The sequence below is a fragment of the Fundulus heteroclitus genome, chromosome 3 (genome assembly GCF_011125445.2).
Source record: "Fundulus heteroclitus isolate FHET01 chromosome 3, MU-UCD_Fhet_4.1, whole genome shotgun sequence".
Lineage (NCBI taxonomy): Eukaryota > Metazoa > Chordata > Actinopteri > Cyprinodontiformes > Fundulidae > Fundulus > Fundulus heteroclitus.
Window position 1 is genome coordinate 10,439,634 of NC_046363.1, and position 144,179 is coordinate 10,583,812.

Below are 144,179 nucleotides of genomic sequence, written 5' to 3' on the forward strand. Positions count from 1 at the left end.
GTAATCTGTTTTAGTGCTTAACTTTTTCAGTGAAATTAGTAATACAAGTAAGCTTTTTGATGATATTCTAATCTAGTTAGGAGCAACCAGTAACCTAGCTAATTAAATAATATGAAGTTAAAATAAAAGTGGTACCTAAAACTGAGACTAACAACCTGTTAAATTTAACTTAGGAATAGCATATGTGGTCTTATCGCTCCTAAGTAGTGGCTATAACTGGATAGACCTTCATATTGTTGTGCTTAATGTGTATTTCAACAGATTTTGAAAGACTGGTGGTTTGTTCAGATTTGTAAATTAATCTTAATAGAATGATACGGAGTATTTTTTAAAGATGTTGCAAGTTAGGAAAAAATCCGGTCTTATTCTTGCAATCTGATAAGTGTAAAGAAACATAGTTTATGTTTGAATTCTTGGGATAGTTTTGTACCTACTGGGCCCACGGTTGTTTACTTTAGCTTCAAAGCTTGTGAAGCTCTCACTGACGCAGTTCAAGGACAGTTTTCAGATGGAAGATTCATAAAGTAGACCAGGGCTTGGGGAAGTTTTAGATTACCATTGCTGCCCAGGGATGCCCCCTCCATCCAGCCGAGGCTGCGGGAGAAAGAGGAATGATGGCCAAGCTATCACCTCTGATGAACAGGGTGTCTCATCATCCCTGTGTAATATTTATGGGAAGCTGCCTGTCAGTTACAAGCAACCAGAGGTGGAAAGGTGGAAAGAGTACCAAAATAATGTGCTTAAGTAAAAGTACAGTTACTTTGAAATTTTACTTTACACTGGTAAATGTATTTATATTAAACTGTTGCTCAAGTAGAAGTAAAAAGTAGCTCATTAAATTTTTACTTTAGGTGAGGATTTAGTTATTTTTATGAGCAGAAGATGTCCTTTTTTCACAAATGAGATATTGGTCTCAGACTGTTTTTAATTAAAGAGGCCATCTCAGCATACCTCTCTGTCACACCAAACCCTCTGAATTCTGCACAACTATGAAGCTTCTCTGTGATTTTCCTCTTCTTCAAATCCTGGCAGTTCTGATCTTCACCCCACCCCTTGTCCAATATATCCACTATCCCATATCTGATAGTTTTAAATAGCTGGCTCCAAACTAAGCACCCGATCCTCTATTTTCTGCTTTAGCCAATACAAGTTATAATTACAAGCACCAGATAAACTGATATTATTTACATTAATTGTTAAAATATTATTTAGCATGTTTACATGGCCATAGTCATGAACATAAACCAGATACTGCCCACCTATTGACTCCTACGTGCAGTCATTAGATGCTATTAATGATACTATTTTTAGGTTTAGATTATGTCCAGTGTGGCAGACCCTGCCAGAATGACATGCCAGTAGTTGATATACAGAGTTTTGTTTGTCAATTTAGGCAAATTTATCAAAACAGCATACCAATGTTTGTGTAGGAGTGTGATGTTTTGATATGTGCTTGTTTCTTAGAAAATACAGTTTATAAAGTGGCATGCTGTTTTGACAGATTTAGACTTATGCCAATTAACGACTGCGTTAACAAAACAATAAATACAGAAAACTTTAGTATACATTTCTTGTGATCATACAAGGGATGCAATTAAGTAATGCGTAATTAATACGCAATATAATTCACACGTACCCTTATATTTGGAGGTATGCTGACATGATGGCTGGAATTTAACATATGCACAATTATGCAGGTTTAATTGCAGTGTGCATGCATTAACAGAGGGTATACCAATTTGATAGGCATGGTGAACCATCAGAACACTGGTAATCATGTTAAAAAGTAAACGCAAATAAACATTAGCATGCCATGAAAGAACAGCAAGCAGGCTTAAATCGGAGGCAACCACACTTTCGTTCAGTTTTTTCCGAAAACGTTTCGACGCCTATCCAGGAGTCTTTGTCCATTCTGGTGGCTCGCACTTGAGAAACCTGTAGTTGGACTGCTGCTGTTTTCAAGGTCATGGAGGCCCATCCTCCAGGGCTCATTCTGAGTCAGATGTAAATCAATGACCCACCCGTCACTGTCCTGGGTCGTCAGCAGCTATTGCTTGGTGTGAGTGGAGTACTTGGTCACCTGAATCATGATGAGACTGCTGATGTAATCTCTCTAGAATGTGTTGGAGGACCGAGCTGTAAACACTGGGGAGTTGGAAAAGCAATCCTTTCCCTCTGTTTAGTGATGGCAGTGAAAGTCCGGTTGCCTCCGATTTAATGCTGTTGTGATGACCCGGATAACTGAGAATTTGCACAGAAAAATTCAGACATGCTTTCCTTCATTTTAAAAGAACTTGTTAAGTATATGTGGACTATAAACATTATCTTTACAGTGACTGAAAATGACTATTACGGTCACTGCTTTGCTTGTGGAATGTGCAATTTAGCTTAATCAATGTTTTTTAGGTGTGGGGGGTTCCCAGCAGGCATTTTGACACATGATGTGATGAAAAGAACAGATCTCCCTTAATAATATCAATAACAATTCACTGAGCCATTATGAACTGTTACAGCACCAGAAAGTGGAACATCTAATTGTTAATTAGCTATCATTAACACAAATTATCTACAGATGACTTTTCCTACTGTAATATTCCAATGGCTTCTGTGGAAAAGGCTTGCACCACAATGGTTTTTTTTTATATTTTATTTTAACTCACAAATAAAGGTTGCCTATTCTAGAAACATTAAAGAAATCATCTCAACAGTTTCATTATAATAAAACTGATAATGAAGGCAGTGAATGGGTCACAAATACCCTCCTACTGAACTCTATTCCTTTGTTGTTTTGTCACTATTGTGTATAAAAAGGAACCAGGAAAGGCAGAAACACGAACAAGGCACAAATCTGATGATACTGCATCATCAGTGCAATAATTTTGCAGTCAACTGAGGCTCAATAAACCGTATGGATGCCGTTTTAGATAGAGGCTCTAAAACCAACACTGTCAAGCTTGACAGAACTGGTTAGTGCGATGATGATAACATTATACTGATGTTTTGCGGCACAGAGGACAATGATTAATTTTGTTTTCTTTGGTTAAACAGAAATAATCAAGGGCAGCACAGAGACACGCAGGACAAACAACTATGTACTCACATATTCATACCTAAGGGCAGTTTAGAGAGGCCAATTAACCTAATAGTTGTGTTTTTGGACTGTAGGAGGAAAAACACGCAGATGCATTAAGGGAACATGCAAACTGCATGCAGAGAGAGCAAATCTAGGACATTTTAAGGCAACAGTGCTAACAGCTGCAGCATTCTGCATTCACTTGCAAAAGTGTGCATACCCTTTCACATTTTTCACATTTTGTCAAGTTCTAACCACAAACTTCTAATTAGATTATAATTGCAAAATGGAAGAAAAATAATACAAGTTTTCAATTTTACTTTTTTTTTTTTTTTTTTTACAAATTAAACTCTGGTGTGGTGTGCCTATATATTTAACCTCCAGGGTCAACATTTTGTAGGAACACCAGCAGCGACAATGGTTTTCTGGCACGTCTCAGATAGCTTTGCATATCAGTTTACCTGTTCTGGGTGAAGAAAAGCATCCCCAAAATCTGTTGCTCCTACCACGTTTTACTGTGGGGTCGATGTGTTCATGGTGATGTGCAATATTTGTTTTCTACCACACATAGCATCTTGCATGTAGGCCAAAAAAGTTACATTTCTGTCTTACCTGACCAGCAGCTCCTTCTTGTGGCTTTATTTCAACAATGGTGTTCTAATTGCAACTCAAAACTTTGAAAATTGTGCATCCCACCCCCCCTTTACAACTATGTGCTACTTTTTGATTAACAATTACGTGAAATACTCCCAAAAAATAGATAACAGTTACCAATGGTAATGTGGAGAAAAATAGGACATTTTTTACATTAAATGGGTGTTTTTGCTTTTGTAATGTGGAAAAACGAATTTACTACAGGCATAATTCATAATTATGTAGTTCTAGTTTCATGTATATTAGCCATGCTTGTCGACTGTGGAAGATCTTGGAAGAGTTGTGCTATTATGCAGTAAAAAACTGAAAAGTTTAGATACCCTAAACCTGTGATGCACTGTGGAACAAGAACAACAGGGAAATACAGGAGGGGGGGGGGGGGGGGGGGGTTGATGGCTGCATGTTTAGGGTCCTTCTGGAACGTGAACCTGCATTCAGTCTCATGTTTAATTGCTAGTGACATCTTTTTTTCCCAGATTGTCATATATTCAACCCCACCCTATTAACTTTGTCCAGCTCTGCTGTCCCTCCTGAAGAAAAACATCTCCAAAGCATGAGGCTTCCACCACTGTGGAATGGGGTGTTTCAGGGTAATGTAAAGTGTTTGTTTTCTGTCACAGTGAGGGGTTTTGAAAGCCAGAAAGTTGAGTTTTGGTCTGAGCTGACTAGAATTCCTCGTACGATCTGTTTCATGTGTCCCCTACATAGCTTATAGAAAACAGCAAACTGAATTTAGGGCTTTCTTTCTGTAGTACCTTTATTATTGCTTCACTTCCCAAAAGAAAAAAAAAAAAAAAAAAACAAGCCAGAATTGGGAAGTGCTTGACTAATATTTGTGTTATCAACAGATTCTGCCTCCTGAGTTGTGACTCTCAGCAGCTTCTCCAGGAGCTGTAAACTACTAAGGCTAAGCAAGGCGAACACTACTCAGTAAAACAGCCAAGAGGCCCATTTTTATTCTGAAGGGCCTTCAGTGATCCATGGCATGGGTGGGAGAACCTTAAAACAATTCAACAATTACAGGCATGGCCTTCATAAATCTAGCTTTTACAGGGTTGCTGCAAGAAGAAAGCCATTATTGAAAGACAACCATAAAATTCCTATTCACACTTTGTCATGAACCACAGAGGACCCAGTAAACAGGGGGATGAAGCTGCTCTTTTTGGGCTACATGCGTGTCTGTGGCGGGGCCTTTATCGTATCGTTTTATTGTTATCATGAAACATTTCTTATGATAAGAATTTGGATTTAACTTGACAACGACAAAATCCAACTATTGGTGTCTGAAAACCCCCCAAAGTGTCAGTATTGTTATTTTTGCTACTTTCTCAACTGTTAGTTTATTGTGAGCAACAATAAATATCATCCATCCATCCATCCATCCATCTTCCGTCACGCTTATCCCTATTGGGGTTGTGAGGGGTGCTGGTGCCTATCTCCAGCATTTAATGGGCGGGAGGCGGGGTTCACCCTCAACAGGTCACCAGTCTGTCGCAGGGCCAATAAATATCAATAAATAAAAAAATATAATTCAATATAATTCAATGCAAATTTAAAGTCCATATTGCCCACCCATACATGCAAGATCTCATGTACCTAAAACGAGGCTTCTAATCTCCCTGAACAGAAGATCCCATTTTTACTTATGCTGTTGGAAGCATAATGCTGTAGGAATGCTTTTCTTCAACAAAGACTACATCTTCCCTACATTGGTAAGCAATGTAGGGATGATGGGCAAACTTAAATAAACTAAAACCCTGGAAGAAAACAAAGGTGGAAGTTCACTTTTAAGCAGGACAACAACCTTACTGAACATCCACAGCTACAATGGAATGGATTAGATCAAAGAATAACCATTTGCTACTATACGACCCACTTAAAGCCCAGATCCAGATCCAATTGAGAATTTCATTTTTTTTTTTTTTTTTTTTTTTTTAACCCCCAACGTTTGTTTTATTTAAGTTTGGACATTTTATCTATGCCCTCTTCCAGACATAAAAAAAAAAAAAAACTACTGTAGTTTTCAAAAGTATCTCACTGAAAATTATACAGGTGGATTTATAACAGAGGAATGGTTGCCACACAGTTTAAATAATGCCGGAGTCATTTTTAAAGTTTAAAGTAAAAAAAAAAAAAAAAAAATTAACAAAATCAATCAGTTTTTAATTGAGAATTTCAAGCGATGCTTGACATTTCTGTCCACAGACGTTTATTATCCAGTCTGTTATGATATTTTAATAAGAAGAAGGGGCAAAAAAGTAATTTTCCAAAAGATAGTTTGACATGATATTTACCCAGCAGGACTGAATGCAAATAAATGAATAAATAAATTAAGAAAGAAAGCTGTGTAATAGCTACATTGATGTATTTTATAAAATTCCTATAAAATATATGTTGCAAGTTGTAACGATTAAATCTGAAGAAGTTCTTTCTATTGGAACAAACTGGATAGAATGAAGTGAATTGGGTGTGTCGGTTCGCATCCATCTCTAGAGCTTTCAGAGGCAGTTTCCCTATGAAGTAGTGCAGTTTAAATAAAAGGAACTTAATCACAATTCTGACTCCAAGCAATGCAGAACCTAACATTATAATTTAAAATACTTTAAATAATAACTGTAAGGCAGTGTTTCGTGTGAGGAATGCAGTCTCTGTTCTTTTTTTTCCCCCCTCAATACCTGCCCTCACGTAGCTGATGGTGCCCATGGGCAAGGTCTTGCTGAGTGAAGGTATTACGCAACTTCTAACACATTTTTTGTATAGAATAACGTAGAGCGCCGCATGTACAAATTGCGCAAGTGATTCTTCTATCCGGATTTCCATGCAATAAATATTGCTACACAGAAAATTCGTTGTAAAATGATTAGCACACAACCCTGACTGTAGTCACAACGATCATGCACAGACGTGCGCCAACGTGCTTCTGGAGCCTCCGATTGTTGGCGGACTTAACGCTGCATTCCGCCCCACCCCTCGACGACATCATCACCACCGCTTCACCTCAATCAGGAAGCACGGATACGCTGTTTTTCTTTCAGGTTTTTCATAACTAACGGAGACTCTGGTAAAAGCTTTAACCGAAAACAAACCAGAGGAGGGTACAAAAAAAAAAAAAAAAAGGGGGGCGCTTTTATGAACGATGCTGTAGGGGGGAAAAATGATTCCACTGTGAACCACTGCTGTGAGAAGACTTACAGTTTTGGTTACATCCAGTGCAGGACTCAGCTGTGGATGTATTTGACACAGACCAAACGGAGAAGGGTATGTTGCACAAATTGACAACACTATACACTGTTGTGAGAGAGCAGTTGTTGTAGGAAACACACGCCAACACGCCATGGGTATGTTACCGCTGCGTGTTTGTTGATTTACATCTTTACGACCGGAGGTTACGCGGTGTAACCATAGTAAACCTGTTATCCACGTCGACTTGTTTACATATTGTAAAGGACGTTTAGAAACCTACGGCGTGACGTGATTTTTTGTTCTTATTTTCTTTTCATTTTTTTTTTTTCAAATTCTAAGTTGTCGTAAAGTGTCTTAAAGGATACATCACACCAAACTGCCTCTGCGCTGGTCTGTCATGTGCCTTTATAGTGTCGTCCCCGACGCACGCACTAACCCTCCCAGTGTCAACTCCGCCGCTCCAAATCCCCTTAAGATATCTCACAATTAAGCGATTATTTACGCTCGGGCGTTGAGCTCCAACGCATTTAGCACAACCGAGGCGGTACGTTGATTAAATGTATCATTTCTTTATTTCGGCTTGTATAAAGTCGTCAAAGCACGATTCAATGGCGGGATTTTTCTTTTTTTTTGTTGTTAAAACAGTCCCGACTCATAGCTACCGGAAATGTGTGTCGCGTTGGAATCAGAGGACGTCCAATCAAATAGAGCAATGCTAGTAAAATGACAGATAATGCAGTTTGTTACAGGATTATTTGTATGCCGATTTTTATTTTTTTTTTATCATTATGAGTTGTGTCATGCAGCATGAGGTATGAAGTCATGCAGTGAATTTTCACTCCTTTAAATTTGAAAGATTTAAAATAGAGGCTGGTGCTTGTGTTTCAGTTTGCTGTTTCTGCTTTAACCAATTGCTGTACCCATTTTTTGTTGTTGTTGTTGTTGTTATGTATTACTTGCTGTTCCAACACAGTGTGTGAATAACAGGATAACTTTTATTCTCCAAAGATATTTATAAGGCATTGTGCTGATTATGTGAAAGTGTCCCTATAATAAGCAGGGTATGATCTTTGTTTTGAAGTAGAGATGTGCCATCAGATTCCCTTGAGGTCTGACCTTTCCATTCCAATTTTAAAAGAATCTAACCTTCACACATAAAAGTATGTGTTTAGCATTTGCGCCAGTCGATTTTGTTAAACTCAGACAATATGTATTGGAGTGCATGTTCTTGTTTGATGCTTGAGACCGCAAATGGTAGGATTTCAAAGTGTTGGTATATGTAATGAAAAGAAGAAAAAAAAACATTTTCACTGGATTTGACCTGCTGATTGCCAGATTGGAGGCGATAGAGGAAAAGCTGTCCTTTTCCAATCTATGCCGAGTTTCGTGGTGCGTAAGTGTGCTTTAACCTTTATACTCTTCATAAATATTGTTTTCTTAAAGTCAGGATGCATAAGACTCATAAATATTTAAAGTCCTTAAATGTGTTCAAAGAATTATAGCTATAACACACAACCATGCGTACCTCTGGAATCGGTGAACAATGATTCAATTATAGAAATATTAATATTATTAAAGAAAATCCAGTTTGTAACAGGGTTATTTGTAGGCTGTATTTCAAATTACAGTCTTAAAGGATATTTATCTTGCAGCATGAGACATGTAATCATATGGTTGGGCTTTAAGCCTTTACATTTGTAAGATTAAAGAAGGAGGTTGGTGTTTGTGTTTCAGCAGGTTATATGAAAATAATATATCAATTTCTAGTTTTCTTTGAGGTCTGCACCATTAGTTCCACTCTGGACCAAGTAAAACAGGTTATTTTTTTCTGTACGGGATATTACATATGCAAAGATACTGTTGGGTGATGGATTTATAGACAGAAACTGATAAGAATTCATAGTTTTGATGAATTTAATGAATAGAAAAGCAATAGTTCCACTCTTTCAGTATTAGATCAGCCATCGCCAATCAGTGCTGACAAAGGGAAAATTGTCCCACTCCAGTCTGGTCAACTGGTGAATCATTCAGTTTTTTGTGCTTTTCATGAAAATTGTTGGGTGTTGTTGTTGAGTACGGTGAAGATTTGCTTCAGCCAGTGGACACACTGAGCTGCTGTCATACATGAAGTTTGTAATGCATCAGGGAAATGAAATCACTTTGAATCTTAAACAGAGGGCTCCTGTGCAGCACCCGTTACAAAACGAGGACATTCACCAGTAAAAAACTGTTTCTCCTTTCTGTTTACTTTCAGCTTCAGTCTTGAAATGACACTTGCAGTGGAAGAAGCAGCTGAAGCTCTTGCAGCGAAGCGTAAAAATCAAGCGTTTTTAAGTTTTGATATGGAAAGCAACACCGGAGGCCGTAGCGGTTTGCTGTTTGCCTGTGGTTCCTGCTTTCCATACGCTTTAAATAATCCTCTCACACATGATTGTCCGCTTATAGCTGAGCCGCACAGATTTATTAAGACCTGCTGCTGTAAACATTGTTTTTCTTTCTTGGGAGTTAATGCCAGATATCCCCCAGAACTGATTGATACCTAATGCGGATTTAATTCTCCCCTTTACAGATCCCCCTTCAGGTGGTGAAACACTGAGGGGTCATTCATGGTATCCTTTCTACATGATCGTGTCATGTGTGTGAAACGCTGAACATGCTGTGGTTTCACTTTCTCTGCAGATAGACGTCTTTTACTCATTTTTGTGGCACCGCCGGCTCGTACTGATCGAAAGCATTCAGCGTTTGCTGCGACTTACCTTCGCGTCGTTTGACAAGAAAGCTATATTTTGCCTCCAGCTACTTGAGCGGGGAAGGCCACAGGAATGCATTCCATTAAATTTCATAGGATTTGCCTCAGCCAGCGGGAAAGAGGGCCGAGAGGTGTTCTTACACAATCGCGCGTCTCGCTTGGCATTCCTCTGTGCTTATGAACGCCACGGAGACAGCGGCGTGGTTGTGTGAAACTTTTGCCTCCTGTCAGGTTTCTGTGCCGAGAGATGTTTGCTTTCCTCCTGCTTGCTAAGTGCACCACATCCACATGGTACATCTGCTGTTTAAAGGTGATAAACTGAGGTTAGCTCACTTCCGTGCTCTTAGGCTCACACACACTTCCTCTTCTTTCTCACTTCCCGTCCTGTCTGTGCCTGTTCTTGTTCTTGGCAGACAGGTTGAGTTGCATTACCTGCTGCAAGAACTCCTCCGGTGCATCATCACTGGGGTTTTTAGATTTGGCCAAGGTGTGGTGCTCTGATGGCTTCTCTTGTCATTACTTGTTGCGTCATGTCCTGAAGTATTGGAGGGTTAGGGTTAGAGAGTGGCATACCTACAATTGTGTTGCTGACAGATAGGATTGTTACACATTGTTACAGATAAACCAGAGTTTTATCAATACAATATTCAATGTCATTTTAAAGCATTTAAGTGATGAACTCCCACATCGTAGTTATTAATGTCAGATGAAGGAAAAGAAAATGTGGTTTCATCTTTAAAAATCTATCCCAAATGTCTCACAGGCATTTTTTAACAAACAGCTGTAGATAAATATGAGAAACGACTGAAAAACAACCTACTTAAATGCATAAAAGTATAATTATAACGCAACATAGACCATCTTGATAAAAACGATATAGTCTAATCTTATATTTCTTTTAAACAAATATCAATATATTTTTTTAAAGTTTGAGTGACACCAAAAAAGCCAAGCAGCATCTCGCTGCAGTGTATTGGGGACAAAAAAAAAAACAGAGTGCCTCACTGCAAAATCAAAATAACTTTAAATGCAGGTTCCTCCACAAACCTGCATAGGTAAATCAGAACTGTCCATCCTACAGTGCAGTTAGAGGAGAGTTTTATTCTGTTCTGTGGATTTGTTTGCAAATTTTGGTTAACTTGTGCAAAAGAACAAAAGAAAAATAAGTAGAGTGTAACTTGCCACTTTCAACTTTATACTTTATTTTGATTACATTATGCTTATTGATATATAAAAAAAAAAATCCTTGTAAAAATAACGCTTTATACACACTTTTTGTTTGTGACTATTTTCACCGCAGAGGTGGCTAGAACCTGAAAGGGCTGAGCTTTTGACACGTTGATGTTAGAACTTCTTTTTTTAGTCCTGAGAAAATGAAGACCAGATTGATATGAACTGACTCTCCCCAAGCAGCAGCATTCCTGAATCTTGCTTTAAAAGAAAAGAAAAGAAAATAGTAAAAAGCAAGACACCAAAAAACCTGCACTGTTGACTGGTAATTTAAAGCACTTAAACAGCTGGGGGATAAAGATGTTTTTTGTAGATGGATAAATAGTCTTACTTATTGGTGGATATCAGGGTGCTGCTTTTCTGTGTTGTGTGTTCTTCTGTTTTTGAAGCTGATTGAACCCACTACGGTCACCACATTGTAAAATGACCCTTGACTCAAACAAATTCTATATGTTTGAAATGTCCAGTGAGATTAACACAGTGCTATGTTTATACATTTTTAAAAGTTGTGTAAAAGTTGTGTGAGCCAGCCATTAGCTGGTTGTACTGTAGTGCTGCTGTACGGGTAAAAACCCCAGTCTGCTAAAGTCCCACATTATTTATTCTCAGATTCTCAGCTTGTATCATGTCTTTTCAGGTACGCCGGTGAGCTTATGAACAGAAAAGTGTCCAGGTGAATCTCCATAAAAATGCAACTGGTGAATCTGAGCCATGTTGACGTCTGAATAAAAATGTCTGTGAAAGTAACTGATTATGATCGTACGTTAGTAAAACATCAGCGATGTCCTGTTAATTTCTCAGATGTCTGCCCTGTCTGTGAAGTATCTGTGTTTGTTTGCATTTCAAGTGGATCCTGTAACCTGGTCATTCAGGACCAGCGGCCTCATTTATATAACCTGTGTACACCCAAAACCGGGGCTGGAACTTGCTTACGTTACTTTCCATGCAAAAGTTGGGATCTGGAAAAAAAATAAAACTATGGGAAAATGTGCAGTCCCTCACACGGGTGACATTTGGACAAGGGCTGTCATAAACAGTTATTTTAGTAATCGATTTTTCTATTGATTATTCTGATGATTAATCGAGTAATGACATATTTACGTAAGCTTATTTTAGGTAGAGATAAAGGAAAAATGCAAATTAGCAAATTATGTAATTTTTTTTTAACAACAAGGATACATCTGCAGCTAAAAAGTTCTAGGATCAAAATGTTAAAAGCTCAGCCCTTTCTGGTTGACTTAAAATCAATACAGTGCAGCTATCTCTGTTGTGAAAATGGTCATAATTAAAAAAGGTAAACAGCTAATTTAAATTCAGGCATAATAAAAACTGCCTTTTTTCAAACTATTGTTACCGATATTTAATAGAATAGAAACATTTTTTACTGTCCCATAGTGGGGAAATTCTGGGGTAAAAGTGGCAAAAACAAGGGGGCCGAGACACCAGACTTACCAACAAGATTAACTCATATGAAATAAGCTAAATTTAAAGTTTAGCTGTGCAGCAGAAGGGGAAAAAACAATAATTAATAATAGATAATAAGGCAAATTCTCATTGAAGAAAAAATTGAAGAACAATCTGTTGTTTATTTACAGAACGATGTAATATTTTAGTCAAACCTGTTCTGTTGCACAAATTAACAAAAAACTACAAAGACATCCACAGAACAGAACCAAACTCTAAATTGGCAGCTCTGATATGTATCTGCAGGTATGTAGTGGAACCTGCTCTTAAAGTTAATTATACTCTGCAGTCAAGGAACTCTGCTTTGCTGTCCCCAACATCTTTAAACTGCAGCCAGATTCTTTATTTTTTTCTGTCCCTCATAGTTAATTTTACAGGACAACCTAACAAACTCCCCCTCTACTGACAGCTGCACTCACAGGACTCTTCTCTGTTTTCACAAATAGACCAGTTCACTGCTATTGTTTGGCTGCAGGTTTTTCGCGCATGCGCGCCGGACTGGTAGACAAAAGGCGAACACAATGGCGGACGCAAACACAGGAAACTGACGAGTTCTCCACGTATTTTTCTTCTTTAGATAACGTATCACAAGATCGTTTTAAGAGTAAGTTTATGGTTGATGGTATCAGATTGCCAGATCCACACAGCAAAAGCCTGAAGGGATGGAGCGAGTCTGTAAAATGCTGGCCAAGTGTTCCCTACCGCGACATATACAGCTGCCTTATAAACACGGCAGGCCAGTACGGACAAGAGAGCACAAAAGCCCCTGAAACCACTGGACGGCTACAATTATTTTATATCGGGACATAGGCACCAGCAACCCCCGCAACGCCATGAGGGATTAAGCGGGTCAGAAAATGGATGAATGGATGGATGTTCAGACATGTTTATGTAGCAGCACAAAGCGGCGTTGGACACAGACCGCGTCTCAGCAGAGAGGAAGACCCGCCTGGTAGGTTAAAAAAAAACATTGTTCACTACGGATTATTTAGGTGTTTTTGTCTTGTTAAAATGGGTGGGGGTGTCGGCGACATTGCAGCGTAAACACAGAAGTACTAGCGCCCGTGAACGGGGGCGTAATGGTGCCGCTGTCTGGAGCAGCATCGACACCGCTTCTCCGGGCCGTGTAGCGATCGCCACCTCCCCTCCGCCGCTATTTAAGTAGAACAATGACCAGTACAGAATTAAGTTGTATTTACCGGAGATGAAGTGTAGACTGCACATTCTGTCGTGGTATGATGGCTCCCCCAGTCCATTGGGAGTGTCTGCCTGCGCTCTTTTCATTGAAAATATCCATTTCTTTCTTCGTCCTTCCTCCTTCAGTAAACAACAGAAACGTACTTCCAACGATTTGGAATGCCTCTGTGTGCAACCGGGAGCACAACAAGCTGTAGGCATTGTTTAGATTTAAAAAATAAACTAACTAAAAGTACGCTCTAAATCACCCGTTTTGTCATGGTAGTAGACGAGAACAGTTCTGTTTTTGCCTACCCGCCGGACCCGGATGTAGCGCTGACGTCACGCGTGAACTACCCTATTGGTATAGCCCTCAAGCGATTGGCCGTTTGCCCGTCATGTTGACCAATCAAAACAAGCACAGGCGAGAGAGGAAAGGGGAGGACTGAGCAGCGAGTTGAAGCGCTAATTTTCGGCAGCTAGAAGCTAAGCCGATACCAGGCAGCCTGCAGTGTAATTTTATTTTCTGTTGAATTTAAAGTGTTCCCACATTTTTAAAACCTGAGACCTCTTTCTCTGCTCTGCTTTCTGTCTCCATAGTGGATAACCACACTTGCCATCCATGTATCAGCAGGCTAGGCTATAGATTAGCGTTAGCCTCCTGGCCATAATACAGTACGCTGAACAGATAAACGATGTAAAAGCTTCAATTCATAATTTTGAATTTTATGAATCGAGGTCCTTGAATCAGTCAATGAATCTTGACAGCTCTAGTTTGGACTTTTTTGTGGACTGATTTGCCGTTTTAGATACAAATATCTAAAACAATACAAAGTCGCCTATTTGGGATTACTTTGGCTACAAACCACATGAAAGAGGTAAACTGCAGGATGTAACTAAAGTGCTTTGTTGCTTCTACAGTCATGTAGTGCCAGCAAAAGACTCAAACGCCACGGAATTGCATGAGCATTCATGTGTTCAGTGTATAATTGGAATCGGGGCCCTATAATCGCCCGGTTCTGGCTGACAGTTTGGATGTAAACAAGGAAACATAACTCGTCGAAGCCCGATTGCCTGGCATTGTTTATGATGGCTGAAATTCGCCAAAAAAAATCTCTTAAAAAAGGAACATTGAAGAGCTATCGTCACTGGTTGATAAATTCGTTCAATTGCCCAACTTTACAGTCAAGTATATTTTGTACACCCGGTGGTCTACATATCAAAGTGATTTGAATTCATACATAGTAGTATTAGCCATTATCAAGTGGTTCTATTATATCCATCCATCCATCCAAGGCTATACCTTCTGTATTTGCTTATCCTTTATTTAAAAAAATCAAACCAGATCTTCAGGCAGTTCAGTAGTGGCCTTTTTTTTTTCTATTGATTAAAGCAAACCAAAAATGTACCAAACCCTGACTTTAAAACCAAAGTATGTAACAAACTGTGATATATTTATCACAGTTTGTTACATACAGAATCTCTGTCTGTTTCAAATCTCTCTCTCTCTCTCATACGTCTGTTTTTATTGATCCAAATGGTGAAATGTTGGCATCAACTCATTCTACATTTATGACATGCCAAGCTAGCAAATAAAGAGGTGTAATTAAAAGATGTTGTTCAGTGATGGGCTTCAGCAAAGGTGGAAAAGCTTGAACTATAATTGTGGTGTGGGAGGCAGAAACATGACTGTTTACTGTGGGAGGTAACAGCTCTCTCTGGCATGGACTAAGGGGAACAAACAAAAAAACCTATAGGAGTATTATTATGTTCTTTATTTTTCCTTTAGATCAAAATCAAGAGGCCATTGTTTGAATTTTTAGATTGCAAGCCTAGAATGATGCGTCTGTAAATCTCCACTGAAGAGAATCAAGTTTAGGCCCCTGGCTATACTAGTAAGCTTTGATAGGTGAGCCGGTGAGTAACAAATCAAAACAAACATCAGTCTGAAATAACAAAGCAATATATCTATACACAGCATTGGACATTTGAGAATTTTATTTCCTCCTTATATTCTTTTTGAAGCCATCATGCTGTTTCAAAAATATCCCAGAGCAAAATGTGTGCAGAGTAACAGGCATATATCCGTGCGTACTGCCACATTCCTCCTGGAGACATCCAAGTTTGAGCAAGAATAAGCCAGAAAGTGTCACAGTCTGCTAAATCACTCAAAGTCAATGTCACTTATTTGGATAAGACCATGAAACTGTGACGCCAACCTCATCATCTCCTGGTTACAGAGCAAGACACTTTAATGTTTCAGGCAGACAGCTTCAGCCCACAGGCAAACATTGTTTCTCTGTGTGGAGGAGCTGCTATAGTTCAGCCAGACAGCCACGGCTGAGTGTACAAATTTGACAAAACGGAAACTCATCCCCCAGCCTATACCCACGTGCAACTGTCTACACTTACTCACCGGGTAGAACTTGAACCAGACTGCTATTGTTACCCAATGAGGAGTGGTGACGGTCATGATGATTAAGTGATGCTGCCATGATACGTGTAGGTATGGTAGTTCATTTGACATTTTATCACTTGATAACTGGTTTGCCTTGCATGGCATTCGTCTGAGTGCTAACCCTATTGTTCCAAAAACAGACACACTTCACTTCCATATTCTTCATGGAGAAACAGCGTTATCTTAAAAATGCGATGGGGCAGTTCTCCTTTTGTTTCCACACTATGACTGTCTATGTTTTAGTATTGTTTCCAAATTGACTTAATTGTGAGGACAGGAAAATTGTAGGAGTCTTTTGTCACCTAGCTGACCAGCAGTCCACAGCAAGGCATGGGGTGCTATGGAAAGCTCTACTCCATACCATTGTTAAAAACTCCACCCATTTTTTTTTGCAGATGTGAAACCTTTGCATTTCAAAACTGACCCATGCCCACACCCAGGGCCGGATTATCCATAAGGGCCAGTGGGCCCCTTATGGATAATGACACATGCTTTAAAAATATATTTTTTATAAATTGTTATATTATTTACTTAAAATTGTTGAAAGACCATGCATTATTTGTTTTGTGAACACTGATGTCACAATAATAATAAATGATAAATAAATCAAGATTTTTTTGATTTCAAGATTTTAAAATTAGATATTTGAATATTGCTCACTGCTCATATGCCTACATGTAGTTGTGTAAGTTAGTAAATAGTAAATTACATTACAGAAATCCCCTTGATTATGTCTGATGTTTTTGACCGGAGGACAGCATGGGTAAAGGGGGAGGGGGGGCTTTGAGGTATAGTGCCCAGGGGCACCACATTGTCTTAATGCGGGCCTGCCTACACCTGGGGCTGGAAGATGTGGCGAAAAGCAAAATCTTATTATATATTTAAAAAATTTGGTCGATAAAATTTAATTCCGATATCAATATAAACAAAATAAAATCCTCAGAAAAACTCCCAAAATGCTCATAAACATCTGAAAAGTATTTTTCCAACTTTCGGCCTAAATGCACGAGTAACGTTTGCTGTTCCCGTTGCTAGTTGGCACGACTCTCCGACACATCTTGCAGCACACTGAAACCTAAAGTTTATCAGATCTTGGAGAGAAGAACCACTTCTGCTATCCAAAAATGTATAGTATGAACTTAGCTCATACTATACGTACGTAAATTCACTGTATGCTTTATAATCCTGTGCGCTTATGGTACGAAAAATACGTCTAAATATCTGAAAACATTGTATGCTAATCCATACCATCTTAGTGTATGTGGTGGGACAAGTGAGTCAAAATTCAAGACACATATCAATTGTAATATAACTATTTATGTAGATGTTATTATTATTATTTTATTATCATTATTATTGTTGTAAAAGGACAATAAAAAGGCTATAAAATGGGTATAGCAATAAAAAATAATGCTTTTAAAGCAGAACTAATTAAAATGCACTTTGTAATAAAACTAAACAGAGGTAACACCATTCCAGACAACAGCCAAGTATGATGTTCATCAAGTATTTCCGTGATTGTGACTGTAAACAGTAACAGCATATCAATGAGGAAGTAGAGTGCAAAACTATGGCACCCAGTTCTAAACACCCCTCAACCCCATTCACTATAGGAGGCCATTAATGACTTCTTCCTTATAGGGCTGGACGATATAGAAAAAAAGCTTATTGATTAAAAAACAAAATGCATATTGATCGATATCGATAATTGTTGAAATATTTAAACCCATATTTTATGTGCAGCTCTGCATGGACATTTTATGATATTGCTAAATGATTTAATTTTAATAAAGAATACAAACACAGAATCTCAATTAAATCTTTATTTAACCAACTTTTTTAACCATAACAGAACTTTTTTAAAGAAAAATAACTTAAGAGACCTGAGTTATGTTATTAAATACTGACAAAGAATAAACTAAAGTGACCAGTAAAATGACCAAAAGTAAATATACCAACAAAATAAGTAAAATAGCCTGTATAGATGGGAATAGTACACTAGTTACTTCTCAGGTTTCATAATTGAGAGGCTGACGCAGGGCTGAGGTTGTGGCGTGGGAAGACACAGATTGCAGCTCATTTTTCACTGATTCCCTGCACTAGTTGCACAATTTAGGGAGCGCTGTTAGAGAAAAACTTGCGTCCCAAAACTTTATATCACAGATCAAGAGTGGTGAGTAATTGTTTGAATCCAGGTTTTTCCAACTGCAGACAACAGCAGCATATCTATCACTATAAAGCATGTTACTGCATGTGTGATGGCCTAATGCTGCTTTGTCATTTTATCACAAAGAAGGGAGCCCAGTTTAGCTGCTGTACCTGCTTTTCTTTGGAAGAACTTCCAGAAAATTCCTACGAAGACGTGAGTCGCACGGGGCTGCACAGCTCGAGCTGCTGCTGGTGTGAGCGGTTTACGTGATGAAACAAGTTGGTTGCGTTACCAGACTTTGTTTTTACCGGTTCCTTGCAAATTTTATAAATCACTGGTTTATTTCTGTCAGACTGGCGAACTAGTAAAACCCCGTGTTGGGACCGTTTCCTCCGCCGCTCCTTGCTGCGACATATTCACGTGCTCTGTGTTGTGGTTTGAGAGGGCGGCGCTTTGTGACGGCGTGCCTGGGTCCGCGATTACGATTGGTCGAGAGGAAGTAGTGACTGTAGCATCAACTAATATGATAGGCTGAAAGGAAGGAAGGAAAACTGTTTCTATCGAACTTTTATCGACCCTATTTTTTCCTATCGCGCCACACGTCTATCGATCGATATATATTGTTATTGAATTATTGTCCAGCCCTACTTCCTAACTAAGTTTGTTGGGAAGGAATTCAAATCTGTGTTATAAACCATATTCATGATTTTAAAATGATTTGAAAATATAAATGCAAGGCCAAAAGGTGTATGTAATTCATATATATGACAAGCAAATGTCCAATTCTGATGGGTTGTGTAGGAAAATGAAAGAAAATGTTTACGCATGACGTGAAATAAAGAGATTTAAACCTAACACTTTGAAGCATTTAAACCAGCCATAAAAAGGGTCAACAAACAGAACTGAAAAACAAATAATGGAAAGAAGAAGACTGAGCTGAGCTAGGTCTAACTTCCTGGTTTATGTTTACTTGGTATTGCCTCCCTCTGTATGTGACCTTTGGCCTCATTGCTCCCTTAGACCAAAACCTACTTTTACTTGCAGATTTGCATGGTGCAAATATATGTTTATTTCTCATCTCCTCGCTCCTTCCCATTCCCTCTCCTCCACACACACACACACACATACACACATACAACCATCCTTAGTTTTCATTGCATAACTGATTTTCACAGAAGCTCTTAACATGGTGCTGTAACTGCAGGCAGTTGGAGGGTTAAAATAAGCTGTTGTTTGAAGGGCACAGGAGCAAACTTGGAGCAAAACAAAGGAGCCACACAATGGCAGACTTGGTCACGTGTTGCAGGCAGATAACTGGGTTTGTCTGCGTGTTTTGCAGTGATATGCTGGGTAGGGGCTTTATCAAATCGAGTATGTTTGTAGTTATAAAAACTAGATGTGAGATTCTGGAAGAAGTGTGTAAATTCTGCTACACAGCAGAGATTTACTGTGCGTGTTGACAGAGATATGCAAGAGATACAAAGAGTAGACTTGAAACTGGGGGCTCGAAAAGCAACCGTGGCAGGGATGGAACCACCAATGTTCTATATGAATACTGTTTGTTTTAAATGACTGACGATGCTTTTATTTTAGACAGTAATATTCACATTTTAATGTCTTGTTTGGAAAATACCTATGAGCAGCGTATTTGTTTTCAAAGAGTTTGTTGTTCTTAACTTATTCTCAGAGATGAGGGTACATGTAAGTAAGTCAAATTTTATTTCTATTGCACCTTTCACAGACATTGATATCACAAAGTGCTTCACAGGAGCAAAAAATATTCAAAAACACAATACATGCTTAAGCAAATGCTTGTCTAAATAAAAATGTCTTTAGATGTTTCTTAAGAGAGACTGGATTCTGTACAGCGAAGAGACAGCGGGAGGGCGTTCTAAAGTCTCTGGGCTACCACCTGAGAAGGATGGTTGCCGCGATTTTTAAAATGGGTCCGAGGTACCACCAACAACATTTGAGTTGATGTCCTTAAAGTTCTAGGCTGACAAAGAGGCTTCAAATATTTAGGAACCTGACCGTGGATTGCTCTGAAAGTTAAAACAAATTATTTTTAAATGTATTCTAACGTGCACAAGTAACCAGTGCAGAGAGGTCAGAATAAAGAGCTAAATAGTAATATCTACCCCTCTATTTGTTTTGGTCAGCAGCCTTGCTGCAGCATAACAATATGTAAAGTAGATGAATCCCTGTTAAAAATGGTTGAGGTTTGTACATCAGCATGAAATTGCAAAATATGTTTTTTTTTTTTAATAAAAACAATCACGCTGTGACTTTTTCTGTTGCCAATGTCTTTGCATTAAAAGCCGGATTCCCAGTAAATTTTAACAGCTGTGGTAGCTGCCCTATCATAGCCACTGGTGAAAAACAAAGTATATGATAATAAAACTCCAGAATAGCGGTTGTGTTTGCAACCGTAGGGTCTACTTTCAAATCTACAGGAAGAAATATTATATGTTTTTTTTTTTTTTTGGCACACTAAATAGGGTTTAAAGTCCCATAATAATAATATAACAGTTAATGTTCTTTTAAGATGATGTATATAAATTAGGTAGCTATTGTTGGGTTTGGATTCTTATACGGCTGCCACACTATTGCGTATCCACCTTTCATTTCAGTGGCGTTGAAGAGCACAGTGTCATGGGAAAATAATCAGCATCAGCTCACTTCTGATTTGATGCTGTCACATACCCAAAATGAACAGACTTCAACATATTTTTTGGACATGCCAAACGACATTCTGTAGCATCGTCACCGCAGCTCTCACAAAAGATTTATTACACACTGCTACAGAACTGATATGACTGAACTTAAAAATTACAGCAATGACCCAGTAATTACAATCCCTAATCTCATGCCGGCCTTTGCTGTCTGCGCTTAAGAGGTTTGCCTCACCCCAGCATGCAGGATGCTTGAAACAGAACTGAATCTGACAGCTCAGCATACTGTCTGATTATTCATGATAATTATCTGACCACTTAGTGCAGAAGAGGCCACTCTTCACCTGTCCCCCTATTTAGAGTGGGAGAACAGCAAAAGTCACACTTATATTTCAAAGACTTAACAGGACGTTATATTCCAAAAAAAAAAATGAAATCCCTTATATATGGGCCTCTTTAAGACAAACTTTTCAACAAGCCAGCATACATACTAAGATAGAAAACACTGTGACAACTCAATAAAACAAATACTTGCTTTAGATGTTTTCCAAAATGTATGTCAGTAAAAGCCACTTTAGCTTTTCATAAACTCACCATCTTATGTGCAGTTTTTGCACACAATTAACTGGCAGATAAATTTTTATTAAGGCCCTTAATCAAAACATCTAAAAACACTTTACAACATTTATCTGCATAAATGGCCGTCACTTGAAAAAAAAAAAAAAAAAAAAAAATCGGGCATCATAAACCATTCCTCAACCTTCAAGGCAATGGCTCATGGGAGTGCTAAATTGCTACTTTACGGACTTCATGTAGCTGCTCCATCCTGCAGCAATCAAGCTATCTTGTATGCAAACAAGAAAAGCAAGTGCACAATCAGCTTCAGTCAATACAATGTTCTTTGCTGTTCCTTGTCTAAATTACTGTTAAGTGGTGATGTTCTTTAGCCTTCTCATGCTGATGCCTCAAACTTATTTTTTACATTTCTGCTTTGCAAGCTATGGCAGTCCTAAACTTATTTTTGCTCAAATATTAGAAAATAATTTTTTCATACAAGTAAATAAAGACTAGTTTGATCAAGCTTGTGATCATGGTCATCCTAAATAGTATTCTATAACTACTCCAGTGCCTATGATTGTGTGCTAACTGACAATTATAGGATAATACTCACAGTTATTGTCCTATTCACTTACCTTAGTGTAGAACTACTGAGCTCAAGCTATGTGAAATGATTTACCCACCCTTTAAAATACTCCCTGAAGATTTTGAATACATTAGGCGTCTTTACGGGAGGAATTAGGCAATAGAATGCTGATGCAATCACATGCTGCATTGAAAGGAGAAGTACAGTGAACCACATTGTTTACTTGACTCCTCGCATCCACCTTTTTCATTAGTCTTTGCACTATAAAAAGAACCTTTATTTGAGGAAGTCTTACAGAGGTCTTATAGAGCTAATTGGCATACAATTGGTTTTGCTTCACAAATACAGTCAAGTTTAGACAATGGCTTGTGGGCCATTGCAACATATTAAACTTTTTTTATTATGGTTTTGTAGTCATCCTATTGTAAGAAATTATGTTAATACCGTAATCATTTTTTATTATTTGTATAATTCTATCAATAATTATCAAAATTGTAATTCAATCCACTCAAGATCAAAGAAGTGCACGTATCAAAAACAGTACACATACATGCATTTCATGTAACCCTAACCCTCACCCTAAGACCATTGCACAGGTTGGTTCCTTTCACAGAAAAAAAAATTTGTAAAATACGTTTTACAAAATGGAACTTTAAAGTCTCTATAGGTACAGTAGTTGACTTGTTGATCTGGAGGTTTACCAAGTTTACCAAATGTACCACGTAGCTCAGGTGCAAATCTAGTTAAACATTTCAAAACAATGTATATATCTGAAATTAACAAAATTGACAAAATTTAAGATTTTATGGTTCCAGAGTCATCTGAATGGAAATTACAATGTAGACAATCATTCAAAATCAGTTTACCCAAAGGAAGCATTTAAAAGGAGAATACAAGTGGGCTAAGGAGTGATCCCTGAGGTACACCACAGAACAGATGAACTAATGGAAATGTGTAATTGTTAAAAAAGACAACAATGGCTCAAAGATATGAATTTTATTAATTCAGTGCCCAGTTCCAAATACTGAGCTTTGGCAATAAATCATTCATCAAAAGACGGTTTGACCTTATGTTAAAGCTTTGGGAAGACAATAGATTAATAACTTCTATGTAAAGTTACTTTTAACTGTGCTCATTGAAGAATTAGAAGATACCTTTTTGTGATTTTTACTATAGCGATTTCTTCAACATGTGGGATAAAAAAGCTAATTTCTTTATTTATTCTTGTATAATTGTGGTATTTGTAAACCAATCCAGTGTTTGGTTGCTGGCATTGGGAAAATGTTTTTGTGCAAGAAGGTAATATCCCCTTTTGCCTTCAAAGATTTTAGTCCGTAAGATGGAAATCAGAGCTTCAGGTATTGCCTCCAAAAAAGGAAGATTGTCTTTTTTATGAGTTAATAAGACGATAGCTGAACCAAATTTACGGCTGGTAGCTCTGAGAAGATTGTCATTGTCTTCTATCTGTTCTATGATCTGTCTGACAGACAACCCCACTGTCAGTCACATATGTAGTTTTCCTCAAAAATGGATTGGACATTTCCTCAGAAAAGAAAATCTGTCTGTGATGATTTGTCATCTTCGTGGGATAGATAATACCTGTAATATTCTAAAAGAACAGAACATAAGGTTGGAGTCATTCCCTTATGAGTCGTGAAGAGAAGCCATATGGTGGATTTTTTATTTTTTTTTTCAAAATGTCAGCATGCAGGTTTTTTTTTTTTTTTTTAAACTAATGAGTCCCATTTGTTTTCTGCATCACATCCATATAAAAACATTATGGGCTTATAAGGATGATGATTTGAAATAGCCTCGGGTAATGGACAGCTCAGAGAGATATAATTGCTCATATGTACTGCAGTCTCTGCTTTGAGAGGTAATGGATTCTTCCAGGTGCTGGCCTGTATATGTAGCCACCATATAATAAAAGCTTTTTCCATCTTGATTATTTATTATAAGCAGGGATAAGTGTGTCTACATGCAGCTGGCAAGCAACAGGAGCTTATATACCTTTAACCAGAAAAGGGTAATTAAAATTGACATTTTGTGGCACCATTTTATTCTATTCTGTTGCATTCTGTCTCTTTTTAAATTAAAGGCAATGTTTGCACAAATTTAAAGGCCATATAAGATTTTATGTTTCATGTAAGGTGTCCAATTGTAGCTCTATGTAACGCCCCGCCTCTCTCCTCTCTGTGTGTCTGCCTCTCCTTTTCTCACACTCTATTATGCAACAGCCATTTCTTGCAAGTCTTTGCAGGATCTCAGCTTCGATTGTGTAACAAGAAGGAAACAGCCTGTGAGGACTCACATTTAGCCACCCAGAGTCCCCTGATGTACTGCCACACTGAGCAAAAATTAGACTCCCCAGCTTTATGCTAAACTGAACTTGCAGCCACTGGAAATCATGATTGGCAACGTGTGTTAAATAAGCTGGACTTTTTAGACTAATTTCCGTCTACGCATGTTTGCTTTTAAGTGATTCCTTTCAACAAGAACAGCTTATATAATTCAATTACCTAGATTTTATAAAATTGCTGCATGTTTTTCTAGAGAAGCATGAAAACTCAAGAGGGGCTCTATTACAATAGGCCTTCATGAAGATAAATATGTCGAAGGACAGAAATAACATTTAAATGATGTTTAACTGACATTTAAAGGATCGATATTTATTCGAAATCCAAAAATGTAAATGTAAAAATTTATAACTTTATAACCAGCAAATATCTACTTGTTACTGATAAACTAAAACAAATCAGACATACAAAAATGTACATTAAAAAATAACAGGCAAAGCAAACAGCAATAGTTAGAACCTAGACATTAATTTTTAGTAAAAGAGGCAATACTAGCAATCATTTCAAAAACTGATTTAATATCTAAGAATTCCCAGGAGCCTACAGTTTTATTTCGTAAGTCTTGACTAAAATGGTTTTATGGCTTAGTTCTGAATCTTAACTTGTAACTTTGCGCTATACTCCTTTCAACTTCCCTGAAACCTTTAGCAAACAGAATTCTTAAACCAACCTTTCTTAGTTGTGTTTAATTCTTCGCTTGTCCAGACTAGAACATTTTATAGTCTTGATTTAATGCATCAGGATGGTTTACTTCTGGTTTCTGGACAGCTGGGAATTGGGTAAGCAACCAGAACCCAGATATCAAGGAAAATGTGCGGATCAACTCACATGCACAGAAAGGAGGAAATGAAGGTTAGGCTATCTTGGCTTACCTGACTCCGCCAGATGGATTTGCTCCGCATATCCATCTGGAAACCTTCCGTTGAAGTAATTTTGGGAAGGGGCGAAAATACTGGTTAGCTGATTGGCCTATGTTGGTGATAGACGGGCCAAATAAACCAATCAGATCAACGAAGCATATGACGTACTCGTCAACATGCTTCGTCGTTGCTCTGTCACGAGCGACGACCAAAACACAACCACAAGCCAAGCTACTCTTGCTGCTGCAGGTAAAGGCTTGTTAGCTCAGCAAAGAAATACTCTGTAATTCCGATAAAACTTGCTCAATAGCCACGCTAACGCTAGTTTCATTGGCTGAAGCCGCCATGTTCTTTAGACTGAACTGTCGCGCTTCTCGTTGCGTCACACCTCAACCCGCCTCAAAGCCAACGCTGATTGGACGTTCGTTTGGTGAACGGCTCCAAATTTTCTTTAACGGAGAGTAGCCAGACTGATCTGCAAGTGAAACCTTGAAAGCTCGCGAGATCAGGATGGTCTCACGAGGCTATATCTTGGCATCTTTAAACATGTTTCCTCTTGGGATCAGAAGGACTGTTCTGAGATCAACAAATATACAAAAATACAGTAATACATCACTTTAGTCACAATACCTACAGTAAATCAGTACACACATGGACCGTATAATATTTTAATTAAATCAAAACAAGCATTAAAACTAACCAGTATTTAAATGTGTGGTTAATTATGCATTATCTTTAAGGGGGCTATCAATTCAAATTATATTTTTCAGAGGTTTTGGGGGTATACTATGATTTGTTGTGCACCGATGAGGCCATGTGAATGTCAAAAAAGAATACTAAAAGACCTGCTCAAGGACGGTCAGCTTTGTTGCATTGCTTAAATAACGGTCAGATCATAAAACAGGTTATCTTTCTACATAATTCATATTCTCCAATCAGAAAGCCAAGAAAACAGCCTCCCCATTCCCTTCTCCCTAGCGGATGCATTGGCCGTGACCCGTGCTAGCCTGTCTGACTTGAGTGGAGGAAGGCAGAGCAGCGAGCAGACGGCAGCCCCAGATCAGCCTCCCTGTGTCGTTAAGATTAGGAGGCAGTCACCACAGAAGCCACAGAGCACAAATATCCCTTATTAAACCTCAAACTAATTTCACAGCACTTACTAAAAAGGCAAGCTGATATGTCCGAGGGTGGTCTAAATCGCATGAAGGTTCCACTCACGCATGAAGGACGAGAGAATCTCAGAAGAGTGTCTTAAGTTCATTTATGGGGACTTTACTAAAGAGTCTCCTGTCGCCCGCTGGTAGGGCGAGCTCTCTGCCGCAGTCACCACGGTGAAGAGCTGACATTTGACTGGTTTTCCAAATGTGGCTGTAGCCAATCAGAGTGAAGTCAACTTGCTACCACAATCAACCCTTTTACTGAAGAGGGACATTTGTCCTGGCAAAACAACAAGCTGATGTTATTTTTTTTAATGAAATTCTTTGGAGAATTTACATATGTAGCAATATCAGCTACTCGAAATGGTTTATATAAAGTGATGCCATGTCACCTTTAAGCTTTCTTACTTTTAAATTAAAAAAAATTCTGATTACTACCTTAATAAAACTCTTACCTCTGTTGTACAAGGAGTATTGTTCACATGTCGTGCTTTCAGGCATTTAGATAAAAGGTCTAACAATAACAGCCTAGCAAGGTGTAGTGTCTGATAACACGTTAAGTCTTGAAGCTCAGGTTAAGCTTGGAAAGCATTTTTTGGCGAAATGAGAGTGACCTAAAATAACAAGGTGTGAATGTCTGAATGTACCTTAAGGCATCTGAAGCTGCCAAACAGGGAAATATGTGCCTGTACAAAATAAGATTGTGCTTAAAAATGGTTTAACCTATAGGTTAGTGATTTGAATTGAAAAAGCTTTCTGGATGGATGCTTGCTTTGACTGAATCTACAGTCCTGCAGGACCATTTGAAGTAATCTGCAGAAAGACATTGGTCAAGGCTAAAGTTCATATCCAACATGTGTGTTCTTTCTTACAGGAATCATCATTAGACTTGGCTTTTCCTTTTTGTCCACAGTGTCACAGTGATAACCATATGTCAATAATGTGGAAGAGATGGTTGCTTAGTTTGTATGTGTGCACATGTGTTTTTTGTGACAAGATGAAATTTACTCTTGAAAAGATTTAAACCTGTTCACCGTGAACAAAAAGCTGAAATATAAATTTAAAGATAAGCAGGAAACAAACATACCAGAGACAGATTTGCTAACCCAAAAACAGAAAAGTTTTTGTTGAAAGGACAGCATCATTAGTATTTGTCAAAAACAGATAAATAGACATTTGTAAAATTACAGGTTTCAAAATAATGTAGCGACAATGGCAAAGGACCAATTTCCCATTAGTTTTAGTTTGATCATGAGGTGTACAGCAAAGATTTGTTACCTGATCTAAGAAAAATCTGATATAAGATGGAACCACGATCTAATAAAATCAGGAAAGTCACAACTTCAGCTCTCATTTGCAAGTAAGTCATTAAAGAGAATTTTGATAAATTGACATCTCTTTAAACTGAGAAAGACAAGAAAACATGTCATTCAAGCTTGAAGTATTCTTGTGGTCATAAATCAGGAAATAGCTACAAGAACATGACTTTTTGCCTAAATTTGGCTCATATCAACAATCGGAGCAATAACATTTCCAACTGTAACTAAAACGAAAATTGATGAGGACCAATGTTTATTTTGTCACCAAGTTCAGGTGAGGACAAAAGCAAACTGTGACAATATCAAAACCCAGACTGCATGCTAATCAGTAGTTTAGGAGGCATGTTAGGAAAACCATTCTCTATCTCACTATGGTAAATGGTTTGTATACATCTATACACTTTATCAAGTCCGACAACCCCAAAGCGCTTTACACTACAGTCAGTCGTTCACCCATTCACACCCTGACGGTGGTGAGCTATGTTAGTAGCCACAGCTGCCTTGTGGCAGGCTGACAGAGGTTAGGCTGCCATATATCAGTGTCACCGGGCCCTCTGACCACTGCCAGCAGGTAATGCAGTTGAAGTGTCTTGCCCAAGGACACAACAGTAAGATTGGTGAACCAGGACCTGCCAATTGCAGGACAAACTCCCCACCCCTGCACCACTATCACAAACATACTGAAGCGTTAACTAGAACCACGCCCTTTGGTCAGGTGTGGCTGCTTTTTCAGCAACAAATACCCCAGGATGGATGCCATGAAACGGAGGCTAAATATAGCAAATATGGTAACGCATCTGCAATGCTGTGAGCCTGCTTAGCCTTTAAGAGTCTTTTGGACATTTGCAATATAAACCCTTTGAAAAATCATACGATTTGACTACTCAGGAAACAGAAAATAAGTAGTCTTTGGGTCAATTCTTTACCATTATGTAAAAACTAGAGCAGGCCCTGTAAATATTCCAACAAAAAGTTCAGTTGAACCCTACCAGCAGCTGCAAGCTTGTAGCCATATCTTAACCAATGTCCTCTTACTGGTTATATCAGCTCTTGGGATTTATGATTTACATGAAATGATTGTGTTGATCATCCCTTTTGGGATTTTCAGAAGATGTGTGATCAAATGTCCTCATGAATCTGTCAAAGCATTAGTATGCAGTCATGACATTGATCACTTTGATGTTAATTCTTTTTTATGTCTTCAGTAGGACAGGCCTGTGAAAGGGACTGAGAGTTATTATTCAAATGTCCCTTTTGTGAACTGGAACATCAAGTGAAGTCTATCTCTAAAATTGCTACACAATCAATGTCAGAACATCACAGTGTTTTACATATCAGTTCATATTGATGGATCAAGTGTGCATCAATTCTGTGAAACATTGTTTCTGTAGAAAATACCCCTGTAAACAAATTGTTTCCTTATTTTATAATCAATACGATATTGAAACAGAAATGCACTAACCAGGATTGCATGGCAAATATTTTTATTTTATTTAACTAAATCAAGGTTTTCATATTTTTTTTTAATCTAAGGTGACACTTTTGGCAGTTTCTATGAGTATGAAACATTTTTGTAGTGTAGGCCGAAATGAGCTAATTCATACAGTAATTCTTCTTTGACCATAGATATGATGGAGACATTTCAGATGACTTAAGTCCTTTTCACACACCCCACATTCCCGGGTGGAACGAGAATTGGCACCTTTTTCACATGCAAATTAGTCCCAGTAAATTACCAGGTCAGCTCTTTTCACACTTAACCTGGGAACGGTGGATTGGGTGTACCTAATATCAACTGCATTTGATCAAGCCAACTTCTAAAGAAGAATTTCAGCTGCAAATCTCATCTGCCAAACAGCTGATTAGCCTCAACAAACAATGGTTTTGGGACCGGTGGTTCTTACAGTGGTTGATAGCTTTATGAAAACTACAGAATACAACTTCAGCATATTCTCAATCAGAGAAGCGACTTGCAGAAAAGCTAAATGAAGATTACGAACGGTTTACGTAATCACGCAAATGCATGTCTTACCCAGGAATGTAACAGCTTTATTCACTCCAGAGCAGTCTCAGTGAATTGCTGGGTATGTTACTACGTCTTGAAATTTAAGATGTAGGTAAGGTTGGGTAAGGTTGTATGTGTGAAAGGAGCTTTAGACTCATCACGTTTATATATCTGCTTATAAACACCCTCTGGAAGGATGGAGATTCCCTTATACAGAGGATATTATAGCAACTGGCTGTGAGAACCGCTGCCAGTCAGAAGTCAATGCATGTTAAGCTACACCTGATTGAAGTTGTTAATCCATCGGCACACAGAGACTGGACCCCCACTGATAGTCCTCTGTTGTGTGCTATTGTAGATCGGCGAATACTCTTTAAGCATGGAGGTATGTAGGGGTCTGTCTTTACATGGATCAGACTGAAGGTTTTTTGCTCTGTCCAGAACTCTGCATTCTGCTGTGCAACAGCTAAAAGGTACCACATGAAGTGACACCACAGCTAAACACCTGGATAGTCTGGGCATTAGGATTTCATGATAGTTTCTCAAACAACTATATTGTGGTTGGGAAAGAAAAAAATCCCACATTAACAAATGTAGTGTGGTCTAGTCACAAACATATGTATGTCTATAAACAGGACATACATATTTTTGCAGGTTTTATCTTTTTGTACCCAAAATAGTCAGTAGCCATCTGCAAAAAAATGCTTTGGACCAACCTTACATCAATTTGCAATCGCGTCTACGTCAAAATTACTCAGCTGAAATGAACACATAGCTAGTAAAAAGGAGAAGACAAACTAAAGTTCATTCAAACAGCCTCACACACCAACTCAGACTGCGCCACTTCACAGTCTAGCTTCATTTCATACCCACCCGTTGCCATTTGCAACCGTCCTGAAAATAACACAGCCCTGTTACAAAGTCCCCTTCTGTCAGTGTTATGGCTGGCAAATTGCACTCGCTTTATGTAAACAAGTACATGCTAAAGTAACTGACTTAACCAAAGCTTTTGCTAATATCCACTCTCCAGAAGGTAATGCTAATCTAAAAGAAAAAATGGGATTTTTTTGTGCCTTTGCAACCCTTAGTATAGATGGCTATTTCAAAAATGGAGATATTGACCACATTTATCAACCTATGAATATGCCTACTTTTCATGTACTGTGATTTCTTGCACGATTCGAGTTCTTCTAAAACATGATAAAAACTAAATTAAGCCCTCAATCACAATTCATTGTAATAAAACCAAACCACATTGTTGGTAATCATCTAAGAAATATTAATATAACTTGGTTAGGAGGGGCTTCGACTGCAGAAAAAATGCACAATATTCACTATGTTATGGGGCCCCTAAAGGGACATTGAAGGGAAATTAAAAAAATACTTTCTGATGCGTAAGAGAATGTGACTAGTGACTACCAGAACATTTTCTTTATTTATTTCCCTTCAATGTCCCTTTAGAGGGCTCCGTACTATTTGCCACAAAAACAAAAACAAAACAAAACAGAAAAACATGAGGCCCCTTGTGCTCACTCACAGGCTATTTTATTAAGTACAATCTTAAGGTGTAATCTCTTGCTAGCATAAATAGCGGCTTAACCAATCACATTGCAGCAACTCCATGCGTTTAATCATTTAGACTTTGTACAGAAGACTTGCTGAAGTTTTAACTAAGCACTTGAATGGGGAGGTTAAGGGTGTGAACTTAAACTACCGGGCCAGTGGACACAGTGCTGAAATCCTACCTGTTGCTGAGCAACCTGCCAGCGTGCTGTGGAACCCCTTTGTCTTGCAGGACGCATTCTCCAATGCCTTTCCAAAATTAGAAATAAAATGTGCTGAAATCTGCATTGAATGAGCTGCTTTTGGCCCTCATTATTATTTAACAGCTTTAATAATGGCACAAATATGCAATATATACAGAGTTTCTGCACTCAGTATTTCCATAATAGTTGTCCTCAAATTTGTAAGTTATAGTGCACTTGCAAAAAGTACAATGTGAAAGAAAGCTGCACCAAACGAAAATAAGTAAAGTCCGCTTTTGGTCCAGACCAAACAAGTAGGACAAAGGACTTTCCGGGTTTGAATACACCCTGAGCGATTTTGCTGGTACCAGAGAGGCTGGTCCGGGTGTTCCTGCAGCAGCTGATCTACTCGGATTTACAAAACCAACTCAGATTTACAAAACCGACTCGGATTTACAGAGCATGAACCAAAAAAGCCAACAGCTGAAATAACTGTTCTTTACAATTGTAGTATGCAGAAAACCATCTCTAAAACCTGAACGTAACTGTGCTACTGAAACAAAAGACCACTCCAGTGATCTATAAACAGCAAGCTAAGGCAGTAATTCATACATACTCACCAGAATTAGCCAACAACAGATGAAAAAAACAGTTTCTAAGTCCAGTGAGTCTCATTTTCAGATGCAACCTTGATATGTTAGGGTGAGAATATAGTATAAGAAACATTAAAGCAAGGCTCCATTGTGCATTTGTGAACATGTTAGGCTCCTGGTGGTGGTGTTATAGTGTGGGGGAAATTCTCTTGCCAAACTTTGTTCTACTTCATACAAATGAGGGATTGTTTAAAAACCCCAGGCTGCATGAGTATTGTTGATGACCATATCTGCTCCATGTCCTCACAAAGACTAAGAAAGTAAAGCACATCAGCCCAGTTCTAAAGTCCTACACTGGCTCCCTGTATCTCAGAGAATAGACTTGAACCCAGAACCAGAACCAAACATGGAGAAGCAGCATTTAGTTCCTATCCTCCACTTATCTGGAACAAACTTTCAGAAAACTGTAAAAGTCAACATTTAAAAACTCATTTGTTTAGGACTGTCTTCGACTGTTCTAGTAAAACTACTAAATGAGACATCATTAGTTTAGGTTTGTAGTCCAAGTGTTTTTAAAATCAATATTTGCTCTTAGTTTCCATTTTCCCATGTTTTATTTTGTTTCATTTTTCTACGTTTTATTCCAACTTGCTTTTATTCTGTTGTTATTTTTCCTATGTTTTAATCATGTAAAGCACTTTATGTTGTCCTTGTACTGAAATGTGCTATAGAAGTAAATTTGCCTTGGCTTGCCTTACCATTTACTATGGGCACATTGTACCCATCTTCTGATGGCGACTTCCAGCAGGTTAATGCACCAAGTCACAAACCAAACAAAATCTTTGAGGAATATTTTTGCTTCTCTGCAACTGACCGACACAAGTGGATGAAAAGGAAAGTGTCTCTGCAGCTGAGGAGCACGACCTTGCTGTCGCAGTGCAGTGCTGCAGACAGCTTGCCTTCACAGGAGCTGGATTGGCACTCTTGTGGTGATGGTTAAAAATGTAACTGTTACTGATGGGAATTAATTGTTCAAGATGGATAAAGAAATAAGAAAGAAGTTGATGAAGGAATAATAATTTTTTTTTTAGTAAATTCCCAACTCATGGACAATGTTTACAAAATAGAATACTCACTGAAACCTATGTGAGATTTAAAAACTGTCAGAAAAAAGCAAAAAAAAAAAAAAACATTTTACTTTATTTTTACATTAGACTCTATTTTTGTTCTTGACCTTCGAAAATGTCATTGGACTGAGGAAATGTGAAGAGAGGGATTTGTGACGAATAAAAAAGAAAGTCCAACTAGTTGGCGTTAGGGCTGAAACTGAAGCTGTCATATTAGTTATGAAGCTGTCATGTTAGTGTTATCTCCATTAATTCCTGCTCTTACGGATGCTTCTTGTTGTAATAGGTATAAGTAATGCTTTATACAGCGCCATAGTTGCAGGTTCCTACTTTAGATCAACTTCACCAACGTACCCCTGATTCATATTTAAGGTCAATGGAAAATTGATACATTGTGTTGATTTTTACTCTGGCTATAAGCAGTGACCGGGAAACGCTGTTACCAGAGCTCTAACAAGTAACAAGAGCTGTGACGGAGCTCATAATTGAGATTACTTGCATGTCAAATCAACTTCCGCCAGCAAAATTTATTGAAATTCAATTTGTGAATGTGAAAATTTGATTGCACATAACGAGCACAGCACTGAAGATGCTGACGAACGTGGAGGAGAAGGGCTGAATTGACCAAGTTATTTGTAAAATTTTTCCTATTCTGCCATGCTTTCCTCTCATTTATCTGTTTCATCTTCCCCTTTCAGAATCTCTCTGAAATGAGTTAGGCAATTGTCATTTCCATTATTTCTCTAGTAGGGATAACCACCTCCTCAGGATTGCCCATTTCTTGCAAAATCTTAGACTTAGACAATTTTATCTGTCATTTTGAATGCACAGAGTGCGTACAGAACGAAATTTCGTTGCATACAGCTTGTAGATTGCAGTAAAAATTAAATGACAGTATAAGGTGCAGCAGTGATTCAAAAGTAACAATTTAAATGTAGACAATGCAGGAGAAGTCAGTGTACAGGTGAGTATTTTTAAAGATACATTTTTAAAAACCATTTGTATGTATCTCAGCATGCTGCTGTGTTCTGTGGCTGCTTTGTTTCAGGATTCACCCTGGTGTTCCTCTCGCCCACTAGTGGTGAGATGTCTGAAGCTGATTCGTAAGCTGAATTTTAGTTTGTGAGTCAAAGCGTAAAATCGACTGAGTCGTACTTAAAGCTCACTAGTTGGGACATTTGTAAGTCAAGTTGGTAGCAGAAGAAGAGTGAAGAGAAGCATCACTTTTCATACATCTAAACAAGCTTAACAAAATTAACTTATTTGCACACTAACAAAATCCAATTAGTGCCGGTTTAAAAAAAAAAAAAATACCATTGCCGGATTACCATATTCCCACCCCAACCAAAGTACATAACCTATGTGATGATAGTCTCTGTTTATGGGAAACTCAGCATCAGTTACATTACTTTAACTCAGTTTCAGCTGAGACATACTAATCACCGCTATACCTCTCTATAGCTGGAGGTTCCTAGCTATATCCCTTAACAAATGTTGACTTTGACCTTTCTATGACTGTATGGTGTAAGAGATTGTACTTCATTATCAAGGGTAATTACTGCCCGATGGAAAGTTAAAATGGCACTAAGACGAAACGCATTGTCAAAGACTGCTTACTTTTGCTGCTCACACTTACTCCTTGCCTCATAAATCTCAATTAGTATAGCAGTATGGAAAGGGGTACCTGGAGGAATTGTGCAACAGAATTATGTCTTTCATCTAAAATTCACACTTTGGTATGAAAAATGAGATTTTGACCAGCTCTTATCATTGCTATAATGCTTTGGATCGTTTTTATTAGCCATGACCCTTCATAAGCAAAAGAGGGTATTTGAACAAACCTTCTTTACTTATCCACCACTCTTAGGCACACTGCACATGACAATGTTCCATTGAAAACAGGATTGCTATTCCACTTCTGTTAACACATCTACATGGCAACGCTTTAATTATGATCTCTGTGCAAACAACACTAGTAGAATTGTTAAACACCGTCATTTCCCTACCACACTACTAGTAGGTGGTATGTTCTTTGAGACTCAACAGCATGTGCACGTGTACAAAACAGTCCCTTAAAGCCTTAGTTGGTAATCCTGTTCAGAAAGACTTTTTGTTATACTGAGTAAAATTGTCCTTCCATCTTGAAAGTAGTTAACACATTATGCATTCACAAAAAGGAGGATAAAAAATCCTTCTGAGTGGGAGCTGCAGGCCTGTAAAAACTATAACCAATCTTTGGTGTTCGGTTCAAAGGGCATCGCTTTGTCAGAGTTTTGTTCCTGCTCTCACCCATAGACATTATATACTCACCCCCCTCTGTCCCTCAAGTTCCAGGGGTGTCACCATATCTATTTGTCGTCTGACATGCCAATCATTCTGACGCGCTTACGTAACACCAGTGTCTGTGCTTTTTCCTTCTGACATTCCGCTTGCTGGCTGCACATGCGCAGTTCTTGGGTTTATGTATCCGGTTAGCTTAGGGGCTAGGTTAGCGGTTAGCTTAGCGGTTAGCCATTCATTGTAGCTCCGTTGGTCTCACCATAGACTTTGAACATGGCTTGGAGTTGCTTGAAGCGAACTTCATTCATGTTTATGAGAAGAAGAGGAAGGACTCAGTAGAAAGAAATAAGACCAGAGTGGATTTGAGAGATTTTTTTTTTTTTTATGCGATCCGTCTGAAGAACGGAAGTGCAGTTGAGACATCTTGTGCATGTGCAGTTATTAAAAAGAGGGACTTGGGGAAACTTCCAGAAAAATCGCAGACCAGGGCACCACCTCTAAGATATACTGCACATGTGTCAGGGCTTCCCCAAACAGGAAGATTAAATGTTTCCTGTGTGCACGACAATGGAGACCGGGATGTTTTCATAACCTTACATGCTGGAACCCGTTTTTGAATCGTACCGTTTTCAGAGAGAACACGCACTCTTGTGGTGTACTCAAACAGTACAAATGCAACAAAACTTGTTTCCCTGTAACATTCCCTGTAGCAAAAAAACATTGTCTTGTTCACAGTTCCTTAGTTGGAAACTACATTCTCAGCTTAGGCAGCTAAATGTTAATTTTAATGAGATATTTTCAGCTTTTTGTCACTTCGTAGTAGGGTTACTGATTGACATTTTTTTGTCCCTCATACAGATATGAGTTATTCAAGAATACGTATTTGCAGACTCTCAATCAGGCATTTGCAGTTTTGCCATACAGACCAATGTACTACATTCCAGAAATAAAATAAATTTCATGAAAATTACTCGTCAGAAGTTTTAAGCATTTAAAGTGAAAGAATCTCTCGCTTCTGGTAGCCAGTGTTTCTGTGATGGCGCACTGTCAGAGCGGGGCCTCAAGCTCAACCGACTGAAGCATATGTGGGAGGCAGCCAATGCTTATAATCCCCACATCCCCCCTCGCTTTTTTTTGCATTTCTGGTCTTATTCAAATTGACGTGGGAACACTCTTTGAGGATTTCCCATCTGCTTCTTCAGTTATCTGCTCGGCAGTCTGAGATCGACCAAACTGCGGGGCATGGAGCTTATCCCGTTTTTGATCACTGAAGATAAGTGCCACATAACATTTCCCATCTGAATTGCCATTATAACTGCAATGGGATATTTGAATACAAAAAGAAGTGTTTGGATGTAATATGTTGCAAGCTATAGCATTTCAGTTGCCATGCACTTGAACTCTGTTTGCCGATAGTATATTTGGTCACTTGTATGAACTCTCAAGGGACTTAGTTTTTATTCCTACACCTGTTACAGATATTATCCTAAGTCCTTATCTGGTTGGGACCTTGTGATGATGGCATATAGAAGAGTGAGAAAAATGTGGGCTGATTGCAGTCAGTGTTGTTTTGTGTCTAACTCCTGTCCTCGAGGACCATGGTCCAAAAACATTTAGACTTAGAAGTTTCTCTGCTCCAACACAACTAAATCAAATGATTAGGTCATTAGTAGGGTGTGACAAAGTTCTGAGAACATAATTTAGTCATTTGATTCGTGTATTTTTGACCAGGGACACATCTCAAAGTTTCAGGACACTGGACTTCGAGGACTGGAGTTTCATAACCCTGATTTACAGCTTGTTCAGCTGCTTACAGGCTATACCTTAGCAGCAAAAAATATATAGAACAAAACAAAAATAACTCAGAAAAAAATATAAATTGCTACATCACACATAGGTGTTTTTTTTCAGCTATTGAGTGTTTAGTCATTTAGAGTTTAGTTTAGGAGAAAAACAATTTGTTTTTAATTCCACAGAAAGTTTCTAACCATCAAATATGCTCTCTTTCCGGTTGATTGTTCCATCGTTTACCTGCTGTCACCTGTCTGATTTTATTGTCCTAGCCTTTGCAAGCTGCATAATCAGTGCTTGAAGCCCACAGTACATATACTGTGGGCTTCAAGCATGCAGTAAACTTAATAAACATATTTCAATAGCCACATTCTATTTAATTTAAATTGCCCCAAGTTGACAGTTACATCAAGCAGAGAGAAAAATTGTGTGCATGCATGTACTCACAATGATTGAGTCCATTTTCTTTCCACATGGCCTAACATTTGCAGGAAATTGGAATGTTTTACTGCACTCTTAAATTATTGATGTTTCGGCTTCGTTGGCTTTAATATATAAAGTTCTTTGTGATTCCAGTGAAATGTCAGAAGTCTGTTCCAACATGAGTGTGAATTGTCAATGGATCACCACAAATATGCATAAGCAAACATTTTCTCTCAAGTTAAAGCATGAGTTAAGTTATCTGGCCGCAGACGCTATTACCCATAAAATGATGAAAATGATCTATATCTTGGCTGAGCTTTATTTTATATATTCATCTTTTCTATTGTATTTCCTGAATGAGTTTTAGGTTGAGGTTACACAAATCTTTTCAGTTTATTTGTGTTAGAGACATTCACACACTTAAACTAGGGATGCACAATATATCAACATTAACATAGGTATTGGCCAATGTTAGTAATTTTGTTAATATATCAGTATCGGTCCGATAAGTAAAACTGGGCCGATTGTGGGGTTTTTAACTGAAGAAGAGATGCAATGTCAGCAGTGTGTTTGTTTTTCGTGGTGTTGAAAGAAAACATACGAAAAGCAGCATGTAATTCTACACTATAACTCATTAAAAAATTCAGTAAGCATATGTTTAAGTCGGTACAAAAAACAGGCTGACAGGTAAACAGCAAACTACAATCTGTTCTCTACTAAGAAATATTCAAATATTGATTTCAAATCTAATTATTTTATCAACCTTGGCTAATTGCTCTTAAACAACAAAAGTAAAACATGTTCAACCCATTAAACACAAGATATCAACAAAATTGTATTATCGCCATGAGGAAAAACACTACCCCCACCAGTTTGTTTTACCCTTTGCAATTACTTTAGTTAGACGCCATGTGTTTCCATCTACCCCTCTGTGACATTTTGGAAGCCTTTCTTTTATGTCTAATCTGTTTGAAGTCACCCCACAGCATCCTAGGGAGTTCTTACACCTGTAGCTTGTTTACTTTGGTCCGGATCAGATGACGAGTTTGTTAACTTGTAGCTTTTCCCACTGGCTGGGTTTCTTTTTCACAAAGAGAAGGCTGCGAGCAAACCAACACCTCTCAGTGTCAACCATGCTAGAACATTCTGTTTATTGCTTAGATGTGTGCTGGGTCGGAGTAACAAATCTAAATACAGGAAGCAGATGTGGTGTTCTGAGGTAGTAGAAAACACAGTGAATTTAATCATATCATCAGTGTTGTTCTGGGTACTATATGAAGTACAATTATCTGAGAAGTGTGCCAAAAGAGTCTGACAAGTGGTATTGATGGTTCCTTAAGAAAAAGTCATGCAGTCTTTATTTGTTTGTTCATGCAGCGCATATCTGCCAAGGGGAAGGCACTTAGCTCAAATTTGTAACGTTCATCTGGTAGCTTTGTCAGATCTAGGTCAGAACAACAAACTGCTATAGAGTTTGTTTGAACCATATGAGACCAGCTCCTCCAATGGGTCGGAGTATGGTTGCTTTGGTCAATACCTTAGTGTTATTACTATGTTCACATCTACACAAGAGAACCTAACTTAGGGTGAAACAAACCAGTTTATTTTAAATTAACTAAACACCGTAGGTGTGAAAATGTCCTAATGGGATCAATATCTGAGCTTTCCATTTCTCAATTCCCAGCCAGTTCTTACTGGTTTGTTGCAGTGTCCAGTTCTGATTAGTTTTTTGCTTTCTTAGATAACCTTACTTTTTCATCAGTCACCCTTTGTTACATGTTAAAATTCATTGTTGATTCTATGAAGGTGCGCAAATGGTCACCAAACCATGAAACAGTCCACCAGATGCTTCACAGCTGGAATAAGATTATTTTTCTGTTATTCTGTATTTGGATTATGCCATATCTTGTTCAAATAATTAAATTTAGACTCATCTGTCCAAAGAACATTAAACATTTGTTTACATTGTTTCTAGCAAACTTCATTTTGGCTTTTTCTTTCTTAGATAGGGCATTTTTTGCTTTTGTTGCACATTTCTTAAACTTAAACTTGGACTGTCTCTTTGTGATTGTAGAGGCAGGCATCATCACTATCAAGAATAACAAGTGCCTGTTGTAGGTCTCAATACGTCATTTTAAGGTGTTTGGTGCCATGTTTTAGCATTTTGCTGCCTTCTCTTTGACTGAACTTGCTTGGACAGCCAGATCGGAGCTGACTTAAAATTCCTTCTTATATCCACTACTAGTAAAAGCTTCCACAGTCTTTTTTTCTTTCATAGGAGGCCTCAGACAGTGCTTTCAGTCCCACCATGGTGTTTACTCCCACTTCAAGAGTCACACACTTAGGGGCAACCTTCCCTCAAAATGCCAAGTCTCCTCATGTCTACCAGACCTGAAACGTCAATGTTCAACGTTAACCATTTTAATCAGGAATAAATGTAGATGTGACTTTTTTTTTCATTAAGTTACAGAAAGTAATTTTTTTTTCTCTTTTGTTTAAATTGTTTATTTATATTACATGAACCGCCTTGCAGCAGGAAGGCCCTGGGTTCAAATCCAGGCCTAGGGTCTTTCTGCATGGAGTTTCCATGTTCTCCCTGTGCATGTGTGGCTTCTCTCCGGGTACTCCAGCTTCCCCCCACAGTCCAAAAACATGACTGTTAGGTTAATTTGCATCTCTAAATTGCTCCCTACACCCCCTCAAGGATAATCAATCAATCAAACAATTGTTTATTTGTATAACCCAATCCACAGCCAATAAAATCAAGCACACAGCAGAGTGCTTTACAATTAAAACCGATAAAAACATATAGATATGAATAAAACAAAGCATTGAACCATAGGAAAAGGCAATGAAGAATAGGATCTAAAATTATGCACAGGATCTCGGGGTGCTACTTGCTACTAAAATCCAGCTTGAATAAATGAGTTTTCATGTTTGATTTAAAAAGACTTAGATCAGTGTTGGCGCTTAGATCCAGAGGGAGGTGGTTCAAGAGTTTGGGTGCGTTCACTGAGAAAGCCCAATCACAACTGCATTTGGACCTCGTCCATGGTACCTCTAATAAAAACTTATTTGAAGACCTCAAAGACCTGCCAGGCACACAAAAGCTCAGTAATTCAGACAAATAAGGTCGGACTGGGTCATTAAGTGTTTGAAAACAATCAATAAAAGTCCAAAATCTATTCTAAAACAGACAGGAAGCCAATGTAAAGAGGAATAAACGGGTGATGTGATCACATTCAGTTGTGTCGAATAGAAGACGGGCAGCTTCATTTTGGGCAAGCTGAAAGCGATTAAGGGGTTGCCGGGGAGAGAGTGAAATTAAGAGCATTGCGATATTTAATTCTGGAGCTAATAAAGGCAGAGATGGCCTTCTTCAGGTCAGGACCATTTAGAAATGGCTTAATTTTAGCTAGGAGACAGAAATGATAGAAGCTGCATTTTATGATGGAGTCAATTTGCTAATGGAATTTGAAATCTTTGTAAAATATTACTGCTAAGATGTTAACAGAACTCTTTAACTTAAAAGTCAGAGAACCAACATTAATGGTAGCATTGTGTAGACAGTGGATGCATATTACCTGAACCTCTAAATATTGTCGAAATATCAATTTATCCATATCTGGGTATCATGCCCTTTATGCCACTTTTGTTTGTTTTTTTACACATATGACTGTTATATGTGTACTTAATCAGCTTGCCTTTAGATAAGTTCCTGTACCCCATGTTGGCTGAACTATGTCCTTACTATAGCTATTTCTTTCAAAACCATTTGGTTTTTCAAGATGGCAGAAGCACTGACATGTTCCCCTTTTTATCAGAATGGATTTATATAATCAAGGCAATCAATCATTGCTGGTAATTAAGCTCTGTTCTGTATGTCAAAGGAATGTTAACTATTTTTTTTCAACTCACCTGTAGTTCAAGAATGCCTGTAGTCAAACAGCAGAGAAGCACATAATGACTAGGACGGACTAAGTCTGTGCCACCTCACAGCAAAATAATAAGTTTCTGGAGCACCATATCAGATTCGGAGGACGACTTTAATGAAGTAGCTCCTAATCAAATGCAGCCTGCGCCCTGAAGAAGTGGAAACACCACGAGGCAAAACATGATCCTTGAATGAACCACAAGATCCTTGAGTGAACAAAGGCATATTGGAGCACAACATAAACCAGGTCACACAGGAGCCTGTTTCAGTTCAGATGAAAGCTGATGAAATTGCTCCTTTGTTTTGATTGCTGTAAAATGTTTTATAACTCTTGCTTTTCAGTTGCCCTATTTAACTCTTTCAGACTATGAACATGTCGAATGGCCGTGATCTTGTGTTTTCCAGATGAAAGGGCTTATTGATTTACAGCCTGAGTGCAGAATATTTTCCTTTTACGTTCGAGATAAAAAAAAAGAAGTAAACGCAGTGATCCATTGCTCACATCCGAGTCACAGATACCCCAATTAAACTGTTTGTGGCCAATCTGTGTTTTTTAAAGAGTTTGACCTGTCAATTTGGATTGATTTTAGACTGCTCACTGTCTTATTCAAAGGGCAAAAGACATTGTAAGTTGCAGTGTAAGACACACATCAACAACAACAACAAAATAACTCCCCTATTTTCTTCTACACGCTGATTGTAGCATCTGGTTGGCGGCCAAACGCTTTAAGGCGTGGTGCCAGCCATTTTATTTCAATGCGTTAATAATCGGAAGTGTCTTCTGATTGAATTATCCATCAATATAATCCAGCAAACTTTTGTGCCTCAGTAAAACGTAAGCTCAGTGGGTCCAAATGGTTCCATACGTTTCCCTAAAAAAATATATTTTATTTTTAAATAGCCTTTTCAACTTTTGTGCTTTCTCTCATGAGGAAAAAAAAAACACATCCCTTATTATTAACAGTCATTAATAATAGCTAAACTTGTGCTTTCATCCTTCAGTAATAACTTCTACAGAGAAGAGTGCTGATGTTAGCAACACCTACAAGACGTTTTGTTGTGGTGTTTTTACTTACTGGAGATTGATCAGATTTTTCTCTTTCCTGTTCAAAAATGTTCCCCCTTACTGCGCATGTAGCTGTTTAAGATGAGGTTGACCAAGTTAGAAAACATTCATTTTATATAAACAATAACTCTGTGTTATCAGTGCTGATTCCACAAACCCATATTTCCTCATTGTTTAGAGAACCCGACTAGCCTATTTCTTGGTGTACCTCTTGTCCTTGTTTTCTTCTTCTCCTATCAATGTATTTCTAAAGTTCCCTGGAAAAGCAAAAGACTTTAAGAAGCTAAGTTCATTGTGTCTATAAATGCTAGATTTACAAAGAATTTCCATATTGGACCTTTCTGCAATGATGTACAGTTATGCTCCATGATCTAAGGATCCCTGTTAACAAATAATGGATACTTTTGATAATATTAAGCTAAACAGCACACACATTTTCCCAATACATCTCTGTTTAACAACATGATAAACCTTTAAATCTTTTATCATATTAGCTTAATAAAGCACGTCTCATCTGATTAATCGAAATGAAATAATTAAGATATATAATACAATATTGCTTTCTTTGCTGGAGATGCTTAGTAATCTGGCAACTTATCTATTAAAATGTTTCACGTCATGTGTCTGGCTCAACTCCCCAAGAATGAGAAATGTCTTCGCTCTGTGCATCTCTTCCTCTTAATTGCCCTCAGGGGATAAATAACGCTTGTTTTCTTATTCTGAGCTGGGACAAAATTTCTGAACAAATCCTGTTTCCTGCTGCATAGTTCTTATAAACAGCTCCGCCACAACCCAAAGGGAAGATTGCCAACCTTTGCTTCAAACAAATCACAGTCGTTGGGTAATACATTTTGGGGGCAAAATGTTGTGAATAAATTATGAAATTAGATGACATTGTTTACTATTAATCAGAAAAAGCAAAGGTTAATACTCTCATCTGGAACATGGATATTCAGGAGATAAGATTTAGTCGCCTAAAATGGCAGGAATGTCAAATGATTCTCAGGATATAGGTCCTCTTTCTCTGATAAGAAAGCAAATGTGATCACTTTGTGATGTGATGTTTGCTCTGTTTTCCTTTCAGCCTCTGTCAGCAGCATGGGACAGCATCTAGGAAAGAGGGAGTCACACACAGACAGCAAGGTAAGGACCTTCTTTTTAGATATTAGAGCCTTTGCATCCAGTGTCTTTTTTTAAGAAAAAATAATGAAAATATTTCTCAAGTTCTTGAGGTGTCATTTAAGCGTAATCCCGATAATATTGTGGGAGTGAGAACGTGTGTGTGTGAAGGCCTATTTGAGCCCTTATCAGTATGAGTGCTGGCTTTTTATCTGGAGGACTTTGAACCAAGTCACAGCCACGCTGTCCGTCTCCTTCGCTCCTGCTGATTTATTACTGTTACCAGGCTTTCAGCGGGACTGTTCACCATTTCAGACTATGTGACAGGAATCCACATTAAAAAAAAGGCAGCTGGGATTACTTAGGTAGTGTTTTTCTGCAGAGCCAATGCACAGAATGTCTGTCGCGCTGACCGGGGATGTGAGTCCTTTCTGAGCCACCGATATGTTCCTCAGTACAACTCTCACCACCAGTGCTCCAAACACAAAGCCTGGTGTTGTGGAAATCACACTGCCACAGGCAGCACTTTACACTCCTCTCACCAACGTATTAAGAGGCAGTAATCCATGAATACTACGTTGAATCACTCTTCATTTCTAGGGTTATTTGTGTGGGGAGGAGAGGTGGGGATGACGTCAAACCACACCATGAATTGTAAAAGCTTTAGGATTACAAAAGAGCGTGACTAGGCCTCGAAGAAGTATTCATCCCCCTTGAGCTATTTCACATTTTGTCACAATACAACCATGAATTTCATTAGATTTTATTGGGATTTTATGTGATAGACAAACACAAAGTAGTCTTTAACTGTACAATGCAAGGGCATTCTCCATAAAGCCCAGATGTGTGGTTTGTGCAACTAAAAGGTTTTATTTTGTAGGTGTCGTTTTCCTTCCACTTCCCAAAAAACGCGTTACTTTCTGTTAGCCTGTCACATAAAATCAAAATAATATACGCAGAAGTGCGTGGTTGCGATTTGAAGCTTCAAGGGGTTGGAATATTTTTGTGATGTTCTGCATCTCCTCCTGCATTGTGGTGCAGGGGCTCTCAGCGGGAGAAACTGACTCAGTGACACGCTCTGATGACTCAGCTTTTTCAAGTTCTACCGCATCGGCTCAGCTACTGCAAACTTTTCTGGGAAAACATTGGACTTAATGAAGTTTAAGCAATCTAAACAGTCAGCCTCCCACTTTTAATTGAAACTGCAACGTCTGAAGCACAATGTATCTCAATGATGCCCCTTTAATAAACCATAGAAATTGCTGTAGTTATAGTCTACCGAAGAATGTATTCTTCAGTAGAATGTAGATAATACTTTGATCAGGGCTGACAATAAGCTTTCTTCCATAAAAAACTATGTTTGCATACCCATTCATCTCCTAAAGTTCATTTACCTGAGTTATATTATTAGACAATACACTAGAATAAAGTCTGAGGTACAGACTATGTACTTGGTAATGAACTACTTCACAGGTCAGTAACTTTAAGCAACGGTTAAAACCAAGGAAATTACTTAATTTAAAGGAGCATGGTGCAAGTTCCAGGATTTCTGCTGATGTCTGCCCCCTCTGGTGTCAAGTTAAAATGACACCATTGTTGTGCACATGCATGGGGGAGAAGAGGAAATACATTTACCGCTACGACTGCGCAGGTCTTTTGTTCAGAAGCGTAATGTCTTCTGAGGTAAGAAAGTTATCAATGCTGAAGTTAGCCCATGCTCTCTTGGTAATGCATCAATTAAACTTGCACTATGCACCTTGAAAGACTTATAGTACAGATTTTAATGCGTAAAGCTGCTGTCACACAGTTATCTATCTATCTATCTTTCCTAGCTACATTGTGCTGGGATAATATTCACAGCACTTTATTTGTTTTGTTACAAAACGTCTTTTGCATATTCTTTAGGGAATTTTCCTCAAAGCTCTACCCACAGCATCCCATAATTAAACAGTGATTTTTGTTTTATTTAAAATTTTTCAAATATTATAAAAAAGGAAAAAAAGAATCACGTTTCCAAAGGTATTCACAACTTTTGACATGAAGCTCAAAATAGAGATCATGGGCGTCGTGTTTCCACTTTCTACAGCTTAACTGGCGTCCATGTGTGGAAAACTCAGTTGATTGGACAGGATTTGAAAAGGGACAAACCTGTCTCTGCAACATATTCTCATAACTGACAGCTCATATCCGTGCAGGAAACAAAGATGAAGTCAAAGAAATTGTCGGCAGACTTCTGAGACAAGACTGTCTTAAGGCACACATCTGCAGAGGGGTAGAAAAACATTTCCGCTGCTTTGAAAGTCTGAGCTGGCAGGTTGTTCAAACTAAGCTATTTAAAAACAACAACTGGGTTTTAGAATAAGGCTGTGAGATAAAAAAAAAATGTGGAAAAGTGAAGTGCAATGATTACTTTCCGGATGCACTTCATGCTTTCTTATTTAAAAAAAAAGACATGTTACACAGGTCTACACACAAGGAAATGAAGGAATCAACATCATGTCCTGCTACACGTTTGATGTATGTGTCGCTTTTAACACCTTCTTATGGGTGTGGTATTTAGAGTCTGCTATTTCTGGATGAGATATTTTACTTACGTCATAACACCATCATCTTGATCTCTTTTTTTTAATATATACTTTAGAATTATCTGTCCACCCGTGAATGAAATTTCAATGCTCTTAGTCTCAATAGGTATTCAGATAGCTGAGTTAATCGGAAAGTTGAGCATGCTGTGAGTTTCTCTTTCACTTTCAAGTATCTAGCATAGCGGTGTGAAGGAAATATGATCTTTGCTCACAGCAGGAAACAAAGGGGAGATGTCTAATATTGTATTATAATAAGAACGCTCAACTACATCCATATTTCAGGCTGAACAACAACCGGTTGTAAGCTTTTGATCTAGATGAAAGCTAGATTTCTGCATGTTTTTTTTTTTCAGCAGTTGTCCTAATTGTTTTTGAATTCATGAAACATCACAAGGGCTCCTGATTCAGGATTGTGGTAAAGGATCTTTCTGAGATTTGTACCAACAGAATAGCTCAATATTAAAATATACATTTTTATATTATTGAAGGTGTGTTCGATTTTTTTTTTTTTTTGTGTGTGTGTGCATGATGTAAAGATTTTTTTTAAAGCACAGTTTGTGTTCTATGATAGTTTTGTTGGGTTTGTAAAAATTCAAAAAGTAGTTGAGTGTCAAGGTTATGTTGGACATCTAACACAGACCCAGTCTCATAACCCCAAACTCAGTCCAAGTCCCCAATCTAAGTGAGTTGAGTCCCCAAAAGTAGATCTTTTTTTTTTATTGAGTTGAAAATGAATGCGTGTTTATCAGCGCTTTCGCATATTTATTTAGAAAACCAGAAACATCAATGACAAAATGTTAGCTGTGATGTGGTAAATCAAAGATGAAGGGATTTAAAAGTAAATCCAAAAAGCAATACAGAATAAAGAGCAACGTCTAGCAAGCCAAACCTATTTCCATACAGACTGCTCTGTTTTCCATGCTTATGCAGATTTCGAAATGACTAAATCAAATTATTTTCAAGTCTGCATGGGAACCCTGTAAGTAGCAAAATTATCTGAATTGTTGAGCTTCCCTCTGTAACAAAATTCAGTGATGCGATTATTTTAGTTTTATAATGGCTGGGGCTCCAGTCTGGTTTTTAATAGGCCGGGTGACCTAATCTTCCCATTTAAATCAGTAAGAGCTGCAAAATGAGAAGAAGAAATATTTTCTTGGTAAAGAAGCTCCCTTCTGCAGTCGCTTTTGCAATTGTGGGCATGCCGCAGAAAGCTGCAAACAGGCCGGGTGGCTTGGTTCACGGCTCGCTGCCTGGCTGGCGCATTGATCATGTAGGGAAGAGGGGAGCCCGACCCAGCGGGGAGCCTGATGGCTCAGCTCTCATATGATTGGTTTCCTTCACCTGCCAAACACACTCCAGAGGGAGAGGAGCAAATCCAAGAGAAGTGGATTAATTTGTCAAGTGTGGAGCTGGTAGGAGTAGAGTTAGGTCAGCATGCTGCACTATAGGACCATTTCTTTTGTTATTCTATCTTTTTATTTGTTCATCTCCCAGCTGTTTATATTTCTTTAATTTTGCCCTGACTTCATTTCAAAGGTCTTCCGAAAGAGCCAGTTGTCATAGTGACACAAAAACAGAAGCAAAGCGTGATAGAGTAAGACAGGCTGTGTTTAGATGTTGTTGTCAGAGTCATGATCTTGTTCACAAGTTCCCATTGCTTCAGAGAAGGTGATTTTCACTTCTAACCTGATGTGCTGCATCTCGGCTGTTAAACTGCTTCGATCATCTGTCTAACATGTTAAAGGCAGAGATATTTTGCAGCCATAAATCTCCTTTAGCATTAAATTATCCTAAAAATGGAAGTCTACTTCAGTGCCCACTGTGTCTTTTTTATGTTATTCTGTATTTAAAACATTATCCTTAACCTATTTGGCATCCTGTAGCATTTATATATATATATATATATATATATATATATATATATATATATATATATATATATATATATATATATATATATATATATATATATCAAAGGCAGCAGGTTATATGAATGAGATGTTAGGGTAATTTACCTTAATTTTCATAAAATAACAGTTAACAAGCAAAAATGAAGCTATTTTTTTTATATATTTGTTGAGTTGCACAAAAGGCATCACCAAACACCCTTTCAGATGGAAGGGAAGAAGGTTGAGGAGTCTGTGAAGCTTTTTCAAAATTATTCTGTCGTTTGTAATACATTCTAATTGTTTACGTTTTTGTCTCCAAAAAACAATTGTATGGTTGGGATTGCTACCTTCAATGTTCTACAACTTTTTTTAAATAGTTGGTTCCTTTAGAGAATCGGTAAATATCAGCATATTTGAAAATATTACTGATTACAATTGGTGTATGCAGGGGGTTTATTTGTTTTTTTTTTTGTTTGTTTTGTTGGTTTATTTGTTTTGTTTTTTGGACTATTGGTTGAGTTTGTGTAACTCCGGCTGTAGGCAGTGATAGAAGTATTGCCAAAAAGAATGCATGAGAAATTTGGAAATAGCTTTTATTGACACTTGTATGGTATTCATATTTCGTACCAGAAAACTACAGCAATAAAATCTGAAGTCCATTTTCCTATGTTTCTACTAAAAAGTAACCAATCTTGGTGAAGTTAACCCTAGCTAGTTTATCACTTTAAAATTCTGCAGTCCCATGATAAACTGGTCCATCTTTGTTTATAATTGTTTTTATACATTCTAATCAATCTTTTTATTTTAGATTACAAGTTGTAATGCTATTAGAAGGCACTATTCATACGTTAGCATGCTAATTTCATCATAATGTAGCATTTGCAGTCCCAGCCAGTTTATTTTCATGTATTTGCTTCTTCCATGTTCTGTGATCATATTTTCTTTTAATATGGACAAATCTACATTGAAAGTGCTATCCATTAAATCCAATTATGTTCATACAAACAAAAGTCAATTCAGTCCAATTATGCAGGCGGAGTCAAGACAGTTACATACATTCAATCCTAGTTATTAACCAATGAAGTCAAGTCAGGCTTTATAAAATGGTAAGAAAATCTAAGAAAATCCAGCAGATTATATCAAGTCACAAGCTTTCAGCATTCACTCCTACTGGAACCAGCGTGTAGCAACAGCGGATAGTCATTTGCATTGTGTTGTTGACTTTGCAGCAATTCCTCATACTGAGCTTACATGTCACGACAGTGGAGAGGAAAACAGGAGAAACCTGCAGCAGAAGCAGATTCCGTGTGAACGGCCATCTGCCACGACCGACTGGGGAATTGAAAAGACAGAGCAGAGACGCACAAAAAACAAACCCCACAGATGGTGCAGGAATACTGTTAAAGAAAAAGTAAAGAGTTAATGTCAGTAATGGCTATTTTACCTGTTTCATTGAGGAGAAAAACACACCTAAAGAAATTAGCCCTGAGCAGCCAAAGATTAAAGCACCAGAACTACAGGATTAATTTAGGATAATCTTAGTCACTCCATCAGTCACGTGTTCTCAGTTGCATGTGCTATTGTTGTTGGAAAGCAAAAAAAAAAAAAAGTTGAAATCTTGGATTACAAAACCACAGAACAAGACCCAAACTCTCCTCTAACTGTGCCATAGGATGGGCAGCTGTGATACTGCTATGCAGGTCTGTGGTGGAACCTGCTCTTAAAGTTCTTTTCATTTTGCCATGAAGGCACTCTGCTTTATTGTTCCTGAAATCTTGAAACGGCAGCCAGATGCAGCTCTGCTTTTGGGTGTCACTCATAGTTATACTACACAACAACCCAGCGCGCTCTCACACACACACACACACACACACAGACGCACACACACACACACGCACACACACGCACACACACACATCAAACTGCTGTTTGATGTTTCACTCACACTGGAGATTCACCCCCCCCCCCCACAATTGTCTTAATAATTCAGATTTGTAGTACAGCTGTTCATTCTGCCTTCTGTATGGTCATATAAAGATGTTTGCACTTTCTCTCCTATTTACTCAGCAACTGTTTTTTTTTTGTTTTTTTGCAGCACACTGATCTAAAAAAAAAATTTGATGCTCACAGTTCAGAGAAGCTCTGCGGTTAATTCTGGAATCCAAAAAAAGATACTTTTATAAATAAAACTAAAGCATTTGATCAAACAAGTGAGCATGCTAGAGCCAAACATGGTACAGCATAAGGCAGACTGACGAACGACATGGGGTCTCTCAGTCAAGTCTGCACGGCCAACAGATGGCGCCACTCTCACTGCCCCAAGGTACACGCCAACCAATCATATCATATGTTGCCCTCAGCCTGGAACAAAAGTGTAAAATACGCCAGTGGCCTCATACATAGTGCTACACAGGCACGGTGCAGTGTTACTTTTCTGTTAGGTTTAGAGTGATATTGCATTTTCTGTTGTTTTCGCTACGATTCATTTATTGCCCCTCGTCACCTCTCTCCATAACTGATAACCGCAATTGGCATCCACGCATCAGCTGTGTAGACTATCATTAGTGGCAAAAAAACACAGTGTAGTGAAAAGTTAAACCAAATCTAATGAAGCCCCAAGGGAGATTGTTTGACTCAAGAAATTTTTGTAATCCAGTTACTCAGGAATCATTTCAGCCCTACTGGTTACTAGGGGTGTAACGTTTCACAAACATCCCAGTGTGGTACATACCTTTGTCATTTTGTCACAGTTTGGTACTTTTGCAGTATATTTATAATCCAGAGAAACCAAGACATTTTTTTTTCTTTAGCAGTAAACCAAGAAAATCAAGTTTTTTTCTTAAAGCGATTTAATTTGCTTTTGTCAAGTAATGAATTTATAATAATTGTACAATTAAGCCACTTGAAAATTATCGTTGTCATTGCTTAAGACGTTTTGGAAATAACTGTGCAAAAACATGAAGCTGGATTTAGACGTTAGCCTATTTTTTGCTATACTATTCAGCACCTGTCGCTCTCCAGTGGATGAATAAGAAACGTTAATGTACCAGACTGTACAGAGTCTGCTGCGCTTCCTTTTTGCATCACTTTTTGATGGTGCGTAGCAGAGCATAGAATTCTGCATATGTTCAAGCCGTATTCATTCTGTAAATATGTTTGCCAAACTGAATAGGGGGTAACAAAAACGATCAGCAAGAATACATATCTTTACACTGCTAGCAATTGCTTTCAAGGCACTATGAGGTTAAAGACTAAAGCTGAATTGAGTTGCATGGAGAACATTTCAGACCAACTGATTAAAAATAACTGGTGTAAGAAGATTTTTTGGGAATTAGATTAGCAAACATCTTTAGCTCAGCAGAGAGGCCTGTTCCTCATTTTAAAGCGACACTGTGGGAATCTGCTGTAGATATCCCATAGAATCTTAAAGGTTTTAAACGCAGTTTCTGCATCTAAGTATCAATTTCCGTTTGCCATTGCCATTTTTACTAAGCAATTGCGTAAAGTGCTGCCCTCATAACATGTGTTGTTCAGAAAGAATGAGTAGAATTAAGTGGTTCATATCATTTTCTTAAAATGAGTTTAGGGCCTATATAATCAGTTGTGTATTCTCATTAGGTTGAAGGAGCAAGCTGTTTCAAGAACAGTAGTTGGAATGACTGCGTATGTGAAGCACAATTCAGAGTGTCAGTGGTATTTTTTTTGCATCGTGTGTGCCAGATGCCATACCCTGAATAATGCCCTGAAGGCCAATCTGCTTTCTGCCCGCTGCATAAATTTTAATGGTGGACTGTTTGATTTTTTTATGCCAGTGATGAAGGCTAGTCTAGAGTCTTCATTCAAGATGAATGTTTTACTCATGTTAGATATTAAATGAGGCTACAGGTTGTTGGAACTGCTGAAAGCCGTTAATGGGAAAATAACAGATATAATTCAGGCATTGTGGACGTCACAGATGTGGCATACATAGATGTGGAGAATGGACGGATAAACAAACGGTCAGTTATCTCAGAGCAGTCCGTAGCAGGGCTAGTAGCACTCTGTAACCGTGGATTAATATGCACCCTGCAGCCTTTTAAAACAAAAAATGGGTTCATCCAGACTGTTACAGAACAAACAGGTTATTGATCCGAACAAGAATCTATAGTGGATAACCTCTGCAGGCTCTTCCTGAAGGTTTGTGATTGTCCTTCAAGTGCCCTGACATTATGAAGTATTTGTTCAGCCCTAAAGTAACACACAAGAAAGAGATATATCATTTATCTTCACTTAAAGACAACTTGGAAAGCCTCACAGCAACTGCATCTCTGTCATGACTTAGTGATCTGCTGGTATATGCTTATGCTGTGCTGCCTTGTTTGTGCACGGAACCTGGCAGCCAACGATTGCATGGCACCTTGTGCTAAGACGTTTTCTGCTCAGCTGCAGAGAGTCGTATTGATTTCTACTTATCTCCAAGATCAACAATCAGCATCTTGACATGGTCTAAAGGCCTGGACATTGTTATTACTCACTGGTGGTGTTCACTGTCGCAGCAAACACAGAGTCACGGTGCAAAAGGAGCTGCAGCTGCAAAAGGAGGGAAGACATTGTCAGAGGGAAATAATTCAGTGAAATATGGTAAATCACCAAGTTGAAAGAATGACATTAAATCGGATCAAAAATAGACAAACCTATGCTGCGCGTAAGGCTCTATGGCTGGTTCCACAGAGCCACACCAATAATCGTTTTAAAGTAAAGTAAATCTTCTGTGTACGTTTCTTCATCAATCAGTTACTTTGGCTCTGAACAGTTTTACCACTAAAACTGCTGAAATTTAGACTTGGTTCTAAAAATGAGCGAGGTTAAAGCTGATTTAGCAGGCCACTAGCCTTCACAAACCATCATCCGCAGCAATTAGCCCAGCATGCACATAGTAACTAGCTCAGCCGGTCACTTCCTGTGTCCGCAGTGCCTCTGTGTGAGGTCTGCCAGGAGAGCTAACCACATCTGAATCATAGCTACACTTCCACAACCCCAGCATCACTGATAAGCACTACCACTGCAGGTTAGGGAAGAAGTCTAAACTGAGCTCAATTCATTTCTTTAATAGAAAAAAAGCAGCAACATATTTTTCTTTTCTCCTATAATTTATACACAGACCGTTACCACTTCTAACTATTTCTAAATACTGTACATCTGCCTTTTATGCAATAGATAAATAAAACGCCTTCTACTAAACACATATGACTTTCTTTTTGGCTTTCTTAGACGTATTAACCCTGTTATTTAAGGCTACCAGGACACCGTCCTTTTATGTCCCAGTGTAAAAGGGAAGTGACCCGCGGAAGCTTTATTCTCCACATCCTACATCTCCAAAGAGTGGACAGGATGAAACGCCGAAGCTCTCACTAAAACATAGGCAGCAAGATGAACTTAGAACCCTTTGAAAGTGTGATATCGGACAGGCTATAAAAGGTGTTCCAATCACCCCATTCCTCTCCTTCATCTCTCTCTCCGGAGTACTCAGGAACACTGAACCCCTTCTTGTGCTCCAGCGCTGAATGGGGATCATAGGGCTGAGTGCAGCCCAGGTGGCAGCCATCACGGCTGAGTGTCGAAGACAGCCATCAAACAAGCAGGCAGGCTCGCAGGCATTCTCCTCGACGTGTTTCCAGCAGAAGAAATGGAACAGACATGACACTCTAGCCGAAGTGCAACAACTGTTCGGTCTTTGTTAGCGCTGCAGAGTATAGTCTCACGTAAGCATATCATATAATATACTGAAGCATTCAAGCTTTTTCACCTTTAATTACAGTGCAATATAGACAAAAACAGGGACCTTGCTTGTGAAAGAAACTCCTAGTAAAGGCCATGGGGACACAGTTGTCAGGTTAAATTATGACGCCTCCATTTATTTCTAGACATGTAGCTGTGGCCCATTTAAAAAGCGTGTCTGTTGCAAAGTTTTTCAGGCACAAACTTCAATACATTTTAGTGTGATTTTATGTGACAAAAGGAAAATGAAACATGGCTTTAGAATTTTTTTTTTTTTTTTTTTACCAATGTCTGCATTTCCACCCCCTTTATTTTAAAGCTGTTTAATAAATCTGCTGAACTGACCTCGCTCAGAAATCATGCTTGTAGGGAGAGTCCAGCTGTGGGTACAGCTGTAAACCCATCGAGACATGGCCACTCACATAAATTAAGAGGTTGGCCAAAGAGACCGTGGATCAGATCAAAAGGCCCATGATAACTGTGGAGGAGTAGCAAAAATCACCCGCTCAGGTGGAAGAGTGTATCAACAGCAAATATGCATAATAGTCAGAATCACAGTTTCCATCACAGTTAGAGCTGTCATAAATTATGTTTATTCTGTGCACTGTGTTCCGGCCAGGCGGCTGCTATTAATGACAACCTACTCTGATATGGACGGCAAGTTCACATATCTGCTATGGAGGGAGACGGCGACGAGCAAAAGGCAGCACAGAGCTAGTGAGACCTACAGTTTTAAAGGTGTAGGGACTCTTTAAAGCTAGAGTCGGTAATTTTCCCAGTTTCCCCAAGTCCCTTTTTGAATAACTGTGCATGCGCAAGACCATCTTAGCTTGCTCTTCCGCTCCTCAGGGGGATCACGTGTATTAAAAAAAAAAAAAAATCCCACTTTTCTTACTACTGAGGCCTTCCTCTTTTTCTCAGAAAGTTGGATGCGGTTTGCTTCTTGCGACTCTCAGCCATGTTCAAATAATCTGTGAGAGCAGCAGAGCTACAATGCACGGCTAACACCGAAGCTAACCGCTAAGCTAACCGGGTACATAAACACCAGAAGAGTGCATGCGCAGCCAGCAAGCGGAAACTAACAAGGAACATGTTAACACGTGAACGCGTCGGAATGATTGGTATGTGGGACAACCAATAGATAAGGGATACCCCTGGAACGTGAGGGACAGATGGGGTGAGAGCACGACCAAAACTCTGAACAATCCTGCCCTTTGGTGCGAATAGCAGTGATTGCTCAGAGTTTTTACACGCCTGCAGCTCCCACAGAGATTGATTTTTTTTTTTTAACCCCCTTGTCCTGAAAGTATAATGTTTTGACTACTTTCAGCATGGAAGGGCCATTTTAATCAGTATAACAAAAAGTGTTTCTGAACAGGGTTACCGACTATAGCAGGGGTGTCCAGCTCCAGTCCTCGAGAGCCGGTGTCCTGTCACTTTTTTAGATGTGTCCCTGGTCCGACACGCCTGAGTCAAATAATCAGTTAATTAGCAGGACTCTGAAGAACCTGACTGCATACTGAGGAGCTAATTGTGCTATTTGATTCAGGTGTGTGGGGCCAGGAAACCTCTAAAAGTTTCAGGACACCGGCTCTCGAGGACTGGAGTTGGACACCCCTGGACTATAGCTTTAAGCTTAACAGAAAAGAAAACTGATCTGATATCGACTGGGCTTCTCGCTGCCGAAGATTAGCTGTGAGGGCAGCACATTTACTTAGCCCCCATCTTTCCTATTTGTTTTGATTGGTCAACATGGCATCACATGAGCATACAGGATCATACTATTATGTGAAAACACAGAGGGGTGCAGCCGTGAGTAGACGGCTGCACCCCTCAGGTTCTCCTGTAAAATAACTGTGAGGGAGGGGTAAAAATGGGAATAACTTCAAGCGCATGTTCCACTACAGACCAGCAGATTCATATCAGAACTGTCCATTTAGAGGAGAGTTTGGTTCTGTTTTGTGGATTTCTTTGCAGTTTTTTTACATGTGCATCAAAAACATTGATTAAAATATCGCATCTTTCTGTTAATCAACTGCTGCTGGTTTCTTCTTTTTTTTTAGCTTTGTGGGGGTTCAGTCAGCTTGGCGATTTCATTTTTATCTGAATATGTATTATTATCTATTATTCATTTTGCAGTATTTTTCTCATTTGGGTAAGTCTTTCTCTTCTGCTATACAGCTAAACTTTAAATGTACCTTATTTTGAAAATGCAACACCGCCTGGTCTTTCCTGTCTTGCTGCAAAATATCAGAGACGACAGTCCGGTGTTGCCTATTTAGCGTCTTTGTCACTATAATTAGGGCCCTCCTTCAAAAAGCAACTAGCAACAAGTTTAGGGTTTTTTTCCTGCGTTAATGGAGACTTTTGTGAAAGCACTAATCGTTCAGCTCCTACTCCCCTCGGCGCTGTCTCACAGGCACACCGCAGCTGCTGCTGCCTTGTCCTGAAATCCCTGCATTAGAGGGAGTTAGAGGACAAGAGAGCAGAGAGGAGACCCATGACACTCCATTTCCAAATTAGTCATTCATGCACAAAAGTGCTGGTGATCCCGCCTTGGATTACAGAGTGGTTAATAAATATGAAGTATATAGTTTTTAAAGTAGTCTATTTTGAATCTGAAATAAAATAATTCCCTTAATGTGATTCACACAATGCCCACTACGGTTTAAAAATCCTTGAGGGAAACCCTGAGCAATATCATGACTGAAAAGGACAGCTTGGATGCAGCATTTGGTAGAATTTCCTATGCCTAGAACCATACATGGAATTTCTGAATCCAATAATATATTTAACCTGTTGGACAGACTTTGACTGCCCCTGGTGCCGACATCTCATGTTATTGACAGAGATGAAAGAGCTCATCAAGAGTGGTTGGGCCATTGAAAGGAAAGCAAATTAAGGAAAGGGTAAGAAAAATCCTGTGGTGTTTTATGAAACAATTTTTCTCTCAGCAGATTGCGTTAATATGCTGATATCTTCCAGGTGGGTCTGGAAGATGTGTAGTCTTGAGGAGGCTGTAATAGTTGGTGGGAGATGGCCTCATGTGGTGTTGTTTTTCGTGTTAACATAAGATTTATTGCCTCAAATAAAGGTCACGGAGGAAGGGGAGACAGCTGAACAGGAGCTTTTCTGAAATATTTCAACAATTATTAAATGTCATCTAATCTGAATTGCTGTGCTGCCACTCAGACAAATGATGCTCAACAATGGCTGGCATCAACTACTAATAGTGACTCTGTCTCATTTTAATAAGCTACCAGTGGCGAGTAGGAGTGAAGTCATGCATCCAGCATCAAGCTGTTTGTCTGGACCTCTGAGAATATATATTTTCCCCTTTTTGTCCTCTCATGCTGTTTTCTAATGAGGACCACACCTCATCCACTACCTGCCTGAAACTCTGGGTGCAGTGGTGCGGCCTTTTGCTCACTTTATGGCCTGATTTGGATGCTTTCCTGCATTCCACAAGCAGCATACGTACAGATCATGTCCTATCACTCTTTTTGCCAGCCATTGTTATCATTTAAGGAAGCGTCTAACCATCCGTGGCTCAGCTCTTGGAACGTGGATTGCCTGTTTGCATTGCTAATTTCAGGAAGCCCGACGCTGCCGAGACAGATAAGAAAGCTGTCCCTTTTGTGTGTGGGTGTGCATGGACAAAATCCAACAAAGGATGAATTCTGAGCCCTTTCATGATGAAGAAAATGTGGTGGTAAGGGTTAGGTGTTAGCTTTATTACTGAGCAAGTATCATCACACATTCTTTTTGGCATCATAGTGTTTCACAGTATTGCCCATCTGGTCATCCACTATGTTAATTTTCAATGTTCAGGCTTAGTAATAATACTGATAAGATGATTTATTTTCTTTACAATAAGAGCTTAACCTCTCCAGGACGTGTATAATTGCTCAAAATAAATTGGTGTGGGCAGTTTTGACATTGGTAATTGTGCTGGATGGTTTGAAGTTAATTTGATTCAAACAAGCCTGGCTTTGGATTTTGTTTACAATCTCCATGCATTTATTCTAATGGTGTGGGGAGAAAAAGATTCTGTGGCCAGTTTCCGATTACAGCTTTTGTAAATCTCTTCTGTTTAAGAACTGTAAATAACAAACACACAAAATATGTTTTTACCTGCTTTCTGCATAAATTTCAATTCACTCATGTTTAACGTTAAAATCTTCAAAAAGTATTCTAAAAACTAGCTCAAGTCTCCCTACATGACAAAAAATTCTCTAATACAGTAAAATCCTTCAGATTTTTGGATAGAGGATGATGCACTAACAAAACTAAAAATAATTACAAATAACATTATACATTAGTAAGTAATTTTATGCACAGTAAAACTTGTGTCTAAATAATACAATCATCAAAGCTCTTATTTACTGTTATGTGATTGTTAAATCATTCATCTATTCATTGGAGCTGAAAAGCATCCTTTCTGTGGTGAATGATCATGAATTATCAGAGACCTGAGATGGTGTGTCTGAGGAAAGCAGTCTGTGTTACACAGCTCTGCAGTTTATCAGGATTTCCCCATTATTTAAAAAAAAAATGGTTACCGAGTTGCTACTTAAACTGCCTTTAGCATCTGATACTGACCTGAGAAGCATTACTACCTAAAACATCTGTCTCTGTCTGTTTTCCAGTTAGTAGACCATTTGCCTTCACCGTGAGATTTTGCAAAGACTTATTTCAGCAAGTCAAACACTAAAACAGAGTCACTCTGTTGTGCCATGCTCAGCTTGCTGTGAAAGCCAAATTGTGGGGTGACAGTGGCACAGGAGCAAGGAGTTCATCCTGGTTTCCTGGTATGAATCCCCACTCCCTCCATTTCAGTCGTCGTGTCCTTGGATAAGACACTAAACTAACTTTGCCTGCTGCCAGTGGTCAGAGGGCCCGATCGTGCTGATGGAATGGCAGTCTGTGGATACAATGTAGCTTGCCACTGTCAGAGTGTCAATGGGTGTAAAAGTAGCTGCTTGAAGTAACCCCTGATCTCTTACTATAGAAACTATAGTTTTCTTACTCACTGTTACTAAAAATAGCTAATAGAGTCTTCCCGCAGTAACAACTTCCACACTGAAGAGCGTTATTGCATTGGCATTAGCCCTTATATATATATATATATATATATATATATATATATATATATATATATATATATATATATATATATATATATATATAATTAGTTGACTTTAACTGATTTCACTGGTTTAACCTCATGTCTATTTTACACTTTCATGTCACGCTTTGTCAGCTTGGCATTAGAAGTATCAGAATCGACCACATGTCGCCTGAGCCATAGCAGGTGTCATGTTTATGATTATTTCATATCCTAAATACAGTCTAGTGAATTTCATGCTTCAGCCGCTGTTGGTTCTGTGAACAGAAGGGAAGAAAAACTGTACTTTTGAAATGAGGATGAAAATGAATACTTTAATTTGTGTTAAAAAAGGCTTTGGTTTAAGTGGGAGTTTTATGATTTATCTCTTTGTATAAGTCTAATACAGATAAATGCCTTTGAACAAGCCCCACATGGGGTTGTGTAGACTGAATTAAAGTTAAAAAAGTATCATCCGTCTGCTTAGCCTAAACTTGCTGAGTGTCGGTGGGAGACATTAACCTAATCTTGCTCCCTTTGGAATCCACAAAGAGAGCAAAGTTAGGCGGGGAAACTTATCTTTTCTAAAAGATTAGTATGAGTCAAGGCCCTCTATCTCAGACTTTCTAAATCTCTTCTACAGACTTCTTTCAAGTGTAATTCTTTTGATATTTATTAGCACGGGCCAGTAATTAAATCTGAATTCTTTTAAATCAGATCTGCATTAGTAATCACTCGCTCATCAGACCCCCGTCTCCCCTCAGATGACGAGACTGCGTCACAGCCGTGCAGCGCTCTGCACCTGTTCAATGCTGAACAGCGTCCCTGCAGCTCTTGTATGCCTGCGCTGAGTCGCAGTTTCGGCGAGACCGCTCAGGAGTGGAAACCGGAGCTGTAAATGATGACGTCAATCTCACTTTGTCTTTTGTAACTCTGCAGGGGGGATCGGGAAGAGCATTCATGAAACTTAGTGGGAGAAAAATTCACACGCTTAAATTGCTTTAAAGACATACAAGTCAGATAACTAATCTGGACACGGAGTGTTTTTTTATTTCAGTGCCAAGTTACTTATTGTTTTTGGGTCATTCTCTTCCCTCCACTAATTCTGTGGGTGCTCTGATTGACCTTGTCGGCTGGTTAAATTGTGACTACATGCTTTAAGGCCAGCAAGCTCTAAAAGCTGAATCAATGTGTTTTTTTTTTTCCTTTATCTAACACCGAGTTCAGACAGAGATGTCAGGCTATTCCTGAACCAGAGAGCACATGCTTCCTGTTTGCTGTCACGATGCGGTCAAAACTGCCACCACACAGAGGAAAAGTGAAACAGTTTGTGTCAGCGGGAGTTTTTTTTTTTATTAATATTATTTATTTTATTTTTTTTTGTTTGAGTTTTGGTTTTCCTTTGTTTTGTTGTTTGACATAATTAACTTCTTTTCCACTACATTACCTGCGGGAATCTGTTCTCACAGCAGAGAGACAAACCGCTGCGTCGTTGAAGCAGTTACGCTTTATGTACTGTTGTAATTTTCAACAGATGATATTACAGAGCATTTAAAGCAAGTTAGATTTTATGCAGGGATCAAGAGATTTCTGGGATTAACTGTGTAACTACGTATTAGCCGTGATATGGAACAAGGTGATCACTCACTAATATTGCTTAGTCAAAGGGTCTGCATTTCCAGCAGGGGTGTGCACTTATGATGATTTTTAGTGTTGTGATAAGGAAAAAATTATCATGATAAGAATTTTTCATACTGTCATAACAACAAACAACTGCCATTAGTAATGTTTACCAATCCCCAACACTGACAGCATGATTGTTCTTGCGACTTTTCAGTGTTTTCCCAGTGTTGCCTCTAGGTGTGTGCTTTGAACGGCTGTAGCAACATACCGAGGTTTTTAACTGCTGTCATTTCTTGTCTATGGTTTAAAATGGTTTTAATTAGATGTTAGAGAAAAGACTGACATAAACACAGGTTTCTATAGTTCAGAGGAAAGTATAGCATAGCACTAAACCTCCTCTGCCTCTTCATCCATGAAAGTAGCAAAAAATGTGGGAGAGGCCATTTCTGCTGTTTGGAAATAGACCCCATATTATTTTTAGGCAAGGCAACGCAAATTTATTTGTATAGCACATTTCAGTACAAAGACAATGTAATGTGCCTTACATGATCAAAATATGGGGAAAATAAAACAGAACAGAATGAATTGCTCCGTTAGCTATAAGTAGTCCACAATTTCCTGTTTCCCTTTGGTAGAAAATATGCCCTGATGTATCATCTGATTGTTTTAGACAGAAACGGCAACAAATTGTTTGCTGGAGAGTTTTTCTCTATGACTTGACATGTTTTGTGGACTACCAATAAAAATACTGAGCACGTCACTTAGAGGTTTTTTGCATCACACCTGTAGCTATCTGATTGGTCCTAACCTGTAGATGCTGACTCTGTTAGTCCTGCCTTTGAAATCGGGCTCTACTAGCTCCTTACCAGACGAATACGCCATGTATACGGTGTAAATCAGTCTGGCTGGCCAGGCTAAATCTATAACCAGAGTTTTCTCTGCCTCTCAAAAGCGTAGAAGAAGACTTTCCTTCCCCCACATGTTACCGCAAGCTACCTTCCAGCTGGCTGAAAAAAAGGCAGCCGTGGTTTTCTCCCGCTTACAAAGCAAAATTTAGTCGTGGAATATATTTTCACTGGCTAAAAATAGGGACAGATATGGCATTGAAGCCAAAGTAGCAGCTTCTTTCACCTATTTAGTTAATGGCGTTTTAATACAACAGTTAGCAAGCTGAAGGCAGCATGCCTGTTAAGCAGCAGACTGCAGGCTTGCTAGTTTATAAAGAGCACGATTGCGACAAAGTATGTTCTGCACAATTATAGCATAAAAATACAACTTAATTCTGCAGGGGTATCTTGTATATTTTGGCTTAAGTCAATATGCTATCAATATCAATATTAAACCAATGATAATCAATAATCTGATGCTTCTATGTTCTAAATAAAAGCACTTAGATTTTGCTATATATTCTTTATTATTGTTATTAATGGGAATGCCGTGATACTGTGCTGCTCAATCTTATCATAGTGTGAGTATCTCATACTGGACCAATGGCTGTCTACTGTCAGAACAATGATTAAGAAGTTCAAGATCACTGGAATGTGATAGACAAGGTTGGACAATGACCCAAGTTCCTCTTGATGCCACAGACATTTAGGAGGATTGATCTTCAAAACCCATCTATTAGAAAATTCTGACCTTCCTGAGTATTAAATTATGCATTAAAGGATTAATTCCTTGGGAGTCCTTTTACACAAGTAAGGGTCTCAATAAATGTAGTAGGTGTTGTATTTGTTACTTAAAAAAAAAAACATTCAATACTCTGCATTTTTGGTTACTTGGTAACTTCCCAATCCCAGCAGATAGAAACATCTGCTTCATGATTCATTAAATCCCAAAAAGACTCTGAGTATCATACATGAATTTAGCTTGTAATTGCTTCACTCTCTTTGTCTCAGTATATAATGTTGGTACAGGTATCATAAAGCGAAGCAATATTGCTGCTTTTAATGCTTTGAAACGGTGCAAAAATGAAATGGCGTTAAAGATGAAAAGGCCAGGCAGCAGCAATCCCTGACTATTCAGTATAAGGCCTATGTGAAATTGTAATAAAACTGCTGTTGCAATCAAAATCTGCAGATCACAAGTTGCATTTGATTAGAAATAATGTGCAGCCTCCTGAGTGTTAAATGAACGGATGGTGGCATAATTGCGAGCTAATGAGCTTTTAAAGCCCAGATTGGTGTAGCTCTACTGTATGTATCCCTCTGCCCCCTCCCCCCCTCTCTCTCTCCCTGTCTGTTGGTTTCTGTCTTTGCCCTGTTGCCATGGCATCTCAGCGCCTCACCTCTCCAATCTGTTTTTTTGTTCCTATTAAAGGCTCCGTCACCTGAACCCAAAGCAGCAGCAGCAGCAACAACAACGGTAGCAGCAGAGCCTGAATCACCAGATGAAGTTTTTGGTAAGATGTTAGAACACGCCATCAGTTAGAATTCACATGCAGATAAACAATTTGCCTCTTAACCCAATACATGTTCAGTATACTGACCGGAAAACCGATCTTTGTATTAATCCATACTGAACATAAATACCAATAAACTTGCAACAGGTTCTAATTTTTTCTCTTTCTTCTTTTAACTATTAAATTAACTATTAACTAATTTCAACTTTGTGTTTGATTTCCTATCTAATGTTTGAAGTATGGCTTTGACATGCTGTTACTAATTTGGCTAAATCTACTTTCTTCTACCATTCCTGCCATGAGCAGTTATTCATTTGTTATGTTGGAAGAAGAAGGAAGTCATTCTGCTTATATGAAAAAGCAGTTGTTGTTTTTTTTTTAATTTAAAACAAAGACTAAATTATAATGAAGTTAGCATTTTAAAATGTTCTTGTCTCTTGTACAAATAATCAGCATCACTTAAACTGTGGACTCCCTTATGTCAATCCTTCCCTTTTGTCTAAAGGTTGTCAACATGAAAACTTTGCTGTGAAATGTTGAATAGTTGTTTAGGATTTGTGAGGTTCTGTGAAAATATTTTTGATAATACTTTTTCCTACATGGAGGACCAACTCTGACATATTTACATTCAGAAATAAAATAAATTGTGCAATACATATATAAGCATACAATTAAATGCACAGAAATGCAGCAAATAAATAAATGTAAGCAGTAATTAAATTATACAATGCGACATAAATGTATATATCTCTTTTAATTAGGTTTGCATTGTTCCATCTTTGTTATAATGACCTTATTTAGTTATTTTCTGTTATGATGCTCAACTTTATAGATTTATTATATTTTTAAATATGTTCATTTATGTGTATGTTTTAATTATTTTGTCTGTTTTATACTTTGTATGCATTTACCCTATTTATTTTATCAACGCTATTTATTTCTGCCTCCCATTTTTACTTTTCTGTATGCATTTCTGCCTCCTTATGCAAATGAGGAGGGGCGGTCTTAAGGGGACACCTGCTGCCTATTGGTTCATTAGCATCAGCCTTCTACACCCTGCTGCCAGCAATGGCTGCAGCTTCTTTCGGCCACAGTCACAATGTCTAAGCAGGTTATTTAGCAACTTTATTTGAAAACAACGCTGTAATTCCCGACTTTATTATCTGTCGTGTGGATGCTGTGACTGAATGCGTGTTTCAGTGAGTGACACACACGGACGCTGATGTCGGCAGACAGCAGGTGTCGTGCCAAACTAGATCACTGACGACAGAAACCATAGCCCCTGTGCCAGGAGCACACATTGGTCTGGAGCAACAGATCCAGTCGGCTCCGTCTCATTTCCAGCCATCTAGTCATTGAAATAGAGAGGTTGACCTTTTGCCTGTGCCGAAAGGTCAATGATTCCACGGAGTGGTAGAAGCTGTTGACCCAGTCAAACATGACTTGAAAAGCACAGGACCATCCTGTCTTTAATGGATTTATTTATTTTTCATCAAGTTAACAGTCATATGACATCTTCCTACTACAGGTAAGGGGAACGCTTACCGTTAAGGCGCTCTAAGAGCCCCACTTCAGGAAATCAGAACTAACCTTTTAACTGCTGAAGTCTCACTTTCTCTCGCTCACCTGCAGCCTCAATGAACCACTTACCTCTTACTTCTCTCTGGTTTCTCTTCATTTTTAAACATCACATTAAATTTCAATCCATTCATGTTCTCCATACCGGTAATATATTTGCCAGATTTGGATGGGCTCTAACTACCCTTTAATGCCCACACCTGAGGCCTAATTTTAAACAGTTTTAGTTGGCTAAGGGAGCACAGTTCGAGAAGAGTGGCTGGGACATTGCTTAAAACGTTCAAGAAAGAGAAGATAAAATAGGTTGCCTGTTATTGCGATCACCATCGCATTTGTCACTCATGGTATTAGAATCAGATTAATTCCAGATATCGCGCAGCCTTATGTTCCAGTGTTTCCAAAGGGTTTTCCAAAAAGACGCAGTGGAGAGGTCTATAAAATAAATAGTAGTGCTGTCAAGAAAATAGAGAAAGCTGAACTTTCCGCTGTGAATCCACCCTGACACAGCGTTTTTATGTTATTTTTTTTTTATGTATCTTCTTTCACCATCTGTTTTTTTTTTTCTGTTTTTTTTTCCTCTGACAGTGGTGACAACGTCTGTTTCCCCGCTGTGACTCAGAGGCTGCTAATCCAGCATTGTGACAATAGTTTGCAGGGAGTGGTCAGACTACTGATGAGTTACTTTATCCCAGTGATAAATGAAACTAAATGCTTTTTGGAGGCCTGGCATTCCTTGTAATGAGAAAAATCTCTGAGGGTAGGCTCCGGTAAACCACAATGTTTTCAGGCCTTTTTCACTCTAAACGGGTTTTCTGTTGGAGTCACAGAAAGATTACATGTTTTATGGCAAGTGACAGAGGTTAAAAAGGGCCTTTGTAATACTGCAGCTCAGCAGATGAGGGCAGAGTTTGATGAGGCAGATAGAAGATGTCTGCAGTTTGGCCCCAAGTTGATGGATTTTGGAGGCAATTTTTTTAATAAACATGAACTTTTTGGATAAATTGCACAACTTGATAATATTTTACACATTTCTTATAACCTGATTTATCTTTTTTTAATTAGAAGCTAATTAAAATTTATCTTATTATGTAATTGACAGAAAAGTCCAAAGCAAAATTACCTGGCCGTTTTTTTGTTTTTTTTCCCCCTCACTGTAGATGATAACTGGAGTGACTTGGAGACTTCCTGTTGGAACTTGTCAACTCTGATGATAGAGTTTGAGTGAAGCTACTATTTTCAAACACCACCCAGGGTGAAGGAAATTACATTTTTCTTATTTTCTTTCTTTTTTTTGTTCACATGCAATTTGGGCTAGGAACCAAATAGAATCTATAGAATCACAATATCTTTGCATTTTCTTTGACGTCTTACCAAAATCACGCTAATGTCAACTCTTTGTAAGAAAAAAGAAAGAAGGCCCTCGAGACCTTAATTACCTTCAGAGGTCAAGAGACTGGGCACTGAAGGATCCCGCTCCCATCCACGCCCCACCTCAGCTGAGTAGTGTCATGATTTTCTACACTGTGACACAAAGTCAAGTGTTAATCAAATGCACTTAATTAACTGCTGACCTGTTAGGAGCGAGGTTTGGCAAGTTGCTGTGCTGACAGGTGATTACCCAGTGCTACGAAAAAGAGCAGCAGAAATGAAGGAATCGATGCTATGTGAGAAAGATTGTTAGAAAATAAAGCACATGTGAGACAACTTGTGACTCCAGGGATTCCAGTGAGTTTAAACTCAAATTGCGCAATGCTGAGAGACATTTTTAGAAGTTGAGGAGCTGCTCTCAGTGAAATGGTAAAGACGGTAGAATAAAAAAAGAGTGGGTGGCTTCTTGGAAAGAGCTTTAGGGTGACTTCATTCAATGAAAAGAAAATGAATATCAGCACTGTCACTGCTGACCAATTGGTAAGGACAGTGGTAGATTTTACAGCAGCAGGACAGTCACGTATTGGGCCGTAACCTCCATCTGTTTTTCCACCTATCCATCCCTTTAGTTTTTGCAGAGTGATTGTGGGGCTGGTTCCAGCGGGCAGTGGGTGAGGAGCAGGCTTCACCTTAGATAGGTCGCCGTTCCATCTGAGGGGATCTGGAGGAAGATGGACTGCCCTGAGAGAACCAATGTGTGCACAGATTCAACATGCATGATCCACCCAGAAACGAGGCAGTGGTGATTTAAAAAAAAAAAAACCTGTAAACTACTCTTCAAAAGTTTTCATATGGCTCCCTGTTTAAGAGAAGGCAGCAAATCTTCAACTGTATGGTTAAAAAAAAAGAGAAAAGAACGACGATCCTGCCACCACCCAGTCACATTCATTGCACACCTCAGTTCTATGGTGTTAATTGAAGATGGCTTCAGATGCAAAAATGTCCACTCATCCAATGAAATACAGAGCAGTGAAATAGAGCAACATTACAAAGAAGAGGTGGTCAGAATTCATCAACACGGACTGAAAGTTTCGAATGTTGCAGCTATTGTTGAATTATCGCATCATATCCTACGTCTTGCTGTTTGTCCGATTGTATGTTTCCACAATTTAAAAAACCCACCAAGAAAGCTTTCATTATGTCCCGATACGACAAAACTAAAGATTGTGTACTCATTTTTCACAATCTCACAGTATGCCGCTGAGATGACGTTCAGCAATTATGCAGCAAAGGCAACATCACAGATTATTTACAGTGAGAATGTCATTAATTGCTTTTCCAACGGAGCTCTGGATTAATGGCCATTATGCAACAGCTATTAATCAGCCTAATTAGATTGTGTATTTGCCTGAACTTTGTGTGTCAAATCACCGCAGCTTTGATAGATTCTGAACATGCCTCTATGCAAAGTAACAAGGAGTCGCCACTTTCTCCTGTTGTGCTCACTCATTATTAGCAGTAAACTTGTACAATGCAGTGATTCCGTCTGATTGATCCGCTCTGCCCCACCCTCCCCCTGCAGTAATTACCACCAAGCTGGGTTTGATCACTGCGGAACAGACTCAAAAGAGTCTCTTGCAGACACGAGTGATAATTTAAAAGAGTCCTTAGTTATAATGTTCAGTAAAGGTGTGAAATAATGTTGGCACAGTGGCTCATGGTTGCTTTGCACCCACCGTGATGAAGCAGTCATGTGTATTTCAACCAGGTTTCTTGTTTTATATCAGTTTTCTTTTCCACAGGTGTGCTTCTGGCAGCTCAGGATAAGAACCTGAGCGAAGCAGGACACAATTTCATTAGGATCTTTAAAATTGGTAGACGAGAGCAAACCGAAGCATGACGCAAACGTTCAGCTTTTCAAGCTTCAAAGTGATATTTACCAAGCTTAACTTTATCCGCAAAGATGAATTAGTTCAAGATGCAAAATCATTTTTTTTGCATAAATTAAAGCTGGGGAAAAAATATGAAGAATAATTTGCTTTTTTTTTTTTTTGCAATGAATGCAGCAATCAAACGTTTGTGATGGATTTCTGAGTGGTAATTATATTAGGAGCAGAGGTGACGTCTCGCTGTGTGAGTAAGCACTCGGTTTGTTTTATTAAGACAATGACGTTATGATTTAGAGTACCTATTTTAAACTGTCTTTTTGCAAATTTTCTTACTGATTAGCATCATTAGCTCAGTTAGCATTACTAGATAATATCAGTAATCTCTATTTGTATTCCTTAGTGCGGGGGTTTCTAAACTTTTCAGCCTGCAATGCCTGAGATAACATTGCCAGAGACAGGAGACCCCCTTTTGGGTGTAATTTTATGAGAACTCTCACAACAAAGTGCAGTCTTCCCCTTTGTTAAAATAAGGAATGCTAAACAGCTTGTAAAGCTACATTTTGGTTTCAGTGTTACAAATAAGAAAATGCTCAATCTTTTTACCACATCAGCATCAAATTATTATTATTATTCCAGCTACTTTTGTATAACAATGACTATTTTGTATTACGTCCTGTATGTGATACAAAATCTGTGTATATACTGGATTTCAATACTGTATTCACACATATTTCTCTTAAAATTTATTTTTTTTTATTTCCCAACAAATTTCTGTTTTTATATTAAAAATGTCTACACACTGAGAGCAAAGTATAAGCAAAGTCAATTCCTTGTTTGTGTGCACAAAGTTGGAAAATCAGGCTGATTGTGATTCTTTAGTTTGCTTCTACTTCTTGGTTATTCCATTAATAATTAATTATGTTTATTTAGGATGAATTGGTGTATGGGGAACCATTGCCACCAATCTGGCACTGTGTGCATTCTTTATGACTTCCAGGATGGCTGCCTTTATTGGAGCGTCTTTGCATTAACTGTTGTCAGCAGGAATTGTGACTCATCTCAAGACATCCAGCATCTCAGGATGTCTCCACAGCGCCATTCCTGTTTGCTCTGCTCTTTCAGTGAAGGGCAAACACCTCCTTCTGCTGGGGGACTGTTAAAAGCCTATTATGAATCCATTACCTGTCGCAGGCCGCGGCAGGCCCAGCTCCACAAACCCAGACGTCTGCCTTTTTCGTCCCGCCGCGGTCCGCTTTATCAGCCCTGACTGCAGTGGGGGGAAAACTGATTACAGATGTAGATAAAAACCTGGGATGAGGAGAAAACAGTGGGACAGGCTTGGGTTTGGTTGTCTCGCGGAGCGTTTCATTGCCACGAGCATCATTTTGCATTTAGATCACATTTTCTGGGCATACTGTGGAGAATAATGTTCACTATGTGCAGGCATAGGGTTTTGCCTGTTAATGTTCATCATAGCATAGTGAGTCGACTCATTATGACCGTCTCTTATGCAACGCAACAACACTAACAGAGTGGAAGCAAGTGATACCTAGTTATAGTTTTCACAATACCACCAATACTACGGCACGTCTTACTGTGGCCAGCGGATGCATTATTCCTTTTCTACCTTGACCACTATTGAAATAGATGTTTCCATTTTTCTGTCTTTAAACTAAATCGTGCACCCTGAGCAAGAGGAGTGTCAGAAGACTTTGGAGACATCTAGAAAGGCGTTTGATTCTAGATTTGGCCTAAAGGTAGTAGATGAACTGGTAAAAGGTCTTGCAATGTTTAAAAGTTCCTTCTGCTCCCAAGGCTTCTGCAATATGTTTTTACCTGGTCGTTTTCAACTTTTAGAAATACTGAGTATAGCATTTCTTTCATTATACTCCCAGAACATGTACACGTCTCACCTTACAGCTACATTTCCAATGCAATATATGAGCTTGTGCGTGCTGAATCAGCAAAATGATTAGTTTTGCTGGTTCAGCACTTGTTGCCATGGGCCTCTTGGCTGCTGCTCTGATTGATGCTCTTCTTTCCCACCCTTTCAAGCCATATCTTGATAGTTCAGCAGTGTACCATACGTACCATTTTTGTCGATAGATTGAACTCTGCTGAGGCGTAATGAAAGCCCAGGTATCTTAGATTACGGCCTTCAGGTCATCTGCATTGCTGGGTCTGAATTGTCTAATCTTCCTCTTGACGATTCTCCATCGATTCTGTCAGGGGTTCAGGTCAGGCCAATCCAGCACAGCAACCCAGTGGTCATTGAACCAGCTTTTGTTGCCTTTGGCAGTGTGGGGAGGCGTTAACTCCTGCTGGAAAATGAAACCAGCATCTCCGTAAAGCTTGTCAGCAGAAGGAAAAATCAAGTGCTCTAAAATGTTCTGCTAAATGGCTGCATTGACTGTGGACTTCCGAAAACCCAGTGGACCAAGACCAGCAGGTGACATGAAACCCTAAATCCTCACCGACTGGAAACTTCACACTGGTCATAAATTAACGTGGATTATGTTCCTATCCATTTTTGTCCATACTCAGGGAATTTGTTTTCTTAATGAAATGAAATTTACTTTCATCTGAAAAGAGGACTTTAGACCACAGAGCAACAATCCAATTATTTTTTCTTTAGGCCGGGCAAGATGTTTCTGAATTTGCCTGTGGTTCAGGGAAGGATGCATTTGCTCATTGTGGCTCTTGACTGCAGCCTCTGTCCACTACTCCTGGTGAAATTTCTTGAATGGAATTTGCTTGACAACCCAGTAAAACGACAATTTTCCTGGTTGCTGGTGCACCTTTTCCACACTGTTTCCTTCCACTCAACTTTCTATGAATGCAGCACTGTGTGAACAACCAGCATTATAGCAATGGCCTTTTATGGCTTACCCTCCTTCTGGAGGATGTCAATGACCTCAGAACATCAGTCCAGCAGTTACCTTAAATCCATAATTATCAAAATTACAACAAAAAAAGGCTTAAAATATTTAACTGTATGTAATGATGCTATATTATTTAGGACTGTTACCTTCTTTAAATGAGTGACAAAGACTCTTGAACATGGTCATGATATTAAAAAAAATGTCAATGTACCTGCACATTGTGTTGGTCTGTCTAACCCCATAAAATACATTGAAGCTTGTGTTTATGACCAAATATGTTAGAAAATTGTTTTTTTCCTGTCACTCTTTTGAGATTCTTTTTTAAATCTTGTAGCTTTTCCGGATACGCGCAACATAATTGTTTTTTGCCCTTCCTTTAGCCCTTTAGTCTTTTTTTACACCCGCGCGAATAAAAAAAATCAACAAAGGCCTTCTGCTCTAATGCAAAAAAAAACACACATGTCTAAAAAAACATGTTTACTAAGCAGGTGGATATTTAAGAGATTGCGTTGCCTCGTCTCCGAGGCCCGAATCCTATTTCTAAAACTGTTTCATTGCTTCAAACAGTGTTTTTCTCCAACCCTACAGGCTTTACACCCGTTACTGGATTGCCTCCATTTTATCTGCTCTCTATTTAAAGCTGTCCTCTCAAACAAACTGATCAAAGTAAAAAATATTGAGTGTCAGCCTGAGTCTGTATTTTTCTTTGAACCATGCTAAACTAAAGATTAGGCAAGCATTATTCAAAAAGTGCATCTTTGTGATGTTTTCAAAATCAGGAGGAAAGGATGCTGCGACACACCGCTGCCAGTTCAGGAGAAGTCTTCTACAGAAGAAAACAAGTCCCTTTTAAATGGATTTTAGCGGTGAAGACTTGAAGCTAAAAGCATAAAATTGTCATTTTCACGAAGTAAACATGACTTGACAATGTGGAAATGGATTTCTTGTATTTTAAGTCGATTTGGAGACGGAACAGGTGCAAACTTTTTCTCTGGGGATTAGTTTGTGAGCCTGAGACTGAATAATTTTACATTTAAAATTTTCCCCAAACCTCCTAGGTGCGTATGTAATATGTAAAGCTGTCACTCCTAAAGTAGGTTTATTCTTCTTCATACCATGAGTGTACTTTTAGTCAGGCACAGACAGCGAAGGTAGTTCTCTTCTTCACTCAGCGGCCTCAGAGCAGCTGATGAAGGGCAGCCAGCTGCTGATGCAGTTACAGACATAACTTAATAAGAGCGTGCCCCTCTGAACATCAGCTGAGTTCATCCCAGACAAACTTCAGCTTCTATCAGTGAAACGAGTGGAAACTGGCCTGAGCCCATAATCACTTATTTTATGCTCGATGTGCTTCCCCTGTAATTGCATTTGGGAGCCACTGGCTACTCTTGAAATATTAAGGCTTGAACAAGCTGCCGCAGATCGCATTGATTTGGTTATTTTAGTCTGAGGGCTTCTCCTCACGGTGGCCGACGGGGAGCGTGGCGGAGCTCCTATGCTTATCCACTTCTCTGTTTGCTCATTACTTACACTGTAGAGAAGTCTGTGAAAAAAGATCAAGCGATAATGAGACAAGATTGAGGTCCTGTTCTTTTGAAATTTAATTTCACCCAGTGAACTTTTGAGCATGTGGAGTGGAAGGAGAATTTTTTTTTTTTTTTTGTGAGACGGGTTTTCTTTCTCTGACGTGCAGCAGACCGGGGGCCTGTACAGCCACCTTTGTTTTCTGTGGCAGTCATTGTGAACCATTGTGGTTTTTTTTTTTACTCTGACAATGTGTTTTCTGTGGTCAAAAAAGTCTAAAATTGATCTGATATTGTTTTGTTCTTTCTTCAGTCGGCTTTGGTCTTCTGTAATTGCAGTAAAATCCTCCAGATTATCGGACAAATGTGTATTAGGATCGACACTTTGCACAACAGAACAAAGCTCTGCAGTTAAAATGAACAGCCCTTGTATTTCAGGAACAAAGAGTTTTATCTTATATTGGCAATTTGCTGGATTAGTGCTGTCAGCATTACAGGTGTTCTAACAGTATCAGTAGTTTTTTTTAGGAATATTATGTGCATATTTATAACTGTGATCAATTGTCCTTGTTTTGTGTGCAGATGTTTTGGAAATATGCAACAAATATTATACAACCCGAGGTTATTACACCAGAAGTTAATCAGGGTTACTCGTAGTTTTTCAGCACAGTTTTTTTTTTTTATTAGTTATTCTCACAAAAAAAATTAAACACATGGTGTCAAAAGATAAATGAATAAACACAATTTAATGATTTATAAATGATCAATTTGTGCCTCTATATTGTTGTTTGAGGACAGCGACATAAGTTTACTGCGAGACAGAGTTTTGCAAAAGACGATGTTGACACACTTGTAGATCCTTACAAAGAGTAAAACCACTCCTGTTTTTGTTCTGTACACAAAGTGCCTAATTTGTGCCTAAGAGCATCACCGCTGGATTGGATTCCACTATAACGATCGATTTAGTTAGATAAAGTTAACAGAACTGACCCCTGCCAAAGCACAAATTATGTAGTAGACACATTAGAGGCTACTTTAAGCCATTTTAACTAGATTGGAACTATGTGACCTGAAGATAAGAGCAATAAATATGCTTAAGACTTTTTTTTTTATAATGTAGGTAACTTAATTTATTGTATAGACCATTTGTGGGAAAAAAAGACATTAGCTAATCTGCTTTGGACACGAAGTCCTGTATTATTTGGTCATCCGGCTGAGTTTAACACTACCCTCTTTTACAGCACATTAAATCTGACAATTTTTAAAGAGTTAAGACAAAGCACTTGAACAGGAAACCTCTGCCTGACTGTGAACTTAATTGGCATCAGTAAGCATTTTTACCCCTAGTTAGTTAGCATCGCTATTTCCTTTTGCATTTCCATTGTGGTACGTGCTGTAGCATTACTTGCTGTAAACATCAGTGTCTGTATGCAAATCACACTAAATGCAACCTTACCGTGAAACTTCCTCATCCAGTATGTTCCATGACAGAATCGGACTTACAGTGAAAAACAGACCAAGCATGCTGCAATATGTCCATCTTCCTGTTAAGTCGCAGCCTGTTTCCTTTCTAGAGGATTCTCAGACCTTTTTTGCAATGTGATACGACTTCATCATTAAACACCACCACCAATGCGTGAAGTAGCTGAAAAGGTTTGGATCCCCCGCCCTTTGTAACAACTTTGAGAGCTAAGAGCGATGCGTTCAGTGCAAGATGTTAGCACTCATGTATGGTGTGTTCACTGATTGGAAATTAGATTGGATTTCAAAGTGCCGTGCACTGATTACAGGGCTAGTCTTCCATTAAGTTGGCCAATTCAAACCACCAGCCGATTTATCGGTGCATCTCTATTTCACACGCATTTTATGAATGAAATGAAACGCCGGTGCCGACGTACAGCCCAGTATTGGGGAGATGTATGAGTTTAATCATGTACATAGAAGTGCAGTGGCTCAGTTATTTGTCTCCGTGGCGGAGACTGACTCGAGCCGGTACTGGCCCTGGCACTGCCAACATGAAGCATCTCCCTCCCCCTTCAAAAGCTCTGATTGTTAAAGGGAAGCATCCATCACTGGAAGCAGTGTTCTTTGGTTTGAGACCATTGTTCAGATCCTTGTTTTTTTTTTTTTTTTTTGTCCCCTCTCTCATCTTGCTGTCTCCCCCTGTGATCACTTGCCTTTCGGTTTTCTTTCTGTCTTGTCTCAGAGACGAATGAATGAACTGAAAAATGGGACAGCTGTGCTGCCGATCCTCCATATGTATCAGTTTTTTTTGTACAGGCACGTTCACTAACTTTTGCACGCGGCCGTGTGCCCTCTCCGTGTGCATGCTGAGAATGTATGTTTGTGCGCCACGTTGGAAGGGATTGCGCCTCAGCGTGGCCCTGAGTTCAGGAGAGCACGTCATCTGGATTCGACCATCTGGCAGGACAATCACTGTGTGTGTGTGTGTGTGTGTGTGTGTGTGTGTGTGTGTGTGTGTGTGTGTGTGTGTGTGTGTGTGTGTGTGTGTGTGTGTGTGTGTGTGTGTGTGTGTGTGTGTGTGTGTGTGTGTGCGTGTGTGTGTGTGTGTGTGTTAGCAGCTGGGTCTGTAGCGATCCGAGTCCAAGGGGAGGGGATAGTGAGTAACCAAGATGGTACAGAAGCACTTGCATAGCTGATGCAGCCCATATGTGAGTCAAGATGTCCACAAGAAATTTTCCTCACAGTTTGAACAACTTTGAAAGTGAAGAGTGTGTGGGGGAAAAAAAATACACACATTATACAACGATTTGCGAAAGTATTCATGCTCTTGAACTTTTAGATTCTGTCACGTTACAGGGATCGGGATTTTTTATGCGGTAGAATCACACAGAGTAATGCGCAATTGTGAAATAGCGGCTCCTTCCACAGCTCAGATGGGAACATCTGTTGTCAGACCTTTTTATGCTAGAGCGGCAAAAGCAAAGCTGTAGGAAATCTAGTGTTTAGTTGTCCCCAAACTATTCAGAGGGCTCAGCAAAATAGGTGGAAGAAGGTGTTCATGTCAGAATCCAGCCTACATGCAAAACACTGAGTAACAAATAACACATTACCTGATGAAAAAGAGGATAAAAAAAAAACACACCATCCAAATGAGGAAACAAAGTGGTGGCAGTATCATGCTGTGGGGATGCTTCTCTTTAGCACATACAGGAAAGCTGCCCAGATTTGGTATGAAATGAGATAAATGGGGGACAACCATGAAAGAAAATCCTTCACTGACAATCTCCGCTGAGCTAGAGTTATTTTGCTAATTACAATGTGTCTCCAAATGTGCAAAGCTGGTAAAAAAAATTACCCAAAAGTCTCAGAGCTGTCATTGTATTAATTCATTCATTCATTCATTCTGCAACTTAAAGGCTCACAGTGGCAAATGATTGATGCGTGCCAAACCTTTTTAGGTTATTACTTATAAATATCAGTTTCCTTCTACTTTGCAGCCAAACTTTGTCTTTGGTTTGTCACATTAAATTCATGTTTGGTCTGAACGTAACAAAATACAGAAAAGTTGCTGTGGGGTGAATACTTCTGTAGGTCGCTGCCACGTATCTTCACTGATGTTCTATGCTTATAATTTTAGAAAAAATTGCAAAAGGCAGGCACGCCCCTTTCCATTAACCTTTTACGCACTCCTGTGAATCCTGATAACAGATAGACTGATGCAATTTGATAAGATGCAGATTATTCAAAATATTGAATCTGTTATAGCACAATTTCATGTTTAAACATAGGCCCTGAAAGTTTTCTGTTAAGTTTCTTTATGATTAGCTTCCAAGTTGTCCATTCATGATTATTACTTACATTATGTATCGTCAGTCTAAAATGCGTCTTGTGCTGACCAGTTTTCAAACCAGACAACTGCTCATCCCAAACCTTTATGTTAATCTTTTACGTTATCTTTAAATGGATGTTTCTGTCTGAGTGCCGTTTCAAATATTGTATTAGTATCTACTAATTGCTGTCTAGACAATTGTTACGTCTTTCAACACAAAGCTGTTAGTGGTTGATAAATGTTTGCAAGCCTGAGTTTACCTGATCTTCTAATTCGGAAACAAGATGCAAAGGCAGACTTGTTCCGAAAATAGCCCTCCTGAGCACGAAGTTTCTGATGGAGTTTGCCCACATTTAAATAAGCTGTTATACATTAAGAAAAGGAAAATGCACATTTGTATCTATACCTCAATGACAGCAATTAACTTAATCATCCAAAGCCAAAACTGTGTTATGCATTTTTGTGCTGTAAAAAGGTTTTTTAAAATGGTTTTGCCAATATGTTTTTATTTAAAACAGCACAGTGTAAGTTTTCACCCAAGTATTAGCATAATTTGAGATATATTAAATTATTTTTCAGGTCATTATACAGCACTTGGCGCGTATCGATGCTCTGGGCAGGCTGTCCTTCTCAAAAACTTATTTATGTAACTTGGGCGGGTCGGATCCGTCGCTGAATTTTAGGTTAGGCCAGTCTGAGTTCATGCTGCCCTATGAATAATACGGGCGTATTTTGTTTACAGTACAAACTAGAGCTGCACAAAATCTCCCATCGCAGGTTTTATTCTGCGTGACATGCGTTTGTAAAATGCTGCTTGGTTGCAATATTTAGTGGACTTTCTGGGCTCAGGCATTCAACCCCTGCTTTCCAGTAAGATATTTGTCCAGCATATTGGACTGTCACCGTCTTATGTGCCCAGACCTGATTTAGATTTTAATGACCCATAATATAGTCCATCAGAAAGGATGGCATTGTCATAATTATTACAGAAAACAAAGAGGATAGCTAGGAAAATGTGGTTAAATCACAATATTCAACAATATAATGTTGTTTTCTTTAATCAGCAGAAGGTTTCAGATGCTGTAGGGGTCTGAATATGAGGACGACCCGTTGTTTGTGCTGCCGTTCATTCAGAAAGAGGTCTGAAATGAATCGCTGAGTCCTTTGCGCATCCATCCTACTGCCGTTCTACTCTGGGACATTCGTCATGTTGAAATGGCCGTTTGAACGTGTTTAGACCCCTCATGTGTTCCTGGGTGGGGGAAACCTCTCTGAGCATTACACTCATGACATGAACTGGCGCTGGCGTGCCGTCATACCGCAGACACGGAGCCGTGCCGCCTGCCAGTGCCTCGCTCGTGCTTGGCCAACACGTCAGTAAAACAAAAATGTATTCAGTTCGCTTGAGATGTAGATTTAAACCACTTTCTTTTGATTCCCAAATTAGTTCCACCCTGCATTCAACATGACATCATTAACTCAAAATCAGGAGAGTGTTCTTTAAGTTTGAAACTAGATTATAGCACCACTGCGGCTCGGTGCCACAATGAGTTGCACACAGCGTGCTAAAGCTGGAGGAAGACGGCCGCAGTGTGAAAGACCAGGCTAGTAGAAACGCTACAGGCAGATGGCTCCGCATGCAGGGCAGAGCTGTCACACTTACCTGCATGTTCTTGCTTTGACAAAGGGTTACGCAACGCGGTGATAAACACCCCTCCCACCGTAATACATTTCAAAAGATGTGAAACATGATTGGTCAAATTGAGCTGAAAAAGCTCTGACAAAGCTGTTTTTGGGTTTTTTTTTCTTTGTAAACACTGACCTACAAATTTTGGCTTTCTTTTAAAAATGTAAAAACAACATATTACATGTACATAACAGTGATCAGTAAAGATAAATTGTGAAGCAGGTTCCTTAGCTGAGGTGGTAGTCATTTGAATCCAGCAAAAAAAAATAAAAAAAAAAATGAGGGGATTGAGGGGAAGAAAAATCATGACAGCATTGACTGGCTATTGATGCACTGATCCGCAGCGACTTTTTTGGCCGTTTTCCGATCTCTTGTTTTTAATAGTTCTGTCCAGCCGACACCCGTTTTGACAGCTTAAGGGCCTCCCATCCATTCCAAATCGCTCTTCAATTACAAACTTTGCGTCTTCTTCGCGGCCGGTCGAGAGCCGCGTAGATATTAAAACATTCTGTAGATTTTAAACTGCGAGTTATCTTGATTTGCCACACTGATGCTAACATTGATTGTTCTGTCTGAACAGTCGTGGGGGGATTTTGTGCTTTGCGCTGCGTCCGTGTGATTGTCTGATTGGATAATTGCCTAAATAGTCAGACACGTTGCCGCTCCCATTGAAGGGCTTTCTGAAATGAGTCGCGCGTGACAGGAATTTCTAAAGGAAAGCACTTCTTCTGATGTTTGTTTTTACTTAATGTCTGTCTGCCTGGCTCAGATTAGTTTGGACTGTTTTTTTATGCTGTGCACACAATTATTTGGCAGGTGAGCGTTTTTACCATATCCTTATTTTTATGCCAAGCTGTATAATTTTTAAGGCTTCTTGGACTGTCAGGCGATGTGCGTTTGTGTAATGAGGGAAGATGTGACCCGAGGAGATCAACACTCTATGTTCAAGGTGTGCATAATTATCAAGACACTTCTATTCCTGTTGCCAAATGGGATGAAAAAGAAATTAAACACTGCTTGAAAAGTCAAAAACGTTAAAGTGTCTTCCAGAAGCATGCAGCCCTCTGCAATAAAATGTTTAATTCTTCTATTATCACATTTTCAAATTGTCATCCACATTTGAACCACATTTGCGAGAAAAGTGTTGAGGAGAAGAGAAAAAAAAAAGCCAATTACCTACCAGGAACCCACTCTGCTTCAGTGCAGCCATATTCCGGAACTGTGAATTTAGTGCTCAGAGACATGATCGCTGTACAGAAGGCTGAAACTCGACAGCCGCTGAAAAAGACACATAGGCTGGAGCATCAAGACGGCTCTAAGAAAAATCTGAAGGTTTAATGGACTGATGAGACTGCTGAGGGACCAGATGGATTGCCCCGATGTGGGGTTAGTGACGGGCAAAAAGCTCCTCTTCAACTCAGATGACAGCAATGTGGAGGTGGAGGTCTGGTACAGGATGGTATTATTAGAAATTAAGTACCTGGACCTTTTCACCCTGAAAATAGACTTAAAATCACCTTCCAACCGGAAAGATTTTAGCAGACCCGTTATCCCTAAGAGAAAGTCTGCATCTTTGAAGGACTGATTTTCATGCTGGACAATACATCAAAATATGAAAGCACTCCACTGCATTGCTAGTCAATGATATAAAGAAAGGTGAAAGAATATTGACATGCCTGCCTTCCTCACCTGACCTAAACCCTGTTGGGAACTTGTGGCCCTTTATCAAAAGGCAGATTTATGGTAAAAAAAACAAAAAAAAAAAACAGGCCACCTCCCTGAAGTGTCTGTGAGGCTGTGGTTGCCTCTTCACAAAAAGTTGATCATCAAGAAACAATAAATTATTCATTTTCATTTCTTTTCTGTATGAATTACCACAATTCTTTTGTAGTTGCATAATGTTTCTGCTCACTCATAGCTGTCCCATAATTCAGCTCAGAGATATTCTAAGAAAGGCCAAACCCACTTTTACCGTTTTAAAGGTTCAGGTGGGAGGTTTATTGAGATTTAGGATTGACAGAGACATTATAAATACTAATAAAATTAATATTCAACGATACATGTTACCTATTAATTGTGCACAGCACTGTAAATTGTCTTGTTACTGAAAAGTGCTTTATAAATAAACTTTCCTTGGGGGAGGTTTGGTTGTTACCTCAGACATCAAGCTAGCTTAGTTAGATTAATGGGGGGGGGGGGGGGGGGGGGGGGGTGTACTATTCATTCCAAATAAAACTTCAGGGATAGAAAGAGAAAGGTGTGAAAAGTAAATTCAGCAAAAAGATTAATGCTGCTTTTAGTATAATTTATCTATTCCAAGGTGTGTGTGTCATGGCAGGCCTGCGTTTTCACTATGATCTGTGAAGCTGCTATGGCTTGAATAAGTGCAGCAGTTTTGACACAGCCCATGGATCACGCTACACACCCAGAAAGCACACCACCAATGTTTATTTGTGGTTCATGCTTTGCTCAGAATCAACCTGTTTCTAACCATTTAGACTCGCCTCATGAAGTAAAGCTCACAGTTCACGATCATGGCTTCAGTGTCTGTAGCCCTTATCTCTCCTTGTCAAATCTCCCGAGGACAAACATCCTGAATGCCAGTCGGGGTGTCGGAGACAGAGAGCGTCTTTTTTTTCACCATGAGCTTGTGGGTGCTTCAGATCTAGCATGAATGCAGTGGCAGAGGGATTCTTGCCCTCAGGTGGGAGGCTTGGTATCGGGCCACATAGCGATGGATGTTTTTTCAGAGGACTGCGTCCCGCGCCTCGGTCTCATCACAGTCCTTGTTGTTGTTCCAAATGCCTGGCCTCACATCCAGGAAGAGGAGGAAAAATGAGCAGATTCAGGCCCACTTTCTGCATACCTCCTTCCTTCCACATGCCGATTTGTCTCCTCTGTTTTTACTCTGAACAGATCAAGCAGGCTATGTCTGATAGCACGTGTCAGTTCCCTACTGTATGTTTGCCAGCCACATCATACATAATAGTGAGTTCATCAAGAGGCTAAAAACAAGCTGCAGCTCATCCATTTCTCCTGAAGCTCATCAAGGGCAGGCAGCTAATGAAAAATACACTCCGTCTTGCAAAATCAACAAAACTCCAATCCATTTTGTGCAGCTATAGCCTGCACAGAATAGCTACGGGTGAAACTGCATTTGCCTCCCATGTTAAGCAATGACCTAAAAGGAAAATGATTTCAGCAGGTCACACCTTGGCCTCATCACTGCCAGACCTCTAAAATCAAGAAATTGCCTCGACAGCACCTGTCAGCTAAAAAAGTTGGCTTGAAGGCAAAAATGAGCAAGAGAGGGGAAAAAAAACAAACTTTGGGAAAACGCAGTTATTGACGTTCTGTGGACTAACAAAACACAAGCATTTGAAAAGAAGGACATCATGGTGATGGTAGTGTAATAGTCTGGACCTGTTTAGTGTCAAGGTCTGTTAAGTATTTAGAAAGCCCTGCATCACTTCTCCTTCTGCTTCCTTCCAAATAAAATGCGTTCAGGTTTGTGGCTGTAACATTGCAAAAATGTGAAAGACATCAACTATATATACTTCTACATACTTTTTGCAGGGCATCTGCATCAAGTTCTCCCCTTCCTGACTCGTCTGTCGGTTAAAGACCCCTCCGCTCAGCCGCTGAGGAAAAGCCCTCGAGAAACGGCCATTATCTCGGGTTTTCAGCCCCAGGAATAAATCCAATTTTGATACAGAAAGCCTACAAAGTGGAGCAATCAAACACACGGGGGACTCCTGCTTGTCCCTGCTATGCTATGCAAAGATGTGCTGAATAATTGGCCCTTAGTTTTGTTTACAAGTTCTGCTTCTGTTTCTATTATATTCCTTCCCAACACCACTGTACTTAGTTATTTTTAGTGTGTGTATGTGTTCAAGGAGGCGATTCTCTTGAAGTTCTGGGATGGTTAACTGCAGCACCTAACAGTGCAACAAATGTCGTTCAGTTCTAGTGTTGCTCTGAGCCAGCCAGAGAGCAACGATTAATGAAATATGTCAAGACGGCTGCTAATTTACCCAACAGACGATCTGAAGGGTGGATAAAATGACTCTGCGACTGACTGTATTGAGTCTTGCTACGGCAAACACAGAAGTCGACTTTCACTGAAGTGGGGCTGCCAGCTGAGAGCCAAAATGTCACTTAGACCTGACGTTGTGTCTGCCTCCATCCCAGCATGAAGCCATGATAATGAGACCAAGTGCGAACGAAGCTGCTACCTTCTCAATATAGAAGATATATCCAATTATATAAACTTAAGACATTTACATCACAAAGAAGAAACTACCGTAGGTTTTGCATTTCCATTGACCTACAACCCTAGTCGGTTGAGATTTCTTCCATTCAGTCAAATTCTCTGTAATTGAATACAAATACAACTGGATTATTTAGTCATTACTATTCAGCCGCAATACAAGAGTCCAATTCTACTATACGATAAGTGGCCTATTAGCAGGAAGTTGTCTCTGAGCTAACGATTCCAAACCAACCGGAGTAGGAAACCATGCTACGACGCCTTGTTTTGCCACAATTCAAACTTCACTGACTTTTGTTGAGATTGTATACGGTAGACCAACAGATATCGTTCATAAGAATCAGAATCAGCCTTATTTGACCATAACTGTATGCCTAATCAGGGAACTTTCCTTTGATTACATCAACTGTTTTTTTTTTTTATTATTTGTGTTGTTTTTTTATGTAGAGAAAAGAAAAATGGGTAGTTGTGAAACTATGGTATCCTCATTTTCTTTGATAGCAGTGGAGCTGACTAATCAAGTTGTAAGGTGTCTATTGTGTTCATTAGAGAGACAGCCCGGGGAAAGAAACTATCACTGGGGCGGCTGATTGTTGCAAACAGCGCTCTGTAGCACCAACCTGAGGGGAAATGTGTGTGGTCTGCACTCTGTGGAGATGTCAGCTGCCCTTTTCCTTAAGGCCTCCACTTTGACTGGGCCAGTCCAATGCATAAACAAGGTTTAATCTAAGCCATTCCATTATAGTTGTTTTACTGGAAGATGAACCTCTAGCTTTTTTTAAAAAAAAAACTTGGTTTGTCATAACAATGATGTATTGAGGGTGATGTGTACAAACAGTGGTGCAAATATGCCAAAAAAATAAAATAAAAAAAAATGTGGTTTTATTTTATCCAGAACTCCTTCTCCCACGTGTTTGCTATGTCCCCTATATAGCTACATCAGGGGTGTCCAGCTCCGGTCCTCGAGAGCCGGTGTCCTGAAACTTTTAGAGGTTTCCTGGCCCCACACACCTGAATCAAATAGCACAATTAGCTCCTCAGTATGCAGTCAGGTTCTTCAGAGTCCTGCTAATTCACTGATTATTTGACTCAGGCGTGTCAGACCAGGGACACATCTAAAGGTTGCAGGACACCGGCTCTCGAGGACCGGAGCTGGACACCCCTGAGCTACATGGTTCCAAATACCCTATATTACCATGCCATCCCATAGTGACATCCCATTCCTAATCCATTGGGGTTCAATGTGAGGTCGGTCCACCCTTTGCAGCTAGACCAGCTTCAACTCTTCTAGCAAGGCTGTCCACAAGGTTTAGTGTGTTTATGGAAATTTCTGACCATTCTTCCAGATGCGCATTTGTGAGGTTACATACTGATGTTGGACGAGAAGGCCTGGCTCTCAGTCTCTGCTATATTTCATCCCAAAGGTGTTCTATCTGGTTGAGGTCAGGACTCTGCAGGCCAGTCAAGGTCATCCACACTAGACTCTGCTATCCATGTCTGTATGGAGCTTGCTTTGTGCACTGGTGCACAGTCATGTCTAAAGAGGAAGGGACCAGCTCCAAACTGTTCCCACAAAGTTGGGAGCATGGAATTGTCCAAAATGTCTTGGTATGCAGTCAGACAACTACCGTTCTCCTGGCAACCACCAAACCTAGACTCCTCCATCAGATTTCCAGATGGAGAAGTGTAATTCGTCACTGTAGAGAACGCATCTCCACTGCTCTGGAGTCCAGTGGTGGTGTGCTTTACACCACTGCATCCGACGCTTTGCATTGCACTTGGTGATGTGAGGCTTGGATGAAGCTGCTCTTCCATAGAAACCCATTCCACAAAGCTCTCTGCGCACTGCTCATCATCTAATCTGAATGCTACGTGAAGTTCAGAGGTGTGCAGTGATTGACTCTGCAGAAAGTCGCTGACATCTTCGCACTATGCGGCTCGGCGTCCGCTGACCCCGCCAAATCAGTTTAAATGGCCTATCACTTCGTGGCTGAGTTGCTGTCGTTCCCAAACGCTTCCATTTTCCTATGATACAGCAGACAGTTGACTGCAAAATAGTTAGGAGCAAGATGCCATCTGTTGCACAGGTGGCATCCTATCACAGTTCTACGCTGGAATTCACTGAGCTCCTGAAAGCGACCCATTCTTCCACAAATGTTTGTAAAAACAGTCTGCATGGCTGGGTGCTTGATTTTATACACCTGTGGCCATGGGAGTGAGCAAATACTTTAAGAACGATCCCATTCTCAACTATAGAGAACATACATAGGGATGAAATAATGTGGCTTTTTCCCTGCTTCTGCCGACGATTCTCACTCTTGACCACTGAAAAGACGCAGTGACCCTTTGGCCCTTAGGTGGGTCTTTGGCCCCTGAGCTTCTCATCCCTTAAAATCATACTTTCCTAGTTTAAACTAATGCAGTACAGTACAAATGTATTTAACTTTTCAAGTATTTTCAACATTACAAACATAAACATCTATGTATTTTACTTGACAGACCAGTAGTTCTTCACTGTGGATTGGAAGGAACAAGTTTGAAAAGAAAAATTGCTTGCTTTTTTTATTTTATTTTCTCACAAAAACAGAAGTTTTAGAGATGTTAAAAGAGATTATAACACAGCATTCAGAGCTTTAAACATCTCACGGAGCACTATTCAATCCATCACCTAAACAGGGCAAGTGTACAGCAAACTGAGACAGGGCCGTCCTAAACTGAGCCCGGACAAAAAGAGCAATTTTCAGAGAGCCATCCAAGAGGTCCATGTTAACTCTGGAGCAGCTCCAGAGATCCAGATATCAGGTGGAGGAATCTGTCAACAGGGCCGCTAATAATTGAGGACTCTACAAATTTGGGTGTTTTTTTTTTTGGGGGGGGGGGGGGGGGTTTGAGTAGTGTCCAGACACCAGAACTATTCCAACATTATAGCCTACATTAAAGTTTTTAAGAGAGTGACAGATTGCAGAAAAAAATGTGTACAATTCCAGAAGACATTCAATCAAATAACACATCCAACCGCCTTAATAACACCATTTATTGCTTTTTAAACCGCTCTGTTCCATCATTGGCCAGGAGACATTAAGCAGGATTTTGTGTTTTTTCATTAAAGAAAGATTTTATTACCTAAAATGGTCAACACGTTTGCTCAGGCATTGCCGAGGCAGTGATCAACCATTCTGTCAGACTCCGACTAATTTAGTATGAATAGTTTGGGCTTTAAATACCAAGACCATGATTGCAGTGCAACTTGAATCCGTTACACACTCATGAAATGAAAAACATGATCTTCGCTGTGACCAAGCGTGACCGACACTCACCTGCTTAGTGTGAGAAAAAAAATCTAAACCGATTAGAGACATTTTGTCAAGATGGTTCTCAGTCTTCAGTTTGTGTTTTATTGGTATTCTAGAAGTGGATGGCAGCACCACTGGGCTGACGAAAGAGAGCAACAGATGATGGATGATGGAAATTTAAGAGGCCTCATGGGCAGGCCACTGAAGGGTAGAAAAACAAGAGCTCTCTTATTTATTCCTCTCCTTCGGGTAAAATGAGAGCCATGGTGAGAACAGCTTGGTAATAAAACCTCTTTATTGCTTGTAACAAGAAGTTTTGAGTGATATTAGGTTTTGAACTATTCACTGCTTATGTCTTTTGAAGCCGACGGTAAGGTTTCGTAGGCAGCCGTGTGATGTAAACAGAAAGAGCCAGGGTAAAAATCAATATTTGGTTCAAACACACCGGTACAAGCGCCGGTATTCTCCAGCGTTCCTCTGATTCCTCCCCGAGAAAGAAGAATCAAAAAAGCCTTGCCGTGTTCAGAGAGGTGCACCTAATTGCACCTTAAACACATGATGTGGACTGTTTCTGGCTGGTTCTGCAGTCGTCCCAGAGGAAATGTCACTGACTCATACAACACAGCAAACAATCAGCTTATTTAATGAGACTCTCTTAAAATCACCAGCCAGCTTTGCCTCCAGTGATTGGCAGGTGATGCTGGCTGCTAACAAACTCCTGGGAGGGATGGGAAAAACATAGCAGTGTATTTTTTTCTGTGGTTGTGCAAGATTAATACCTAGTGACTCAGTCATGGGGTGCATCAACTCCTTTAATTTAAAGAGGCCTAGTAATGTACTATGACTACAAATTTCTACACCAGTAGTTCTCTCTGATTGCATACAAAGGCTTCTGATTAAATGATTACATCCTGTGAGATTATTATATCCTATTTTTGTGTTCTACACTCAGTTTTTGCTCTGTTTGTTAGTAAACAAAGAGCTTTTCAATATATATATTTAGCATAACAAGACCAAGGGAGCGGAAGCCCGATATTAAACATGGGCACAATGAATAAACCAAGAAGAAGCAATGGAGCCCACAGTTCTATGATGTTATAATGTAAAAAAAAAAAATACAATTATACGCATGTGTTCATTATTCCTGTGATAGATGTACTGTGAATGGGTTGGGACAATTGCTTGATTGACACATGATTGAGGCATCTTCTCTAAATCATTCCACTGTGCCATTTCCAAGATGGCCGTGACGTCGATATGCGATTCAGTGCTCAGTAAGGCGTCTGAGTATATGTGTCTGTGATGGAGCTGTGCAAGTCAGCAATGCCCAGCGGCGGTGTGAAAAGGAGGATGTTAAGTATCCGTAACTCTGTAGATCAGGTTGATCTTCAACCACGCCAAGCTGTCACTTTACTGCAAGGCATCGCAGCTACTGGTCCTGACTATAGCTGTGGAAATTTGTTGCCATCTTGCTTTCTGATATTTTTGCTGGCAGATGGCACATAACAATGTTTGTCTGCTAATCGCACCCAGTGCAAAGGTTTTTTTTTTTTTTTCAGGCTTGACAATGACTATGTAAACACTTTCAGGACAAACGCTTGCAGTATATTGTTTTATTTAAAGGTCAATATAAGTTCAAAATATGTGACTAGGCCCCTTTAAGGTAGGAATCATCCCCGTTTCATTAATAGTATTGATCCCAATTTTATTTGGAGATCTAAATTAGCATAGTATAGGTAACAAGCCAGATGCCTTATGAAGAACATTTTATGATCAGACAAGACAAAGATTGAGCAGTTTGGCAGCAATGATGAGAAGAATGAGTTTAGGGGAGTCAGGCTAATGCTTTCAAGCTAATTACATTGTACCCACCGCAGATTTTGATGGAAGCGTCATGCTTTGGGACTGTTTGGCCTTTTGTACACACTAAGATAATGCATAGGCTAATGCAGTGTTTTTCAACCTTTTTTGAGCCATGGCCTACTTTGTAGCCTAATACATTTTATATGTAATGACAGTATAGTCCCAATTTATTTATACTCGGTGTGAAACCTGGGCCTGTTCAGATGAACCCAAAGCCGATATACTAACTGAAATTGAAGAAAGACGGACACGGAGTTCTTCCTGAAGAGCTCTCAGTCGCTCTGTTCTCAGTTTTTATAGCAGCCATGCTTGAAAAGCTCAGCTCACACAGATATGTTGTGGAAAACAGACTAGCATCCAAATAGCTTTCTTGACCAGAATGGGGAAGTCCTTGGTGGCAGTAAATCAAAAACTGTCTGAAGGCAAACCTTAGCTTTAAACCATGATCCTGTTTGGGTTCAGGTAGTTCCTCCTGCTCCTGTAAAGTCATGTTCTTCCCAACAACTGATGCCAAGCTATAACCCAATCGATGCATTCAGCAAAGGCTGAATAGAAATAAAACGACAACTTCTACTGAAGAGTCTTCAAATGTTCACCTGTTCCCTCAGACAGTACAGCAGTGTTGCTGTTTCTCCATAGTGGGAACATCTCCAGGTTGGCATTTTACACGTGTTGCCAGAGGCGCACCTTCAAAGGTTTGCCAGAGCCAAACCTTCAAACCATCACATTCACATGTTTAGTTTGTTCAGTTGATATCTGCCAGCTTTGCACACCACTCATCTCTTGCAAATACATTTTGAGTGATACGATCTCTCATTTGTATGTAAGACTTTAAGTTCCTCCTGCAGTTCATACACGCGGGAGAGCACCTCGATGTGCGACAACCATTGGACCTTTGTATGGAGCAATAAGGCTTCATGCTCCTCACACAGAGATGCTAATTTGCAAAACATCTGTTATTTTTTTTCTTCTTTTCTTTTTCCTTTATTCTGTTAACAAAGCCTTTGGTCCGCCCAACCATGGCTGTGGCTCCAGTGCCAACACTTTTACAACAGGACAACTTAAGAGTCGTGGCAGTTTTGACAATTAAGTCCTTGGTCAAGATATTCCTATGTGACCCAAATAAAATTCCCCACCTGTTGTTTTTACTGGCTGTGTCTTGCAAAATAGGAATGTTTGTTCTAATGGCCTCTCCATCCACAAAACACACAATGGCCAAGAGCTGAGAATGTCCACTATTATCCATGTCATTAATAAGTGTGGCAATGGTGTAATCTGTGAAAGGGGCTTTAGGTTTGCCTTTAAACGTGTCTGGGACGAGCATTTCATTCAAAACAGTTTTCTCAACCGGTCAGCGACAACGTAGCTAGCTTTGAGGGCACTCTCGTTCACCTTTGGAGTGTTTTTTTGTTTAAGCTTTGACTTAATTCACCAGCTGTAAACACAGGCTGGCAGAAGGTGGGTTGCGCTTTGTGAGACGGGGGAGAAAAAACACTGTGGTGTTTTAAATGTTGCTTCATGGTCTATTTTTACACCGGCGGTTTTAATTGCTGCAAAGCAACATTATTCGCATAAAAAGCCACGCTGGATTTTCGTCACCTTTCTTTTTTTTTTCTTTTTTTTTACTCACAAACAAGTTAAAAGAGACGGCCTTGAACTTTTTCTGCAAGCTTGATAGTGTATAGCATAATTATTAGTAAAACTTCACTTGAAGTCACCTCTGGGTTTCTCTCCTCAAGGACTAAGTTTCAGTCTCCTTCTGGATAACCCTAAAACATTTTTTCAGATATGAAAAAAGGGGATTAGAGTTCATTTGACACACGGTTTTAGAAGTTATTTCATGGAGATGAGCTAATATCCTAGTGTAACCCCTGCGGCAGCGCTAGAGCCTTGCCCTGCTCGCAGACGGCAGCCTCTGAGCTCTCCGCTCCCAAATCAGATAAGTGTCACCGTGCATCGGGCTGAAAATCCATACTTATAGGAGTTATTTTAGTGACATTGGGCCCTTTGTTTGGCCGTAATAACTATGCAGCTCCGACAAAAGGCCACTGTCTCGGTCACTATTAGCATGCAGATTTTGCCGTGTAGTGCTACACCATATCTGGCCAGTACAGTGTGTACATTGTCTCGGAGCTTGGGGGAGGGGTGTGTGCACTGGATGTCCTCTGCTGTGGGTGCAGGCCTGGATTGATCGATGCTTGTCAAAGTGGACATTTTGGGAATGACTGTTTCCTTTTAGGTGCCACAGAAACAACCCAACATGCTTTTTTTTTCCTAGGGGGATGGAAAAAAAAGTTTACCACGATGAACTAAGTGTTTTTTTTCTTGATTTTGTTTTTTTTATTATTTTTTTTATCTGGAAAAGCTGGAAACACATTAGTATTCAGCTCAGTACCTTGTATAACCATATTTTCCTACAATTACTGTTGTATGTCTTTAGCCGTATCTCTCTACCAGCTTGTGAGTCTACAGGTTAAAACTTTCGCCCATTCTTCTTCAACCCTGAGCTTCTTTGTTACGTAGGATTAGGAGTCACCCGTGGTCTGGACTTTGACTGAGCCATTCTAACACATGAACATGCTTTAATCTAAACCATTCCTTTATTGCACAGACTCTAATTTTAGCGCCATTGTTCTGCTAGAAAGTGTCCATACGCCCCAGTCTTCAGTCTCAAAAAGGCATCCCCTCTGCATGAGATGTTTCACTATGGCTGGTGTGTTCAGGTGCAGCTGCAGCATCAGTTTTTATCCACACAGAGAGTTTTGGATGTCATGCAAATGGTGTCATTTTGATGTCTTCTAATCATTCTAAGCGCTTGCCTCCATGTGTGTTATTTGGCCAACTCTAAACTGGCTTTCCTCTTGCCACTCTTCCATGAAGGCCGCATGTGTGGAGCGCATAACTATTATTGTCCTGTCAGCAGATTCTCCCACCTGAGCTGTGGACCTCTGCAGTTCTTTAGGGGTAACACGGGCCTCTTTGTGGAACACGTCTATTACTAAGTAATTAACGTCAGTTTGGTTATGTTGGTTTTATCAGATTAAAGAGGTGAAGGGGTGGGGATGGTGGATAAAAATGCACACCACGCTATCAGGGTTTTTATTTGTGAAAAAATCTGACCAAATCTGTGAAAGTTCAAGGGAGGTGAATACGTCGGCGAAACATTACAGCTGCTTTTCTTTTAGCTCATGTTTCCAGCTCCGAAGGTGAGCTTCTTTCTTGCCAGAAAAGTAAAAACGTTAGCTCTGCTGATCTCCAGTGCAGCAGGAAGGGCCCGGCCCCCGTGAAAAGGGCCCTTTGTGCCACTTCGGGTTTGTTGTGTGCCATGCGGGCCCAAGCCCATAGTTGACCCTTGTTGTTTCTGCGCAGGCCTGGTCGAGGCAGATGCAAAGCAGAACAATGGCTGCGTCTCGGAGAAGCCGGCGGTGACTGACTCCACGGGCGCTGAGGGCCCCCACCAGCCCTGGACCCCCGCCAGCACAGCTGACCCTGACGCCGCCACGCCACGCCCCCACCTGGTCCGCCTCTTCTCCCGAGATGCCCCGGGCCGGGAGGACAACACCTTCAAAGAGCGACCCTCGGTATCGGATGAGCTGCAGACCATCCAGGAGCACAGCGGAGCGGCTTCAGAGTGCGGGTCGGAGAGCCCCGAGCAGGACTTAGAATAGGCTGACATTTTATTTTTTTTTTGTTCCTTCCCTCTTCTTTCTTTTCTCTCTTCCTCTTTTGAGCTTTGCTCTCTCATCTAAGGGAGAGACCAGAAAAAGAATAGTCATTTTTACATTTACCTAATACAAACAAACCGTCAAGCGCTTCTACAACCATGGCATCTGCAAGCAGCTCCGCTCAGGCTGCCTTCGGGCTGGGCCGGAAAAAGAAGAACCCCGGGCTCCTGGATCAGATAGGAAAGTTCTTTGGAGGGGACAAGAAAAGGAAGGGCAAGGTGAGGAAGGAAGGGAGGGGGGGGTCCGGCTGGAAACACCGGACCCCCCTCTCTCATGTATGTCACTTCTTTCTGCTGATTCACTCCCAGAACCACTTGTTTGAACTGTCCTGCAGGGTTGCGCTGGTTTTACTGTCTATACTTGTGGTGAACCAAAGTGCGGCGTTAATCCTCTGACTTAACTGGCTGATGTGTGCGGATTTAGACCCAGGACGGTGATTATCCGAGGGCTTTCGCTGGTTTTACAATCCATACAGTCCGTGAATTTTTCTGTCATTTAAGGTTTTCTTTCAGACAAAACGGTACCGACGCTTCTTCAGTTGAATGGCAGCACGGTGGATGTGACGTTTTAGGGTTTAAACATGTTTATTAGAACATTTGTTAAACTAGAGAAAAAGCTGTGTTTCACTTCAGGTACCCGACTTCTTAATCCTTAAGCTCAGAGTGAATGTGTTTGTCATTACGATGTGACATGGGCAGATTACCGTCGGGTCCCTGCAGAGGGCTCACTCAGCTTCATCACTTTGATCTATGAGCTTCTGGGAATAGTCCCCCCCCCCCAGGGAGGTACTTTGCTGCTGTTTTCTGGTAACATCAGTCTGCTGGGTCACTTTCACAGCTAACGATCACATCACGCTTCTAATGATCAAAGAAAGATATTTATGTTATATATGTATACAGTATAGCAGATTATGTTTATGATTCCATGTTTTGAAATTCTATTAAAAGATCTTTTTTTTTTTGAACGTTTTTCATGCGGATAGGTTAATTATGAGGAGTTGGGTCCGTGTTGATTGCTGATTACTTTTTAGCGTTATTTTTCAAAAATGCCTGGCAAAATAGAACGGCGAACTTCATTGTTTAGGCGCAGTTTGTCTCAAAGAAATAAATAAAACAGACAAAAAAAAAAATTCCTAATCTTGGCTCCTGGCACGGACCAGTCTGCCAGTTCAGCTTCGACAGACTGAGATCCGCTTCCAGGCAGCTTGGACCGCCTGGCAGGGCGTCACTGCTGTTCTCATCGGCCGGCTCTGCTGCACCTCCACCCCCCCGCCTCTGCCCCCCCACCCCCACCCCATGGGCCGGTCGCTCAGCGATGCCCTCCGGAGGCGGAGCTGGTCCAGCAGGCTAAATCCTGCAAACGAAAAAACATTTTCTCTGATCATTAGCCTTCTTCTAGGCATGGGCTGGTATGACATTCTCACCGTATGATAACCTCAAGTACCAAAAAAGATATATTTTAAAAGACTGCATACTTTTATTTTAGAAGAATAATGAAAATATATATTCCTATTTTGAGCTTAATACGTCGGTTTTAGCAAAAAGAATGTAGCAGGAAGATCCACTAAAATGACAGTTGTAGTAGTAGTTTCCATGGTGACTCTACATTTTGTTCTTTATAGAGTAAAAGCAAATATTTGCTGGACTATTAGTCTTCTGGTAGCTAGCCTACAGTCAGCAGCTTTACAGAAATGTCCCTCAGAGCTTGCCGTTACCTCAGTTGGAGTAATTGGTAGCGTTGTCGTTTCCAGGACATGATGGCTAAAAAATATTTCCAAACAGCTGAACTTGTCCTTCTTTTAAGCGAGGGATAAGTGTGGAAGCCTTCATTCAGCCAGCTGACCGGCAGTGGACAGCCGCGGGTAGGGAAGGAGACGTATGAGATCTAATTTGTTGGATTTTTTAACAGCTTGCCAGGGATAGTCTTCAAAGAGCTTCAGTGTTTTACGGTCGATGGGCGGGGCACCTTTATTTTCCACCCCTGGACTTAGGTTTTATTGGGGTTTTTTTGCTTCCTTAACAGCAGAGTTGCTCTTTTCTGTAATTATGACAAAATGGTAGCAGACTCCGGCACATTTCACCGGCCCATGCCTACCCCACTCCCTTACCCGGCTAATTGAAGCGCTGCAGGAAAAAAAAACACGGCGCAGTTTGAAAATATGCATTCCTCCCACGCCTTATACTAGCTGTACGCCGGCAGGATGAGCAAGGTTCAGGGCTAAACTTATATTTTATTTACCTTCGCCTGCTCTGCTGATCAGAGACGGCTGTGGCCGGGACGTTCAGGGAAAAAAAAAAAAAAAAAAAGATCAGCACGACCGCTTTTGGAAACGTTCTTATTTTTGCCGTAAACTGCATGTTGCTGTTCATAGCGATTAAAAGTTTTACTTAAAAAAAATAAACAAACAGGTAGATATCAGTGGCGCTGTTTCCACAAAGGGTTTGCCTTTACATCTCGAGTCGCTGACAGGTTCGCCCACTTCTGCTGCCTCTAGCAAATTATACAAGTAAAGCTGCGCTATCTTCCTGCTGCAAACGTTTGTTTCTCTAACGAGATTTACTCAAGACAGATATTTTCTTTGTCTAGCCCGTATGCCACAGACATATCCTAAAATACACATTTTGATTAATAGGCTGCACCATTAGGAACGTTGCGCTGGTGTTTGTCACTAAATACCAAATATGCATGTCTATTTTAGGGATAAATTGTTTGCAAACCTGCCACGTGGAAATAGGGTTAGTTTTCTTTAGCCTCTTTAATGTCTTGTGTTTCGCTCAGGATGCAAGAAAACACAAAATAGCTGGTATCTGGACACGGAACATCTCCGTATATAGTATCTGCCGCTGCACGCTCGTGAGTTTGTGATCATTTAAAATCACAGGGAGAAAATGATGGACCAATCGGAGGGGAAATTAAGTTTCCCGAAGCTGTTCTGGCAGAAAGGGATGACCGAGAAAAACTGGAGTTTTTCATTTTCTCTTGTATTAGCCTGCATCTTAGTTAAATGGTACAGAGTGTCAGTGGTGATGAAATCCAGGATTGATTCCTGTATCCGTGAGGCTGTTTTTAGCTCTCCCTCAGTTCTGTGATGCTCTGTTCAAACCCCAGTGTCTTGGATGAGGAGGGGGGACGGTTCCCTCTCTCGTCAGTTTGCTCACCTCAGGTTAAATTGTCTTGTTCCCGTCTGCGAGCTGCTTTTATCTTTTTTGTTTTTGTAACGCTTTTTGACTCTGCTCTGGGTTCATGTAACTGTTTGTATATGTAGTGACCGCCGACCAGTTCCTGATCTGATCCTGTTCTAAGCTGTTTTTTTTTTTTTTTTTTTAATATTGCTTGATTAAAACTCTTTAACAACATCCCCACTGCTCTCCTGTTTTATTTTTTTTTGCTTTGATTTGCGCTCGCCGTGATGTCTCCTTGTGTTGTCCTGTTGTAAAGGACCGATAAAGATTTCAACAGCCCTGCTAACAACTTGTAAAAAACCCTTCTAATTTTCATTTGCTGCTGTTTTAAAGTGTTTTCCCCTTTTGGTTTGAAGAAAAATGTTCTTTGTTTGCGATCTCTATTGTTGAGACTTAAAGAGTTTGAATACATTCCGTCCCTCACAGCAAACAAAAAGGAGTTATTAAAGTAGGCGTAATGGAAAGCAGAGCTACTGTTTATCTCCGCTCTGATAGAGCTCGGTAATGGATGACTGCCTCGGCTTGTTTGTGTCAGCCCTGAGATTAAATTGCCAGGAAACAAAGGAAAACACTTGGAGCTTATATGCCAAAATAGGACTGAATTCTGGGATATGATTTTTCCAAACGTAGGACCAGAAATTACTTTATCTGGGGCTTGAATCAGAGAGAAATATTTGGATTAAATCCATGAAGTTGACAAATCTGCTAATCTGAACAGAGGGGGTGTTTCAATTTCCCCCCTCTTTTTTTCTTTTTTTTTTTTGGTGGTTATAACAAAATCCATCCCACATCTATTGTAAGCGCTGAACCCAGGTTTGCAATCACATCTGGGATGCACCAAGAATCGTCAACAGTGGCAATCATGGTGCAAGAAATTCTTGCTGCATAATGATGAACAGGCAGGAATTTAGAATCAATTTTAATGCAAATGCAATGCTAACTGCAAATGACTCACAATGCTGAATTATTGCCAGCCCCGCGCCGCTTTATCAGTCACACTTTGAAGGAGCAAGAGTGCCCCGAGTTTTCAACAACAAGTGCCGTCGTGGCTGCGGCGTTTTCTTTCTGTTTGGGTTGAACGCTGTGTAAAAGAAAAAAAAAGGAAAAAAAAAAAACTAAAATTATATTTTTAAGGGAGTAACTGAGATTTAATGCAGTTTTATTCAGAAAACGAAAACCCTGCATTGTCTAAAAATAATAGGTCTGTGAATGGGCCTGCATGAGATTCTCCATGTGTGATAAGTGTGAGGGGAAAATATAACGCTTTATTTCTATTGTTATATCAGCACAAAGCCTTAAACAAAAATGTGTTTTATGATGTGAGTTTTATTTAAAAGAAGTTGTCAAGCAGCTCATGGCTTGCCAACTGTAGTCTTAAAACAGCATTACTGTTGTTTTTTTTATCACAGGAGATGTTTCCAAACAAATCCCTTATCTATGAATGTGAAGGCCCTCTTTTACCTACAGGCAGCGTGCAGCAACAGGCGGAGGAGGGGCAGCGCCCTGCATTACTCTGTGCTCCCTACAGCGGATTAAAACTCTCGTCACGGCTGCCCTACGGGATCTGGCGTTACCTTTGCCTGTTCGGCGCATTAGATTAAAGTGAAGCAGCTTTCTTTCAGACATCTGACTACAAACCCCTCCTTTTTTTTTATTTTTCTTACCTACTCCTTTTGATCCTGATTACTTAGCCGATGTGACGTGAATTTCTCCAATGTGAGATCAATAAAGCCTATCTTATCTTATCTTTAACCTTCTGTGAATGTAAAGGCATCCGCATACTTTGGGAATAGATTTTTTTTGGGGGTTTTTTGGCCCAATGTCTTTGCAGTAGATTTCCAGTTAGTGGATCGTGAAGCTCCATTTTATTCTAACATCTGAAAGAAAAGGCGTCTCCCTTCTGAATGTTAAACGCTGTGCAAAGCTGTCAAAGTTATACAATTCCTCCGCTGTGAAGAGCCTTGATAGAACAGATGGGCTGTGAGGGAACAATTGGAGTCTGGAAACAATAACGTCTCCTGTCCCGGGTACCAGCCTATGCTTCAGAAAGTTAGCTCAATCTTATATTCCAACCCCGCAGATATTCAGGAACTTAAGCCTGAAGTGGTGTGAAGCCAAAAGTCATCCCCTATTCTTTGGATTGAATATTGAGAATCATTTATAATAAAGCAGATTCCTGGTTGTGACCTGTAACCTCAGGGCAGATGCTTGGGGATCATTAAACAGAGCAGGGAATCCATGCCCTGTTCTGCATTCAGAATCATCTCCCTGCTTTTCCACGCTTATCTTGGGAAATAATCTAGCATACGCAGAGGTGAACAAAACAGTTTCACCTGTCAACTATTTTTGCCGGCTAAGCTGCATGTAAACTAGTTTACCTCTTTTCTGAGATGTAGCTAAAATACCAAAAATAGCCCAATGCTAACAATGTGGTATGCTGTGTAAAAAATTAAAGAAATAATGGCAGGTTCTACAGGTATCCCTTTAAAAAAAAAAAATTCCAAATATCAACATCATACCGTACAGACATGTCTGACAGAAATAAAGCTGTAGCTGAATAAATACAGGGATGTTAAAAGTGGAAAAAGGAAAAAACTGAGGGGAAAAAAGCAGGAAACCACGTCCCAGCAAAAAAAAAAAAAAAAAAAAAAAAAAAAGAGCGATTGCATGATGGTGACGCTGTGACATTAACAATCATTTTGATGCTGATCTCATTTCTGCCTCTTCTCTCTGAGCCACGTTTGCACTTGATGCACACATGTCTAAGCAGATCAAACAGCAATAACCTTTCTGAAAGTTTTTTGTCACAAAAGATATATCTGACTCTCCCAAGTTTGTAATAAGTGTGAAAGGCCTTGCAGTTAAGATGGGTGACCACTTCATGTTAGGTTGGCAGTCTTTGAAATCTTTCCACGTTCATACGACCGATCAACCCTTTCCCAAACGCTGCCGTATTGTTACGACATAGCAAGGAGGCGTATTTTTAACGTTTTCCTGCTGTCTTTGCCCCCCCCTCTGTTTGCCTCCAAGTAATTGAGCATTCTTGGAGCCAAAAATAAAGAGTTGTTTTCCTTTTCTCCTCTGTCAGAACAGAGCATACAGTTATTCACTTCAAAGATACGACTGATTTCAAACGAGACGGCTTTCGGACAATTCCACAAGGAGTTATTTGAAGTCTGGTCCCCCCCACCCCCACCCCAAAAAAGCAAAAAAAAAAAAAAAGCACAGCAATCACTGAGGCAGCTCTGTTTTCTCAGAGCTCTTCTTTATTCCTCCATTTCTGCATCATGTTCCACATTTGCCGTCCTAGCAGGGCAAAAATACTCCCACAGAGGAGGGCATCATTAGGGGGTCTGCGCTGAACAGAGCTGGAGTTCACTCGCTAACATCCGTTGTTCGTTGTAATAACAAGGCATGGGTTTTCTCTCTCTCTCTCTCTCGTGTTCCGCATCCTACTGCTTGTAGATCCACATTCAGAATCGCCACGAAAGGTCGACGGGGTCGCAGATTGTGCATGTCATAATGTGTAGCAGTGATGGCGGTGAAAGTTCCCCGCTTTTTTTTTTAAACATCTTTGATGTGAGGCAGCGGTGAGGTAATGGATGAGAATCATAACCCCACAAAAGGACTCATGCAGTCTGCTATCCAGGACTTCAGAGGACATTACATTGATTTTTTTCTTCTTTTCTTTTTTTTTTTTTGGTGCACTCACCTTCAGCTCACACAAAAACTAAATCCAGCATTGCCCTCAGTGTCCAAAAATATCCGCCGACCAAGCAGTGTGGTTTCCCTTTCAAAGTAAAGGTTGGACTGTAACGACGCTGGAGCAGATTTAGGTCCCTGCAACCTGAGACAATCCCCCCGTGTGTTCCTGTCTGATCAGTGGGGTCGCCAGAAGTGATGCACGAGGTAACGTGAGGCGAAAAGGCCTGAACCCAATGAGGAGCCAATGAGCCGCTGCCTCACACTGCTGCTGTGTGCGGCGTTCAGATGGCGTGCCGTATCAGCGGTTTTATGTGTCACATCTGATGCGTTACTGTAACGTTTGCTAAAAGTTAAAAAGTCAAACAAAGTGATTTTCTTTCCTCCTCCATGCACCGTTTTTTTTTTTATCAAGCATAAAAGTAAGGCAATCAGAAGCTTAATTCCTTATTTGGCTTTTGTGAACTTGGGAGTTGTGAAGCAGCTGGATTGGTGCTTGATAATAATTGGTCTCTTTGTTAAGTTCAAGCCATCAGAAAGAAAAGGGTGGCTATTTGACATTGTTCAACGGCACCGCTGATTCATTTTTTAATAAGTTCTGGCCAAGTAATTGACAGCTGGGTGGATTTTCTCCACTGCTAATCTTTCTGATTGAAATGAATTAATGGAAGGAAATTGTATTCGGAGCTACTGTGGAAACCAGCGTCTAATGTTATCAGCTTATTAAAAGTGATCACGCGGCTTGTTTGGCATCAAGCACATGTCAGACATTAAAATCTCTTTCCAAAAGCAGCGAGCAGCTCACTGGGCGGAGGTCAAGATCCAACCCGAAGCCTGCAGGTTGACTCCCCGTGGGTCCTTTTGAGTTATTTTTTTTTATGTGTGTGTTTTTTTGGCATTTTATTTTCACAAGCCTTTGTTTTTTTTATTTATGCCAATTACATAAAAAAAAAAATATCCAAAGTCTATGAACTTTAAATCTTCATCAAGTTTCTTCAAGTCTTAATTGTGCCTTTTAGACGAAACAGAGCAATCGGTATCCCTCGGGCGTTTGCCCATCCAAATTACACTTTTGTAATATTCCAACACTAGAATTTGATTTAATTTGTTTTTCACTTCCTGATGTTAAATTGTTGTACTGTTTTTCCATTTTTTTTTTCATGTAGTGCAACGCTACCAATTTGTCTGTGTGAGTTTTCAGAAAATCTCAAGTTTAATGAGCTTTTCACAACAACTAGAAATTGATTTGAATTAGTGCTTCAATACATTGTTGACTTGTCCTTGTGATTGTGTTGTTCCATCATATGTTTCTGTATGTCAACAAGCATTTGTTGGGAACTGGAGCTAAATGAACTATTCCAGAAAGAATGAAATAACTTAAGGAAGTAAAAATGTTAAAACAGAGAATAAAACATGGAAGCCCAGACATTGCCTCCCTGCAGAACTTCCTAACTTTCAAGAAACCCTTTGGCCACTAGGGCCACTAGGACCCTGTAGACCCGGTGCAATCAGGGTGGATGGCACCTTTCCATAATCTCTGAGCAACCTCTCTTTCTCTGAAACCCCACACCATGATGCTGCCACCGCGGAATGTGTTAGTTTAATAAAATACTCAAATCAAACAGTCATATTACTTAAATACAGGACAAGCAACAAACAACCCTCGCTCATTGGATTTTATTCATGTATTGATGGTGAAGTTTTCCCCATGGAGTCTTAAGTCCACAGAGCCCATGTAACCCGCAGGCCCGCTGCGCCTCTGCTTCTCTTCCCAGGGTTCTTTCCGAGGTGCTCTCTCTCCAGCCCCTCAGAAAGCGTCTGCCACCTCGCCACGCAAGCGCGGAGCGGAGAACGCCGTGGTCCATTTCTTCCGCACGATCGTGAGTATTGCCCCACACACTTCCCTCGCCTTCACCGCCTCTCAGGTCGGAGGCCCAACGCTTTCCCTCTCCTGCTCGTCTCCGTCTGTCTGCTTGCGTCTCGTTCTGATCTCGCCAACTCAAACCGTCTTTACTGTCTTCTCTTAACTGTTCCTCAGGTGTCCCCCGCCCCTCCTAAATCTAGGGTGAGTCTGCTTTCTTTTTTATCGCATTACAAACTTTTGTGCAGGAGAAGCGTCTTTTTGTTTTCCTGAAAGGTGAGTGATATGATCTCTTGCAAAAGTATTGGTGTTCCTTGTGCTTTTTTTTTTTTCCACATTTGGTCCGAGTGACTGCAATGCTCAAGGTGTTTTACTGGGATTTTATGGGATAGACCAACACAAGGACAATGTTGCGGCTTTTAAAGTTCCTTAACAAATAAAAAATTGATTCCTTCTGAGTCTGTTTGGGAGAAAATTATTGTCCGGCTGGAAGGCGAACCAGTGTCCCAAACTAATGTCTTCTGCTTTTATTACAAGTTTTTCTCATAGATCTGTCCTGTTTTTAAGCTCTATCAATTCTTTTATCACTTCCCTGTCCTTCAAAGAGAAAAGCAGCCCTACACGACGGTGCTGCCATTTTTCAGCATGGGGATGATGCATCCCAGGGGTGCACTGCAAAAACGGATCTAAAAACAAGTAAAATGTTCTTAAAGTTAGTCTATTTGTCCTCAATTTGAGCCAGTATATAAGACTATTTGCCAATGGAATGAGTATTTGTACCCCTAAAATAAGATAATTAGACATCCTGCACTTGAAATAAGATGATGGAGATGAATTGTTCATATTTTAAGTGGAAAAATCTCATTCCATTGGCAAATAGTCTTATTTACCTGCTCAAATCAAGGACAAATACACTAATTTCAAGAAAATTTTACTTATTTTTAGTTCTGCTTTTGCAGTGTGATGCGTAATGTTAGTGTTCAATTATCCATCCCACAGAGCAGCCAACATGCAGGTTAACATTTTAACAACGGCCTACAAGTCTGTGACAGGGACGACTAAAAGTGGCACTGTCGACAGATTCTCCCACCCGAGCTGTGCAGCTCCTCCAGAGTCTCCATTCGTCATTCGGCTGCTGCTTGGTTGGCTTAGGAGGGCAACCATGTCAGAGCAGCCTTGCAGTCGTGCCGTACTTTCCTGCATTTGGACGCTTGGATTAAACCTTCGGTGAAACGTCCTGCCAAGACTTGGCCTTAAAATGACTCGCTGTCTGCCTCGCAGTGTGACTGCCTCCATCTAAATCCTCTCAGATGTTCGGGCACATTCTGGAACAAACAGACCGGATTTTAGTTAGACCGTGTGAGTAAAGAGGCACCTATGCGTGACTTTGTGTTGGTCTTTTATATATAATCTCTCCAGAAAAAAACAAGTTGGAAGGTTTGGATGGTAATGTTGGAGAAAAAGCGGAAGGAGCATGAATACTTTAACTCTGGCACTGACACATATAATTTGTATTCTCCAAAAACAACTGGTGTGATTTAAATGTTCGATCTTAAGAACTGGCCTTTTTAGGCAGAGAAGAATGAACTGGGGGCAAAAAGATTTAGGATTTATCTCCAGCACATTTTTTCTTATCTAAAGCAGTGTTTAAGACCTAAAAGAAAGTTGTTGTTTTTCATCATTATTTAAACACATATCAACGCCATCCAAATGTGTGACAGACCTCTTTTCCATGTAAGCATCTGCCTTGTCCTTTATTCCCGCCCCCCCTTGCAAACCTCACCCCCCGCCCCACCTGGACCGCCCCCCCTCCCTCCCTCTGGTCGGACCCAGCCGCTCGTCCCGTCCTTCCCATCCCGCCTTTGCACTCAAACACACTGTTTCTGCTTTCTGTCCCTCCTTCCTTCTTGTTTCTTGTTTCTCTGCACACCCAGTGGAGGGGACTAGCTGCCAAGATAGGCATGGTAGGTGGTTTGAAACTGAGTCATGGGGTCATGTCTCATTAAAACCTGCAGTATCCAGTCAGCCGTCTTTTCAATTCACCTTCATGGCACTGGTGTCTCTTTTTACGTTTGCTCTCCATCATCCACTTAAAGTCGTGCTAATCTTTCCATACATCAGAGATAAATCCCTAATTACAGACTCTGGTGAGACATCATCATGGTCATTTTGTGACGTTTCCGCATCCTGAGCTGCACATGGGAACTTTAATGATAACACCAGCATTACTCGCCTCTTCATGTTACTTATATCACCCTAAAGGTTTTTTTTTGCGGCTTGGCTGGAGGAGGGCGACCCTTTGCCTCCGTTTGCCGCATCATCAGCACGTGATTTAACCGGGTTGTGCTTGAGTGTGGATGTGGCCCCAGACAGACAGCTGTGGATTAAACCAAGAGGGGAGACGTCACTCAGGGACTGTGCAAAAGATGCTGGGGACAGGCAGAGAAATCGAGTGCATGCTTTACCTGACAGTGGATTATTTACTTCCTAATAATAATCCATGATTCTAATGATGGATTTATCGTTTTCGTCACTTAATTTTTCAAAGTTAACTTCCCACTGCGGGACAGCCCAGACATTTTAGGGTATTTCAGCTCAATAACTGTTAAACCACATTTAAAAAAAATGTTTTGTATTCACCTGCATCTCAATGAATTAGGATATCATTGAAAATGAATTTCAGTAATTCAGTTCAAAAACTGAAGCTCCTATAAAGAAATTTTTTTTATGCAATGGCATAAATGTATAGTAAGAACTGTATTGGACACTCTTTAAAATGAGAGCTGAGGGCGGCTGTTAAAGCCACCGTCAGCTCATCTCTCTCAGAAGACTCTGACATCCTGACCTACACCATGTCTACTGAGGGAAGGTCAGCCATGTTTTCTGGCCAGTGAAGCGCAGCGATACCTTCATCTGAAAAGGAGACTTTGAACCACTGATTAGCAGTCCAGCCCTTTTTCTCCGTAGATAAGAGGCCTTAGACGTCGTCTTTAGTTCAGGAGTGGCTTGACATTTGCAAAGCGACAGTTGAAGCCTGTGTCCTGTGTGACGACTCTTGAAGCTCTGACTCCTGAGGGAATTCCCCCAAACTCTTTAGTGGCCTTCCTTCCGTGTTGCCTGTGTGCCTTTTTTTGGCCACAGTTTGTCCTTCCACTCAACTTTCCATCATTATAGTTGGGTACAGCACTCTAAGCACAGTCTGCTTTTGGAGCAATGACCTTTGGTGGCTTGCCCTCGTTTTGGAGGGTGTCCACTGGATGAAGGTGGAGTTTGCAGTCCTCTACATGATTTTCCAGACTATAACATGATATTTCTTGATTAAAAATCGTTTTTTTTAAATCTTGTGTAAAATAATTTTCTGAGAAGCAAAATTTTGGGTTGTAAGCCATAATCATCAAAATTCACACAAATAAACACTTTAAATATGTCACTCTATGAGTAATGGTTATACATGTTTTTTTTTAAATTGAATTACTGAAATAAATTAGCGTTTTGACAGTAATCTAATTTCTTGAGATGCACCTGTGCTCTTGTTGACAGACAAAGCTTCGGCTGATTCATTAAAGTATGCACAGATGATCTTGCGTGCCTTTGGCACAAAATCAATAAAAAAAAAGGCAGAACATGGATTTAAAGGAAGTCGAATTTTGTGAGAAGATCCTGTCCTTTTTCTGACTGCAATCATCCTCTTTGTTGATACAAAAGTTCTCAGCTAATTGTACAAACCTAAGACTTTGATAGTTTATTGCTCCTCTGCAGCCTCCGGCTCATGCATAATGCAAGCATTATGAAATGTTAAGGGAGTGCGATGCAATCATTCTGTAAAGTCGGGGCACAGCTGGACTTCACCCTAATCAATAACCCGAGTTGCTGGAGAACACACGAATCCATCACTCCTGAGAATATTCCGGTGAAGGTTCCGTCTTTTCCACCTTTCAGCAGCCTTCTGAATATTCTTAAACTCTAGGTTGAACTATAAATTAATCCATGGCTCTCTTCAGAAAGGTCAGCCACATCCCAGTCACTTAAAAATGTGTGAAAGCCTTTTTTTTTAACATGCTTGAATTCCTCTTCGTTTCCTTCTGTCAGGGCCACCAGAAGTCAAGCAAGAAGGCCAGCGCAGGGGACGGCAAAGGCACCCTTACTAGGATCTTCAAAATGGTAAAAGAATAAAGATAAATATTTTCTTTTTTTTTTTAATTGCCTAATAAATCTAGGCTATGATTTCTTTTCACTGCTTCTCTTTCCTGGTTATGAAAGCTTTAAGACACTACATTTGTTCCCTAATGTTGCTCCTGCCTCTTGTCTCTCCATTTTCTTTTCTGCCCCAGTGATGATATCAGCAGCAAAGTGAGTAAACACTGTGTGATGGAGGGATACTTGCGTTTAACTCGCTGCGCATTTGTTCTGCATTGATTCGCTCGGTAAACATCATAATGTCATCGCTACAGCAACCAGAAGCATAATAATGAGAGGCTTTTAGACCCAAGATTGATTATTGTGCATCTTTTTAAGCTTTAATGGCATCGCTGATATAATCACGCTGAAAGATGTAGGTTCCAGTTCTGGTGAGGATCCACCCGGGCTGCAGCTAACACCCTGCTGCTTCACTTCTGGGGGAGGGCCGGCTCACGCGCCGTTAACGCGCGTGTAGGATTCCTCGCTATTATGCAGAGGCATTCATCCACACATGCTGCTAGAATGCTGATTTTATTTCGGTGTTTCATTTTATCTGCTCAGTATTTATTATGTCTTAGATTATTTTTTTCTTTGCCTTTGGTTTGACAAAAACCCAAAAGGAAAGTCTTAGAAATGAATGGATCTCAGAATTTAGTGGCCAGTTTCAGATCTCCAGCTTTTTCTCTGTTTAAGAGCCGTAATTCCCGCCATCAGCGCTCATTAATACTCATGCCAGCGGCAGGAACCACGTAACACCGTGCCAGAAAGAGTGGTTTCACACAAGAATAGATCGAGATCCTCTAACGCACAGGTGTCAAACTCAAGGCCCGCGGGCCGAATCCGGCCCGTCAAGGTAAATTATCCGGCCCTCAAGAGCCAAAAAAAAAAGCACTTCGTGTCAAAAAGTAGATGCATATATCCTTTTAAAGTGTATAAAGTGGCTAAAACTGTGCCTCCTGTAAGTGTAACTCACCCCAATATCAACTTTTTTTGCAGATAAACTGTATAAACTAGGCCTAAGGTTGCTACTTTTATATTACTGTGCGTTTTTTTTATTGTTCTATGTGAACTGGAATGAAATTACGAAATGAAAAGTATCGTCAATACACGTGCAACCGGCCCTTTTAATGACTTCATGACGCCAAAGTGGCCCTATATAGAAATTAGTTTGACACCCCTGCTCTAACGTTAGCCGTTAGCGTGGCTAGCATCATTACAACGTAGAGAATATAGTCTTACATTTACTCTAAGATTTCCCAATAGGTCTGTCAATATTACTGAAATAACAGAACGGAGCAACGTTGCTTCCTGTTATCCGCTGACTGTCTAGCTGAGGACATGTTTCAGCGTGTATTAGAAACTCATTTCCTTGATTCAATCACTCAGTCTGTGGATTCTTGCGTAATCCGTCATCAAGGCAACGACAAAATGATAGAACTTTGTTAGTACGCGGTAACAGGGGCCAAAATGAACAAACAAACCATTAGTCTCTGGTAGTCAAGTAAGCAAATGAATCACACAAAACAAAATAAACACTAACTTTGCCTTCATCCATTCAAATCTACTGATCAGATTTCACAGCAATTTCCCTTCTTAACACAAAGCATCTGAAAGCTTAGCGGGTACGTTTATAATAAAAACATGCCAGTTGATCTCAGTGGCTCCATATCAACAAAAGAGTGTAGAAATAACTGAGCTGCAGCCAAATAGTAATATCCCCTTACACCCATCTGTCCCAGCAATCACCAGGTGAAAGGCTGGGGTAGATCCTGGACAGAGTAATGACACAGTCCCAAACCCTGAAATACTTCCTCTACCTATAGCAATAATAAATAAAGAAGAGGATGTTCCCAAAGCGACTTTGCAATTCCATTTCACCAAATAAGTATTCTCATTATTTGTGCCAAAAAAAGTTGAAACGTCGCTCTGCACAAGTGGAATGATTGAAGTCCTGGAGCGACTTTCTGATGCAAACTGTGAAAGCTCCCACGCTGAAAACTCTCACAGCCTTCAACTTTTGGCCAACTTTTCTTATCATCATTAGCATTCGCGTCAGTCTGTCAAAGCCATGAGCGCCCGTTTCTCTACGCTACAGAGGCTCGCCTTATAAGCTGTGGGTTTAAAGCCGCTCCGACTGCCACCGAAGATCCGCTGGTTCAGCAAAATTACCGGCGGAGAGTGAAATCCGAATCTCCCATAGGCCCCATCTTTATGGTAGAAGCTAAACAGTTGCTTCTGTGCTAAGAGAGAGTGAAACAAATCTAAAGATGAAGGACCTCTGGGAAGCCCTTTTTTACTTTTAAATCTCTCCAATTCCACTAATTGGTGTGGACTCTGAGGCGTTGAGTCACTTGTTCCATTGTTTGTGCATAATCCAAACACAAATCAGAATGCTGCCCGATCCAGTCGTGATTATTGCTTCGAACTAAATTGCTATTTATTTCAGGCTTCAGTGGCAGTTTTAACTGCTGGTATTGGAGCTGATAAATCTTTTTTTCTTCAGGACAGATAACAGATTCCAGTGGGAACATCTGGAACAAAAGCCCGGTTTGGCTATCGCTCTAGGACGAGAAATAACAAGCTTTCCGCGATATGGATTATGTTCTTAAGCAAGCCATAAAGATTTGTCTCATTTGTATAATCTCTCTGCCTTTCAGAGTGTTGCATCTTGCTGTTGCTTTCGAATTTTTGTGAAAGCGTGGGAATGAAACAAACACAGCTTTAGAAAATGAGAAAATTAAAAAAAAATAAAAATAACTGAAACTTTGAAGGACAGAAAACAATAAGAAAGCTGCGAGGTTTTTATTGACTGAAGATGACTGATGAACACATTCAGAATTTCTAGGACACAGTACACGTAAACATACGCTTCCTTTTCTGTTTTTTTCTGTTTTTTTTGTAGGATCTTTTCAGAGAAATTTAACTGGTAATTCATCATTTCAATAATTTTTATTCAATCAAATTTACAGGTTATTCAGTAAGACATTTTACTTGTTTTAATTGTCACTTCTGCTATATGCAGTAAGCTGCTACAATATATCTTTAGACAAATGAAACACCTTTCCAGTCTATGTATATAAGACAGAAGAGTACCTGGGTTGGGAATCAGAGTTAGGAGAAATGCTCCATACCTATGAAGTGATCTTCAGAAAGCACCTCCTTTGGTAATTGTAAACTTTTTAAACAAGCATCAGAAGAACAGTGTTACTGTTTGAATACATTTTTAACTAAAATTACATGTACTATTTTGCTGCTTCTCTTGATCAAGACTCTGTGGTATCTAAGTGGGACATTTCGGGTTTGGAAAAAAAGTAAAGTAAAAAATAAGTAATTTTGCATTTACAGTCAAGCCCCCAAACATATTGTTAACTCAGACAGATTACGGTGTGAAGTCTTTTTTTACTCTTACTCTACTTTACTCTATTTTATTTGACCAACGAGTTTCTTCCGACTGAGTCTGTGGGAGGAGCCAAAGATTAGGGTGATGGCAAGCAGTGCCTCCCAGCCTCAAACACTTGGCCATAATCACCACAGTCAAATCATCAACACAGCCCGTCTGTTTAAAACAAAAAAATATTTAAACATTTTTGAAATTAGGTTCTGTTCAAAGGTAGTAAGCAGTTAACACCTTGCCCGCAATAGATAAGTGTCTTTATACCCGTCTTTATTTAGAATAAATCCAGATTAGCTGGTCCTGGAGGCTGAAGCTAGCGGTGTAGTCTGAGAGAAGCCAACACCAAACAGAACTTCTTCCTCCTTGAACAACTCCAATCCTAAAGTTATCAATGTGGGTTTTTGTGAATGCCATTAACCTTTAAAATCACCTCATCCTCATCACGTTAGCACAGAAGATGTTCCGTTCTGAGTAAAATGTTCATACAGGAAGCTCATTACTGACGCGCCGCCTCCTACCTGCATTTCCTTGGCGACTGGGTGGTTATTCACAAGCGCAACTGCAATTTAAATGTCTATAAAATAGTGTTAGAATAAAATGCTATGATGTTTTTGAAGCTAGAGTCGCTTCACGATGGCACAAGCGATCGAGTCCATTTCGGATTAGCTGAGATTTATTCTGAATTGAGACAACACTGTTATCCGCTGCATTTATGAGATCATCTGTTTATAATCTTTACACAGAACCTAACATCAGTCTAGTTCAAACTTGAACAATACCTTTAAGTCCTTCCTAATGATGCCCTAAAAGCTGAATAAGAGTTTTTGTTTTCTCTTGCACTGTTTCCAGATAATGCTACTTAACTAAGATAGCATGTCTCATCTTTAGGCAAGGGGCTCCTTAATTTCTTTTTGCAGTCTAAATAAAACAGCTAATCCAATGAATAAATTCATTCTGGCTCTGAGGAGCTTGTTTTGGAATACAATTACGTTTTCTAATGTCTTCTCTCTGCAGACATCTGGCCCGAGAAAGGGTTTGATTTGTGCCCCCAAATGATGCAAATGTACACATTTGTGCGCTCCCTTTGGAGAAGGGCTTTTGTTTGCAGTCCAGAGAAGAATGGGTGCTGGGATCAAATATTGAAATGCTTCTGGCAGCGTTTGCTGCTTCTGCCACAGTAATATTTACTGCATTGTTTTCCTTGAATAGTAATCAGCTTTTATTTGATTTTCAACATTGAATAAAACATATGAATAAGTTCTAGCGCTATTAACCCATGATATATGGGGCACCTATTCCGACGCAGCAACCAAGTCATGGAACGTGTTTATGTAAGATTTGTTTCAGCTCCAACATTTTATTCCCTTGAAAGAATAATAATAATAATAAACTTCTTTGAACTGTTTTAGCTGAATAACTTAGTGAAATGCTTAAATCCTTAAAAATATTCTTAAAATTGCACGCCAGTCGTTATTTTTGTTAGGTATTATGGGGTATACAGTATTATTTGCCTCTCGGCCAGGTCTCCCTTAAAAAAGAAAACCTTGATCTCAGGTCCAGGAGAAGAAGAGATCTGATACATCTCAAGCTCTTTGTTAGGAGCTCTTTAGCAACTTAAACGTTATTGAAAATTTAGACACTACAATTTTTATACCCCTCTTACCTTTACTTGTCATCACTTTGCCTTGTACAACAATATATTGAACTGTTTTCCGTTAAACATTTTGTATCTCCTGTTGGAAATCCCTAAAAATTGCACACATCTGTACCAACGTTGCTGTTTTTAACATGAAGAAAAGTTCTAGATTTTTACATAAACTATAGAAAAAGAAAAACAACTTTTTTTTTTTTTACTGTCTGACATTAGATCAAACCAAACACGTTTTAGGTCAGTCAGGATTACCTGGGAACAGGAGAGGCAGTATCATGTCGTGGGGAGGGACTGGTGCACATCAGAACATAGATTGCGCGGCGAGGGAACGGCATTATTTGGAAATATTGAAGAAAATTCTGAAGACACTGAGACGTTCGGCTAGGGCAAAAATTGGTTTTCCAAGTGAGCAACAACACAAATCATGCAGCTAGATTAGTTAGAAAGCGACTAAAAGACAACAGAGTCCAGATTTTAGAGTCCTGTGGGTGGAGCTGGCAAGGTGTTACATCAGTTCTGTCAGAAAGAATGTCAGAAGAAATTACAGCAAACTGGGTCTAAAATGTTACACCCAGGTCAATGTATGTAATGTAGCTGCTCCGACGGCACCGTGATCCCGTCCTCAGATTTAGAAGGAGGGCGGATGAGTGCAGCTCCTGGGTTTGATGAATGAACTAATGAAGTTCTATGGGAAGCAATAACAAATCCAGGAAACTTTTTCTAATTGGGGAATGACTCCAGATAATCACTAGAAGGAGATTGGACCTAACAATTTGCCTGAAATAATTACCTGCATTCATCAGTAACTTCACACGCACTCTGCTTTGCCAGAACTGCTGGCAAGCCTTTACAGAAACTGACCGCAGAGCCGATTCTTCTCATCCCACACTGAAGGAAATGGACCAGCCTACCAACGCCAGCGATGTGATTTTTATTTTTTTTTTTCACAGCCAGATTTGAACTCCTCACTGATCAGATGTGTCTTGTCTGTTTTTAACAGGGTAGCAGGAGTGCTTCCCCAGCCAAACGCTGAAGTCCCCCCCTCTACATCCCCTTCCAACACCAAGAGGGTAGATGTCTGAGATCACAACAGAGGGATAAAAAGAAAAAAAAAGGAGGAAATCTTGACATCCCCTGAAACTGAGCTGCCTTTTTTTTAACACCCTAATGTTTGCTATACCCCCCCCCCCCCCCCCCACCGCTCCACCGCTCCACCGCTCATTTGGCTGATAGCCAGCCACACAATCTCTCCTCCCCTCTGCCAAGCATCGTACAAAGTGTGTGCCGGTGTGAACTGTCTGAGATCCTGAAGCCGCTCACGTGTGCAGCCTGAATGACCCCCCCCCCCCCTTCTTCTCAGTGTGTACAGTTTAAGTTTCTGTCTCGTCTTTGTTGGTTTTCTAACAGAAAGGTGGCTAAACGGAAGCAGGCCTGGAGCAGCTGAGGGTGCAGGCCGGTGCAAGTACCACTGACTTGACCGTTGTTGCCGTTCGCCGATTGGTCGAGAAGACCAGGTCGCTTCTGGGTTAGAAAAGGGACGTTTTCTGTCTGGTCTCTCTGTCTGCGTCACTCCCTCGAACCTTTCCTCCGAGCATCGCTTTGTGAACAGCGTAACACTTTGTTTATGTTGTGCTACAGCCATCTTTGTCTTCCCGTGTCTCCATGCCCCTCGTGTGAAGCGTCCTGTTATGAACGTAATGTTTTTTTTTTTTCACCAATTATAGGCTGGCTGGTAGTTTTGCGCAAAAGCAAAAAAAAAGAGACGTATATCCCCTCTTTAGTTGACTAATAATTGACATTTTTCCGTGTCCGTAACCACCTCATGTGATGGGGAAGTTTCCCCACATTAAAAACCAAATCTGAACCCCGATGTCGCAGATGCGCTTTAATGCTTTAATGTAGTCTGCTGTTGGTTGTTGGCCTTGTTTCTATCACATACTTAGAGCTAAATTCAGTTCCCAATAAAAATGTGCCTTTCCTCCTGACTGCCAAAAAACCAATTAGCTGTGTTTCCTTCTGGAGAATAAATAGATAAAGCAAAACAACACAGTTTTCATAAAGGTGCTCTGTGATTAACTCGTTTATGACACAATATAAAGTTGTTGTTGTTTGTTTTTTCCCTTGAGAATGTGCACGTTTTGTGTAAAGAAGATTTAAAAAGACAAAGATGATAAAAAAAAAAATGCTCCATCCTTTCTGTTTGCTTGAGCCTTGTGTGAGTTCAGTGTGGGTTGTTTTGTTTCGTTTCTTTTACTGAATGGATCCCAGGAATGAATGTAAACAAACCTCCTCATTACTGTACGTGTAATAAAACGTGACCGGCCTCTTAACTGAGCATGAAAAAATAAAAAATACATAAACCAACCATACCATCGGTGTCTTCAGAGTCTGCTTTCCCTCCTCCTCCTCCTCCTAACGCGACTCGCATCAAATGATGGGTCTTTAAAATAAAGACGAGAAGATAAACCCGACAGCGACAGGAAGCCATATTACTTGGCCCGGGTCAAAGCAAACAAAGGTATGACATATTTTCTCTCATAGAGCCAGAGAGCATGACTCATGAGGTAATCACTATTCATGCCAAGCTTTCGCAGCTGGGCCGGATGAAGCACTCACTATTCTGGCTAAAGAATAATCAGAGGATATGCATTTTCATGTCATCTTGTACAAAAGGCTCCCTGTGGAAGTGGCGACTGAAACTGAAATCCCTTCAGCTCTGCTGTCAGAAACATTAACCACTCCGGTTCAAATTAATTACAGGATTCATCTCGCAGGGAGTTTTGTTGCCTGCGCTGTACTTGCTACATGCATAATTTGGTACTGACAAAATCACCTAAAGTAGGTCCAGAACAGGCGTTCTCCAGTGTCTTGGCTTCCAGAATGCGAGCTTTAACGTTTGACTGGATGAACTGCAGCCAAACAGAGAAGACTGGTTCATACTGACGACAAATGGTGGCGGAGTTCAAAATAAAGCACTTTGCAAACGTATCAAACTTTTTTCCCATTTTCTCACATTAAAACCACAGTAAAAAATTTTAACAATACTGAATTAAAAATATTAACAACAAATCAAAATTATCTGAAAAGTGTGGAATGCATTTGCATTCAGCCGCTTTTACTCTCAAAGCCTTTAATGGACAGGTTGTCTTCAGATATGAGATTAAAAATAAATTTGCTTTTAAAAAGTAAAGTAGGACTAAGTAGTGTTTCAGAGGCTAAGAAACACTGCAGACAAGTCAGAGATAACTTTGTGGGGAACTTGTAAAGGAAAAGTAAGGTTTAGAAACTATATCCTGACCTTTAAAAAAAATCTCAAAGAGCTCAGTTACGTCCATGATCTGAAAGTGGAAAAAGTATTGTACAACTGCAAACCTACCCAAGGTCGTCCAGCTTGGGCAAGGGCAGCACTAATCTGTGATACAGTCAACAGATCCATGGTAACTCTGGAGGAGCTGCAGAGATCCCCAGCTCCTGTACATGTGGACAGGACGTGGCAAACTGCCAAGAACAAAGCTACTGTTGAAAGAAAGATTTAAAAAAAATCCAGATCTCATGAAGAATGTGTTCTGGTCAGATGAAACCCAAATGAAACTTTCTCATCAACAAACAAAATGCTTTGTGGGGAGGACGACAATCAGCACATCACACTGATCTCACAGTCTCCACCTGGAAAGCAGTATATTGCTGTGAGGGTGCGTTTCGTCGGTAGAGACAGGGAAGCTTGATGGAGCTGAATAAATGGAAATCATGAAAGAAAACCCTTTAGAGGCTGCAAAAGGTTGTTTCTGATCACCTAACAGCACGGCAACGAGCCTAAACAGACAGCCACAGCTACATGCACCGGTTCGGGCACTAGAATGGCCTAGTCAAAGTCTTGTCCTAAACCCCGTTGAGAATTTGTGCCGGACTTAAAACTTCTGTTGGTAGACACATAATTCAAAAAAGACTTGCAGCTGTGATTACAGTGAAAGCTGGTTTCACAGAATATCGACACAACTCTTGTAATGTTTTCAAAAGTTTGAAGAGCATCTATTATTTTACTTCCACTTGTGTCGGCCTCTCATCAAATTTTATGAAATTACATTGAGGTCTCTGTCAGTGAAATCAAATAAAGTGAAAAAAGGAAACTTTATAAAGATTCCACTCCTTTTGCGTCGACACATTTACAGCAAACATCTGAGCCTGTCTAATTCACAAAGGGAGTTTTGCTTAAACTGTGCTAGTGAGCAAACAAAGATTCAATTAGTTGGCAGGTTGCGCCCACATTTAGGGGGACTGCCCAAATCTATTTCTATCAAAGCAATTAATGTCAGAGCAAATATCATCCTGTTTTCTACGACCAGCGCTCTCAGCGCCAAGAAGTCAGCAAGAAAACTTCCAGATGGGAAGTCATAACGACCCATCAGAAAAGATGATGAATATATATATATATATATATATATATATATAGATAGATAGATAGATAGATAGATAGATAGATAGATAGATAGATAGATAGATATAGATATAGATAATCACTAATTAGAACAGCATACATAACTTTGATCAATGCCCCCACCCTGTGGACATTCATTAGTATTTGTGTTCGGTTTATTTTCCTGATTTAGAGATTATGTTTGAGGATCTGGAGAGGAAGCTAAAGATTAGGCCTTCCAACCTCAGTCTGATGCAGTTTGGGACTCTGACTGAGCCACTCCAGATGGCCAAAATTATATCCAGTCACAAAGGTTACTTTAAACCTAAATCTATCAGGGGTATGAATACTCTGAGGTCATTCCTCCCTGAAAAAGTTTAATGTTCTTCTTGCAGTTTGAAGGGCGCTTTGGTACTTTGTCCGTTAACAGCTGGAGCTTGCTGTGAGAAGACCTCTCCTTCCCTTCTCTGCAATGTCTGTGCCAACAAGGTTCAAAAAAGAGGCTCAGTAGTCAGATCCTGGGTGAATGGGTGCAAGACTATCTTATTTTTAAAAGTGTGAGAGCAGACTTTCCAACATATTGACTCTATAAAATGCTGCTTTTAAATAGAAATTAAGTCTATTTACTTTTTTCTTTTCTTTTTTTACCAAATTTAATATTAGAAATGACTGCTAGATTGTGTGTTTTGTTTTCACCGATAAAGGTTTCTAAAAATTACAAGCCCTATTTTCACAAATCCAGTATTGGCGTGATATATTTAATTCCAGGTAACATATTGTGATTGACATACTTAACGCAATCTAGATTGGTCCTAAAAGACCCAAAAATCACCAAAAAACAAAATTTTTATGCCTTAGCACATTGAATAAATTTCTTTAGACATTTCAAACATTGTTTTTAGATATTATCTATTTAGCGCAGAATTGTCCAGTTTAGGCACGAATTAGGTTGCTTTCCATTTGCCTCGGAAAAAATAAAAAAATAAAACTAGGAGCTGGAAATGGGGTAAACCCGAATAAAAAGGGTTCCAGTTAATACAGTCAGAGAAGTCGGTATTCCAAAATAAAAACAAAAGGTTAGGATTCCAATATGGCGACAGCCAGGAAGGCTGTTGTTTTGTTTGTATTACCTCTTATAAACGTCCTTTAAAGCTGCACTTTCCACATACAAAAAAAAAAACTTTTAACTTGTTTGGTTCAGAGTTTCAGCCGCTACTCATAACATAGATTTACAACTGTGTCTTCTTGTAAAACAAACATATTTTATCACAGCTTACTGATGTCGACGTGAGGAGCCGCCGTATTGGATGTGACAATTGGCCTTAAAAAAACAACAGTTGATTTTTCTTCTATCCGGATAAGCGGAAGAGGATGGATGAATGGATGAAGCCAGGATTTCTGAGTTCCGACTGCAAGTAGAAATGCAACACTACTACTAAGTATTTTTTATTTAGAGCGATCAAATGCAGTCGAGGTTTCATTTAAAGCTGCAAACTTCAGCGTAAACAAGTGCTAACAGCTAGCATATCACTGTGCATACAGTTGTTAAGCCTCAAACAATTTAGAAGTGGTGGGGGGCTCTTGATGGTATTGTAACAAAGCATCTTCCCACTCCTAACTTAACGTACGGTGTAAAAACAAAGGAGCTGATGCTTCCCGACAAGTTGAACCAGTAGCAGCCCAGTGATCATTTTCAAGGATTTTCAGGAGGGAGTAGAAACATGATTATGAAGCTTCCTATCTTACCGACTTTGTTTAGCCACAGATACGTCATTAGCGCTATTTGCTTGGTGAATAACATGCTGAGACGTACCAGACAACTTGAAGACAGAGTGACTTTACTCCATCAGAACCATAGTGTCCATAAACGGCTGCTGAACAAACGGGTCACTTGCTTAATGAAGCTCACCAGAACCGCTGCTGTCAACGGGAGTACAGGTAATTAATCTACACAAAGCTCCAGAGGTCATTCAGACAAAACAGACCAACAGTGAAAAGCTGTGAGAAATAGAATCTTATTCAAAGCCTCAGTAAGCAGCAAACCTGAATGTTGAAGGTTTTATAGATTTAAAAAAAAAATGTATTGTAAAAGATAGAACCCAGGAGTAGTGGAGAGCTTTTGTTGTGGCTGCTTATTTTGTTGAGACAACGGTTGATAAACGTCCAACCTTAAACCAGAATCAGAGTGACATGTTCGGCTAAGGACGTGTCTGTTTTTCAAGGGGGACAAAATACAGAGCTGAAAAAGCGGAGGTTCTTTGCATTGTGTTTCCCAGTGTGTTCTGGTATAAACAGTTAATACAGTACCTTGGAAATGTATTCTCAGCCCTTTGGTGTCACCTTATAAGCACAAACTTCAATGCATCTTATATGGATTTTATGTGACGGGCCAATACAAATCAGTACATAACTGTTGAGTGGACGTAAAATGCTGAAATCGTGTCAGTGGTTTGAAAAAATAAATACAAGTCTGAAAACTCTGGAGCACATTTGTATTCAGCCCCTGAGTCCATACTGCTATAAACACATTTCTCTGAAATTGCTCCTTTTCTCCAGCCCAGCTTCAAGTGTTTTGCAGCCTGTGACAAGGTTTTTCTTCCTGGATTATCCTGCACTGGGCTCCATCCATCTTCCCATCAACCCTGGCACCACAGCGTCACTGAGGGAGCGGTGTGTTCAGGGCGATAAGGCGTATTTGTTTTTCCATGTAGGCCAAAGCGCTACATGTTGTCTCGCTGTCCAGAGCACCTTCCACATTTACCATGTCCCCCTAAATAGATTTAGTTAAACTGCAAAGGACACCTTTTAAGGATTTTGTTCAACCTTTCCTTTTTTTTTCTAGCAGGGCCAGACTTGTGGAATGCATTACTAACAGATGGCCTGTTAATAGTTCCTCCCACCTGAAGTGTGGATCTCTGCAGCTCCTCCAGTTGTTTTCCTCAGCTGCATCTCTGATTTCTGCTCAACCTCATGAGTTCAGGTGGACGGCCATCTCTTGCTAGCTTTGCAACTGGGCCACAATATTTTGGGGGTGACAGATGGAAACTTAAGATATTTTATTTTATAATCTAACTCAGCTTTAAACTGCTCCAGTGACCGGTTTCATTTGACGGCTGGACGGTGGCGAGCTGGGCAGCACTGTTGCAACAAGAAGGTCCTGGGTACGAATCTTTACATGTTCTTCATGTGCATCTATGGGTGCTCTACGAGTTGGTCTGGCTTACTTCCTCACTGCTAGGTTAATTGTCCTTGGGTATGAGTGTGCAACTGTGTGTGCCTGGTTGTCTTCTTCCCTGTGATAGACCTGCCCAGCAACCTGACTCTCACCAGATGGATGAAGCTCCAACACGGCGTCAACACATCCATCTGGAATCGCTGCCATTGGGAGGGATTTCAATACCACATGAAATGGACGAGCCAATCAGGATCGGCGGGCGGGATTTTCGTAGATGTGACGCATCAGAGAAGCGACTGTTTGGATCCAGACAACAATGACGGCTCGCAGTGAGGAAGCAGGCGGTAACATCGATGCTGCTGTTTCATCAGTGTTGTTCAATCTACCGAAGATTAATTCTTTAAAAGAACACCAGAGAACGGCTTTGACAGCTTTTGTTAGTGGAAACAATGTTTTTGCCCTTCTCCCGACTGGGATTTGGCAAGAGCTTGTAGCTCATCAGTAAAGATGACGGACAAGAGGTTTATCCAGTCATATGCAAGGATTTTTGATAAGGCCCCTTCTTCTGAAATACATCTCCAATGGAGCGATCCCAGATGGATGTGTGGAGCTCTGTGGAACGAAATCTGCAGAGCGTTCAATGACCATGCCTTTAGGCACAAGCCCCTACCTGACCCTGCCTGGATAGGCTGAAATCGATTAGTGAAGAGCTTTGCTTTATAATTGTTTACAGTGTTGAAAATGCTGAGCTAACTACTATTTTGTTTGCCTACTGCTGGAATAACAAATTGAAATTCAACAGAAGTAATAATTGCAGATTTGGAACTAATTGCCTGTTCTGGTTAATATCTGACCTGTGTGTTCCCCCACCTGTTTTTATTTTTGATTTGTTTTTTGTTTTTTTGTACACCAATAACAACCAGCCCATTGGATTCATAGAAAACGTCCTTTAATCTGATTTTTTTTTTTGAAAATCAGCAATAGAAAATAAAACTGCAAAAAGCAAAAACAAACTTTACTTGATAATGTTATCCTAAAATTACATTTATCCAAACGGTCTCTTTCCCAGTGTTTTTCAAAAAAATATATGCCTTCTAACTACAATATTTACAAAATTAACCACAGTAAATAAGCTGCTGATGTCAATGCCTAATGATACAAAAAGAAAACCCAACAATGACATCTTCATTCAGTCACTGAATGCAAATCGGTGTGCTCGGGATTTCTTCACGTCCAGCTTTTACAATAAAGCTGAAAATGACTCATCTCTTCGGGGGGGGGGGGATATTTACAGTAGAAACGTGTCAACAAAAGTGACCAGATATTTCGTAAACCAGTGCTAACCAGTCCTGTGAGCAGCTCCTGAGGCCACGACGGCCGTGCGGCAGGTCTCATCCTCCCTCTCTGGTAAATCAGTAATGAAGAGACCAGACGCTGCTTCTCTGTGGGGCTGTTCTCGTCGAGGGCCAGCATCAGAGGGACTTCCATCTGCTGAGAGGCTCTATCTCCGGGAAGCTCGGGCTGATTGAGCCACGCCTCTCTGGGGGCCGATGACAATCAGAGGGTAGTCAAACAGATAAAAGTCATTAAACCCTTCCAGAGAGGCGGAGAGGCACACTCCCTTTACTTCGCTAATTGTGATAAAACAGCAGGCCGGCGGATGAAGCCTCCCCGCTAACTCAAGCTAATTTAAGAAGAAGTCAGAAATCTTCCTCTGACTGTACTCCTGACAAACTTTTGCTGCTTAGTTTGAAAACTTCATGGAGTTCGTGACACGCGGGCAGTCCCGCTGGAGCGCAGTCAGGGGAACACGTTGTGCCAGTCTCCGGTGGAATCAGGACCCACTTCCAGGTCCAGCTCAGGCGTCACCTCGACCTGAGGCGCCGGCTCTTCCTGGCCCAGGGGCACGTCTTGTATTTGACCTGTAAGGGCTGGAGGAAAAGAAAAAAAAGGAAGAGAATGGGAGTAAATTTGCATTACAGTTCCAGTGAAATAGCTCCCAGGAAATAAAGGAGCTGTATAAACTGGAGGAGAAGCCCATTAAAACGTATTCACAGAGCAACACCGGCAGCTCTCTGTCTGAAAGCGATTTGCCGGAGGCTGTCATGCAAATGAGACCATCTGTCAAAAAGCAATCTTCCTCCCCTTGCTAAAACATTTGTTTTAATACTTCGCATTCTTTCTCTCTCTCTCTCCCCCCTTCTCCCTATGAAAACACAACGCGCACAGAGCAAACTATGCGAGCGGGTAGATAGCGGCGAAACTGTCTCTTTGTAAGTTGTAAATATGGCAGGAAGCATCCAGCTCCAAATAATTTAGCATAAAACAACGGTTTGGCTCCGGCTGGGAGGTTCAGCCGCTGTTCCTCTGATGCTACACGCCACGCGCTCGATTGAATTTCACAGTGGGAGTCGGTTTTTATGCGGGTCTCTGCGCGCTGTATCCCAAACTCCTTCAAAACTCAGGTCTGCCGTGTTTCTGGAGAGCGAGAGAAACAAGCACAACAACCCAAGCTCAAGCAAATTGATTTCTAAAACCCATAACTCCAACGGAGAAATGTAACAAAGACAGTCTTATGATACTAAAAGGCAACTTCTGGCTTTTGGAAGCCTTTCAAAGGTTTTCTCGGCTGCTTTGTACAATGAATTTAAATCAAGGACATGGCCATTTATTTTTTAAATACCAACATTTGCCTTGGTTTCTTACAAAAGGCAACTAAAGACCAGCATTTGGTCTCAAAAGAGAAAAGATAACAAGGAATTAATTTGGAGCGTACAAATGTCTAGGTCCGTTTTAAGAGTGCATTTTAGTAATTAAAGATTCTATCAATTATTTTTTCAATAGAGAGTTATAGTCATAAGTTTAAATAACGGGATAAAGTTCTGTCCTTTTCTTAAGGGAATATAATGGCGCTTTGGACAAATGTGTGTGTGTGTGTGTGTGTGTGTGGTGGTGGTGGGGGGGGTTATGAGTCACAAAACAAGAAAGTTGACTGAGCAGCTTAATGAGCCGCCGTCTCCTGCCGACCCACAGTGGTCTTTCTATGAATTTGTAGTAATTTTGATTATTATGTTAGATGAGTGTTTAGCTGGCGCTTTAGAGGAATTCCCTTTCAGCAATAATCTTTTGTTTACAGACTTCATTATTATTTAAATTGGTCATTTTTACCCACGCACGCTAATGTCAACCAACAACAGAGTTGAGTCACCTGGAGCAGCAACAGTATTTACAGCCGGCTCCTAAACTCTGTCCCGTGTAACAAAAACATGAGCAGGGACCGGATGACAATTATTGTCCTTCGTTGATTCTTTTAATAGGACTCGGTGATTTACAAGTGATTGTAAATGAACGTCCTCATCAACATAGCTGTTAGCAAGTGCTGCTCCATGTCACCCACCGCTCTGTCCCGTCCTACTTGTTGTTCATTTAGAGCAGGGCTCACCATCCTTTTAGAAGCTGAGAGCTACTTCATCGGTACTGTGTCATACGAAGGGCTACCTGTGCTGACCTTTGAACTAGAAGAGTCAGCGCTCACCTTAACTCTATGTAATATAAACATGTTTTTAATGTATTTATCATTTTAGCATGATTGAAAAGGAAGAGCAACCACAGAAAATATCATTTACATGCAGCTCACTGGAGGGTTGTGCTACTTTTTTGAACAGGGTTGAGGGCACCACATGTGGTCATTGGGCTGATTTAGAGGGTAACATGAAAGCTTATCTGTGTCCTTTAGGGCAGTTTGTGGGCTCTTAGCTACAACCAGAGGGGTACAAATACACATACATTGTGTTCCCTTTCTTTATTTCATTTATAAAGTATCCTTAATGTCTGAACGCTGTAGACATATGAAACCAATGTCAAATACCATGTCTGTGCACACAATATTGACCAATGAAGCTGATTTGGATTTTTTAGGCATGTGGAGGGGGATTAATGTTTTTCCGGTTACTTGTTAGTTGTACAGTAATCCTTCATTGATTTTATTGAATTAATTAACCAAAAGCTAATTTTCTAACTAAGAACACACTAAAAACTGCAAGGAGACTCTTAGAGAGCTATTTTGTAAAGCAGTAGGGGGGAAACCAACTTTTTTGTTCATGAAACTTTGGTTAAAAGTACTGCAGTCTGGCAGCAGATTTCCACAGTGAAAAATCAATATAACACTCTGTATTGAAATTACGTTGTGGAAGCGTAATTTATGAAAGTTGGACTTTTATGTATGATACCAACCTGATTTGAAGGAGCTGTAAGCAACATTTCAATAACTTAGAGAGAAAGAACTAATAATAAGTGATGTGAAGAACTAAACGTATCTTTTTAGATGGACTATGGCATGACGTATCACACCATCTCTCTGCGCTGTTGTCCAGTCTCTTGTTTTCACATCTGGGCTGGACTCGCGTGTGTGTATGGATCCGTTCCAAAAAAAATTATAGAATAGAAATATCCTTTAACACATCAGAGAAGTTCAGGTGTACCAACAGCAAAGTGCAAATTTACAGCGTAAATTGAGAAAAAAAATAGTGTACAGTTAGTAAAACTAGCATACTCTAGTATTAAAGGAGTGTGCAAAGTAGGGTAGAGTAGAGTGATTTAAAGAATTGCGCAAGAACTGTGTGTGTGTGTGTGTGTGTGTGTGTGTGTGTATATATATATATATTATATATATATATATATATATATTTATATATATATATATATATATATATATATATATATATATATATATATATATATATATATATATATATATATATATATATATTACGCTGTAAGAAGCTACAAAAGTCTTGAGACCGTGGTGGACAGTCACCTTCCGTCAGCACAATGACCCTAAATGTAAAGCCAGGGCTACAATAGCATGGGTTAAAACTTAATTCCATCTCTAGACATAAAAAAAAGCACTCACGCAAAAAACTTGCATCTGTATTTGCAGGGAAAAAAAGTGTTTCTCAGAGTTTGAAACAAATTTTCCCACTTTTATTAGTTCAAAAGATTACCAAACTGAAACCATGTGACTTTTCTTTTACTGCACAGTTGTGCGCTACATAACGATCGTCTTGCATCAAAGCTCAATAATTACACTAAACTTTGTGGTCATAATGTGACAAAAGGTGTGAATAACTCTGTAAGGGCCTGCATGTGTACGTGTTAAAGTAACCAGGAAGGCTGTAAAAGCCAAAACTAAAGGGTAAAAAAAGGCTTGATAAAGAAGAAAGAAGTCGTGAGGTTCTGCAGACAACGTATCATGACGGTATTATCAAGAGGAATCAACAGGGAACAGAGCTGGGCTCAGAGAGACAGGGACAACCTGCGATAGTCACAGAGCCTCCCGTGTGTGTTCTGACATGTCACAATGTGAGTCAAACAGCAGCCTTCGTAGAGAAGAAACAAAATTAAAGTTCCAAGTGAAGTCACGTCAGTTTCGCTTCACAGCAAAAAGGCCATTGAAAGTAGAAAGCCACCGTTCCACTGGGAAAGGAAGAGAAGTGTAAGGCGTGTGATGGGGCCGTTTTGCTTCATCAGCCATATGGGTCCTAAATCAGAGCGGGCACTGTGGCATGAAACATCAGCAAAGCATGCGAGTGCTCTTGTCTCAGAGCCGGCTCTGAGACAAGATAGTCGAACAAGAAGGACCATGATTAAAGGATGAAAAGGAGGGAAAAAAAAAGATCCTAATCAACAAGCTGCTACAGTTAAGCCCGGCATTATTCATACCCCTGCCAGAAAACATGTTTCTTCTAACTGGAGGTAATTGTAACATCCTGGCATCCCAACTTGAATCTGATAAAATAAAATCTATGGAGGGGGCTAAAGATTAGGGTGATGGCAAGGAGGCCTTCCAACCTCAAAGACTTACGGATTTCAGGGAACCTTTCGATTTCTCTAGAAGACTTATAACATAACGAAAGCATCAGAAATACTATTTCTAGTCTTCCAGCTGCATACGGTCAATAAATATGTAGTTTAAGAGCAGAAGCAGGATCACACCGTGTGGATGGCAGAGAGAGAGAGAGAGAGAGCAGCTGCTGTAAAACAGGGTTTCAATTCTATAAAATGATTATGGACTTGAGAGTTAACAACTTAGCTCAAAACAGAACAGATTTGCTGTACTCCGTCAAGCCTTCATGTTCCCTTCTGATTGTCTGAAAGCTAACGTTGAGTAACAGTGTCCCCTCCAGACAGACTTGTTGTCAGCATGTCCTGGGAACACTCATGTGTGATGTACTTATTGCTTGGAGAATTATGAGACTTTTCTTTTCTTTCCAACCACTCAACACATTCTGCGGATTTTGGACCACAGCCAATGTCCTATTCTTACGCTGAGGAGGACAATGAGGGGGAACTCAAAAATGTATGTGGCCTGTCCTCTGTCCTGGATCTGTTTCAGTGCAGCAGCGGGAACAGGAAAGCGAGTATAGACTCCTAACGCATCCTCAATTAACTTGTTGAACTGCTGCAACAGGGCTAACGGTACTGCCGTATATTAAAAAAATTTATAAATCCGCAGACAGCTTTCTGCCTCAGGCTGCTAAAATGCTGAACTGCGCTTTAGATTACGCACTTTTATTATTGCCCTTATCTGTTTTATTTGTAGTATCTATCGAATCACGTTTCGCACTAATCTGGTGAAACATTCCCGGAGAAACAATGCTTTGTTTGGTTGCGAACTATCTGCTTTACAACGAAAGAACAGCTCATTATAAACTAAAGAGTGCAGAGAGAAGCCAGCCATGAAAATCTGAGCAAACTGGGGCAGTTTGCTGTCAAAGTGGAGCTGAGTCAAGCTGTGAAATGTCTCGAGTTACAGATGTGCAAATCTCCAAGAGAACGACACAGTTGAAGGCACTTTACTGGCCTGAAAATGGATGGGTGGAAAATACGCAGAAAAGTTAAAACGCAAAGAGGACCGAAAAACAAAAAACGCAGCAGGTTTGCCAATTACTGCTGTCATTTTCAGCTCATTTCAGGGAATTATCACTTCAGGTAAGATTGGGGGCAAATATAATTGGTGGGACAGGCAAACAATTTCATTTTCCTTGCAAGTAGATCATAGAGGTAATACGGAGCTGTACCTCAAGCTCAGCTCTGAAAAACGATGACAATCTAAGTGAAATTTAGGACGATGACTCCCGGCTACACGAGGTGAAATGTTTATTGCTGACGAACGCTGACAAAAACTCAAAACAAAGATGAGGCTAATGGAGACGCTACTGGTTCAAGCAGATAAGTGCTTACAAAAGGAAGAGCTGCCGGCAGAGCAGCAGACAAGGTAGGAAAAAAGAAACAATATGGCTTCTAAAAAAAAAGAAGAAGCGTGCCGTTTAAGAGGTCTGGTAAGTGATCTCTTAGCAACACGAGACATCATGTTGCTGGATGCGGCATTCGTTTTCTCCCGGTTAGACCACCAACTGTGTCACGCTTCTCTTGCAAACAAAAGAAGTGATGGAAACTGTTCCACGGCAGCTCGCGAAAGCAGCCAGGGTTTCACGACAAGGACGAGGACGTGGTTTTGTGTTTACCTTTAAACAGAAGATATTTACAGATCGCATCAGTGTACCGACACTGCTGGAGGCCTTCAGAGCATGAACACATCTGCGGCTGAGCCAGACATCCAAACATAAAAACACACAACCCTTTTCTCTCATTGGCTGAGATTGAGATTACGCATATTTTGTTTTTGTCCGAGGTCAGATAGGATTCATAAACTTATTTTTATTTGTTTTATCTTTCCTCACACATAGAAGTTTCCACACATTTGCCTAGCATTTAGTCCACAAGCTTCTCATAATAGCGAGGATAGACGTTACTTTGGTTTTGTCCGTTGCCTCAAGATCAAGGCTTTGCAATGACCACTACAAAACATCGGCTTTATTGGTCTTAAGCCATATTGTAAATAATTCATCCATCCTTAAACTTCTTAATGTCTTAGGATGTCGTCTCAATATTGAGGTTCTTTACTCATGACATCTATTTTGTGAAGTGCACCAGTCCCTCTGGAAACACCCACACAGCGCGTCGTTGGCTTCTTTGTCCTTCACAGTTGGGATGTTGTTCTTAGGCTTGCAAGCTTCCCCATTTTCCTCAAAATGTAATTGTGGTCATTGTGGCTAAATACCTCTATTTTAGGAAATGAAGCTTCAAGTGCATTTCCAAACTATAATGTTGTTGTTGTTGTTTTTTACATTCCTTTTTGAATTAAAGCATCTTCTTCTCTGAAAGGCCTTTCAGCCCAAGTTAGTGCATGACTCGTGTCTCTGAAGACCAGGACACACACATATTTTTGCTGTCGCTCGGAGGATGAGACGTAGAGGTTGCACCAATCACTAAAACAGAGAAACTGTCTCCTTCCTGGATGCTATGATGGCTGGGTATTGCTGTGCTTTCCACATTTACATATAAGTGAACCAATGAATGTGGCACCTTTAGGAATCTGAAAATTGTACCCAGACTATTGAGGTTTACTTCTGTGCCGTTTTGCCAAACAGGGAGTTGACATTTCAATTATGTATTTCTCTTAAATGAGGGCAGAATTGTCCCCTACTTGATAGTCTTATTTTAATTAATCATATTCTTTGCTCTTAAGAAGGAACATTGTGGCTTCAGGGTCAAGTTTGGAAATTCAGCATTGTAAAAACGCTGCCATCAAATAGAAAAATAATCCTGTCATTCTTTAGCCCTCTGCACATAATTTGCTGTGAGCTTGGTGTCACCACAGTTTCTAGCTCATCACTCATTCACTTTCCTCCACCCATCTGGAAAGCTCTTGACGACTTCTTTAGCACTCAGAAACGGCAATTTAATAGATGAATGACATTTGAGCTGTGACTCAGGGAGTGATTAGGACGTCGGAAGATGAGACGCTGAATAACCGCAACGTGACTTTTGTATGGAGTGATCCTGAGTATGAGCGACCTCAGCTCATTTTCAGCCGTCATATTACCGAGGCGTTCCAAAAGCTTCAATTTGGATGATATTGGTATAAAAGGAAGAAGAAAAGTGTGACAGGTCTGTTAGAAAATGGCTGGTTGCTGCAGAGCGAGCAGACTCCAGGAGACTTCTCGGTCGGATAGTGAAAATGATCACTCTCCAAGGCCGGCCAACAGCTAACAGATTTGGCTTGGCATGTAAAAAATAGATTATTAATAAACAAAACAGTCCAAAATCTGAATGTTTGTATTCTTAATGCTGCTGGGGAAGGGTAAAACGGCTTTCCTTCTGATCCGTGCTGGGAATTTGTTAGTGTTGGTTAATTTTGATCAGTCGATACACAAAGCGTTTTCTTAAATGCGGATTAACAAAGAGTTTGGTCACACTTCACCATATTTACTTTAAACCTAAAACAACTATCCTCTAATAACTATTTGCCTTAATGACACATGGCTTGTTTTTATTAGACTGGTCTTAAAATCACAGGTCATCAGACTCAGGTCTGATGAGGGAGGAGACAAGGAAATGTAGGAAGAGGAGGAGTCAGGAAGAAACTATAGAGCATTGTGCTTGTGTTCCAGAGGTTCTGGGTTCAACTCCCACAGACTGCCACTCTGGGTCCAAGTGGCCTGGGTCGCATTTGACTGCCACTCTGGGTCCCTGAGCAAGACCCTAAACCCCAGCTTGTTTAAACCCCCAGGCGCCACACAGTGGCAGCCCACAGCTCCAAGGGGAAGGGTTAAATCCAGAGAACAAATTTCATTGGAATGTATGTTGCAATGACAATAAAAAAAGATGATTATGATTACTATTTTTTTCACTACAGTGAACACTTCCAGAAAATGGTCAGATACTAAATGTATTATTAAATAAGATTTTAAAGGTTTTACACAACATGCATTTTGATGTCATTCAGTTTTTAGACACCTACATACAGTATTTTATACCTAAATGCATGCCATGTGGGGCTCAGATCCTAACCTGGTTCATTTCCGGACTGTGTTTAAACCCCTTGTACACAGAGAAGCAGTGGAGAGAAACAGCGAAAAGATGGTCTGAGATTAAGGAACTCTGACGTTAACTTCTGTGTGGACAACAATGTGCCCCTCATGAAGGTTCAGTTTCTCTAACAACAAGCCCTAGATCGACCCTGAAATAAAGGCTCAAGGAGGAGAAGTGATGCTTTAGATTAGGAAACAAGGAGGGGCTGAGCAGAAATGATTGAGAAGGTAGATCAGGGAAGGAAGGGACATCTACCGAAGGAACATGGAGGACCAGCTGCAGGAGAACATCAGTGGGGTTTGGAAGAGCCTGAAAACAATTTCCGTTCACAAACCCCAGCTCCCAGGCTCGAGGAGACTTACGGTGGGTGAATTATCTGAAAAGATTTTTCAACAAGTTTGATCAGACACTAACTCCTCCCCCAGAGCAGTCTCCCCTGCTGGAACCTCACTTATCTTCAACAACTGCCTGCGTTTCTTCTTCGAGTTCTTTATTTTCCATCCAGCTGGGGCTTCTGAGGGACATGCTGGAGCTGTCAGGATTGGACCATCACTTGTCCCAGTGGACACTGGACTACGTCACTGGGCTCCCACAGTATTTGAAGACACAGGGCGTCTATGACAGGCTGGTCTACAGTATGGGCACCCAGCAGGGAACTGTGCTAGCAACGCTGCTGCTCCCCCTCTACCCTGCAGGCTTCTCCATCAACTACCCAGGTTGCCATCTTCAGAAGTTGCTAGATGACTCTGCCGTAGTCCGCCTCATCACAGGTGAGGAAGACTCAGAGTATAGCCAGACTTTTGTTGGAGCAGCAGCTTATCTACAGCTGAGAGGACGCCGTTAGATAAGCTCATCAGGAAGGCCAGCTCTGTTCTAGGACACCCCTCTCGATCCAGTGCAGGTGGTCTAGCAAAAATGACATCACAGTTAGTCAGGGTCTCCCAACTCCTGGATGAAGCTGCTGCAGAGCTAGAGAGCTCCCTCAGTGACAGACCGCTCCATCCTAAATGCACAAAGACACAGATCTTTGTTCCCAGCAACTGTTAGTCTTCAGAACCATCCCTGCTCCCAACAAACTAAATAAATTGTTTACATCCCTGCTGTTATCTGCACTGTTTTTTTCTTTTGTAGCCAATAGACTGTATGCACATTTTGTACATTTTTAATTCCCCTACACAGTTGCACTTTTTTTTAGCTGAGCATGCTATTTTTAGTAACGGTACAGAACATTTGATTATATTGTAAATTGACCCTTGCTGCACAGCTTGTTTTTCTTAAAGCCCCAGTGTGTGAGATTTCCACACTGGCACACCATCTAGTGGTGGGCTAAATTACAAATGACCTCACCCTTAAACACGTAGTAACTACTACAGAAACCAGTAATGTATTACCATGTATTAGCTAATGCTAATAGCTAATAGCGTTTGTCCTGTTAGTCTCCTGTTGCCCTGCGACTGACTGGCGACCTGTCCAGGGTAAACGCCCCGCCTCTCGCCCATAGACAGCTGGAGATAGGCAACAGAAACCCTCACGACCCCAACAGGGATGAGCATGACGTAAAATGGATGGATAATAGCTAATAGCTTCGGTCATCACGTGAAATGGTTCTTGGCACTCCTGCCAAGTCTGCTTGTTTTTTTTCTAAAGTCACTTGTAAATTCTGTGAGTTGTGGTTTTTTGGGCTCGTTTTTGAATGTGCAGTCGCTTATTTGGGCTCTAAAAAGGCTACCATAAAAAAAAAACAAGTAAAGAGACCCGGTCTCCCTGTGCACTACAGACAGTGAACTGGCAGGCTAATATCCCTCCGCCTCCCTCCCTGAGGGGGAGACGAACAAACGAGCCATCTCTACCCGGGTGGACAAAGTAGCTGCCGGCCTACATTGCCCTATTTCTAATGTAACGGCAAAAATAAACTTCACCTGTTATATTGAATTAAAGGAGCTATAAGTAAGATATTTACTGTAAAATCAACCTAAGTCATTCTCATTTCTCACCTGGAATGAAAGTAACATTCCCTATAAACAATTGGTCCTCTCCATCAACAATGTCTCAGTCACGTTTTTCTCTTTTCAAACCTAGAAGTGCGGTCCAGAGAGACTTCCCAGGGTTCCCAAAACAGAGCAGCAGCATTTGGTATTTTATTTTGGCAAATGAGTATCAGCCTGCAAACATGGAAGCCAGTGAGAAAAGCAGACCAGAAATAGAACAGAATACAACATCATGTATCTATCCTGTGGAAGTAAAAATTCAGAGCAACAATGGACCATTGGGTGAATGGGGGGGTTTTCGTGAAAGGCATTGTCTATGTGTCGTTCTGATTTTAACCACTAGATGTAATTATTGCATATTGTTCTTTTAAGTTGCTTGTCCATGCAGAAAGCCTGCAACCTCTGCATCAGTTTAGAGTCCCTGCTCCCTCATGAATTATCTCCACTCCAACTGGTAATAATAGCTGTGCCGATATAGCCTCTCATTTTCTCCCGGTTATTACTTCTTTTTCTTTTCTTGGTTACTTTCTCTTCCCTCTTGCTTGGCAAAGAGTATAGATGGTCCGCCATTTCAACATAAAAAGGCAAATAGAATGATCTACGGTTTTCTTCATATAGAAGACAGATAGGAAATGCGTAAGGCTAACAGGTTTGTCCCCTTTTAGCTGCTGGAATCATAAATAGCGACGTAACATGGTGCCACCCAGTGGGCACCTATGTATTTAGAAACTACTAATTCTAAGTTATGAGAACGCTTTCATTTTTTATGTGATGTTATTAGACTTTGGCAGAATGTGTACTTGTAAAAGCAATACCTAATTTCTGCTAATTAAAAGCCAAATAACTTAAACACTGTCCCTTTATATCTTTTTAACATTTGTGTGTATCTGCACATGTTTCCATCTGCTTTTCACATTGCTGCTGGTACAGATGAATTTCCCCACTCACATCCAATAAAGGATTTTGCTATTCCTTTTAGTTGTCCAACTGGTACTCTCTCTGTCTCTCTCCGAGGTCGGTCGTGTCTTTCTCTCTCTGCAGCTTTTACCCCCCCCCCCCCCTATCCTGCTTTGCTTTGCTATGTCTTGTCTTCTGAGCACTTTCTTCATATCAACCGAACTCTGAAAAACATGGATCTGGTAAGCTGGTCTCTCAATACTATTGATAAATTTTTTTCGACGGGTAGGCAACGGAAGGGGGACCCGTCTGGTCCTGATTTGACTTATTTTGTGAGATACACCCTAAATTCCTGGAGGAAAACGGTGTGTCTTTCGACCTTGTCATTCCTGGACGTTTGAAATTTTCACATTGGATTAAGGATACTGGGATCTCTACTTATTGGTTTTTGTGGATTTTTGAAGTATCGGCAAATACAGCGGATGTCGGAGCCATTTGGCCTTGATCAGGCTGCCGGCTGCATGACGCGCTCACTCTGGCTGTGAACGGACAAACCTGGCAGGTGAATGGAGCCAAGCCGAAAAGCTGGCTGCGCTGGAACGCAGACTGACTTTGGGGTTGAACTCAAGGGGAGATGGGATAAAATCTGGGAGTGAAGCGCGAAAAAGCCCAATAATTTGGAAAATTGGATTTATGTGGAGCCAGCAAAAGACTTAAAAGCTGACAGGAAAGGCAGTGCAGCTTGTCTCATAACAAATAACATATTTGGATTCCCTCCCTATCTACTCCTGGATTGTTATGACGGAGTGCCCAGAAAAGCCCCCGGCTACCCCCCTCCCCCGCTGACACCTGGATGCTTTCTGAACTGTGGGCCGGCTGATAACATCAAGGACAATGGCCTCTGGAGAGTGTTCACGGAGAAAAACACTTTCGCCCATACACACACGCATAACTGATACTCATAAAACTGATGAATTACACACACGCGACAGGTCTCAAATGTTTACCTTCTGCATACATGTTGTCTTGTGTTTATTTGTGCTTTTGTGCTATGAGGGTTTTTTTGTGTCGGTTGTTTGTCTCTTTATAGGTGAGAGCATAAATAGGCAAACATCTGTCTCTTTTTTTTCTCTCCCCTCTTTCCCCCATGTTGTTGCTCTTTCTTCGAGAGTTTCAAGGCAGCGCCTAGGGACCCCGTGTAAAGCGGGGTCTGGGGCAGTTTGGGGAACGCACCTCACGGCTAGCGCTCATGTAGCAGCGGCCGACTGTGTGTGTTCCTGGCAACGCAAGGCCTCAGTCAATCGTTCCCCCAAAATGTTTGTTAAGTGTATGTGATGGACGGTTGTACTGGAACTGAAATTTCGATTGTAATGCAAATTGCAGTTGACTAATAAAATTGATTGATTGATTGATTGATTGATTGATTGGATGGATGTGTGAGAAACTCTTAAAGAAAAACTAATTAACATTTCTTCCATGCCAAAAAATGATTAAAAACCCAGGGGAAAAGGAGATTGTCATAATTCATGCATTGAAGGTTTAATGAGTTGGTGACACAAAAGCTCTGCTCACTTCTATTTACCCCTGCAAGTCCTCTGTGTGCGTGACGCCCATGACCGTGAAAAACCTGGGAAAATTGAAAGCAGCATCTTCTAATCCTTAAGGAGTCTGGCCTTTATTATCTGTGACACTTTAAAGAACCTCAGTTCTAACTCGACATTTTGAATTGTCCACCCTTACTCTGCTCGGTGTCTCTGAGTGAAGCACTTTGTCGGGTTACTTTTTAAATAGAAGAGATATGGGGGCACCGCTCCACGGCACCAGTCATCTTCAATACGCGGCTGTCAGACTCCAAGGACGAATGCCTTCATGGGTTCAATTACCATGTATATATGAGTTAACAAAAGGTTATCAACAGCCTTAACCTTAATTGTCACACTGTCAGGAAATGGTAAAAAAAAAAAAATTGCATTCACTGAGTGCATGTCTTGACAGAGGTGGGGAGCTTAAAGTGAGCAGGGGGTTACCCTGTCTGTCAGCACAACTTACCAGCCCCGGGATTTATAAATAGGCTACGATGCGTATGAGTGCTAGGGCTGGACGATATAGAAAAAAAGCATATCAATAAAGTAGAAATAATTTTGATCAATATCAATAATTATAAAAATATTCAAAGCATATATTTTAAGTGCAGCCCTGGCTGTTTTATGCCATTGCTTAATGTGTAACTCACCCCCATGTAAAAGCATATTTCTACCCCCAGACAAATTTGAAAAACTCCATTAAAGCGGACGGGGATACAAAGGAGGGGAGGGGTATGTTTTTTTTTTTTGTTTTGTTTTTTTTAGACGGAGCTGCTTTTATAACCCCAGAGCGGAGGAGCTACCAACGTCACTCTCTCTGAATTACATCACAGTAACCAAAAGCAATATTAACTCAAAAATCAATGCAAGACCACCGTTTAACCCAAGAGTGCACCACACTGCCGATTTTAGACACAAAAGCAGGGTTTCAACAAATATGCACAAATTTTTCAGAAATAATGACCAGGATATGTAGACAGTACTATAAGACAACCATGTTAACGGTTACCCTTTAAATAAAGAGCACTGAATTAAAACACAACCCTTTATTCAACCAACTTTTCACCAAAACCGTAAGTCTTAAAAATAAAAAAAAGAACACGTGCTCTCGGGACTCTTTGAAGTTGGTGACGGAGCATTCCTGGGCCTGAGTTTGTGATTGGTTGGGAGGATGTAATGACTGTAACATTAACCTACATGATAGGCTGGAATAGAAAAGGAAGGAAAAAAACTGTTCTTCTATTGAACTTTTTATTTAGCCCTTTTTTTCTATCGAACCACACATCTATTGATCAATATATGTATTGCTACTGAATTGTTGTCCAGCCCTAATGAGTGCTGCCATTGAAAACGCCTCCAAACAGAGGTGGTTATGGTTTGCGGAGCCCGGCTTTCCACTCAGTCGTCTAAAAGGCTTAAGGGAAACCTTTAATGTTTAATACAAGCAGGGCTTGAATATAGGATAACTGTGGCTATGGCACAACTACACACACACACACACACACGACCATCACAAAAGAGCGCCCTGAAAAATACTGTTCCTGAGTAAACAACAACAACAAAAAGCAATACAGACGCAGGAACAGTGTTTGCTGTTTTTCCTTTCACAGCTGCACTTTCAAATGCTTGTATGGGCTTTGTGAGCTCACCGTAGCCGTGGGATCTCTTCATGTGGTGTTTCATGTTGCTCTTCTGCGTGAAGCTGATGCTGCACACCTCACACTTAAAGGGCTTCTTTCCAGTGTGTTTGACCATGTGGACCTGCAGAGCACTCTTCTGGTTGAAGGCCTTGTCGCACTGGCTGCACTTAAAGGGCCGCTCGCCTGCAGTAAATCACAGACAACAGATTAGCGCGCGTCATGATTTTTTTAATAGGTCATTCGAAATGTTTCCAATGGGGACGTGCTGATTTGTATTTGGAGCCAATGAAGCCGCTTAGTTAAAATTGTTGGATGTGAAAATATTGACTGCGTGACAAAGACAGAGACAATTTGACTGCAGGCAGCTGTTAGAGATGCCAGTCCCCGCTTTTCATTCAAACCCTGAGAGGTTCTCATGACGTCCTAACTCCAAACCTTGTTTATAACTTTGTTGAAAACTGTCAAGCTGTTGAGCAGCGCATTGCTTGTAAATCTCCTCTCCATCTCAGTGGCAAATCAAAAACAAGAAAGGAATGACTGACAGTCAACTATCAGTAACCAAAGAGAGTTGGCTATCAGTAAGAAGCCTTAACAGACAGCAGCTCCTTTTCTGACTAATACAGCTGTCTGTCTCCAAGGATTCCCATGCTACTCCACCTTTAAAATTCCACCAAAATAGTTTTGAAGATCGGCTTTTAAGCAACCGGCATTTGGAAGTGCAATCCTGGCCCTCCAAAGTCCGGCTAACTCCGATTTAAGCTGGTTTGCAATCACAAACTGATACCTGAGAATTTGAACAGGCAAGATTTAAGGATTCTTTATTTTATTTCAGGGTTTTTCACTATAAGCCAATTCCTTCAATGTTTTTCGATGAAAATGTTGCCATGTTTTTAATCAGTGTTGTACTAAAGTAACTCAAAACTCAAAAAAGGTACTGATTTAAACATAATACTTAACATCAACCTTCTGCCGTCTTTAGATCTTGATAAATAGAAATACCAAAGAGAAATAGCAGTAAAATGTGCTGTACTGTGCAAAAACAGCGCATACAGGAAATACCTTTTGACTCATCTGTAGAGCATTCAGTTTCAGTCCGCTAACAGTTCTTCTAACTGGGTAAAAAAATTTCGGCTTAAGAAATTTAAATAGAGATTGTGTGCATTACACACCATCTTAATTTTTGGGTCAAAGTTGAGGTGAGTTATTATGAATGTATCTTGGAGTCTGAAAATACACTGCATGCATTTCACTTGAAGAGCTACTTAAAAAGTAAGTAAACTTTATTTATATAGCACCTTTCACAAATAAAAATCAGAAAGTGCTTTACTGAGTGTAATAGATACCAAATAGAAATATCTAAAAAAATTCATTCAAAGCAGAAGGCCAAATAATATTTTAACAAAATATAAAATGTGTGCTGAATAAATTATGCGTCTATCAATATAAAATGTATTTATTGTTAAAGCTGCATAATGCATTAAATTGTAGTAGCAATGTCCAAAAGCCAGTCCCTGAGGACTACTTGGTCAAATAGTACATACTGAGTGTTCCAACCCGGTGAAAGTCTTTTCATCTTCAGGCTGACAGTTTTGGAATTGCACCTTTTTCTCTCAGTCCTGTCCCTCTGTCTGGTTCACTTTGAATCTAGTCATTATTTGTTATCTTGAGCATAGTCAAAGTTGAGGCATTGAAAAACAGAGTACACCCAGACTGGGGCGCCCTGCGGCAGCCTCCATCAGGAGAGGTGTAGCTACAAATAAAGTCTTTGTTGTTCGGTGTCATCTGGGAGTGGAGCCGGTAATGAGACAGAACCCAACCTGTACCGACCACACTGCACTCTACCACACCACCGCCTCTGTAGTAGTTGCTGTGTTTGTGTTAGAGACCGAAACGCAATTTAGATTTGTGATGTGAAACCGAAAGGAAATTAGAGCTCAATCAAGAAGTTTCCAGGATAAATGAAGTTAATCGGCTTGAAACGATTCTTATTTAATTTTAGATCTATTAGAGCAGTAACTGTCTCCTCACCTCTAAGTTAATAAATTCCAATTAAAATGCTGAAAAAGCTGATTAAATAGGCTATTTGGCTAATTAATCATTGAGAATTTGATCATCAGGACAATGATGTTACTTCAAAAACTGCTGCAGCACCAAATTAATACTATACACCATTAACCTTTAATTTAATATAAATCATGCGCTACCAAACTTACTGCCTAAAACACCACGGCAGCATTAAAAGCTTAAACTGTTTTAGCCTTCCTTCAAACTCAGGGCAGGTTAAAACAAAACCTTTGAGACACATATTATACTATATTAAGGGTGGAGCCACTTTAAATGAAGCCACAGCTCGATTGTTTCCCTGACTACGTCTCTCACATTAAAACAATTCATTGTCAAAGTCATTACAACATATCTGTGCCATTTCCATCTTTTACCAAAAAAGAAAACAAACTTTAATGGCCATTTTTTGCAAGATAGCTTTAATGCAGAAGGTGGGAAAGGATCTATGAACATCTAAGTTTAGGCCTTGTCACGTATTCTCAGTAGGATTTAGACTTTGGCGGTGCCGCTCTAAAACATTAACGTCATGCTTCCACGTGAGCCCCTCCATCACAGCGCTGGCTGTCCGATTAGGGCTGTTGTCTTGTTTGAAGGTGAACATCTGCTCCACTTTCCAGTCGTTGGCTGGTTTTCTCCCAGGATTTCCCTGCGTTTAGCTCCATCTCTCTTCCCATCAACTCTCCCAAGTTCTCTTTCCCTGCTGGAGAAGAGCTTCCCAACTCCAAGATAATCACCGTGTTTAATGTTGGAGGTGATGTACCCAGAGTGATATGCAGGGATGGGCTTCTGGAACACATAGCACTTCGTATTTAGAGTAAAAAGTTTTGTTTGGGTTCAGACCAGAGCATTTACAATCATGCGCTTATCTTGCAGCTTTTGAAGTGGGATTGCTATCCTGGTTTTCTTTCAGTATAACAACTCCACTCCATAAAGGCCAGGTCACTGGAGTGCATGATTAATAGATGTCCTGTCAACACATTTTCTTGACCCGAGCTGTGGATCTTTGCAGCTCCTCCAGAGTTACAATAGGCCTACTGGCTGCTTCTCTGTCCGCTGGCGGTGGTAAGAGGCCCCGGTGGCTCTCGCTGTATGACAGCCATTCTTCTGTCCGTCTGCCCCAGGGCAGCTGTGGCTACAATGTAGCTTACGTCATCATGTGAGTGAGTGAGTGAGTGAGTGAGTGAGTGAGTGAGTGAGTGAGTGAGTGAGTGAGTGAGTGAGTGAGTGAGTGAGTGAATGAATGTAGAGTAGAGCGCTTTAGGTCCTCAGGACTTGATAAATAGCTATACAAGTACATGCCATTAACCATTTACCATGACAGAATAAACAGTGCTCCATAACACGTTTGAAGCTCAGGATATTGCTTCATAATCTAACCCTGCTTTTACGAACGCTGTTTGTTCTCCAACAATCTTCTGAGGTCTTCAAAGAACAGCAGGACTTATACGGACATCATATCACACACAGCTGGATTTTATTTTACTATTTACTAATTAGGCCATATGTGCTGTTATTTTTAATTAGGAGAATCAGAGTAAAATCTCAGTAAAATACATTGAAAGGGGTGGCTTTAATATGACAAAATATTTTAGGGGTATCAATTATTTTGCAAGCCACTTAATCTAGTTAATAGATTTATTTAAATAGCCAACAACTACCTTATTCTTAACTACCTATAACTAGAGTGTTTAACTTAGTAATTAGTAACTGGTGATTAGAAAAGGCTTTAACTCAATTCTCAGGCAAAAAATATGTTTGAACCTGCAGCAAGTTTAAAACATATAAAATAAAGAACACTCATTTGATAAAACATTAATCATTAAATACAATTTAGTTGTTAATTGTTGTTTCATCCCTCCATCACATACAATTGATGAAAAAAAAAAAAACACAGTACAATCAGCATTAATTACACTATTCTGCATAAATGATTTGGTCGTCTGCCTTCAGACACAAATTAACCTGAAGGACATCCCATGGAGGCTGATATGATGTGAAAGCTATAACATTGAACTCTTCTGGAAAGGCTTTAGGAGTGAGTGTGAGAATTATTACCCATTCTTCCTGAAGTGCGTTTTAATGTCAGACACTGAAGTTGGACCAAAGCCCGGGTAGCATTTCCTGCTCTCATATTCTATCATTCTGAGGTCAGATTTTCCACGCTGAACTCGCTCATCCACGTCTTTATAGACCTTGCACTGTGCACCGGTGCGCTGTCACCTTGGAGCAGGAAGGGGCCACTCTTAAACACCTTTAGCACAACGGCACATTCTTTAGGCATAAACCCAACTTCCACTCACCTGTGTGCGTTCTGTTGTGTCTCTCCAGCTGGCTGCGCTTAGCAAACGCCTTCGCACAAGAGGAACAGTTGAAGACTCTGGGTTTCTGGGAGCTCGGTGAAGGGCCTGGCTGGTGCACTCGCTCATGTTCCTGAGGACCGAATCAAAATTACATGCGATAAGTATTTTCTTAAAACGTGTTTAGATGTCAATGTTTTCTTTTACAGCTTCAATGCACTGTCAAGCAAGGGGTCAGTCATAAAAAGGCCATTTTAAAACACATAAAAGTAAAAAGACCTACATTTCAGACAGGATATTTAACTTCAGGAAAAAATTCCCTATTTGTTAGATCAGTGACTTCTGACAATAATTTACCTTAGTGAGACTCATTCAGGAGGAATATTCCCCAACACACTGTGTAAACACATGTGGGGAATGTTTCAAAGTCTGTGTAAACAGGTGAGTGACAGCGTGGGGAAAAGTCCCGTTAAATCCATTGTTATGTCGAAACGTTAGAGTGGCACATTCCACCTGGCAAGGCAGCCTGCATACTAGATGCTTCAAACAGCAGAAGGAATCTCTAGTCACTTCAAATTAATATCAAGCATATCACCCTTAATGCTAAAGAGAATTCTGCCTGAAGGGATGATTAGCCTTCTGCACAGGCTTTCAACACAGGCAAACATCTTGGAATATGCTAACTCAGTCATTTCTAGAGCTGGGGTCTCAACATCAGCAAGTTTGGGACTCTTGAGATCATCTTCAGAAATGTCACTACATTTGAATATTAATGGTAAAGCACCTTTACACTATACACATTTACAGAGATAAAAAGCAGTACTCAGCACAAAAGTTGGAAAATTTGTGTTTGGTCATTTGTTTTACTTGTGAAAATGTTTCCAGGGAATAAACCTTTATGTTGCTGAAAAGCCTGTTTATTTCTCCTGAAATTATTCCACATGCATTAGTAGGTTGCGCAGCAGAGTTGAGCGTGCTGGTTGCGTCTATTAAATTAGCCAGATCCTCTCTGTCAATGCCATACAGCTTTTTATTGAGGTAATGTGATGGTGTGGCACCTCATTTCTCTCTCTGGAAAAACAATGTTGTCATGGGCAACCTCAGAGAAAAGCGATATCGAGATGAGATTCTGCAACCGGTGGCAATCCCATCTCACCACTCGGAGGGACCGAACTCTATTCTCCAAGATGTCATTCCTCGCACCAAGGGAGCGGGCTTTATCAGAGACTACCTCCAGAATTTGGAAGTGGCACGGATGATGTGACTGCCTGCAGTAACATGTTAGGAAATTGAGCAAAAACTATTACATGCCCTATTACTACTACTATATAAGCACTGTAAACAGCTGTCATCCAGTCACAGAAAATGGATCAATCTTGGAAAAAGACCTCCTGACAATGAGGCAATTTCCAAAAATCCTTCGCTACACCGAATAAAGTGTAGTATTTGAAACCCATGCCTTTGGGACGGTTGAGAGCGCATGATGGGATCTATCACAGAGAAATGGTTAAACACGTGCTCCTAATTTTTCAGGCCGCCGATATTCCCAGAATCTATCATCTGCTGCCTGCCTTGCAGAAAATTACCAAAATAAAAACCAAACATCCCATTCACTTTTTCAATTTTCTTCAGATCAAACAGCAATTGATTTTCGGTGCTCGGGTTTTCAATAAAAATAAGCCCTGCAAAATGACAAATAACAGCAGTGTTTTGTCTTTTCCACAATTTGAAGTCCAGGCCCAAGTTTTAGATGAAGACTAATGAGCAGCCAGGGGACGAGAAGAAAAAAAAAAAGGCTTAGTCAGTGACTGTGACATTCAGCCAATCCCAGCTCCATTAGTCATAGTGAGAAAGCAGTACAGCTTGCATTGTTGCAGCACATTTACAGAAATAAAAACCCGTGGCCCTGTGGCCTTTGTGTAGAAAAATGACATTTGGTGGGGGGGAGAGCTTGAACTTTAAGCTGCATCCTGCTCCTTGCAGGCTCTTAGGCCCTTCAGATTTTTCACCGCATGAAAAAGGTTGGTGGAATTGAGAAGCATGTTATTTTTTACCATAATTTCAAAGCAAAAAAGCCATTTGTCTTCATTGGTTTGTTATCAAGCGAGATGTCTTAAGAGTCTCTCTGGAAATTCAACAGTGAATCACCTCTTTGGTTATAACGTTTCTTCAGCATCATGAGATAGTCCATATTTGTATGATCATTACAGTTTAATGAAAGGCATACTTGACTTTAAACAGTTGAATTATGCTTGCAGTTCTAACCTTGAGGTGTGTAGCTCGCTTGAAAGCTTTTTTGCAGACGCTGCAGACATGGCAGCGGTCCTTGCCATGAGCTTGCTTGCAATGCCGTCGCAGCGCGTTGGCGTTCTCACACAGCTGATCGCAGTAAAAACACTGGTTCCTGTTATCAACGTCCAACTGGGGGTCTTTGACATCTTTTTCTCCATCTGCAGGATTCTGGATTTATAACAAAGATTATGTAAGTCAATATTTTCTCACAGTACTGCTTAATTTTCAGAATTATATTTCACCTCTTTGGTTACTTTGGGTGTGTTAAATGCTCTATAAATAAAGGTTGTTAAAAGTTTCATTGATTAAAAGACTGTTTTAAATGTTACTATTAAAATATTTTTTTATGTTCAGGACACTGTACAACTAATACAAACTAATTTACTATTATGCAAATATATAATTACTTAAAGCAGCACCGTGTAACTTTTAGCCACTAGGGGGGCTAAACCTGTAACTCTCAGGTTTAGCGCTGCTGAAGGCCACTGGCAACACTTCACTGTGGCAAAATTAAACAGTCTCCCGCCATGATTTGGAATCTGATAGCAGACCACTTTGGACTAGGAGACTGAGAAGTCATGGAGTTACTATTAAAGTCAAGGTCAGATTCACCCCTCTAGATTAAATCCTACATCAGAAAACCAAAAATATGTCTGATCAGGTGCCATATTTGATTTCTTTTGTTGTTACAACAGTCTCAGGTCAGACTGCCATACGCAGCGGATCCGACCCGCTCAAGTTACACAGCCAGGTTTTTGAGAAGACAGACCGCACAGAGCATTGATATGCGGCAAGTGCTCTATATTAGCTGAAAAATCATTTAATATATCCAAAATGACCATTTCTTTTTCAGTTCGGTCGATACTGCGACCTATAGTCAGGTGCGACTTATATATCAATTGTACATTAACTTATAAACAACAAAGACAGGACACGCGTTTGTATGTTGTTTTGCTCTTTCAGTCTGTATTTACACTGCAGAGTGTTGCGTTGTGCAGCTCGAAAGAGAGCCCAGACCGAGACAGAACCCTGCTATTGGGCTGTCCGTGAAGCTAATAACAGCTAGCGCTAGCTTACGGGTCTGTTGTCCGGGCGTTTTACAACTTTGCTAATGCACTTGAGCTCTATGTTGCTCTCAAACATCCGTGTCATACTGTCAGCTTAGCATGTAGCATTGCTACGTTCATGCTACAACTTTCAGCGTAAGGGGCCGTTACGCTGAAATGCACTGACGAGAACTTCCCAGGTTGGAGTTTCTGGCTTGTTATGCTAATGCTAATTTACCTCATTCAACCTCTTAGGTATGTTCCACATTATTTAGCCGAATGTGGATGCAGCTGTGTAATTGAAAAAGTTGCCTTATCAGATTAAGTGTCAGTATTTAGTCTTGGATTGTGTGAAATAAATTTTGAAATAAATGCAACTTATAACTAAGTCTGGTGCGACTTAGTTATGTTCTTTTACACTTAATGACGCATTTTTTGATTGCTGCGACTTATATTCTGGAGCGACTGATAGTCCGGCAAACACGGTAAGCTAATACTTGGGTCAAAACTTACATGGTGCTGCTTTAAATTTGATCACAAATTATCCAAGTGAATTTTGATGCATTTAGGTATTTGGCCATCCTGCTTGGAGGACAACAATACTTACAAAATATCCATTGTCAGATGCCCCATTCGAGGATTGGTGGCTGACCAGTAAGACCTGCTGACTTGAGTTAGCCGACTGTCCCGGTATGCCAGACTCATTTAGTACCGCAGGAAATGTCTGACCCTAAATGAAGAAAAGGTAGGCTGGTAAGGCATCTGACCACTGACTTTGTCCTAAATCTGACAGCTGAAAAATGTCTTAACAGAAATATTTTAATCTTAGTTGGTTTTTGAAATCACTAACAATTAGAGATGGGACCAATTCAATCCAATTGGTCCCATCTCCCATCTGATCGGACTCAGTAGTGACATCATTTTTGGATCAGCCACTGAGCTAGACTGCAGCTACTGAAAGTCATATGTTGGCTAATCTCATTCAGTAAATTAAAACTTAAAGGCAAAACACTGATGCCCACTCAGGTTAAAAAACAACACATTTTAATTTTATCATATGTATTATATGCGATTTGCCAGACTACTTGGTCACAACACCCGCTGCTGGAGAACTAAATGGTCCACAGTCTGAGTACACAACTCAGTCACCGGGAGCTTGTTCCCAAATATACAGTTGTCCACTAGCTTGCAAACAGTAGCCATACTTCTCTTGGCTGGTACTCGTGCAAAGTCGCAATACTTTTGCAATTGGTAATTGAGCAAGTAGCAGTACTTCACAAAATAAGGGTAACAATACTTTTCCGGTAGTTATACCTTACAACGCTAGCTAGCAAGGAAAAAGCCATATATCCCCTTCTTCGCTCCTATTAATTAGCTGTGCAAGATTTCTGAGAGAGATCTAAGGCTAATAACACCACACTCTGATGGCTAAACATAGCTACCACGGTGAACATAAGTGAACATGAGGAAAGTCAGAAACGCTGCTCTTTGGGTAACAAAATGTCCTCTTGGGACACTCATTCAGTGTGTACGGCCTGTCTGGGTGTGCCCCATGTTCAGGCAGCATTAATCTCCACACATGAGAGGATGACCGTATCGACCGTGCTTCCTTCCCCTGCAAGCTGCTTTGCAATATGCCAGCCCACCAATTTAACTTGTCCAGCAGAGCCCCAGTTATGTGTGGATCAGATATGTTTCAGGATGAAGCTGAGGTGAAACCATTTACTATATATGGTCTAAACTGGGCAGATACAGACCCCCAATTAATAACCCTGAAATTCCCTTTCCTTAAGAGAGACAAAATATGTAATGTTTCACCATCTCTCATTTGATTCTGGAAAGAGATGGGGATGAAGATGGGGCACAATCTGATGACTTGGAGCTATTGGACGACAGCTTAAAGTCTCCTGCAGCAGAAGAAGACTGCAAACTCATAATGCTGTTTCCACTGGATACGTACAAACGTGTGGCCGTGAGGCTGACCATTCACTCTGGACTCTGTCCAGTTCAAAACCTTTTTATCCAAAGACAGGGTGGGGGCCATGCAGTTGAGACTAATGTCTAACAGGGGGATCTCTGTTACCCTGAAACAATGACACAGTGTAATAGAACTGGTGGCTTCCTGTGTTGTAGCAATAACACTGTATATAATCTACAGTATATGAGTGGGATCCACCTGAACCTGAAAGTGTTCACCACAGACAACTCTCTGATAGCCTGGGATGCTACTCGTGATTGGAGATCTATAAACCGAAGATGGGAGACTTGCATGCGCTTCATTCACATAAATCTAGAGCTGATGGTTGTTCATCCAGCTCTGAAACATTTTCTTCCCTGGCTGAGAAGGTGCAATGTTGGTGAGAACAGACTGTTCCTACATCAATAAGCAAGGGGCACAGAAGTTCCCCTGCTCACGCATGCTTACAAACTAACTTAAAGTTAGAACATGCAGCAACTAGTATCGGAATCCCCCCACTCCCTCCCGAGAGAAAATGCCAAGTGTCCACTTTACTTCTTCCTCCTCCTCCTCCTCACCACTAGCTCTCATTTCTCCCACTCTGGCCAGGGTGAGGGAGGAGGGTCTGTGTAGGATTCTGATAGCACTATGGTGGCAGGGAAAACACTGGTTGGTGGAGATTTTTCCAACTCCTGTACAGCTCACAGTGGCAATTGCCACTTTTCAGGGACTTGCTGTCCCAGGCTCATGGGAAGGTATTTAACCCTTATCCAGAAATACTGGCTCTGTGGGCTTGGCCACCAGAGTAGCTGAATGAGGGGTCCTCCCTGTTGGTATTAGTCGCAAAGTCTTAAATACAACATGTTGTAAGACACCATTCAGTGGTCCCTGTATGAAGACAAGTGAAAGTTAGTGTGCATACTTTCACACCATCTGCTATCAGTGCTTGGTTGCAGTGGTTTTGTTATTTTTGACAGAAATTATTGATCAAGGCATAGCCCTTTCTACCTTAAAGGTAGTTTTTGCTACTATTTCAACCTGACTTTGGGGGAAATCAGTCAGTCAACATCCATTGGTGTGTCATTTTAATGAAAGGGGCACACCCTAAACCGCCCACATCCAGGCCTTTGTTCCTACTGTGTCCATTGTCAGTACCTTTGCACTGTTTTAGAAGCATTATCTTGTTCTTCTTTCCAATCTCTGGAATAGGATAAGCTTAGATTTTTATCCCTCAAAACATCCTTACTGCTTGATCTGGCTTCAGCTAAGGGAGTTCACGAAATTCATGCCGTTTCTGTGCATCAAGCCTATATAATTTCTTCTCCATTGACACAAAGGTCATCCTGTAATCTAATCCAGTTTCTCTTCCAAAAGGGGCAGCAGCTTCGACAGAGCTGTCTGCTTTATACACCCCTCAGTTTGCATCAGAGGTGTAAAAGTGTCTACGCAATGTGTGCCATGTGCATGCACTTTTTATGAAAACCAATATATTATTTGTGTGTTGGGCAAAGCAAAATGTAGGACAACGTGTGTCCAAGCAGCTTTTGTTCCCACTGGAATATGGATGTTATTACTTTGGCATATTCTAGCAGGGACCTTGAACCGCTATCTGGTTTTCAATTAGATCGCATTTTGGGGCTTACATCTTACAGTAATGTAAGATGTAAGCCCCAAAATGTAAGCTTACAGCTTACATTTGTGGGCTCTTTTTAAAGGGGTCCCTTTCCAGGAGGTGTGTGCAGCCGGATGATCAGCGTCCTCCGATACATTTACTTGATTTTACAAGCTTGGTATGACTGCTCCTGTTTTGGCAGATTCAGTCGTAAGTGCAGGCTCTCATGGTGTGAAACTTTGCTGATCGGCCACTGGGAACCGTTGCCGTTTCAACAGGCGGGTATGGCAATAATTCAGGAGTCGGTAACTCTCCCCATAGTGACACAAAGCAAAAGCTATGAAAGGG

The 144,179-nt window shown here is 40.2% G+C and overlaps 3 protein-coding genes across 9 annotated transcripts in view; 2 read left to right on the top strand and 1 right to left on the bottom strand.

The window, feature by feature from the left end:
• Positions 1 to 6,686: 6,686 nt before the first annotated feature.
• LOC105933410 (myelin basic protein) lies at positions 6,687 to 90,996 on the top strand. The gene is made up of 4 exons (XM_012872919.3): positions 6,687 to 6,985; positions 43,694 to 43,752; positions 63,009 to 63,090; positions 90,606 to 90,996. Exons 2-4 carry the CDS (start codon positions 43,708 to 43,710, stop codon positions 90,902 to 90,904), a joined length of 426 nt encoding a protein of 141 aa, XP_012728373.2. The 5' UTR covers positions 6,687 to 6,985; positions 43,694 to 43,707; the 3' UTR covers positions 90,905 to 90,996.
• LOC105933411 (myelin basic protein) lies at positions 90,925 to 111,299 on the top strand. 5 transcript variants are annotated; one of them, XM_012872921.3, is made up of 7 exons: positions 90,925 to 91,179; positions 99,621 to 99,725; positions 99,884 to 99,910; positions 101,641 to 101,670; positions 103,796 to 103,867; positions 104,038 to 104,056; positions 109,931 to 111,299. In XM_012872921.3, the coding sequence occupies exons 1-6, from the start codon at positions 91,060 to 91,062 to the stop codon at positions 104,038 to 104,040; spliced, it is 357 nt and encodes a 118-aa protein (XP_012728375.1). In that variant the 5' UTR covers positions 90,925 to 91,059; the 3' UTR covers positions 104,041 to 104,056; positions 109,931 to 111,299. The 5 variants fall into 5 exon arrangements, with proteins under 5 accessions (XP_012728375.1, XP_012728374.1, XP_012728377.1 ...); XM_012872920.3 differs by lacking the exon at positions 104,038 to 104,056 and having other exon boundaries at positions 90,926 to 91,179; XM_012872924.3 differs by lacking the exon at positions 101,641 to 101,670 and having other exon boundaries at positions 90,929 to 91,179.
• A 6,147-nt stretch (positions 111,300 to 117,446) lies between these two features.
• Positions 117,447 to 144,179, bottom strand: part of LOC105933417 (zinc finger protein 236) — a 91,794-nt gene continuing 65,061 nt past the window's right edge. For 2 of the 3 annotated variants that reach the window (XM_036130001.1, XM_012872942.3), the window contains exons 28-32: positions 140,870 to 140,992; positions 139,190 to 139,384; positions 136,928 to 137,057; positions 132,573 to 132,746; positions 117,447 to 118,450 (exon numbers count right to left, since the gene is read on the bottom strand). In XM_036130001.1, coding sequence (XP_035985894.1) covers positions 118,320 to 118,450; positions 132,573 to 132,746; positions 136,928 to 137,057; positions 139,190 to 139,384; positions 140,870 to 140,992 — 753 coding nt within the window. In that variant the 3' untranslated portion in view covers positions 117,447 to 118,319. The remainder of the gene's footprint in view (positions 118,451 to 132,572; positions 132,747 to 136,927; positions 137,058 to 139,189; positions 139,385 to 140,869; positions 140,993 to 144,179) is intronic. The other variant, XM_036130005.1, reaches the window with a different exon arrangement.

Excerpts from the sequence above, each read along its gene's own strand:
- LOC105933410 (XM_012872919.3), top strand. The coding sequence starts at position 43,708 with ATGGGACAGCATCTAGGAAAGAGGGAGTCACACACAGACAGCAAG. Across the intron at positions 43,753-63,008 it reads AGTCACACACAGACAGCAAG|GCTCCGTCACCTGAACCCAA; the intron begins GTAAGGACCTTC and ends TTCCTATTAAAG. Across the intron at positions 63,091-90,605 it reads ATCACCAGATGAAGTTTTTG|GCCTGGTCGAGGCAGATGCA; the intron begins GTAAGATGTTAG and ends GTTTCTGCGCAG.
- LOC105933411 (XM_012872920.3), top strand. The coding sequence starts at position 91,060 with ATGGCATCTGCAAGCAGCTCCGCTCAGGCTGCCTTCGGGCTGGGCCGG. Across the intron at positions 99,726-99,883 it reads TCCATTTCTTCCGCACGATC|GTGTCCCCCGCCCCTCCTAA; the intron begins GTGAGTATTGCC and ends ACTGTTCCTCAG. Across the intron at positions 99,911-101,640 it reads CCGCCCCTCCTAAATCTAGG|TGGAGGGGACTAGCTGCCAA; the intron begins GTGAGTCTGCTT and ends CTGCACACCCAG.